Source organism: Sturnira hondurensis, unplaced genomic scaffold (genome assembly GCF_014824575.4).
Source record: "Sturnira hondurensis isolate 20B ecotype Veracruz unplaced genomic scaffold, ASM1482457v3 Scaffold0020119, whole genome shotgun sequence".
NCBI classification, from domain to species: Eukaryota; Metazoa; Chordata; class Mammalia; order Chiroptera; family Phyllostomidae; genus Sturnira; species Sturnira hondurensis.
The window spans coordinates 2,404,885-2,544,252 of NW_028092750.1; the positions used below are offsets into that span (position 1 = coordinate 2,404,885).

The window sequence follows — 139,368 nt, forward strand, 5'->3', positions numbered from 1 at the left end:
CCGGTGGATAGCTCACATGGGTGGACTTACTGTTGCTGAACAATGGTCCCAAAGGGTATTGCTTGAATCTCAACTCTCAGTCGAGAAGTGGGGGGGAATCCTGCATTGTGCCATAGAATTCAGTACTAAATCATATTCAACGATTTCATCTATGACGTGGGTGAAGACACAGAGAGCAAGATTATTAAATTTTTAGATGACAGTTAGAAGGGATAATTGAGGACCAGAGAGATAGCTGAGGGTTCGAAAACATCTTGATAAGCTGAAATGATGCCTGAAACAAACCAGATGAAATTTAACAGGGACAATATTGAGCCCTATATTTAGGTAATAAAAATGAATTATGTAGGTACAGTACAGGAAGCATGACTTGGGAGAATTTTAAATTAAGACCCCACGGCCCAGGCACTTTGAGCAGCAGACTGCCTGATGGGGGCAGCAGAGAGCAGCTGCTGCCCGGAGCTGGCCAGGGCAGGGAGCCAGCCGCCCAGCTGAGGGACCCTGTCCAGGCCAGCAAGAGGAATGGAGACGCATGGGACAGGAGTAATCAGGCAGGTCCAACACGGGCAGGTGAAGACTGGTTTGTGGCACAGAGTCTCCAGGTATACGGATTGAATCTAGGTGAGGCCGGGCTCCTCATGCCTTGGGCCAAGTTCTGTCCCAAGCCTGCCTGCTCTGGCAGTCCCCTCCCCAGCTGGGGTCTGCCCAGTCTCTGAGGTGCTTTTAAGTGGCCAACAGCTCAGTCTGGGGAAAGACTGGAAACGACACACTCGTAGGGATGGAAAGCAGATGAATGGTAGTCTGGGGTGGGGGAGGAGAGAGGGAGGGCAGACGCATTGGAGGAGGTGGAGGAATAGGAGGAGGTGGAGGAATAGGACGAGAGGACAGGGTAGGGGGTGTCTTCCCCGGAGGAACAGCTCTATGTCTTGATTGCAGTGGCAGTTACACCTGTGAGAAAGTGGCACAGAACTATAGATACACGTTGCGCGTTGTCAATTTCCTGGTTTAGATCCTGTAGTATATAGTTATGTAAATTGTAACTGTGAGAAAATGGCACAGAACTACACACAGGCACTTGTACCTTGTCAATTTCCTGGTTTTGATGTTGTGGAATAGTTATGTAAATTGTAACCATTCAGGGAAACTGCATGAGGGGGCTATCAGGCCAAGCCACTATTTTTTACAGCTTCCTGTGAATCCGTATTTATTTTTTAAGTTTAAGAAAACAAAAAAAAGCGAAGCTGAGCCAGACTTTGCAATGAATGCCCTAGGGGTCGGGTGGAGGGGCAGCTTTCCATCCATTTCTGGAGAAACAGCTGTTAGCAAAGCCTGTGGGACCTTCCACTCCCCTGCTGCCCTGGAGCCCGTTCCTTCTGCATCCTCAGGTGCCAAGCAGCTGATGACAGGTGGTTGTAGGTTTTGATCTACGCTGGTAGCAGCTGTCCAGGAAGCAGGGGAGTGGAAGGACTTGGAGGGACTGGAAACATCAGTATGCAACAAAAAAGCAACTCTAAGGCTCCAGACCATCTAGGGGAGGGAAGGAGGCTGACCACACCCCAGCTAGAGACTACATACCTGGGAAGGAGGGGTGGAGAGGGACTGTAGGTTTCGGGTTGTTTCCACTCCCAGAGGTCAGGCTTATGGACAACAGCAGGGGGCCTGTTTGGGTACCTGTCTTCATCAGAGAAGAAAGCCTCCTGGGAGGTGGCAGTGGTGCTGGTGGGAGAGGTTGTGCCATTTGCTAGAGGCCTTACAGACTCAGCCTTTACGGAACCTGTGGGGCTCACAAGTCATTGAGCTGAGCTGGGGAGAGACCATGGCTTGTTAATTCTGTGCCTGTTTCACACCATGTGTTGGAGGATGGTCAGGGAGGATAGAGGTGTGGTCCACTTGCGCCCAGCACTGTCTCAAGAGCAGCATCTGTGGTTCAAGGCACCAGACCCCAGCACTGGAGGCAGGGTCAGTCTGACCTTGGCAGAAGCATGTTGCTGGGCCAGGAGGGTGCGCAGTTCGCATTCGGTGCCTCCACTCTCCTTCCTGAGCCCTGACTCGTGCCTGAAGGACCCTTCCTTCCCTGACATCTGGTAAGCTGCTGTGCACAGGTCCTGAGGGGTTCAAACCCCTGTGGGGTTTTAGCATCCAGATGGCAACACAAACTCGGACAGCGGAGGACTGGTGCGGGAGGCTGTTGTAGAGTCTGGGGTGGGAGTGGCTCTGCACCTTAACTGGAATCATTCGGATACGGGTGGTTCAGAAAGGCCGAATTGGCCAGAGAAGACGTATCTGCGCTTAGAAACTGGCAACTGCTGGATCGCTGCTGGGTCGTTCTTTCCCTCCTGCCTCAGAAGGGACCTTTCCCGGGCGGTTCCTCAGGGTTCCTCCCACACTGATCCAGGGACTCTGAGGAAAGGGCATGGGTGTGTGTCCAGGCCAGGTCATTAACCCCCTCTCTGTACGACTTGGGGCAAATTCTTGGCCTTGCCCTTACTGTACTCATCCGTCAAATGGGTATAATATCGCTGTCCACCTTATCCAATGAGGTGTTGTTCTGAGGGTAAAATCTCTAAAATTCATAGCCTGCTTCAATCCACAGTGGATTTGAGGCAGCTTCTAAAAATACCTGCACATGAAGGGATAAAAATAAACCATATGTAAAATCATTTGGCAATTGTACTGTAAACACATTTCCCTTACCGTCACTGGGAGCAGTGAGAAAGTGATAATAGATATATTATTTCCTAGACTCATTTTCAATTTAACCCTGGCCTTCAGGGCTTTGAAAAGCAGGCCAGCTTGAAAACCTCAGATGCTGAAGCTGGCCGTGTATTGCACTTGGCCCTGGGGCTGGTTTTGCCTGAGGGTGCTCGGGGTTGGGGGCTGGTAGCGGTCAGTTCTGACTCTTCAGGTTCTTGCTGCTCTTGTATGGTCAAGAAGGCTGTACCACCATCTCTGTTCCTGTTAATGCCAAGCCGCCCGGAGCCTCCCTTCTGTCCTCACCCTGGCTGGGTGCTCAGACGCAGAGCAGGACATGACCAAGTGCTGTTTCGGAGGGGGCGCAAGGCACTGAAGGCCACGTGCTAGACTTAGATTGAGGTGGGAAAGTTGATTAATCCCTTATTTCAATTCTTCATCCGTAAGATGGACATCATAACCCTCCTCTTCCTCCCTCACAGCAAGGCTGGGGGTCTAAACCGAGCTCGAGCTCTGGTAAGATAAATCGCTGTGCAAATACAGAGTCTCTGTTCAGTGCCGCTCCAAAGCAGTTTCAAAGATCAGCGAGCTCTCAGGGCTTGAGAGTCGACATGACCAAGAAAAATGGTTTGCCTTTACCGCTTCACCCTGCCAGTCTTCAGGGATCGGTGCTCCACGGGAGCCCATGCCACTCGGAGGGGCCCTTCCCCTGGTGGAAATGAAGCGCTGGTCCCCTCTGGAGCCCGTGGAATGTGTCCCACACCCCAGCACTGAGGGAGGCAGTGTGGGCTGAGAAGCAGCCAAATTCTTATGTGGAAGTCCTGGCCCCAGTGCTTCAGGGTGTGGCCGTGTTGGAACTCGAGGTCTTTAAAGAGGTGATTCAGTTCATGTGAAGTCATCAGCGTGGGTCCTCACCTGCTCTTCTGAGAGTATCTTTATAAGAAGAGGGAATTTGGACGCACAGAGACACCCCAGACCTGCACACCCAAAAGGAAGGCCACGAGGACTCAGAGAGCCAGCTGCCATCTGCAAGCCACGGAGAGAGGCCTCAGGAGGAACCAACCCTGCTGACGCCTTGACCTTGAACTTCCAACCTCTAGCACTGTGAGGAAATGAGGCTCCATTGTTGAAGTCGCTCAGCCTGCGGTATTCTGTTCTGGCAGCCTGAGCCGCCCACGACAGATGTATATGGAAAGGGAGTGCTCACCCCTCTAAAGCACACCCACTGCATCGGCGCCCTGCGTAGAGGAGGCACGAGGCCGAGTAAGGAGGTGTGTCTGCTCTCAGGAAGCTGGCAGCCCGAAGCGACACTGGAGGTGCCTTCAAGGTGTGGCGACAAGACCAGCATCCAGGGAAAGGACGGCAGCACGCGTTCATCTGTGTACACGTGAAGTTAAATTGGTTGTGTTGACCAAGTGCTGGAAGCTCTGCAGAAATAAAACCCAAGGAAAGTCCACGGGGGAGGTTTTGCGGTGAGGGGCCTTGAATAATTGGGCAGGGGACGGTCTGGCTGCTATGGACACTTGTGAAGCACTCGCCTGTCAGCGCTGACTCACCTGGAAGGTGTCACTCCCTGGGGACTTGTCAGCAACTGGCCAAGACAGGCTTCCCCCCTGAGAGCCGCCGCCACCACCCTGTGGGCCGAAAGCTCCTGCTCTCCAGCGACTGGGGCTTGGCCGGACCTTCTGTGGTTATTGGTTGCCATTTCTCCAGGCAGATGGGGACTGCTGGCTGCTCATCAAGTTAGCAATTAACAAGTAATTCATTAGACGCCTAATGAACAAATGATTAACCTGGCAAGCTGTGTCCAGCCTCTGACTGGGGGCAGAAATGGTGATTAATAAGGTCCCGGAGTGGCGTCGGTGGGTTAGTGGCTGAGGCAGGGGCTGGGTGACAGAAGACACGTCTTCTGAACCCTTGGGCCAAATCACTTTACCTCTCTAGGCTGCTCCTGGGGTGGGAGTGATCAAACCTTCTTAGTAAGCAAATTAAATGTTGGAGACGGTACATGTAAATGCAAGGCACTGGGTTACATAAACTCCAGGGCCCCTTCCTACCAACTTCCTAGGATCCCATCTCCCCGGGCCCGTGTAAGGCCTGCCAGGGCCGTCCCTGGGACCCCGTGATCGGCCAGCTCCCTGACAGCTCAGCATGTGCCTGGAGCCTGGATGCACACAGAGGGCCAGGCGTGGCAGGGCGGTGTGTGTCTGCTGTCATGGTTCTGGCTGTGTGGTTGTGGGTATCAGACGCTCACACACAGCAGACTAACCATGGAGCACAAAGCAGTGCGTGATAGGTCCAGAGCTGTAGCGTTTCAGAGAAGGATAACTACAAGCTGGGGTGTGGGGGGCCTTGTCACGGGGCAGGGACTTGAAGCGTGACTTCATTGTGCTTTTCTGATTGTGAAAATGACACGTGCTGATCTGCCCTCCTCCTGCCCCAAATCTTCAGATAGAGGAAATTGGAAAGAGGGAGATAATCTGTAATCTCAGCCAGAGACAGCTGCTGCTGACGTTCTTGTGTATATCTGGGAAGGATTTTGACAGGCAGAGATGGCAGGAGGATATTCTCAGTGGGAGAAATGTCTTGGGTGAAGGCTGTGGGTGGGGGGAAGGCTCAGGGCTGCAGTGGGTCCCTTGAGGATTAGAGTATGGACCGAGTGGGCTGCAGTGGGGTCCTGGAGGAGAAGGTAATTGGAGGCCAAAGGAGGGGAAATGGCTGGAGGAGGCAGAAGGGGCCAGATTGGTGTGGTGGAGGGGAGTGTGTGTGTGTGTGTGTGTGTGAGAGAGAGAGAGAGAGAGAGAGAGAGCCTTGTGCATTGGACCAGAAGCCCCAGCCAGCAACTCAGACACTCTGCTCTTGAATCACATGTGTGATGCAAAGGAACTTATTGATACAGTCATCCCACTTAGGAGAAATACTGCAAAAACCTCTGCAGGAGAAATGAAAGAACTCAAGCTATGGCAGAGTTGCCAAAGGGAGTGTGGGGCTAGAGGTCAAGGGCAAGGACGCCTCCCTCTGGTTGAGGTTGACTGGGCTGTTTTGGGGTGTCAGCAAGCCTCTTCAGGGGACCAGGGGTCTGTCCTGTTTGTCAGCAACCAGCAGGTCCTCATTTCGGAGCGATGCCTCACCCCTAGGGGATGTCTGATCCTTTTTTTTGTCATGAAACAGCAGAAAAGTTTATAGTTGATAAAGACTTTTTTCTATAAGACAATCCTTTGATTCTTTCAACCATTGCATGAGATAGGTGTGTCTATTCATCCTGTCCTGTAGTGGAGGGAGGGGAAGTTCACAGAGAGGAAGTGACTTAGCCAAGGCCGTACAGCTGGTGATGCCAGCAGGCTGAGGATCCAGATCCTGGGGGTGCACGTGTGTACACTCAGTTCTGCTGCGGGCGGGAGTATTCCTTGGTGGTAAAGTACGTGCCTTTGGAGATAAGATAGCTCTGCATTCAATTTTCTGCTGTTATTTTCCTCACTGAAGAGTGTGAAGAACCTTGGACTTACCTTTGTGGATTGGCTGGGGCTAACCATCCCATTCACCTCCCTGGGTCGTGGTAAAGCTTAAAGGAAGTGATACAGTGATACGGACTTAGCACATAGTAAGTGCCCGATGAATGTTAGCTATGATTATTACGGTGTTACCTCTGGGCTCACCTGAGTCGCAGAAACTGGCTGTATCATGTACTTGTTCCTTGGCTCTCTGCCACGAGCAGTCACTTTGGAGTGGAGAAGAGTGTGGGCTTTCCCAGGCCTCGCGATTGCAAGGGCCCGAGGGCCAGATGCAGAGTTCCCCAAGAACCCTCCGGTTGGCCAAACACCAGGGTTCACAGGACGTAGAGCTTCTTCTCGGCTGCTGTGAAAAATACTCTGACACCCACCAGACTCCCCACCACCTTCCCCACACCCACTGGCCCCAATGCCGTCAGAAGACCGTGTAGTTGGTTCAGGCGAATGGGTGGTGGGGGAAAGCGGCCCATCTCATTCTGGCCAGCTCCCTCTCCTCTGGCCTCGGGGACGGAGGAGGCTCTGTGCTCTGGGAGGTGGAGGGCCACAGAGTGTCCCTCAGGATCCTGGGTGGCTGGCTGTGTGCGGCTGCGAAGCCCTGCGGAGCTGGTTGCCTGAGGAAGAAGAGGACCTCGGCAGGGCAGCCCTCGAGACGCTGCAGAACCTTTCTGCTGTGGCGCAGCCTCGCCAACGAGCACAACGCATTTGGGCTGACTGAGAGCTGACACGTTACATGAGTGGCGAGGCTCACACCTAGCCCTGTGCAGCTTTCCGCGGTTTATTATGGAGCGGCTTCGCACCCATCATCCTTTCTGATCCTCGAAACAATTACCTGTATGGGAAGTCCTGCTGCTAAGAACTCACTGTTATTTCTTTATGTAATGACTTCTCTAAAATCCCCATTTCTACACATACCTGTTTGTCAATCAGTCGCTCCCCCGATACCCTGATTCTTCCACTGCAGCTTCCTCACTTTGTCACACTCATTTGTTCGTGCATCTCTCTCCCCCACCAGGCTGGAGTTTCCTGATACTGTTTTATGCAAGACAGAGGCAGTATTTGTTGCTTTAATGATGGCTGAACAAAAGTGCTGGTGTGAGGTGGGCAGGGCAGCCTACTGTCACCATTTCGAGACACACCGTGAGGTTAAAGGACCAGCCTGAGGTCACACTGGTAGGGAGGCGCAGGCCAGGAGTGAGCCATCTCTGTAACCAGCAATCCCAGCGGGTGCTGCATGGGCAGCCTTGAAGATCCAATGGGACGGTGTGGCCAGGGCACTGTGCAGCAGGGGTGTCTAGCCTTTTGGTGTCTCTGGCCACACTGGAAGAAGAGTTGTCTTGGGTCACACATTAAATACATTATGACACATAATCACAAAAAAGTCTCATAATGTTTTAAGTAAATTTACAATTTTGTGTTGGGCCGCGTTCATAGCCATCCTGGGACGCATGCGGCTCATGGGCCCCAGGCTGGACAGCCCTGGAATGCCTTCGCCTGTGTTTGCATCTCCTATTTCCAAAAGCCAGTACAGAGCCCCACGTGGTGGTGTCATAGCAGGGAAGGGCCTGGCCAGGCGAGAGGGCCTGCTCCCTGCCCTCAGTGGCAGGACAGGGCCTGGAGTGTAGCAAGTCTTGCGGCAGTGCCCTTGAGCTAGGGGGAAGGAGGAAGCAGGTGAAGGAGGCAGGAAAAGACTCTAACCTGAATTGTAAGTCACGGCCCTGTGATGGGGGAGTGCGGGCTGGGGACCATGCATGGGCTGCCTTCCTGCTTGCCTTCTGGCTACACCCCCTGGGGCCCACACGGTGACTGTCCCCTGCCCCTGTGGGAACTCAGGGGCTGGGTTGGCTGCCATTTCGATATTGTGTGTGGCTGGCTCATTCTTTGTCACACTTGCTTGGCCCATATAAGCACTCCCAGATGTCCATTAGCAAAGACGACATTGGCACCCTTCTGCACTGCTGGCTCCTCACTGGGGGTGTGGGGTGGGGTTGGGCTCTGAGGGGAGGCCCTTTCCTGTCCTCTGAGGGCTGGGGTCCTATCCGGGAGCAGGTGGGTGGAGCGTCCCGAGTGGCAGTCCAGCGGGTCCAGCAGGGGCTGTGAGCTGCCGCACTTTGGGCTGAGTGGAGGGGCAGAGGTCTGTTCTCATTGGATCAGGTTCCAACAGGGGCTGACCCTTTTTCTCGACACAACAGCTCTCCTCTAACAGACCTCTTTCCTGTCTGCCTTTGGGGAGTGGGAAGGCCTCTGTCTTTTGAAAAGCCTTGTGGACACCCCCGCTGGATACTCCTAACATGGCTGGGTAGCTTGATGTCAGAACACAGTGTTACTTTAGGGGTGAGGGTCTCCCTGTCACCGCCCGGAACCCCAGCTCTTAGACCTGGAGGGCACTGAGAATTCACCTGGCCAGCACTGCAAATGGTTAGATGGGCCTGTGTGCCCACCACAAGTGACTGGTCGGGCCGCCTGGAGCATGGCACTGAGAAGGCTCGGCTGCTGTAAATGAACAGAACCTGCCGTGGTTAGGCTCGGGGAGTGGCGCACGAACGCCGCGGATTCGCCGTCTGGGGTCTCATCCGAATCCTTTTCTCCCGGTGCTTGACTTCTACAATGAGAGAGCCATTGCCTCGCATTTAAGCTTTGCCTCTCCGTTCACATTTCTCTCGAACACGTGTGTGTTGGAGAGAAATGCCAAGAAGATACTGAAGAATACGATTGACTGATCGCATTGATTGCAGGCAAGAAGACCATGGTCAGTGTTGCTAGCTCTGGAAGACGCAATGTACTGGCAACTCTCAAAACCCACAGAGTGTCACGTGGCTTAAGATCCATTTATCTGACTGCCTTCCAGAGTGGCAGGACGTCGAGGAAATGGGCGAGCAGGGCAGCTTGGCAGGAGGCAGGTTTGGAAGCTAGGGATCCCCCACCTCAAGGTGCCCCTGCACTGGGACACAGGGGCCAGAGCTAGGGGGTGCTGCACAGCTGTGGGAGGTGTGGGGCCAACTCTGCCCCTTCCTCTGTTCAGAAACTCTTTCTTGGGGAGCCTGTGTTCCTGGTTCTGACGCTCACAGAGGGCTGTGTCCCTGCCACCCACTTCGGGAGGGGGGTCAGGCTGAGGGAGAACCAGGTCTGCAGCTGCGCTGTTTCTTCGGACTGAAAACTTCTCTGGGGGCCACCAGGCCAGAGTGGGGAGTGTGGGGGTTGCACGCCAACGAGCAGGAGCAAGACAGTTCATTGTGTTAGTCGAGAATTCTGAGACCTACTCCTGCCATTGTGCTAAGTTTTTATAGAATTGGACTTTAAAGTGAAGGGCATAAGCCAATCTAGTTTGAATTAAATGAACTTAAATGGCAAAAAAAAATCCTCTGGTCAGATTTATTAATTTCTTTCAAGGAGAACAGAATAGAAGGAAAGAGAATAATTTTATATGGGTTAGTGACACCCTCGTGAGGTTGGAAACAGGGATACGTGTTTGGAATCAGGTCAGCGATCTCAGCCGGAATCCCTGTGCTAAGGTGACGTCAAGTAAGAGGCACCGTCCGTTCACTCATTCGTGCAACAAGCACTTATTGCTGAGAGCCTATGACATGCCGGCCTCTGACAATAAGGGGTGAGGATGACGTGGGCCCTGTCCACATAAAGCTATGAGCAGAGTGAGGTGTATGGACAAGAAAACGAGCGTTTTCAGGGGAGCATGATGCGTGCTGAGCTCTGGAGGCCTCGATTCTTCCGTCTGTGGAAAGGGAACGTCCCTCGTTACCACGGACTTCAAGTCACTGGAGTAGCAGGAGCTGTACCAAGCTGGGGACACTGGGTGGGTTCTGTCCGTTCCCGACGCAGGTGGGAGGGTGGCCCAGAATCACCCTGGGGTGTGGGCTACCCCGAAACAGCATGGCTGCTTCTTGTATCTGCAGAGCTTCTCGAACATTCCAAGGCACCATCACCTTCAGGGGCTCATTGCTCTCCCTTTCCCTGTGAGAGGCAGGCAGAGTGGGGACTACTGCTCCCCAGGAACCGAGGTGACTGACATGTGTGGCTGAAGGCAGAGCCGGGCGCTGGAACCCAAGTACATTTTGTCCGCTCATTCCATGGAGTGAACTGGGTGGAAGATGAACTGGGAATTAGGATGCGGCATGGAGACAAGAGGGGACAGATTCCAATAGTATATAAGTCCTCCTTCTCCCCTCCCTCCCTCCCTCCCTCCTTCTCTCCCTCCCGCCCTTCTTTTGTTTGTTCCTCCTTCCAAGGAGGAAATGGTTACTGAAGGTCAACCATGTGCAGTGTGCTGCCCCAAGCAGTCCTGACCTCTCTCCGACCTGCCAGCAAGCCCAGGTCAAAGCTGGAACTTGAACCCTATCCAGGCCTCTGTCCACAATGCCACACTTGGAGCTGGGGGTGGAGTGGGAGAGAACGGACAGATGGCAGAGCCCTGAAGCTCCCACTGCTATCGGCAGTGTAGACCCCTCATGCAGTCCCCCCGACCCGGGAGCTGGGACTCGCCACTTTTGGAGTAGGGAGGCAGCAGGGGCCTGGACCCCTGAGAATGGCCCCTCCTAGGGTGTGTGTTGCAGATGTGATGGTTGGTGTCTTCCTTGCGGTGACTGGGGCTGGAGAGTAGCAGGTTGGAAGTTCCCCTCCTGGTTTTGATGGGAGCGGCGTCTGTTTGCTCCACTGAAAGCAAACAGCATCCAGAACAGGCCTTTGTCCAGGGAGATAGAGGTCAGCTGGCTGTTCACGGTGTGTGTAGTCTAGGGACCCTGGAAGATTCCCCATGCTTTCCGTCCTCGTGGGGCGGGGGGGGGGGGGGGGGGGGGGATGNGGGGGGGGGGGATGTGTGTGTCACAGGAGACGTAAGAAAGAGCTCCAATATCCCAGCTGTCTGGGACCGTGGAATGTGGGCCCTGGGGAGAACCCAGCCGCTGTCATGGGTACTGTTTCTGTGAAGGTTCTTAGTTTTCACGACTGAGATGTATTTTATTTGTTTTGCAGTGTCTAAGCAAAGACCACCTTACAAATAGGGAGTGTGAAATCAGGATGCCAGGGTCCGGGTGCTCAGTCAGCAGTACGCTGAGTCTGTGATGACGGACAAGTCACGTTAGGCCAGGACTTTAAGTGTTCTCGTCCAGAAGGCGCCCTCCTCAGAGGCTGTGTGGAGGCCGTGGAGCGCTGTGCCCTCGCTGGCTCTTCAGCACTGTTGTCCCGGAAGTTTGCTTCCAGCCCCAAGGGCCCATGACCACTGGAATTCTCCTGTTAACAGTTTCTTCCTTTGGGCTAAACACCACCCCTCCCACTGGGAGCAGCTTTGTTTCCTGCTCCTGCAGAAGAGATAGGACGCAGGAAAGCACTTGTGAATGGGGACAGTGAGGGTAAGGAGGAACGCTGTGGCTGATGGGGAAAGAAATTCTCGAGACCTGAGGCCGGGGTGCGGGGGCTGGGCATGCAGGTACATGNGGCTCTTCAGCACTGTTGTCCCGGAAGTTTGCTTCCAGCCCCAAGGGCCCATGACCACTGGAATTCTCCTGTTAACAGTTTCTTCCTTTGGGCTAAACACCACCCCTCCCACTGGGAGCAGCTTTGTTTCCTGCTCCTGCAGAAGAGATAGGACGCAGGAAAGCACTTGTGAATGGGGACAGTGAGGGTAAGGAGGAACGCTGTGGCTGAGGGGGAAAGAAATTCTCCAGACCTGAGGCCGGGGTGCGGGGGCTGGGCATGCAGGTACATGTGTCATTTGGCCCAAGTATAGCTTGGGCTCAGGGGAGGCAGGTCTGCTCAGAGAAGGACACTCTGATCCCTGTCTTCTGTCCAGAGCTCACTTGTGAGCTGCCTTCTAGCCCCTGGAGATCGAGATGGGCCCTTGAAGTGACAGTCCATCACAGACCTGGCTCCCATGCCCCAACCACCTTACCAGGCTTGGCTGAATAAAGACGGGGCCCTGTGGGTACCTGCTGGGGCTGAGAGCTCTCCTGGGGCTCCTGGTGGCAGGAGCTGGCTCCCCACAGCTTGGCAGAAGCAATCACTGCCCCCCTCCCTGGATTCAGGCTTCGACCTTGGGTAACCTGGCAGACAGCCAGAGCCTGAGAACTGGGGAGGATGTGGGTGCTCAGGAGAGAGGCTGTGGGGTTGTTCCAGGCAGCTGGGGTCTGCCAAGCACTGTACTGGCCCCAGGACAGCGCTCGGGCGCGGCAGGGATGGTGCCAACAGAGGTGGAACGCAGTGGGGAGGAGGCGTGCCGTTGAGCTGGGATTTTAAGCTGATAGTAACTCACCCAAAGGACGATTGCCAGCCCAGCTCCTGCTGCCACTGGGGGGTTGTGAAGAGTCAGGGGAGGAGTGGGGCTTCACAGTTTTCTCAGGGCATCTGTCACTTCTGGGGCAAGAGGAGTTGAGAAAAACAACCCTTTCCAGGGTAGAGACGAAGACAGTGCCTGAACCATTGGGTGTGGTGTCCCTCTCCCCAACAATGTCCTGGGAGGAAGGAAGCAGCTGTGGTGGAGGGACACTGTATTGGAGAGGAAAAGTCCCCAACCAAGGTGTGGGAGGGCGTGCTCTGCCACTTGCTGGCTGCGCCATGGCCTCGGCCAGCTTCAAGCCTGAGTTTGTTCACTTGGGAAGGAAGGTAACTGTGCCCTGCCCTCCTCCCGGGGATGTGGTGCAGGCTGCAGGCCTGGAGGAGCACGCTGTGAAACTGGAAGGTGCCAGATTCAGTAAGGTGGAGCCCATAGCAACTTCCCTCTGTGCTCCTGCTTCCTTCCGCCCTAATGGGCTCCCTGGGGCTGGGGGCTCCCTGGCAGGGGTGGGGTGCAGCAGAGAGAGAGTGGTCTCTGAGGCCCCCAGGGGGGCCTAAGTAAAGCCAGATTCCCACCGCCCTCGGTGCCTGCCTCTGAGGAGAGTGATGAAGCAGGAGAATGCTGACCGAAATCAATTAGAGAAATCAATGCCCCTGAGTGCAGCCGTATGCATTTCTTCTCTCCTCGCCCAGTTCCACCCTCCCCGCCCGGCAGGGAATCAGATGGTTTCCTCCCTGCTCACTCTTTGGGAATCGGATGGTTTAGTTAAATCTCTGCTGGTCTCTGTTCCAACCAGGCTGGGCCTCGGGATCTGGAGTGGCCCTTGGGAGAGGGAACGTTGGTGAGGGGGTCAGCCTGTCACTGGGAGGGAGGCAGGGGCTGGCACGGAGCTGGGAAAGCTCGTGCGTGGATAAGCCGGGCACTGTGGGGCTGTGCCAGGCTAGGCAGGGTCTTTTTAAGGCTGTAGACTTGAACTCTGAGGATTAGGCCAAACAAGGCCCATAGGACAGAGAAAAAGAAATGTCAATTCTCTTGATTTCTTAACACTGCTGCTTCACAGGGAGGGGGGGTAGAAAGTATTTAAGGTCCTCAGAACTGGGACATGAAAATTTATAGAGTGAGAGCCGTCACCTTGCTTACTTCTTTAGTCCACAGAGGTTGCCAGGGTGGGACCCCGGATCCCAACTGCCAGAGTTCGAATCCTGATTCAGCCACTTAAAATATGACCGCAGGCAACTTAAATCATTTTTCTTGCTTCAGTTTTCTCATTTGTAAGGAGGGATATTAATAGTACCTACCCCATGGAGTTATTGTAAGAATTAAAGGAACAGCAACATGTGTCTTGCTATAGAGCTGGCTACTTTATTTTTTCCAATGACGAAGCCTGAGAGGTCTGGGCTGAGCCCTTTATCTTGGCAATTTTCCCCCTCCCTGTCCTCTGTGTGGCATCTGTCACCAACACCTTGCTGATCCATCTTTGCAGTGCCTCTGACAGCCACCTCCTTGGTCTGTGCCACCGTCTCCTGTTTGGGGCCCTCATTGCCTCTGGCGGAGAGTGTTACAATTGCCTCTTAACAGGTCCCTGGTCTCCATCCTTCACAGAGTTGTCAGATCAGTCTTCCCGAACACCATTCGAATCACGTCACTCGCCTGCTCAAAAGCCTTCAGTGGCTCCTAGGGGAGCGAGCCCGAAGCCTTCAACGCTTGTCCTCCGTTGCACATCCCGATTGGACCTTCCAGACTCTCTCCCTCCAAGCCCCTCCCACGGCTCCTCCCAACTCTGGACTATTCCTCAGACCGATCTTAGTGCAGCACATGGGTCTGTACTGCCTCCTTCCCAGACTGCCCTCCTCTGTGTTCAGCCACTTTCTACCATCCTCCCGGGTCCAGCTTGGACCCTGCCTCTCCTGCAGGTGCTCCTGAAACCCAGCCACACTGACTCTTCTTTAACTCGCCCCAGTGTGCCCTGGGGTGGCTCACTCTCTTCATGGGCCCCTGACCTAATTCTGTCTGTACGTGCTTCCAGGGCAGGGGCAGGCCTGCTGAGGATGGAGGAGGGACCGAGAAGCTGGCGCTGGTTGACTGACTATGGGAGGCCTGGGTCAGCTGCTGTCCTGTAGCAACTCTGATTGCCAGGTCTATGGTTCCTGACACGTCTTAGTTGGCACCTTCTTCTTTTTATTCCTGGTAGTTGTTTTTAATCTCTTGGGCAAGGGAACCCTCAGACTTCCTCCTTCCACTGAAGGAAGGGAAGGGATGAAGTTTTACAGGGAGCACACAAGTCTGGTCAGTGGCTGTGCAGCTAACATGTGAAAGCATGTGTGTGTGGCCGCCGGGGTGAGGCTGCAACCCTCTCCCCTCCGGCCAGTCCTTCTTCCCTCTCTCTCTGCGTCTCTACCACTTTGCTCTCCAGAGAACCCACTCCGCAAGACAGGTAGGCAGGCCTAGAGAGACGAGGGAGAAGAAAGAAACTGAGGGTCCAAGTGCCCTCTTTCCTGCTCCTTCACATGACAACTCTTGGTCTGTGACTGGGAAGGGTGCCCCGTGGGCGGGGCGATCGTCTGCTGGTGAGCCCTCACAGGTGGTTTGAAGGTTTTGGTACCTGGGGCCTGTGAGAGTGTGCAAGGCTTCAGCCAATCACGTCCTGCTCCCAGATTGTCTGGTTCACACCTGCTGGCCCTCCTGTCTCCAGTGACTCCCTTTTGCGAGATCTCAGCCTCCATCCTCTGCTAAGTAGTCTGTTTCCCTTGAGCCCCCCTCCCCAGCTTTTTCTCTCTGCCTCCCAGTTGTCACTTAGGTTTCATGCCTTGTCATGGGTTCCCAATTCTTTTGGATTCAGGGGAAAGAGGGGGAATGAGGCATCCGACTAGCTGCTCTGTGTGTGGTACCTTGTCTAATCTCTGCAAGGCTGGGTTTTTCTGAAACCCCCATTTATAGACACCTGGAGTTCAGCAAAATTAAATTGCCTGTGACTAGTAGGGGTTCTTCTGTGTTTCTTCTGCAGAGCCTGGCACAGGCAGGGGGCGGGGCTTGCACAGAGCAGATGCTCAGAAAGTATGGTGTGACCCTTGGACTCTGCCATATGCAAAGGCAACTCAGGTTGAGCCTGGGGTGGGTAGAGAATGGGGTGTAGTAGAACAGGCTTTCTGTAGACTAGAGGAAAGAGCAGGCCCAGGTCAAGGCAGGCCCAGGGTCAGAGCGCCCCAGAGTCACAGTGAGATGGCTGTTGGTCTGGTTGGTGTTGGTGTCCTCGTGGAGGCTGGGTGACCCCAAGTCCCTGAAAGGCCTCAGCCAGTCGCTTCCTGCTGCTAGACCCTCCCCCCCCCAAGTGTCCCCTGCTGCTTTCTCAGCCCTTCACTGGAAAGGGCTGGGGCAGAGAATGCTCCCGTACATTTTAGAGGGTTTTCCTCCTGATGCCCTTTGAGGGGTAAAAGACATTTGAAGACATTCTTGGGGAGGAAGAGAGTTGTGCTGAGAAGTAATTTTGGACCCTGCAGTAGGGCCCTTGGAAGAGGGAAGGGCTGGCTGCCTGGGATACAAAACGTGGGGGAGGTGGAGGGCAGCTGGGCTCTGAGGGGAAGGAGGAAGGGTACACAGGACAGGCTCCCAGCCTCTGGTCCAAGGCTACTCAGCAGTGTAGCTCCTGCCGGTTCTAATCCTTCCACCTACACTCTTTTGAATTTTCTCAGCGGTTTCCTTCAGTCACCCAGTGTCTGGAAAGAAGCCAGGAGACCTGCCAGACGTGGACTCATTTCCTAGAACCGCAGAGGAAAGACACAAGGGCAGCCGGAAGGGGGCTCTCCCCAGCTCCAATCCCATACCCTCTTGGCCTATTTCCATCACTGATGGGCTAGGGTCGCGTTTTCGGCGGACACCGTTCAATGGCCTGGGACAGAGGAGAGCCACGCCCCAGGATGCGCCAAATGAGAAGAGGCACTCAGAAGAAACCCGCGCTCTGCGCTTCCGAGCCTAGAGAAGCCGCGTTCCCGCCTAAATCCGCAAGATGGAAGTTGCTCCCTCTAGCTTTTCCACTAACGAAGGCTGCTGGCTTCGTGAGTGACCCCTCCCTCCACACCCAGGTCGATTTCTACCATTTACTCTTTGCCACGGTCTTGTTCATTTAAAAATGAATCTTAAAAGGCACCGTCAACTACACCTTAGATCGAGCTAGGTCCGTTTTGGGTAGGGTGGAAAGTTTACGAGGCACTGCGCGTACCCGACCACAGCACACGGGGTGCGCTCGGAGCTGCAGGCTGGAATGTGTGCGCCAGAGCCCAGGGATGCAGGCGGCGCTAACGTAGTAAGGATGCATCAGGAGGAAGCGTGAAACCGGGGTGCCTGGCGTGCGTGGGTGTGTGCACCGTGTGTCCACAACCCCACCGCCTTGCCCTTGCTAGAATGTGTCCAAAAACCTCACCTCTCCTTCAGCCATTTCCCAGCCAGACGCTTCCTTTTTGGTGTTTGTACGGGTTTATTGTGAATTCTGGGACTAAAACACTCGAGTAAGCCCATCGACATATGGATCAATCGCCCCCATCCCGACTGGGGGAAGGGGACCCCGCCGGGAGCCTAGGAACTGGGGAACAGCCGGCTGCCTTGGGAGAGCCACCCCAGGGTTCTCGAGCTTGGCGCCGAGTCCTGGCCTGAGCGGTCTCCGGGCGATCCTGCCCGGGTGGGGCGCCAGTCCCCGCCTAACCTCTTCGGCGCAGTTCAGGCAGGCTTGCGGGCCGCGGATGCAGGGGCGAGGGTGCGCGGGCTCGGCAGCCTTCTGCCCGCGCCGGGGAGGGCAAACTGTAAGGAAGGGGTCTCAAAGGGCTGAAACGATCGGTGTGCGAGGGGCGAGCGCGTCGCGGGCGTTCGGGGAAAGTTCTCGAGCTCCGTGTGGCGATCACACGTGTATGGTGCGAGGGGCTAGACCCGAGCCAGCTGGCTGCGCAGGGACGCTGGCAGCCAGCGCCAGAGGGGGTCCTTCTCTTCCTCTCCGCCTTCCGGGAGGCGCGGGATTTAGATTTCCCTGCCAAGGACGCCTCCGCCCGCGGAGGGTGCTGCCCTTTCCCTAGACTCCCACCACGAAGATTTTTTTTTCTAGCGCCCCTCCCCCAGCCCCTAGGATGGCTCGGGTGCGGTACACTCGACGCCTTTTGGCCTCCGCTCAGCCTGCTAGGGTGCCCCAGACCCCGTGGCCGAGGGGGCGGGGCAGGGGCATTAGGGGTTGGAGGGCTCAGCCTGCAGACGGAGGGTGGGGGCATCTCGGCGGAAGGAGGCTTCGTGGGGTTTGCACCACAGCCGGGGGAACCGGTCCCTTTCCGGCCCAGTCTGAGGAAGGGCCGGCGACCGAGCTCTCTTCTCGGCCAGCGCTCCCCGGCACCACCGCCGGCCACCGCCGCCGCTGCAGTGTCGCTGCTCCGCCGCGCGCCCGCGCCCCGCGCGGCCGGCCGCCTAGGAGCCTGAGCGCCAAGCCCGGGGCGGAGGAGAGGGGCGCGGGCGCGAGAGCCGTGGCGAGGGAGCCGCGAAGGGGGAAGGGGGCGGGCGGAGGGAGGAGCGGGAGAGAGGGAGAGGGGAGGGAGAGAGTCGAGCGAGGGAGAGCTGGGGAGAGCGAGCAAAGAGCGAGAGCCAGGAGAGGAGCGAGAGGTGGAGGGAGGAAGACGGACGCGCGCCGAGAACGGGTACCGGAATTCCATTAGAAAAAGTGAGCCGGCCAAGGGGTAGCGGGAGAAGGCTTTTTGAATTTTTCCTTCGTCTTGGAGCGAAAGAAGCGACTCCGGTCTCTCCTCCTCCAAGCTCCCGCTGGATATCTTCCTGGCGCTTACCCCCGTCTGTGGATTGCTTTCCTACTTGCATTTTTCTCTGACCCCCGACCCTCGCTGCTTTCTTCCAACCCTCCACCCTTCAGTCGCCTTTCCTACCTCCCCAGGCCCGTCCAGAGGAGCGCAGGGGACTGGACCCGCGGGGACTCGAGACTCCCGGACCAGCGGAGGGACGGCAGAGCGCAGGATAGCTGTCGGCTGGGAAGCAGACATCCACAGATACACCCGTGTATTTGATTTGAGTGGGCCGGGGGGGGCGTTGAGAGGCGCTGACCGCCTTACTCCCCCCACCCCCTCCAGCCAGAGGCGAGAATCGCAGGACTCAGGATCTTCCTCGGGTGGACTAGCTGGGATCTCCGCATTGGATTTGGGGTTGATTGTCACTGCTTCGCTATTATTACTGTTTTTATTTATTTTTTTACCCGAAGGAGAAAGACAAAAAACCAAAACTGTGGGATTTATTAACATGATCTTGGCAAACGCCTTCTGCTTCTTCTTCTTTCTAGGTGAGTACCTGCGGGCGGCGGGGGCAGAGCGTCGGGGGCCCGCGCGGGCGGCGCGTTCGGGTGCTTGTGAGCAGCCGGGGACGCTGGGGGTGAGCGGAGTGCCGGGGAGACCGGCTGGGCAACCCGAGGAAGAGCGCGCCTCGGAGCGAGCCAGCCTGGGCGCTGCCAGCCGAGTGGGGCCGGCACGAGCCCCGGCTGTCTGGTTACCCGGGGCGGGGGGGGGGAGGGGGTTTGGGAAGGAGACTTACTAGAACACCCAAGCCACCCCCGCACACGCGCACGCACACCCACGCACACTCGCCACTCACACACAATAATAGCACTCGTTTCCCTAAAAATAATGGGTTTAAACTGCAGCAACTTAAGAAAAAAAATCTAACTCTTGATCTGGAAGAGGGGAGGGGTGAGAAAGGCTCAGTGTTGGGAGAGAAATATCCATGTCCCACCTTTGTGGGCTCCTGGAGTGGATTGTGGTGGAGGGCACGGGTTTCTTCAGAAGCTCCTGTTGGACAGTTTTTTGGGGGAGCGCTGGTAGGCATCCGACACTGCCAACCAACCTCTGGAAAATGCACTGTTTCCAGCTCCCTGAACCCTTGCCCACAGCTCCATTACCTGGAATGCTTTTCAAGTTTCTCCCCACCCTTTGCCTTCCCTGCTGCCCAGGACCAGCTGATGGGTGGTTGGGAGTGAGGGGCTGTGAACAGTTTTCACCTCTTTTCCTTCCTCACCTCTGGGGCCTGGGACCCTGTTAGCTGGTGGGAAGAGAAGGGAAGGAGGCCAAAGTTTGCTTTCTCTTCCTCGGGTGAGGGAGGAAAGAGGGATAATGAAAACACCAGATCTGAATAAAGACCACTCCTCATTCTGTAAGCCCCCTCCCTCAAGGGCAGGCAGGAGGGGCTGCCTGGTGCCCCTGACCCTGGGCTGGCTCTTTTCCACTCACACTTCCCAACCATCGCCCCCTTTTATCCTGCGTGACATCTCAGCTACTTGAGAAGTGGGTATAGAGAGAATATTCTGGGAGTGGAGGGGAGGGAAAGAGGGTTTTTTGCAAGACTGTGCTGACTGGGAGTCCCAGGCAGGGCTTGCTGTCCCCGAGTAGGTACTGCCCTGGGTACTTCCTATAGAGAGGAAGCTGGTGACATGCGTGTGTGTGTGTGTGTGTGTGTGTGGCACATCTGCTTCAGTGTGAGCGTTATTCCTGCCGCCCCCCCCCCCCCCCACCGGCCCTGCTGTGTAGCTGGTGGTGAACTAAGCTGCCCAGTCGGGTCATGAGTGCAGCCTGTTCTTCCTGAAGGAGTGGAGAAGGGAGGCCTGGGAGGTAGGTGCTGGTCTCAGAAAGATATGGGTGGTCTGGGTGCCTTCTGACTCGGACAGGGAGTTCAGTCAGGGTTGGCCCTGGGCCCTTTGTCCGCCTCCTCTTCTTTCCCTTCCCCCAACATGGGTTCTCCAGGGGGCTTGACACTGCTCTAGGGTGTGGCCTGCACTGCCCCACTGCCTAAAGCCAGGGTGGGAGGGGCTGAGGTATGTGCTCTGGGCCTGCTGAGGTCCTGCAGCCCTTCCCTGCAGCCTTCTGCAAGTGGACTCTCATTCTGAAGGGGCCATTATAAAACCTGACCTTTTCTCCCACTGGTTTGAAAACCCAGCTTTCTGGGGCTGGGAAGAAAACTGTATTTTGTGGAAGATCGGTCAGGCTGCACCTGCTGAGCTGCATGCCCTCCAGGCCGCCAGGGCTCCCAGGCGTGGGCACCGCTGAGGTCCTAGAGTGGAGGAGAGCAATAGGGGCCTGGTCAGTCACCTGCGGGCCCAGATCCCCATGCTGCAGGCTGAGAGGGTTGCAGAGGTGACTGTTCTCACGGTGCATGTGTGGGTGTGTGGGTATGAGAGGGTGTGCTAGTCAGAGATGCCCACCCTGGTGTCCGTGACCCTGGAGGCTGAGGGGTGAGAGGAGGGGGTGAGAGCAGTGGGAAATCAGGGGCAGCAGCCCTTCAGTGCCCTTTTTGGGAGGAACCCCTTTCCAAAGCTGTGTGAGAGGTTAACTGAGTGACCATTGAAAGGCTCTGGGCTAGGCCAACCAAGAAGGAAGGGGTGGGTTGGTGTTAAGGAAACTTCAGCCCCAGGGCCCCTTTCCTGGCAAGGAGCCCACAGTTGGGAGTTGGTTGGAAATTCCACTTGGGGGAAAGGTTTTGCTGGAGCTTTAGTTGGGGCCACCGTGGGAGGGCCTGCAGTGTGCCACCCCCAAGTTTCCGAGGGAGGCCGGGGGGCAGGAAGGCCTTACTGGCCCAGCCATCCTGCCCTCCAGTGTGGACATGCTCAGGGAGACAACGAGATGGGGAAAGCCACTGAGGGGGTCTGGTCACAGGACCAACCTGCACTGGCACCCCAGCTCTTGCGGGGACCTTTAGTGCTAGGCAGTGGCTGTAGCTCTGTGTACACTCAGTCCCTGGTTTCTCCAGAAGCTATTCCTCATGTCTTTCCTGGGTGGGTCTGAGTTTCTTCCTGACCTCCTACTTGGAAACGCCAACAGGATGCCTTCTGACCATTATTCTGGAGTTCTTGGCCTTGAGTTGCTGTGATTCCTTCCTCTGGGGGATTTGATTGCTTCTGGGGGTCATGATGCTAACTTGGAGAGTCAGGGACAGGCAGCAGGTGGGCAGTTTGGTGAGAAGACACCCCATCTTCTGCTGAGGGTCTCCTGCCTGGTCGTGTGCTAGCTGGCAGGATGGGGGTGCCCTTGCTTTTGGCACAGGAGCTGGGATTCTGTAAGGATCACCCCTGGGGCCCCAGATCCCACCTGTAGGGTGAGTGTCCTTATTTCCCCAGTCCACTGGGCCAATGTCCTGATTGTCCAGCCTACGGAGGGTGTCTCTTTCTCAGCCCACCCCGGATATAGTCGAGGTGGGAGGGGAGAAGCCTGCGGGGACCCTGGGGTGATCAAAGTCAGTGGAAGGCCAAGGGCTGGGCTGGTCTTAAGCACCACCTGGCTGGCTGGCTGACTAGGGGGGGTGGGCAGCAGGTGCAAGTGAGGCCAGGTCAGCTCAGCTGCTCCTGGGTGGCCCAGATGCACTGAGTCCTGCTCAGGGACCTAAGAATTTGCTGAAGCTGGGAAATGAGCAGATGCCCCACTGCCCATGCTGACACTTCCATGCTGGTTCCTTCTCTGCGCTGTCTCCACCTGGCCACAGCCCTCAGGTCTTCCTGTCCTGAGGCAGAAGTACGGTCAGCGGTCAGCGGGCTAAGGAAGTGTCAGTTGCTCTTGCCCTGGAGGCCTTCTCTACTCCAGGCCCACCCCTTGCTCCTCTTTGTTGGTGTGTGGGTAGGCCTGGGCCCTCTAGGAGCTTATCCTTTTCCCTCCTCGACTCTGTCAGGAGGGACAGGCTCTCTGTGCAATGCTCTGCCTCTAGGTGTCGCTGTCTCCCTGCGGTAGCTGCCCCCCTGCGCAGGGCCTCCCTGGGGGAGGGAGACCTGGCGGTGCTGGATAGAGATGGGGGGCTGCTTTGGGATTATGAGAAGGGGACTTCTGGCCTAGGATCATGTTATGTTTTGGGGTAGGATGGAGTGAAGGAAGACTCCCAGATCACTCGTCGGGGCTTGGAGCGGGCAGTCTTGGCTCTGGGCCATGGCAGGGGCTTTTTTTCTGGGGCAGGATCTGGAGAGAGGGGTGTGGAGAGGACAGACATCAGGAAGATGTCTGATGAGGGAGACCAGGAAGATGTCCAATGGATGAAACCATGTTGGGAACTTGATTCTGAAAGGTTCAAGTGGGCCCCTCTCCGCCCTTCATCTCTGGATCTTCTCCGCTGAGGACTGAGGGTTTGGACCCTCTGGGGCGATGGGTAGAACTTGGGGTCCCTGTGTGAGATGAGGGCCTAGGAGGGACGCTCTTGCCCTTTTGTAATGGACTTATTATTTGGCTTTGGGAAGAAGAAAAGAAAGGAGAGATGGGGAGAGGGTTTCAGAGGAGGATGGGAGGAGGGGACAGAAAGAGAAAAAGAGGAGGAGAGAGAAAGACAGACAGACAAAGAAAAGAAAAAGAGGAAATGGCTTGCTTAAGCTGTTTCCTCGGTGGGCTGGGGTGGAGATTGTCCCTGTGCAGCGTGTCTCGGGTCTTGGCCGCCGTGAGACTGGACTGGGCATTTGCTGGGGCCTGGCACACACTGGACCTCAGGGTCCGGCTTGTCTCCCAGTCTTCTCTCTCTTTTTCTTAAAAATGTTTTTTGATCTTTCAATTAAAGAACTCAGAACGAACAGGCTAGGGGTCTAGGAGCCTTGCCAGCCTGTGTGCTACTCTGGGGTGTTATCTCCCTTCTTTGGGCCTCAGGTTCCCCAGGGCAAAATCTTGGGCTGGACTCCGTGGTGTCTAATGTCCTAACAGGCTCCGGAAGTTAAATGACCTCCTGCTGCTTTCCAGGGCTTCACTAGTGCTTTGGTGGCCCTCTGGCTGGAACCGAAGCTGATGGGGGCCCGGGGTGGGGGGTATGAATGTGGTCCCTGCCCTGCACACCCCAGCAGCCCCTTCAGCCCCCAGCTCTCTGCTGAGGCTGTCACATTCTTCTGTGGCCTCCTGGCTTTGACAGTGTGGTCTTGCTGGAGGGCCTCCTGGCTGGGCCTAGTGCGGAGAAGTGACAAGGTGGGACCAGAGAGAACCTGACGGAGCCAGAGCAGAAGGGCAGCTTGAGTTCCCCTTGATGTTTGAGGAGGGATGTTGGTGTCTTGGGACCAGCAGCCCTTCCTCTGACCTGCCCTTTTGGGGAGGTGCCATGGAGTGGGACTTGATGTGCTTTGGAGTAAATGGCTGTGCGGTTCCAGGAAGGCCCGCCCCTCAGCCCAGCATGTGTGTGGGAGACTGTGGGGGTCCTCACTCATGCTTGTCTTCCCTCCCCACCACCCAGACGAGACCCTCCGCTCTTTGGCCAGCCCTTCCTCCCTGCAGGGCCCCGAGCTGCACAGCTGGCGCCCCCCAGTGGACTGTGTCCGGGCCAATGAGCTGTGTGCGGCTGAATCCAACTGCAGCTCCCGCTACCGCACGCTGCGGCAGTGCCTGGCGGGCCGGGACCGCAACACCATGCTGGCCAACAAGGAGTGCCAGGCGGCCCTGGAGGTCCTGCAGGAGAGCCCCCTGTATGACTGTCGCTGCAAGCGGGGCATGAAGAAGGAGCTGCAGTGCCTGCAGATCTACTGGAGCATCCACCTGGGGCTGACAGAGGGTAAGCCTGGCGGGCGTGGCGGTGCTGGTGGGGAGGAGTGTGGGTGGGCCTAGGTTCAAGGGAGGACTCAGCAATGGAGTGGACTGGCCAACTCTCTGTCCCTCCCTGCTGGGGGAAATGGGAATCCAGAGGAAGCAGCCTCCTGATCTAGGGGGTGGCAGAGGAGGAGAGAAGGCTTGGTGGTGGGAGGAGAGCACAGGAAGTAAACCCGGGCAGGAGGACCTATGATTGTGTGAAGTGGTCACAGGAGAAGGTGAGCCAGGCAGATGGAGGAGCGAGGCCGGAGGAGAGAGAAGGGCTGGCTGTGTGCAGGCAGAGCCGAGCTTCGAGCACACCAGTTCTGCCACTCCGACCGCCTGGGCCCGAGTGAGGGCCGGCTCCCCCTGGCTGGCCTGGGCACCGGGGGTCGGCCTGGGCACTGTCCACAGGGCTTGGAGCGGTGTGAGGGCAGCAAGCAGGTCCCTATCCCTCAACAGCCTACCCCCAAGTCCCAAGGACCTGTCACCGCCACCCCCCAAGATGCTGCCTCCCCCATACCCCCCTGCAGACTGGAGTGTGGAGGCTTTGCATATGTTGTAGGAGGGTTGCCGCCTGGGTCAGACGTTCATTTATTAATTCAGCAGCTGTTTATCGAGAGTTTACAGTCTGTTAGGCATTGTGGGAACAGTTGAGGACCGGCTGGGACAGCCTCTGCCTTCATGGAGCTCATAGTCTGGGGGTGCAGATAAGTGAAGGCTTTCTGCCTTTTGGCGGTGTGAGTCCTGTGGTAGTACTGAGAAGGGGGTCTAACTCCTTGCTACAAAATCTTGAGAGACTTCCTGGAAGAGGCAGCCTTCCAGTTGAGACTAAAGAGTGAGCTGCAGTTACGTGGTGAAGGGCCCTGGGAAGGGTTTGAGAGGTGCAGGGAGCGCCAGGTAAAGGCCTGTGTGTGGGAGAGCCAAAATTGCTTGTGGGCCGCAGGTAACTCGGTATGTGGAGGGAGTTGGAAGTGGGCAGGTGTGAGGAGAGGTGGGGATATGTGGTCTGGGGGCAGCAGGGCGCCTGAACAGTGTTCAGTGATCCGTCCTTGAGCTCTGCTTCAGGACAGCGTCCCTGTGGTTCACAAAGAGAGCAGACGGGAGACTGGAAGGCACCATGTGACACAGGCCATGTGGCCTGGTGGGTAATCCAGTGCAGGGGCCGGAGAGAGGGAGGATCTGAGAGCCCTTCAGGAGGGAAAACCCACAGGTCTTGGTGAAGGGAGTGGGGTCAAGGAGGGCACCCAGTTTCTGTCTTGGGAGACCGGGTGGGTGGTGGGTTCGGTCATGAGCAGCAAATGTTTTGAGTCAGGAGAGGGCAGGGGGATGGTGAATGTATTCTGGGGTCTGTGCTGCCCATTGGCCATGCCCCACAGACAGCTGGGTGTGCAGTGCTGCGGCGCAGGTGACAGAGGCTTAGCAGGTGCCATCAGCCTGAGGGTGGGAACCTGCAAGGGAGCGGGGGCCGTCACTGCGGGAGGAGCGTGGGGCCAGAGCCCAGGACCTGCAACATTTAAAGATGTGCCAAGGAGGGTGGTGGGCATGGGGCTGTGAAGGTGACTGCGGAGGCTCAGGGAGAGGCCAGGGCGGCAGGAGACCAGGGCAGGAGTTCGCCCTCAGGAGGAAGGAGTGTCCACGTCCAGTGCTGCAGGTCCAGCAGAAGAGGGTGGAAAAGGGTCCTTGATGCCCTGGTGTGAGTTTCTTAGGTGGCTTCTGGGAGCCAAAGCCTGGGTAGGAAGTGAACGGGAGCCAGGGAGGTGGGGGGGATGATGGACGTGGACAGCAGCTTCCAGAATCTTGGTGTGAAGAGGGGAGAAGAACAAAGGATGGTTAAAAAAAAAGATGTGAGAAGGTTGAGCACCTTAAATTTGAACGCAGGACAGTAGTGATGGGGGTGCTGAGGTGAAGGAGAGAGGGGTGCTCTGTGGACAGGGCCTGGGAGTGGGGGTGGGTCCGGGGGTCCTCAGGGCAGAGGAGCGGCCCCCACTCTGGGTGTGGGGAGGAAGGAGGAGACGGACCAGGTGTGGAGGCTGCATAGCGAGGCGTCCCTGGCCACCGGCCAAGATGGTTCAACCCTCCCCAAGCAGAGGGAAAGGCTGTGCATATGTCTATTGATAGAATTACCACCATTAATAACAAAGGGATTCCTCATGAGTCAGGTAGTCGTTCCTCCCATTTCTAGCGACCTCAAGTTCCAGAGCAGAAACTGAGCAGAGAGAGGGGCCCCGGCACTGTGCTTGTGTTCCTGGGAGAGCCCCAGGCCAGCTCTGGGCACAGAAGACTGACGTCCCTGATTCAGTGAGCTGCGCTGTTTGGTTTCTGGTTTTCTTTCCAGCGGCCTTACATTTCAACCCAAGGGAGACCGGGCAGCAGGTTGGGGTGGGCATGCTGGAACGTGCATGGGGGAGGGGACAGAACTGCCAACCAGACCAGCTGGTGGGCTGCCCGGGAATCTTCCCACATGAAGGGGCTCCCTCTGACGTTGCCCAGGGCCCGGGGCCTTTTGACTGGTGCCAGCAGGGAGATGCTTAAGGGATGACAATACACATCACGTGTGTTTGTGTCGCCGGCTGCCCTGCAGTTTCCAGGTCCCTGAGACCCAGGAATGCCTGGCAGGAGATGGCTGGGTCCCAAATCTTGAGCTGGTTCATCGCTTCATTTACTCAAAAAACATCTGTTAAGCGCCTACTGTGTGCTGCAGAGGGTGACGGCATAAAGAAGCCACGGTTGCTCCCTGTGCCAACCAGTGTACAAGCTGGGAGGCCTTTCCCTTGAGCCCACTCTAGAAAAGTGGACCCCTGATTTTCTCACTTCTCAAACCCTCCCCACCCCCAGGGTCCTACAAACCCCTCCCCTGGGTCTCGGGGGCCAGAGTAGTTTCTGCAGAGGGCTGACCAGGGGTAGCCTGGAGGCCTTTGAACAGCAGGTAGTGTTCTGTGAGTAAGAGGATCTACCTGACAGTGACGTGTCCGGGTGTGGGGGACGTGGTCCCCCAGCACTTCTCCCAGTTCCCAACAATGTAATAACCGGGCTTGGGCCCTGGGGTGGGCGGCAGGACTGGCCTCTGCTGGTGCTGAGACGCTCCTGGAGACTGGGTCCCACTGTCTCCTTCTGCCTGAGGCTGAAGCCCTCAGCGAGTGGAGGGAGCTGGTGGTGGCAGGGCTGTGGCCCCTCCTGAGCACCTGGACAGTCCCAGCTGCGAGGACCTGGAGCTGTTCAGTCCCACGCCCATTCTGGCGGGAAGTGGATGTGCCGGGAGGAGGGGTGGTATCCCTGGGCACACGCCGGCTCGTGGCATGGCCCTAACGCCTTACCCAGCCCGTCCTCTGCCCCGGGGAGGTCCTGGGGCCTTGGGACTCCCCTGGCTCCTCCACCTTCTGTGTCACCTCCACTGTCACTGCTGGTATTTACAGGGTAGGGCTGTTGCTCTTAGCTGCACGGGGAACTTGAGACCAGGTTTCTTGCCTTTCTCAAAGGTGACACTGAGGTTCAAAGTCACTCTGGCCTTCAGATGTGAAAAGCAAAGGCTTCTCCCACGAGTCTTCTCCCAGGTCATGGCTCAGCCACCTGGTGTCCTGACTCGGCTTCAGTCTGGCTGCTGGGGAGCCCTTGGGTTTCTACTGGTGAATTCTTTTTTTTGAATTACTTTATTGTTGTTCAATTACAGTTGTCTGCATTCCCCCCACCCCGCCCCCATCATCCCAGCCAAACTCACCCCCCTTGCTTCCACTCTCCCCCTTGGTTTTGTCCATGTGTCCTTCATAGTAGTTCCTGAAAATTCTTCCCCTCACTGTCCCCTCACCCCTCCCCTCTGGCTATTGTTAGATTGTTCTTAATTTCAGTGTCTCTGGTTGTATTTTGTTTGCTTGTTTCTTTTGTTGATTATGTTCCAGTTAAAGGTGAGATCATATGGTATTTGTCACTCACCGCCTGGCTTATTTCACTTAGCATGATGCTCTCCAGTTCCATCTATGCTATTGCTTAGGGTAGGAGCTCCTTCTTTCATTCTGCTGTGTAGAATTCCATTGTGTAAATGTACCACAGTTTTTTGATCTACTCATTTACTGAATTCTAATGACCTAAATTGGGTGGACCCCTCCCAGCCAGTCGTGGGAGGACTATTTTCCCCAGAGACCCCCTAGCCAATCACACTGGCTGATCCGTATCCAGGGCCGGAGTTACATCAGGTGCAGTTGTGAGGAACCGGCCCTGTGCTGGGCGAGTGGTCCAGTGGACAGAGGCCGCCCCTGTGAGGACTTAGACCTCCGCAGTACTTGTCTTAGAGCACTTTGGTTAAACGACACTTTTGGGGACCGCATTCATGGCGATTAGGTGCTTGGACTCTGATACCAGCTACCTGGGTCTGAAGCCTGGCTCTGCCACTTAACAGCTGTGTGGCCTTGGGCAAGTTACTTAGTGTCTCTGTGCCACAGTTCCTTGTCGTAAAACAGGGAGACTAACAGTGCCAACCGTGCACATGTAAGTGAAGAGGAATAAGTGAGTTAGTGTACCTGAAGCACTTTCAGTAGTGCTGGCCTGTGGAAAGCACCATATAACAGTTTTTATTTCAAAAATGCTTCTACATGTTTATGTTATTTGGCCTCAGTCACTGGCACTGGCTGGCAACCCCACCACGGAGTTTTCCCAGGGCCGGTGGGCAGCGGGAGGACACAGACCACAGGAAGGTGGGGTCAGAGCCTGGCCCAAAGGGGCAAGGAACGTCGTGCTCAGATCAAATGGGAAATGCCAGGTGGGTGCCTGCTGTGCACAAGGCTGTGTGCTGGGTGCTGCTGGGCCCAAGGGCTGCTCCTGGGAGCTGGAGTGAAGAGTGGGGCGGTTTCTCCAGGGGCATGCACTTCCTGCGTCGTCTGGGGTCTGCACGCTTCCCTGGGGGTCTTCCAGTTTAGCAGGCAGGAGGCCTTGCCCCGTGCACCCTCAGGGGGCTGGCTCCTCTCTAGTCCTAACTCGGTCAGCGGTGACCTCATGGACCCACTGACCGAGCTCCTCACAGGGATTCCCAGGCCCCACATGTGGGTGGCTAGCACCCTCTTGCAGGTGGCCCCCAGGGGTGCTGCCTGCGCGGGGTCCCCTTAGGGAGGAGGTGCCTGCCCACAGCTTGGGCCCCGGTTGGGTGGGAGCTCACTGTGAGAGGGTGTGGGTCATTACTGCGCCCCCGCCCCCACCTCACACAGACAGCTTGAGCGATTGCTCATGGACTTCTGACTGTGAAGTCCCAGGAGGATGGTTCCTTTCCTGCAAGGTGTCTGCAGAGGGGGCAGGAGTCCGATGAGGTAGTAGGGGGACTCTTGGGCAACCCTGTGCCATTTCTCTCCCGTCACTCCCTTGCTTTTCCTTTCCCTGAGCCTCTGATGCGCCCGTGGTCTGAGAAGCCAGCAGGTGGTGGGACAGATAGGGCGGCAGTATGGGAGGGGTCAGGCTGACAGGCCTCTTGGCCCTCTAGCCAGATTCTTCTGGTGTTGTGATAGGAAGCAAACGGGGATCTTTCGTCCCCTCCAGGAGCAGGGTCAGCCTGGTGTGATGGGAGAGAGCTCGGGAGTGAGGGCCAGGGCTCCGAGTTCAGCTGCAGCTTGGCCGTGAGCAGCTGTGTCGCCTCAGGCAGGTTGCTTCACCTCTCTGGGTGGGCCACCTGCAAGCCCTGGATTGTGAAGTGAGGCTGTATTGTGATGTTGTGCTGAAGGACGGGACCTGGCCTTCCCCGGGCTGTCATGGCACCACCTCCCCTGTGCCTTTCTCCCATGAGCATTTGGAAGTCCTTAGAACAGGGCAGGTCAGGCCAGGAGGTCATGGCTGAGTTCCTTGGCCGTCTGACCTGCTCTGGGAGACCTTCTCCTCTGGCTGCAGTGAATAACTTGTCCATGTGACGCACCCAACATAACCTGCCCCTCACTTTCAGGATAGGGCACCTGTGCCTGACAATGCTCTCTTTTCCAGGTGAGGAGTTTTACGAGGCCTCGCCCTACGAGCCAGTCACCTCCCGCCTCTCGGACATCTTCAGGCTTGCTTCAATCTTCTCAGGTGAGTGGGTGCAGGCTGGGCTGGCTGGTTCTCCTCTGGGCCCGGGGCAGGGAGCCCTGGCCCTGGCTCAGGCGCTCCGATCCTCAGATCAGCAGATCCTCACCTGCGTGTGTGGTGAAACGTTTATGGGCAAACACCAGGCAGCAGGGCTTGAATCTGACACCGGACATCGCTCTCCTATCCTGTCACCTGTCTCGCCCCGATGGTTCCCAGCTTTTTTGTTCCAGCTGTTCAGGCCCTTCGTGCCTCAGTTTCCTCAGCTGTGTGACGGGGAGCACAGCTGCCCCGTGGGTTGTTGCGAGGTCTGAGTGAGCCAGTGGTTGTTGAGGGCCCGGCCTGCTGCGGTGGCATCTGGGACGTGCCAACTGCGGTCACTGGCACTTGTGTCACTGCCACCAGTGCTGCTCAGCTTCCTCTTTGCCTTGAGGGCTCTGCTCCTTGCACCCCCCCAGCCCCTCCCACTCTGCCTGCCCCAGAGAGGGGGAAGGCCAAGGTTGAACTCTGGCTTTGCTTGTCCTGGTACATGTGTAGGAGCCCGATGTTTTTTTTTTTTTGTTTTTTGTTCCCTTTGCCATCTGGGGGACCAGTGGGCCCCAGGCATTGTGCCCCGAGCAGTGTGCCCCTGCCTGGGCCCTGTGGGGGCCTTGAAACTGCTCTGTCGGGGCTGGGGGTGAGCTCTTCCCGGAGCCGCAGCTGGTGTTCAAAGGTGGCAGGGTGGGCTTGTTCCCTGGGATCCCTGGGTGCAAGGCCCCAGGTTTCCAGGTGGTTCGTGGCAGGATGTGAAGCCCTTTGAAGTTTTTTTTTTGCTTTAAACGAGGGTTTCTCAACAGCACCGCTACTGATACTTTGGCCTGGGTACGTCTCCTGGGAGAACGGCCCACCCTGTGCATTGTAGGGTGTTGAGCAGCGTCCCTGGCCTCTGGTCACTTGATGCCAGTAGCGCCCCCTCCCCAAGCTGTGACTACCCCAGAGGTCACAGGCAGCACCTGGGGGCACACGTGCTGCCAGAGAGGAAGCTCTGAACTGTGACTGAAAGGCTGGTGAGCCCCCAAGCCCTTCCACATGAAGACTTCCGTAGCACAGTGTTGCTCAAACTCCCTCCCCCCCGCCGTTATTACCCCCTATAGAGAAAAATTAATTCTAACTAGAGAAATACGGTCTTGGTTTACACAGTTCTGGAGGCTGGAAGTTCAAGTTCAAGGTCCAGCAGGGTTTGGTTTCTGGTGAGAGCTTTCTCACTGAGTCCTCACGGGGTGGGGTAGGACAGGAGAGTTGGGGAGGGTGGAGGGGAAGGGTGGGAGACAGAGAGGGTGGGGGAGAGAGAGTGAGCGCTCTTATAAGGCACGGTGCTATCATCTTAGAGCCCCGCCCTCAAAACCTCCTTTAACCTTGATTCCTTCCTGAAAGCCCTCCCTCCAAACAAAGTCACACTGGGGGCTGTGGCTCTTTGAGGGGCATGATTTAGTCCATAGCAAAAGTCAAGAAGTAATATTTTATGAGGGTTGGGTTTGGGTTTTTTGGTTGGGTTTTGGAGGGCCACAAGCCACTGTAATACCCACTTTTTTTGCCATACGGAGACCCAGCTCTTGTTCCTTTGAGGGCGTCACCATCCTCCTGGTGGAGAGGCACCCATTTCCCGCCCACCAGTGGCTCAGGTACCAGCCCCCACCCCAGCACCACTGTGTGGGAGGGGGGCCTTTGGGATTCGCTCCCTGAAGGTTGAAGGTCAGGACTCCCCACTTTAGTTGCGCCCCTGCTGCTTCCCTGGCTCATGTGAAGTGTCTTCCTAGCAGAAAATCTTTACGTAATGGACCTGACACTCTGTGGGACAAGGATGTCGACAAGACAAATGAGAAAATGACTGGGTCTGCACTCGCTGGGCCAGCTCCTTCACCTGCTGCCCAGACGCACGGAGCCCGCAAGGCCCTGGGTGCTGGGGCCCCGGGGACTGCTCCCTGCTGTGAAGGCGGGGCTTTGGGGTCCGTGATGGCTGCCTCCTCATCATGCCCGTTGGCCCCTATCACGACACAGGAGCCCTGGAGTGGGTGCCTGGCGCTGGCTCTGCCTGGGGAAACTTGGGCGGGCAGCTGATGAGGAGGCCCTGGCCTGGCCACCAGGAAACCAAGCGGGCCAGGGTGGGCTCCGCAGAGAGGAGGCTGATGGGGAGCCAGGCGGCCCCATTCCAGGGCCTTCTCTGCCAGCAGTCAGCTGGAGGGCGTGGGCTGGTCACTTTCTGCCCCGGACCTCGCATTTCCTTTCTGCAGAAAGGAGGTAGGCACTGGGAGTCATGCCCCCCAGTCTGTCCCCACCAGGGCTCCCTGGTGATGGGGGCAGTGCCCGCAGAGTGGCTTGGAGCTCAGATGGTGGCCAGCGCCCGCCAGGCTGCCCTGCCAGCTGAGGGCTCGCTGTCTGGGCACACGTGTCTCCTGCCAGGAGCTCGCTGGTGGGCAGGCCTGGCCTGGGTGACCGAAGAGCTTGGACTCCCTCTTTGGGAGATGAGCCTGCTGCCCTGTGGGGCTGTGTAGAGGTGCTCCCACTTCCACATACCCGCATCTGGTGGCATGCTGCCTCCCCGACCTTGGTGGCCCTCAGTGGGGTCTCAGGGACTCTGAGAAGGGTGCTGCTGCACCCTTCTGTGTGGGGTTCATTCGCTGTTTTCTCTTTGGTGTTTGAGACTTTGGGGCCTAGTGCAAGGCATCTGGAATGTGTGATCTCTTTTATCTCTCGACTTCTGTCTCTGCTGGGGTTCTGTTGGCCAGGAAGGCCACCAGGGTTCCCCAACACTCTGATGCCAGAGGTCCTGGGGCAGGGGGGAGCCCTGCCCTACTCTCTGCCTAGTTCAGACACAGGCCCTGGGCTCAGTGACTGGCTCTGGGATTTCTGGTGTCCAGTTAGTCCCAAGTCCAAGGCCAGGAGGACAGCAGTGTGGCTCTACCCAGGACCAGGATAACAGTGACGTGGGAGGCATCCAGTGTCCTGCCCGAGCCTTACAGGTGGGAGAGGAGGTTTCGTTGGAGAAGAAATGACGTCTGTCCTATTCCTAGCAATTAAAGCTGCCCTTGGAAACATGAAATGGAGTGTTCAGTGTACCCGTCGCCCTGGCGTGTGGGAAGAGTGTGTGGGCCCTGAACCACTGCGGGTTGTGTTTGAATCCTGACGTGTCCACTTAAGGTTGTGTGACCTGGGACCTCATTGCGGCCTTTTGGAGCTGTGGTGTGGGTGTTTGTCCTGTGGGAGTGTGATACTTGCTAATGGGGCCGATGAGGAGGATTTACCAAGAGTGGATACAGGGAGAGTGACTGGGAGTTAGGTCTCTGCTGACGCTGCCCAGGCAAGGGGGGTGCAGAGACAATGGGGCTCCAGCCGTGCCCCTCTGTCCCCAAGTCTCTGTGACCTTGTGAATGCTGGACCCCAGCTGATTTTTTCTGGGGAGGCCGGAAGGGTTGGACTAAGGTGGAGAGGAGAGAGGAAGCTTCTCAGGAAGCGATGGTCCAGGTGGGGAGACGTCGCAGGCGGGCAACATGGAGAGTGAGGGGGCAGAGGAGCCCATCCACCTGCAGGGAGGCCTTCAAAATGAGGACCGAGGGCTTCGCCTGTCCTCACAGCCGTGGGCCGTGCCTAAGGGGCAGGGAGAAGCTGCAGGCAGGCAGCCTGTGCACTTGGGAGGGGCAGGCGTCTCCAGGGCCTCGCTTCCCCTGAGAGTACTTCTGGATGCGTGGGTGTGCAGTGTATCCACGCGGAGGCTCTTGTCTTTTCTGTAGCTGGAGGGGGACCAGCGACCATCTAGGCCCACCCTTTCCCCTGACAGAAAAGGGAGCTGAGGCCCAGAGAGAAGGGACAGAGACCGAGGCTTGCACCCTGGTTCTGCCTTTGCCCAGCGTGGCCCCACAGGTGTCGCCCCTCTGTGGCCTCCACCTGGCACTGTGACTGCATGCAGGGAGTGCAGTGGCTAGAGGCTGGGCCCTGTGCTTTCCCAGGGTCGGGGAGGAAGAGGTGGGCCGCGTCCATCTCTGGGGGCCTGCAAGCCTCCGCACTTGGCTGCCTGGCCTGGACTGAGCCAGAGAGGCCCCGGGAGTGTTCCTTTTGGAGACTCTTATGGGAGGGAGCCCTGCCTCTGTGGAGAAGCCCTGCACACGGCCTGAGAGGGAAACAGCACCCTGCCCCGTGCCGTTGCACTCTGTCCCTTATCACCGTGCCTGCTGTCACCTGAGGGGGTCGTGGGGGCTGGTCTCTGCGTCAGTGCTGCTCCCCCAGGGCGACCCCCGGAGCACCCTGGGAGAGTGGGTGGGTGTTGGCTCTAAGACGCCTGCCCTGGTTTTGAACCCTGGCCTCGCCCTACCAGCCGGGTGACATAGGGCAGGTCAGTTGACCCCTCCACAACTGTACCTTGGAGCAGGTGGGCCTGCCTTGTGGGGATCTGCGATGACAGGAGCACAGCTCCCCCATGGCACCGGAGCACTGGCCGGAGATGGCAGCGGCCACGGTGGCTGTGTCGGGGGCGGGAGGGCGCTCGTGGTTCAGTGTGAGGCGTTAGACCTGCACAGGAAAGGCGACCAGGAGACCCGGGCCAGCCTGCGGTGCCTCTGTGAGCGGCGCTGGGGGAGTCCTGGGGTTCGGGAGGGACCCTGGCCAGGTGCTCACAGTTGGAGCCTGAGGTGGGGCCGGGCGCCTCGGGAGGCGCGCATTCAGTCCAGTAAACGTGGGGGGAGTGCTCGTGCATTCCATAGAAGACTCTGCTTTAAGTTAAATCGGACTCACGTCCTCGCTGTCCAGTGGGACTGGCAGACACCCACTGGTGGTTTGTTCCTGGTGGTGGACTTGGGGAGGCTGTGCCTGGTGACACCTGAGGAAATTAGGAAGGTCCTGGAGGAGGAGAGTGGGCCTGGGCCTGATGTCCTGGTGGCGTCGGTGTGGGGGCCTGGCTGGGCCCAGGGTGTAGAAGGAACCACACGTCTTGTGAACTGCGTGGGCTCTGAGGACACTGGATAGAGACCCTGTGGCAGGTGGGAGATGGACCCTCTGGGGTCTTGTCCCTGGGAACGGCTGCCCAGGGCTTACCTGGAGGATGGAGCTCAGGTGACGGCGCGGCAGGGGCGCTGGAGCCTTTCTGGAGGAGCTGAGCTGCCCTTGGGTGGGGGAGGGCTTCAGTCCCCTGGGAAGGCTGCCTCAGGGGCCCTGGTGGGGGTGGGTGGGAAAGGTCAGGTCTGGCTCAGCTCTGCTGGGTGCCTGGGGGTCCCCTGTCTTTCCTGCTGTCCTGGGGAAGTGCCTGAGCCTCTGAGGCCCGAGCCCCTCCTCCCCTTGGGTTGCAGAGCAGCCCCCTGAAGTTTGGTGGGGTGGCTAGTGCCCTGGGAGATCCCTTTCCAAGGCAGCCCCCCGCCCCCAGGAGGAGGTGGGGCCTGGGGATGGAGGGCCTTGGAGGAAGTGAGGGAGCCGGCCACCTCTCTCCCTGTCCCCCCACCTCCCTGCGCACGGTGGTTCCAGCAGTAACCTGCTTATCCTCAGGTTGTCTCCCTGAGCCGGTGCAGGGGCGTGTTATTTAAATCTGAAAGTCACGTTCTTCTAACAGCTGTCAGAGACTGAGTGTCAACAAAAACGGCTTTAGCTGCGGCTCTGTCACCTCTTACGCCTCCCCTTTCAGAGAATGCATCCCATGGCCAAGGAGAGGGCGGGGGTGGGGCAGAGGACTCTGGGACTTGGGGAAGGAGGGTGTCTGCGGGGAGGGGCCAGGGACCAGTGGCTTGCCCAGCTCGTCAGCAGTTGGGACTGACTGGGAGGAGCCAGCTTCCTGACCACAGGGGCTGAGGCATCTGGGGAGACTGGAGGAGCCTGCTTTGCCCCTGTTTCCTGTCGGTGACCCCCTTTGTGTCCTTTGCCCTCCCCCGTCAGTGGCAGGGCCTCAGGCTCCTGTCCGTGGGTGGCAGAATTTGTCCTCCTAAGGTGTGAGCAGAGCTTTGATGAGTTCATGTCCGATTGCCTTCATGTATAAGGAAGAAATTGCTATAAAAAAAAGGGAGAGAACAAAATGGAACCCCAAGCAAGGCTTTTTAACGGTAGAATTGCAGCAGCTGTTGTGGTTGGGGTGAGGTGTTTGGGGGGAAGGTATCTTTTGGTACCCTTCAGATAACATCTCCTAGGGGTGCCTGCCTGCTTGCTCCCCATCAGACAGGCTGGGCCAGTGGCGGGTGCGGGGAGTGCTGAGTGGGCTCTTCCTGCTCTTCGGAGCTCCTGACTCCGCTCTGCAGGGCCTGGCCCCCGGAGCGTGCTCCTGGCTCAGCCGTGAACTAGATCCACCGTGGTTATCCCCAGGGGAGGCAGGGTGTAAATGACAGCCCCGGGGATGCCCCTCCTCTCCACTTCTGCCAACATAATCCCAGGGGTGGGAGTGGCGAGGAATGTGTCTCAGGGAGGTCAGAGGGTGTGTAGGTGTGTGCTTGGTACACACTTCAGTAGTACGTGCATGGGGGTGGTGTGTGTGTGTTGGGATGGTGTGTGTGGAGTGGCGTGTGTGTGGTGAAGGTTATCTGAAGGTGGCCTTCTGTGTGTGGCTAGAGAAGGAAGGAGGGCAGGAGGGAGAAGAACTGAGTGGGACAGGGCTGAGGGGCCATGGCCCTTCCCCTGGGGGGACAGCTGCTGTGCTTGGCCTTTTGCTCTGAGGGACGGCCAGGAGCAGGGGTCAGGGATGAGTCCGGAGGGGCGTTTGAAGGTCGGAGGGACCGTCTGCATCTGGTCAACAGAAACTGTGAGTGCTCTGAACCTGCAGATGTGTGCTTAGGGACTTCCTGCAGTCTGGGGACATGTCACTGACCTCTGAACCTGAGACCCCTCTCTGCAGAAGCAGTGTGGGTATACCCTGAGCCCCCATGGCTTCCCTGGGTGCCCCTTGCACGCTGGGAGCCGATGTAGGTGTGAGGACACGCCCAGAGCCGGGCAGAGCAGTCTGCTGCCCTTGTGGAGCTTGTATTCCATTAGCCTGAGACTGGGACGGACGGACAACAGGCTGATGGACATCAGTACGATGTGACGCAGGGATAGCTGGTGCTCCTCTAGATTGGGGAGGCCAGACTAAGACTCCCAGGCAGGGTCCAACCACCGGGAGGTCTGGGGAGTGGCAGAGGGGATGGCAGGGAAAGGCCTGCAGGCGGGGACGTGCGGGTGGCGGGCAGGGCTGAAGGCAGATGAGTGGCTGGGGCCCAGGGCGTGAGTCGGGGGCCTTGGTTTGGGAGGTGGGCACAGAGGCAGGAGGGGCTGGATTGTGGATCGTGGGTGGTGGGCTGGTACGGCAGGGAAGTGATGGAGTTTGGATTTCACTGTAAGAGCGATGAGGGACCTCTGAAGGACTTGGACACTTGAGCAGCACGGTACTATTTGTGAACTTGAACAGATCACACTTGCACCGTGGGAGAGGCGGGGTGGGCATGGCAGGATTGGCCTTGAGGGAGGGCAGTTAGAGCTGTTGCTGTGGCCACATCCCAGGACAGGAGGGGGGCAGAGAGGAGGGTTGGGCCTGGGTCCATCGTGGGGCAGAGCCGGGACGAGGTAAGGACAGCTGACAATTTAGGCTCAAACAGCGACACCGTTGTACACTGGGATGGAGATGACGAGAGAAAGAGCAAGACCCAGGGTTCTCTTGGCACGTCAGGGTGGAGGTGCTAGGTAGCCAGCAGCTGGCTGCAAGCCTGGAGGTCTGAAAGGTCAGGGGTGGGGTATGTGCCCAGTGGTCAGCACATAGGTGGTGTTTAGACCACGGAGCCACAGGGTCACCTATAGAGTGTGTAGAGCGGGGTGGGGGTGGGACTGGGGCTCTCTGTGTAAGGGAGGCCAAGACCAGGGCTGGTGAGGAAGCGGAAACCAAGTCAAGGGTGCCGGCGGGGTGGGAGGCAGAGAAGCACGGGTCCCCAGACAGAGGAGGGGCCAGCGGTGCCTGTGTGGCCCCAGAGGTCAGGTAGGAGAAGTGTAGGGGAGTGACCCTTGGATTCAGGGCCATGTGTGTCCCGGACAACCATCCAGTGCCCCCGTGCGGCGGAGGGTTGGAGCTTGATCTGTGTGGCACGGAGGAGAGGAGGTGAGGCGAGGGGGTGAAAATAGCAACTGTAGGTGGCTCTTTGGAATTTCTCTGGGGAGGGGACAGTGAAATGGGGGTGAGGGCCCCAGGAAGGCTTTGCTTTTTCCCTTGTGTTCTGAGATGGGCCGTGATGGTGGCTGGTGGGGGGCTGTTGGCAATGACCCACTGGAGGGGAAAGGTGAAGGGGCAGAGAGAGGGGTGATTTCAGGACTGATGTCCCTGAGAAGGAGGTGGGGGCGGGGGGCCCAGAGCATCTGGGGCAGGAGCCCGGCCTCCCCAGGAACAACTGAGGCTGCACAGGGGAGGGAAGGAGGCCGGCGAGCCTGGCGTGAGGTCCTCCCTGAGGGCAGGCAGCGGGGATGGTGCGGCTGGTGGCCACAGTCCTGAGGAATTGTAAGGTGGTGGCTGCTGGCAGGACCCCCACCAGCCCTGGGCCCCGAGTTCAGCCATTCGTGAGCTGCCCAGGGGGTCCCTGCCTTTAAACTCATACGCGAAATGACCAAATCACCAATTTTACCAAATTTACTGATTTGCCAAAAGTCGCCTTTTTGTTGTTATTTTTAAAGCTTTTAGAAGTTTACATGGAATTGGGTTTCATGGCTTCTGAAGATCTTCACAAATGGCCTGCGTGGGTGCTCGTGGGTGTGCTGAGTTTGGGGGTCTCACGGCGAGAAAAGTGGGTTCCCTCTCAGGAGCAAAGTGGAGCTTATGGTGGCGCCTCCCACGCGGGGTCCATTCACACGGAGAGAAGATGCGGATGATGGGCCCAGGATCACGCGGTGCAAAGTGCCTCGGTTTGCTTTTGAATTGTTATACATGCAGATTTCAAGCTGATACACCATTGTGGGAATGGTGGGAAAATGGTAAAAATCCTAAATATTAAAAAAGTCATCCACTGAAACCGTATTTGGAAGGACACAGAGCCCTCGAAAGTGGCTGAAGAAGTCCCTTCAGATGCGGAATAATGAAATTTCAGTCGCTAAACCCATGCAGTTAAGACAGATAGGCTTTCTGAAGAATTAAAGGAATTCTGACAGTGGTTAAAATGTGACAAGATAGAAAGTGATATTCAAAACTAATTGATTTTCAGTGAATTTTTCACTCGTCAGATTGACTTTTGGTGGGCTGGCCTGCTTCCAAAATGTAGCTGCTCCGCTGCGTGCTGGCGGGGCCGGGGCTCTGTAGGGCTGGGGGTGGGGGAAGTTTCTAGAGGAAGAGAGGATGTAGAAAAGTCTGGACCACACCTGGTCAAACAGAGCAGCAGGGGACAAGGGCCAGGGTCCCGTGGGATTCCTGTGTCTTGACCCAGAGGTGTCAGGTGAGGCATGCTGGCGCTGGCTGGTCATCTCTTTGAGAAACTGAGGCACCAGGCTTCTGGCCAGCCAATGTGAGAACGGCCCCCAAAGCCCCTTCTCTTAGGCTTTCTGGATGAGCAGAGGGAGTGCTGAAGGCTGCATCTTGCTCACTGATGGGGAGATGGGGGACCTTTTATCTTTTGGGGTGTGGTATGCGAGGATTGGAGTGATAGGCACACAGGACAGGCCTGTGCTAGCAGGGCCCTGGGAAAACTGAGAGATGCAGGGGAGGGCCTTCCACGGGGAGACTAGCTCTTCACCTGGCATCTGTAGCCACCGGGCTGTGGGCTGGAAACTGTGAGCCTTTTTGCCTGCATTTTCCAGTGTGGTCTTTAGCGTGGCTGTCCCGAGTGTCAGCTGGGTGGGGGGTGTAGCCCCATTTTGCAGATGAGGGGAACGAGGCTCAAAGAGGTTTCGTGCCATGTGTATTTGCTCTGCTCATTGGCTGTGCAGCTAAACTTAGACCCCTCAGACTCTTGCTGGGCTGGAGTCCCTGCTATAATCACAGTCCAGCCCCGAGCAGGCAGCAGGGATGCTTGGGGAGCCAGGCCAGCGAGCCTCCAGCCAAAGCATTTGCTCCTTGATTCTACTCTCTGTTGGCCTGAGAATGTAAGCACCGGGAGGGTGGGAGTGTGGGCAGCTCCCTTCGTTTCTCTAGCACGTAGAGGGTGCTCAGGACGCCATGCTGTGGTGATCCTGGGCTCCGGGGGCCCCCCGAGGGCAGGAGGTGCGGCGGGGCTGGTGCCAGTCTGCTCAGTCTGCAGACCTCATGGCGGGCTGCGCCTCTGCTCGCCCTCCCGACCTTGTTATTTGCACTCAGTGGGCCACCCTCCTTTTTGAAGCTTGTCTTGGCTTTCATGACATGGTATCTCCTGCTTTCCACCACCTCACGGTCCACTCCTTCCTGTCCCCACTACGTGGTGACACCCGGAGCCTGTCTCTGCCGCCTCATTTAGTTAGGTGGCTTTAAAGAGCCTCCAGTCACAGGCTCAGTTTGTGTCTGTAGCTCAGCCCTCTCCGCTGACCTCCAGGCTCATCTGTCCTTTTGCCTTTTCAGCATCTCCACTTGGACACCTAGTGGGCGTCTCAGACTTCAGTCGGAACAGAGTTATCCACTTTGCCTGCCCTTCCTCCTTCCCAGGGCTTCCTGCTTCACAAGACCATTCTGTCATGCTGGTGCTCAGGCCGGATCCCTGGCACTTTCCTTTGCATTCTGCCTTCTCATTCAGTGTCTCACCCACCCTGTGGGCTTTATCTCTAAATACAGGGTGGGGCAAGAGCAGGCTTACAGTTGTTCATTTGGAAACTAATACCGCAGTTATTAAGTAATAATACAAGAACACACTCTGTGTTTGGCGTACTCCCAACTGGGAACCTGCTTCTGCCCCACCCTGTGTGTATTGCAAGGGCTCGGTTTTAGTCCTCTGTGCGGTCACCACGCTGCTGAGCTCCCACTGGCCGCCCCGGCCACTGCAGCAGCCTACAGCTGGCTTCCCTGCAGCCTGGCCCCCGGATGAGTTCTATGTCTTCCGGAAGTGGACCAAAGTCAATGAGGTCAGCAGACTCCCCTCCTTAAAATCCTCTAGGAACCGCGTTTTGGAATAAAAATTGGAAGTTCTTAACCCGCCCTAAAGAGTCCCATCTCATCTCCCCCGGTCCCTCCTCTTCCTTTCGGTCCGTCCAGAAAGCTCCAGCCACCTCACCCTTCATTCTGCCTGTGAACATGCCAGGCTCCTGGCTGTCTCAGGACTTCTGCCCCTGCCCTTCCTGTTGCGTGGGGCTTTCCGACCTGGGATGCTCTGCATCTTCCATTCCTGCTCGCCGTTCTGTCTCAACTTGGACGTCACCTCCTGAGACAGGCCCTTCGTCATCTGCCCAGTCATTCTCTTCTGAATTCCCCCGTTTTATCTTTTCATAGCACTCACCACACTTTAAATTACCTTACTCGTTTATGTGTTCAGTTCCAGTCTTCTTCTCCTGGGAATAAAAGTCCCCGGAGAGCAGGGACTGTCTTTCTGGTTCATGGCTGGATTTCTAGGGCACGTAGTTGGTACGTGCAGGTTTTTGCTGACTGACAGCTGTTTGATTGGCTGCTCATCGACAGGCGTATGGGTGCCGTGCACGGAGGAGGCCGGTGTGGCTGTGAGTGTGTGTCTGTTGCTGTGTGAGTATTGGCTGTGTTTGCACAGGGCCAGGCTAGACGTTTTTTCGCAGCTTGTAGAGATAGGGTGGGACTCGGAGCTTTCTCCATGCAGCAGCAGAGTCTTGCACGTGTGTGTGTGTCGGGGGTGTGGGTAGGCAGGAAAGTCACAAAATGTATGAGATTATAGAGGTCCAGGTGAGGAAACGAGACCCAGAGGGGCTCTGGCTTTGTCTGGGGTTCACACAGCTGGAGTTTGGGCCCTGGTCTGTGACCCCCCACTGTAGTGGAGGAGCTGCTGAGCATGGCCCCGGAGCCCAGGGTCGGCTTGGGGTGGGGCGGGGCTAGAAACGGGGTGACAGGCAAGGGGCCAGGCTGGCAGGTTCCTGGAAACCCGGAAGGGGAGCTGAAACACCGGGCCCATCAGCTTGGAAGGATCACAGGCACCATTGCTGCTTCTGTAGGGAGAGGCCTGCTGGGTGGAAAGTCGCCTCGATGACCCTCTCGGTTGGGTGGGGGCTTGCTCTGGTGACAACAGCGGCCACAAACCGCCTGCCTTCCTTTGCCTCTCTGCAAAGTTGTGTGCTGGGTGGGGTGAGGGCCTGTTTGGGGGCTGCACCACAGGCAGCTCAGTCTCTCCGCTAAGTCTCTGGTTCACCTCCTTGGGAGGGCAACCTCGGGTGGTGGGGAGCTGGGGAAATCCAGGCTCCTGGGTGCTGGCCGGGAGCTCCTGACACAGGGGGGTGGGGTGGGGGGGTGGGGCGGGGCCTGGTGCCTGCGTGCCATAGGCAGCCCCAGCTCATCACAGTGCGTGGACTTGGAGAGCCCGTCTTGACCCCAGCACTTCCCGTTCCCGTCCAGGGCACACACACAGTGCACCTGGGAGGGGCTGCGAGCACGGGAATGAGTGTTGGTGTTTTAACAGCAGGGCATTTAAACACATACCGGAAAAACTCAGAACGAATGTACACCTTATCATTTAGGACAAATCTAGGTGGGCATTGAAAAATTTAGAGTGAGTCAAATGAAGAAATTTAATATTTCATTGAATTTGAGAAGGAAGGGATATAAAGAGGAAAATAATTAAATGTAAGAGCAGTGGTACTGGAAACACAGCCAAAATGACACAGGAGGTAGCTGGGGGATGGAAGCTCTACATGTGTCAAACTGAAATTTAAAGGGCATTCGGTTTGAAGTTGGAGGGACAGGAGGTTATTGGCTCAGGGCAGCACCCCAGGAGGGAATGGGGTGGGTGGGGCGGGGCTGGGGTGGGGCAGCCCCTTTGTAGTTGTTTACTGTGGTCGCCACCCTGCCCACACCAAGGGAGGGGCCGGTGGGGGCGGGGTGGGGGGTGGGGGGTGGGGGAGGGGCAGGGGGGTGAGGGTGGTGATGAAGAAACCAGACTGTGACCTGAGGGGCTGGAGCTGGTAGGTTTGGGAACTCGCCAGGCCTGGTTAAATCCAGCCTCACTCTCCTGGGGCAGCTGTTACCATTTGTTCCCATCCGTTGGGCTCCGGTCAGCGTGCCTGGGAGACCCACGTGGGCAGGAGGGCGGAGTCCAGAGGGTGGGACTGGGATGCACTGGTGGCGCTGGAGCCCCTGGCAGTTTCCTGTGTGGTCTCATCTCTCTGTACAGGGAGTGGGGTGGGAGTGTGTGGGAGTGTGTGCGTGCTTTTTGGACATTGTAGTGTAGGGGCTGGGGCCCATCCTAGGCGAGGCTGCTGTTTGAGTCCAGTACCTCCTCTGTGCTCCCTAGTGGGGCCTCTCGAAGAGGAAAGCAAAGCCGTGTGGGCGGAGAGGCTCTGCTGGCCCCCTGGCCAGCCCCACCTCTTTACTTACAAGGACAGCCTGAGGCCAGGCCAGCTCCTGGCCCCACTGTGGAGTGGGGCCTGGTCGTCGGCACCTTTACCCACTCAGGGTGTATCAGAAAGGACGTCTTCCTGGTAACTAGGCAATCACGAGAACTATTACCACATTTTTCCTCGTGCTCTTTTTTCCTAGGAAATTTACCAAGTTTTGGCCCAGGGGTTGACATCTGCCGCCCCCTAGCAAAAGCTCTCACTGTTCAGGCTCCAAATGGAAGCCGCTGAGGCTATAATTACACCGGCATTAGCTCAGACACACGCCAAGAGGAGCGGGGACAGGGCACCTGGGGAAGCTAAAAGTGGCAGCGGGCCGAAATGAACTGCTGTTCCGTTCGTGGTCGCTGCCCTGCCCCTCTCTGGGGCCGCTTTCTGTCCTTGCTCTTCTCTGCCTCGGCCCGGGCTGCTGCGCCCTTCCCTTCCGCCAGAGACCTGACAGGTGCACTGACCGTGAAAGAACCACCTGGCTGGTCACGGGAAGCCCCCCTCTAGAGGCCATGCTTCCAGAATGGCGTTTGTGTGGACAGCGTCCTTCCATCCTTGCCTGGCCCGGGGCAGAGTGCTGTGGGGCAGCTCAGGAACCTGCTTGTGGGGAGGGGCGGGCACGCCGTGTCCTGCAGGTGTCCGTGTCTGTCGAGCTGTCACTCAGCCTGCAGAGTCACCTCTGCAGGGCCATCTTCTGGTCTCTGTCTCCAAGCACAGGGCCGCTGCTGTCGACCCCTGCCCTTCCGTCGGTTCCTTCTGCCTGGGACCCTTCCTCTGCCTTCCCTCCCCTGCCTCTCTGACCCTGTCGGGGCAGGCTGCGCTTGTCCCTGCTCTCACAGCCCCCCGACTTCCCTGTGCACGGCCTGTCCCTCCGTCCCCAGCTGTGTCTCTGTGGACATGCCTGCACAGAGTAGGCCCTCAGTGAAAACGTGCTGATCAAATGAGTGGGAAGAAAAACCTCGATTCCCTTTCTGCCTTAATTCTCCTCTTGTTTTTACAGGAAGGGGGGGAGTTTGTCCTTTCTGCCTCTGTAGGGCTGTTGTCGGCGAGGCAGGGTGTTGGGGTGACAGCTCGGTCTCTGTCCATTGACCCTGACTTTCACTTCTGAGCATCCTGGGCTAGGCTCTACATCGGCACTTGATCAGACGTGGTCTTGTATGGACCGCTGGCACCGGCTCCCTGTCAGCGTGGCTTCCTTCATGACATTAACCGGTGCTTCTCGGGCATTTATTAGGAGCCAGATAGTGTTCTAAGTACATTTATTCTTCTATCATCAAATGCCTGTCAAGCATGCAGCATGCATCAGGCCCTGGGAAGTATGGTGCAGCATAGTGAGCACGACCGACAAAGCCCCTGCCTCCCCCGGGCTTGTATTTCGATGCACACAGACAGGTGAGGAAGTGAGTTTGCACTGTGGCAGATGGCGATGTGCTGTGGGGGAAACGGAGCAGAGTAGGGGTAAAGGTCCTGACTTGTTACTGTGTGTAGAGTGGTCGGGAAGGACTCCCAGGTGGAGTAACATTTGAGCACAGACCTTAAAGAAGTGGGGAATGGAGAGGTGTGGTTGTGGGGGTGGGGGAGAACTTTCCAGGCAGAGAGGCAGCAGGTGCAAAGGCCCTGAGGTCAGGGGACACCCCAGGAAGACCAAGGAGACGGGTGCTCTGGAGTGGGTGTGCCGAGTAGGAGAAGAGGTCGCGCAGTGCTGCCGGCCAGCGGAAATACAGGGCAGGGCAGAGCAGGCTACAGTGTGTCCCCGTGTTATCCTTCACTGAGTGTTGTGTCCCTTTCCCTATGACCGGCTGTCAACCTGCTTTTGCCCCACTCTGAATAATATGTTGCATATACAATTCTAAATTTTCTAGTAGTCGTATTGAAAAAGTAAAAAGAAACAAGGGAAATTAACTTTAAATTCTCACCTGAAGATATGTGTATTGATTTCAGAGAGAGAAAGAGAAACATGGATCGCGTGCCTCCCATGTGTTCCCCGACTGAACACACGGTCTGAACACATTGAACCCGCGGTCTTTGGTGCACGGGGGGACGCTCCAACCCGACTGAGCCTCCCAGCCAGGCCCCAAGTGAAAGTAACTCTAATAATACATTTGTTTAACACAGTATCTCCAAAGTATCACTTCCACATGTAATCAAAGTACAATATTATTAGTGAAATGCTTTTCTTATTAAGTAAAGGGAAAAAATCAGGTGTATATTTTCATCACCTGGTGTGGATACTGCGCTTCAGGCTGGCTGCAGTTTGAGCTCACGGACATGCGGCTGGTACTGGGCAGCTCAGGCGTGGAGGCCCACGGGCCTCGGAATGAGATGGGAGGCCGCTGGAGGCTTCTGGGCCCAGGATCCTTACCCCTTGGCCTTAGGTTCTAGAAGGTTTGTGTCACCTGTGATGAGAGAGCTGTTCTGGGGCGAGGGGCAGGTTCAGAGCAGAGCAGCGAGCCTGGGCCGAAGGGCCCTGCCAGCACGCAGTGACGGGCTTGGACCGAGGTGGTGGTGGTGGCCGCACTGGGGATGTGTTTTGAAGGCAGAACTGCCAGGTTTTTCTGACGTGGTCTGTAACTGAGAGAGGGGTCCAGGAAGCACCTACGTTTTCATCCTGAGCTCTGGAGGGGTGCAGCTGTTTTCAGAAAGGGGAGGGAGACCGGGAGTGGGTGCAGCCTTGGGGGGACATGGGAGGTTTGGTTTGGGACATGTCAGGTTTGGGATGTGGGGTCAGCCTTGGAGGCGGGGCTAGCAAACAGGCAGGTGGACGTGGTTCAGTGGGGAGGTTTGATTGGGGCTGTAATTGTGGGAGTCACTGCTGGCAGTTAAGGCTACAAAGTGACCTGAGGGCTTTCGGGAGTGGCTGTGTGTAGAGGAGGGTGAGCCCTGGCACAACAGCCAGGGACAGGCACACGGGGAAGCAGCAAGAGGATCAGCAGCCCCCAGGAGAGGTATGGAGGAGGCGATGGGCTGTGTCCCATGTGCCACTGGGTTCCTGACCATTGACGGGCGGGGAGCAAACACCAGGCTGCAGTGGTGATGTCTTGGCTTACAGGGTACATCCTAGCAGAGAAGGAGAGAAGAAATGAGAGGTCTTCCTGCCCACAGAATGCTGTGAGTCAGGGAGTCTTTTGAGCCAGAGAAACTGAGGCAAAGGAAGGTTCGCTTGCCTGAGGCCTCACAGCTGATACGGAGCAGGACCAGGAGGGGACAGAGGTGGCTCAGTTCTGGAGCTCCTGGTCTGCACCACTCTGCCGTTCTGCCTCCTGGTGTCCTGGCTGGAGTGTGAGCTCTCGGGAATGAGAGCCCCTCCGACACTTCTGCCCCCACGCAGTACGGGGCAGGGAGAGGGCCGTGCCTGGTGGGATGTGGCAGACCTTTCATGACCAGAGATCAGAAAACCAGGACCTTGCTGGCAGGTCTCCAGCTCCGGGCTGGCCACTGGAGGGAGCGTGGCATTGGGGTGCCTCAGCAGGGCCCCAAATGGAGGGGGAGGTGCTCCATCAGCGCTGAAAAGCCCTTGGTGGGGGATGGAGAGCGAATGAACCTACGACTCATCCTAAAGCCTAAGCTGGGGGTCCTCTGGGGCACAGCATGGTGCTGGTGGGGTGCGGGCTCCTCCTCTGCTTGGCTGCCGGTGTGCTGGGCAGCCTCGGGCGAGCTCTCCCTGCACTCAGTGCTGTAGTGTCCCTGCCTGTGGGTGAGGTGATTCCTGGTCTGCTCGCACTGGTGCGTCTTGAGGGGGCACATGCAGACGGGGCTCCTGCCTCCTTCGTCCGTCTGTCAGCAGGTGGACAGGAGGCGCCTTGGGGTGGGAGCTGGCCGGCAGTGGGAAGCTGGGTGGTCCCTGTGCTGCATGTTCCCCTCGTGGGGGCGGCCAGTCCAGGGGACCCTGATGACTCTTGGGGACCCTGCCTTGCGCCCATGGCAGTGGCATGAAACCCGAAGCTGTGGCTCTGGCTGCGGCACGCCTGGGTTGTGGCTGGTGATGGTCTCGCCCCACAGAGCCCGGGGCTCACCTTCAGCCCGCCCCTCCCAGGGCCAAACTCTGCTATCAGAGCTTTCTATGAGCCGTTGCCGTGGCACCCCCGCCCCGCCCTGCCCTGCCCTGCCCTGCCCTGCTTGGGGGCGCTTTGAGCTGTGTGCGGGGCAGTTCAGGGGCCCGATGGTGGTGGGTTGTTTGTGCCTCAGCTGCTGCAGCTCCCGTGGGGGAACTGTCCCACCCTAACCTCTGGCAGTGTCCCTGCCGGAAGATCACACATGCTGTGCTGGTGCCCAGGGCCCGGCCCTGTCTGGGCTTAGCTGCGCCCAGCTGTGTGGCCGTGAGCCAGCCACTCTGTTCCCCTGTTTCCCACCTGTGCAAACAGAGCCTTGAACCCTGGTTGCTTGCCTCTTCTGCTTGCGATAAGTCTTAATAAGGCTCTGGAAGGACAGCTGTCATGGCAGCCGCCCACTGGACATGCGCACTCCCTGGCCCATCGTGGGCCTGGACAGCCACTCGCTCAACCCTTTCCACCACCTGAAGAGGGAGGGCCTGTTACGTGACCCCATTTCACAGACGGAAGCTGAGCAGAGGGAATGCTGGGAGGCGTCCCAGCTAGTGGGTGGTGTGTCATTGCCCTGCCTGTGTGGGCCTCTGACCTCTCTCGCCCTCCCCGTCCAGGGACCGGGGCGGACCCGGCGGTCAGTGCCAAGAGCAACCACTGCCTGGACGCCGCCAAGGCCTGCAACCTGAACGAAAACTGCAAGAAGCTGCGATCCTCTTACATCTCCATCTGCAACCGCGAGATCTCGTCGGCTGAGCGCTGCAACCGCCGCAAGTGCCACAAGGCCCTGCGCCAGTTCTTCGACCGAGTGCCCAGCGAGTACACCTACCGCATGCTCTTCTGCTCCTGCCAGGACCAGGCGTGCGCCGAGCGCCGCCGGCAGACCATCCTGCCCAGCTGCTCCTACGAGGACAAGGAGAAGCCCAACTGCCTGGAGCTGCGCAGCCAGTGCCGGACCGACCACCTGTGCCGGTAAGAGCGCTGGCTGCCGGGTGCCGCCGGGTGCCTCCCTCCCTGGCCTCACCGGGGCTGCTGGGCAGTGATCCTGGGCCCGGCAACGAGGGTGACTTGGATGTGTGCCGAGGGAGCTGTCCGCCCTCCTTCCCGCCTGCCCTTCCTCCCTCCAGCACAAGTTAATTGTTTGCATTCTCTGTGCCCGGCCTCGTGTTAAGCACCACGGGGAAACCAAGACAAAAACCCAAGGAACTATTTACTTAAATTTACTTAATTTTAATCTTTACCTGAGAATATGTGTATTGACTTTAGAGAAAGAGGAAAGAGGGTGGAGAGAAAGAAAGAGAGAGAGACTGAATGAGAAACAATAATTGGTTGCCTCCTGTACATGCCCAGACCAGAAACTGAACCCACAACCTAGGTATGTGCCCTGACTGGGAATTGAACCTGCAACTTGGTACATGAGACAGCGCTCCAACCACCTGAGCCGCTTGGCCAGGGCAGGAGCTTACAATTTAAATCTTGGACTGCTGGAGCCAGGAAGGGGACGTGGCCTTCGGTGAGTTCAGCTCCACCTCCAAAGGAAGCCCCCACCCCAACATCCCCAGGCAGTCCTGGTTCTCGTGAGGCACAGAGGCAGGCCCTTCCACGTTAAAGCTGAGCCCGCTGCGTGCTGGGCTGGAGCATGGGTCTGGAGTCAGACAGCTCTGGGTTTGAATCCAGACTTTCCACTACTATCCGTGTCACTTGGAGCAAGTTTTATAAATGTCCCAAATGTTGGTCCCTTTAACTGTGGAGCAAGAGTACAAACACCATGTCCCAGGGTCACTGTGATGACACACTGGACGCCCAAACCTCAACACAGGGCCTGGCGAGTAGCATGGATTTTAAAAGTGCAGCCTAATTATTAGGAGGGTTTTGTTTTGTTTGTTTTTACGCTGAGTTGAAATTTGCCTTTTTAGAATTGTCTTGCTTTTCCTGTTTGTTGCGAAGCCTTTATGGAGCCCTCTCCCACCCAGGGCTGGGGTCCGAGGCCGGCAGTACAGAGGTGAACACGATGCTCTTGGAGGAGTGTGCGGTCCAGACAGGAAGCCACGAGAGCCTTGGTCCCAGTGCAGTGGGCCAGGGTGAGGGCGCTCTGAGGAGGGAGCACAGGGAGGGGCGTGTGTCTCAGCCTGGGCCTCCAGAGGACGGGTCTTGAGCTGCATCTCCAAAAATGAGAGGGAGAAAGGCAGGGAGTAAGTCAGCTGGGAGAACATATGCAAAGGCCGGTGGGTAGGTGACAACCTGAACAGGTGGTGGGCATGTATGGAGTGTGGGCCACAAGGTGGGGCACCCAGGCGGGGCTACTTGGAAACGGGGCTCACGGAGGTGCAGGAAGAACGCTTACTGTGCAGAAGACCGCGGTCTATCGTGTGGTTTACCGCCTTCAGTCCTTGCAGTGAGACTGCGTGTGAGGCAGGCACTGTGGCTGTCTCTGCATGGGGAGCAGGGAAGCAGAGACATGGACAGTGAGCTGCCTCGGGTCCCACGGCAGATGCACTGCAGAGCTGGGGTGCAGCCCGAGCTGCCTTCGTCCCAGGCTAGTGTGCTGTGCTGGAGTGAGTGCTGTGGGGATGGGGAGAAGTGTGCCGTTTCAGAGGTGACTGGTAAGTGGACCCAACAGGACTGGGTGTTGGGTCGAAGTCCCTGTAGACAAAGCTGTCTGTTTCCGTACTCCGACCCTCGTTCTGCACGCAGAGCCTGGTGCCTGGTGAGTGTGCCATGGGCATCTCTTGAATGGAGAAGTGGGCAGCAACCTCCGGGTTTCCTGGCTGAACAACAGGGGTGATGGAGCCCTTCAGTGTGTGGGGAGTGGGGGGTGCTTGGGGGCCCGTGTCGTTGGTCCACCTGGTGGGGTCTGGAGGCACCAGGACTTGTGGGCCTGGAGCTCAGTGTCAGAGCCACAGTGGAGAGGAGGGTCGGGACCTGCTGGGCGCTTCACCTGTGATGGAAGCCACAGCTATGACTGAGCTGCTGCCGGAGGGTTGGTAGAGCCCACAGGGGTTCCACGTGGGGGGCGCCTGCACGTTTTGGCATTGCAGTGTTTGGTGGGTAAGAGAAGCTGGTCGTGTGAGGCAGAACCGCTGGAAACACCGGGTCCTCGGGGAGGGGCAGAGGAGGAGGAGCCTGCAACAAGGAGGCTGGGAGGGGGGCTCGAGGACAACGGAGGGGAGCAGGCCGCAATCCAGAAGAGAAGGGGTTCCCTAGGGAGGGAGTGGGTGGTGTGTCAGTGAGTGTGTATGTGTGTTCATAGGAGAGTGTGAGGGAGCTCTGAGTGTATGAAAGGGTATAGGTGTGAGTCTGTAGGTATGTATGAGTGAGAGGATGTGAAAGTGTGTGTGCAAGTGTGTGGATGAGTGCGAGAATGGGAGTATGAGTGTGTGGAGGGTAGAAGCCGGTTGCGGTGGGAGGCCTGTCAGGGAGAGAGAAGTGGAGGCAGTGTGTGCAGGCCGCCTGGTTGAGAAGGACCGGCAGGTGGGGAGGGATGGGGCTGCAGAGGGAGGGGGAGGTCTTCTCTGTCCCAGGGGTACACGGAAGCAAGGGGCACACTCCCTTGCTTTGTGCTGCTGGAGTGCTGCTGGAGTCCAGAGAAGGGCTCACCCCCTTGCTGGCTGCAGGCCCCGGGAAAGCTGGGAAGAATGGGAAGGGACTTCTTTCTTTTGCTACCCAAAAAACACATCTATCCCCAAACACCCCACATCAGATTGAGGCAATTAAACCTAAGCCTGCATCAACAATAGGGCTGTTGGGGGAAACCCAGAGCCCACAAGGGCATGGGGTGGCTGCACAGGCCGCAGGGGCTCTGAGCACCCTGGTAGCTGGGAGAGCAGAGACTTTTGGGGCAGCTGGACCCCCACACTTGAGGGAAGGGAGCCGCCAGTTCTGGGATCCAGACGCATTCTCTCCTTATCTTGGTGCTGATGAAGTGTTGTCAGGCCACTCACAGGTGGAATGACGGGGAGCTAGAGGCCAGCCTGAGGCTAAGCCCGGCGGTGACAAGTGGGGCCTTCAGGACCCCATGCGCACCTGTGGGCCAGGTGCTCCCGCTGACCCTGCAGGGCCTGGAGCCGAACCCACCCAGACGTCAGCCTGAGCGGAGGAACTGCACGAACGCCAACACGCCTTTGCCACTGGCACTGCAAGGAGGGATGACATGGGTGGCCCCTAAGGTGTCTGTGGCTGGAGTGAGACGGGAGCCAGGGCGGGGCTGACTTTGGTGGCTTATAGAATATTGGTATCTGTTTAAGGAGCCAGAGGGTTTTTTTTTTTGGTTTGTTTTTTGGAAGATGAGGGAGCTTGAAACCAGATGAACATCACACCGTAGAGTGAAAAAAGGTGGTGAGACAGGACCCAGTACTGGGAGGGACAGGCAGGAGGCCTCGCAGGAGCTAAGGGTGGGTGTCTCTGATAGGCGCGGAGCCCAGCGGACCAGCAAGGTGCTTGGACCCAGGTTTTCGAACTGGGTCCTGCACAGGAAGTGCCAGGTGCTCCTGGCTGTGGCCAAGTGAGCTCCTGGGTCCAGAACCTGGGCATTCCGCTCGCTGTCTCTCCTCTTCTCCTTCCTGCAAGTGGTGGGGCAGGTGTGAGGGTGGAGCCTGCGTTTAGGATGAGGCTGATAGGGCTGGGGGGTTGTGACATCACAGCTAAGTGTCCTTTGGAGACTCTGCCTGTGACACAGAGCGGAAGCTTGAGCTGGGGTGGGAGAGGTGCTCTGTGGGGAAACAGGCGGGGGGTGGTGGGGTGGAGGCGGTTGTCATGGTGGCCCCAGAGCTGGGGGACCTGTCTTCTGTGGTCACTCTGCCCCTGTCTCTCAGGCGGTCCTGGCTGGGCCGTTTTTCTCCCTGTGGCCTCAGTTTCATCACTGGTCATTCAGGGATGCTCACGTGTCTCCAAGGAGCCTTCTGGGCCTACGGCTTTCCACTCTGCCTTCCCCCCTGCACCTCCATGTGAGACTGTGCCCCCAGAGACAGGAGGAAATGAGATGGCGTGGGTTTGAGGGGAGGAGCTGTCTTCTTGCCACAGATTTGCAGGCCTGGATCATGGACACTGTGGGAGACCTGGAGGGGGTGGGTGGCTGGAGAGGGAGAGGCAGCTGGAGAACAGGCTGTTGTCTACTGCACCCCTGGAAGGAACTTGCTCCTTTCCCTTCCAGGGTTTCTGGGCGCCCCACCCCACTGCTGTGGGCGCTGCAGGGGGACACCTTTGCTGTGGAAACAGGACAGCCCAGTGCCACGGTGTTTGGAGCACGAACTGGGGCCCCCTAAGCCTTCTTTTCCTGGACACTCAAAGGACAAAGCTGGCCTTGGGACCTCGACCCCCTGGGGACCTTGACCGGGGTCGAGGTGGGAGGGCCTCTCTGGGCTGACTCGTTGGGAGTGACGTCCCTAGGCCTCTTCGGGGCTGCACCCCGCGCTCCGGTGCTGCAGTGCCCACTCCTGCTTGGTCTCTCTACCTTCTGCACGGGACGTCAGCCTCACTGGGCCCAGGCTTCTGGGTCCCTGGAGAGCAGCTAGGCCAGGATCCACCTCAGCTGGCACTAGATGAAAGTGAGGCTGTGGACGTGCTGTCGGCACCCCCAGCGGTGGCCCTGGACACCCCCCGTGTTATATTTGGCAGACCGCTCTTGTACTGTCTCACGAGATGTCACTGACGACAGAGCGTTGGCGTTTGAAGTCTTTGGTTACGGGAGGATGTCTCCTTGCTGGGGCCCCCAGTTATTGCAAGCCCTTCCAAACCTCCTGCTTTGGACCAGCAACAGTTTGGGGTGAGAGTGGAAAGTCCTGCTTGAGCCATGGTTCCTGCTGGTCGTGCAGGTGCCTGAGCCTGGGAGCCCGAGCTGGGCCTTTTGCTGTGTCTGGTTCCCAGTCCACCGGCCTGCAGGGCTGTGGACGTGAGACTGGGAGAGGCTTTTCCTTTAAAAAGTTCTGATACGGAGTCTGGAAAGCCTGGAGGAGCTCTTGGAATGAATCCCTGGGATTTGGCTGAATTCGCTCACCCCAGCCCCGCAGTGGGCTAGGACCTGCTTTTATTTTTCCCTTGGTTTCTCCCGTCTCAGCTTACACTCATTGCAAGGATGAGCGTGGAGGTCTGGATCGTGTGTGTGTGTGTGTGTGTGTTTTGTGTGTGTGTGTGTGGCGGGGGGACTGTGGGAAAGAGGGTCTTGTCGCCTGCAAACTCTGTTCCTTCCAAGCCTCCTGTGGAAGAGGCCCTCTGAAACACCCAGTTCTGCTGTCTGCCAAGAGGATATAAATAACTCGGCGCTGGCCCCGTGCCATGCCCTGGGCTGTGATGTAACCTCTGGGTGCTGAGGATGTGTATTAATAGGTTTTAGCCGGGGGCTCCCCTGGCTGCCTGGACTGCTTTGTGCAGTGGACACTGTCCTTGTCCCAAGGGATTGTGAAGCAGGCAGAAGGCTGGGGTCCCCGCCCCGTGGCTCTCTGCAGGGAACAGGAACGAACCCCTCCACAAGCCCCCTGTAGCCTAGCTGGGGTGTGTCTGGTGTCTGTCGGGTGTCGGGTGAGCGTGGGTGGACAGGTCTGGGAGAGATTCCTGGCTCCTTGGGGCTGTCCCTCAGCTTCTTTTGTCCCTCAGCTGTCCCTCAGACTCCTCTCAGACTCAGACTGTCCCTCTCTCCCTCAGACTTCCAAGAGGGGACTCCTCTTGGAACTTCCTGTGGCGAGTTGAGGTAAGGCTGGAATGTTGAACATTTCTTTACTAAAGGCCCAGCAGAAGAGACACAGAGAAGCTGCTGCCTAGGTGTCTAGTGTGTAAGACCTGGTTTCTGCATCTTCCTGCTCTGGCCACGTCAGCATAGCTGGGAAGAAAGTGCCTTTAACCTTGACCATCCAGGCAGTTCTCTGGCATCTGGGCTCCACAGAACTCACACCCCACAAAGGTGAGGTACACCCTCTTGTGGAGTTAATTCTGTGTGAGAACCCACTTGTCGGGATGAGCGGTGTGGCGAGATGCCTCTGAGGCCGAAATAATCAGAATCGGAGTTGGCGAGGCTTGTCCTGGTGGAGCAGACTGTGCATCGCCCGCAGGTGTTGAGTGTGGTGTTTGCGTGCACGAGGGCAGGGCACGCTCCGCTACCCTGAGCTCGCTCTGTTTACCGGCTCCTTGATCGCTTCTGCCTCCACTCACTGCCATGGGCCCTCTCTTTGCTGGCATCTTAGTCTGCTCGGCTGCTGTAACAAATACTGTTGCTGGGTCTTAAACCACACACATTCCTTTCTGACGGTCCCGCAGGCTGGAGGCCCAAGGTCAGGGTGCTGGCAGGCGGGGGTCTCGGTGAGGGTGCTCTTCCCGTGGCCTTTCTTGGTGGGTACATGCAGGGAGAGAGAGATTTGGCATTTCTTCCTCTTTTCTAAGGCCTCTGATTCTGTCACGGGGGCTCCACCCTCCCCTCTCAAAGGCTGCACCTCCAAACACCACCACATTGGGGTTTAGGGCTTCAGCATGTCACCCTGAGCGTGGGGCACGGCCTCGTTGTCCATCAAACCGAGACTTAGGTTTCCTTCAGTGCCTGACTTGTCCTGAGCCCCGTCTCAGCCACACCTTCCGCGCAGGTGTGTCTGTGTCCCTTCTGTGGCACCGATCATGTGACTTTCCTTTAATACTTAGTTTCTCCTCCCAGGTAGGTCTCCGATACCCTTAGTGCCCTTAGATCATGTTACCGTATGTCATTTGCTCATTTCACAAGCAGTCGTTGCACGTCGGGTGCCGAGCTCCACACCCGGGATTGACTGGGGAGCTCAGTGGAGCTGGCCCCTGCCGCCTGGGAGCTTCCCATCTCGTGGAGGAGAGACAATAATCAGGTGGGAAGACGAGTCTAGGATTAACATTTTTGAAATGAGCGGGCAGATGTAGAAATGGCGAAAATGGGGGAAGGAGGGGAGGCCTACTTCGAAGAGGGCGGTCAGGAAAATGTTATCTGCAGAGTTGACCTTTAAACTGAGGCCTGAAGAATTCAGAGCCCAAGTGAGGCAGAGGGGAGAAAGAACATTGCAGGCGGAGGGCACGGAGCGTGTGGCGTTTGGAGGAGGGCGGGGACTTGGCGCTGCCGAGGGCACTTGGGAGAGGGGTGCAGGAGGCTGGGGGGCAGGCGGGGCCGGGTCACACAGGGCCTTGCAGGCCACAGTGAGGGGTTTGGGTTTATTCTAAGTACAGTTAGAAGGAAGCTCCTAAAGGCAAGTAGTGGCACTATTAAAATTGTGATGTGACAGGTGACTCTGGCTACTGTTCGGAGAGTTAAGGGAGGAGATGGGGCGGGGGGAGGAGGTTATTCTGGTGTCCCTTGATCGGAGATGGGGGCATCGACGGCCAGAGGGTGGCCACGTGGAGAGAGATAAGTGGGTAAATTTGAGGTATTTTGGAGATGGGCATGATGTAGCTCAGTGTGGGAGTGAGGGGAATGGGGGATCTCAAGGGTAACTCACAGGCTCTGGCTCAAGAAGCTTAGTGGTGAGGGGGCCATTTTGCTGAGATGGTGAAGGCTTGGTGGGCGGGGGGGGGGGGAAGGAAATTAGGAATTCCGCTTTCAGCCTGGTGATTTTGAGACGCCTGTGGGAGCCTCCCGTCTGAGGTTGACTGGACTTGCCAGTTTTGGGTGTTGGTGCGCTCAGGGTGCTTGAGGCTTGGGGAAGGGCAGGGTATCCTAGGGAGAGGCTGGCACCGGGGTTGCCCTGAGGGTGCTCCTGGCCCCTGGATGTGCCTGGTGAGGGTTTGGGGGTGTTACTGGGGTGCCTCAGGAGTCGGGGAGTTTCGACTCCAGAAGAGGGAATGGGCAGCTCTGTCGGATGCTGCCCAGCGAGCCAGAAGGACGAGCATGACCCTAGGGTTTGAGAAGGTGGTGTGCGTCAGTGGCCCCTGCACAGCAGTTCGGGGGACGTGGTGATCACCGAAACCTGGTCAGGGCTCCAGAAATGTTTGTGAGTTGGTCAGAGCTTCCTGGCGAAAACCCTCAGGGAAAGGCATCTCTCCCACGTGGAGAGGTCGCTCTCCTGTCCCTTCCTCGGATAAAAGGCCAAGGGGAACCCAGCGTGGGTTTGGTTTTGGGGGGTCACTGCCACTGTGGGTGGTGCTGGGTGTGCCACCATGGTGCTGTGTAGCTCTTTGCCCACACCTTGACCAGGGTCAGTCTGAGGTCCTGAGGCCCCAGCCTTGGGGGCAACCCTGGTGTGGGCCTGAAGCACCTGATGGTCTTGCATGGTGACCCATACACTGCAATGGGACAGGGACCCCAAACGTCCCCACCTGCCATGTTCCTGGGCTCTGGGAGCCATCGTGCAGTTGCCACTGACCAGCTTCTCCAGCCACAGCCAGAAGAGCCCTTCTCTCCCCCCCCCCGCCCCCCGTGCCCTTCTGAGCAGCCTGGACGGCCCCCTCCCAGAGGGAACAGCCTGGCCCCCCAGGGCAGCCTTGCTGTTCTGCCTGCAGATGGGGAGAGCTGGAGAGGGTCCCAGGGTGACCTGCTCTTCCTCTCCCTGGCGGTGCAGGGGCAGGACGTGGAGGCCAGGGAGGATGTGCTCTCTGCCTTCCTGGGGCCCTGTCCACAGAGGGGAGGCAGCCTGTTCCCTCCCCTCTTCTCCCCAGTAGCAAAGCCTGGTGTCCCAGAGCCAGCTTCCCTCCCCGCATCACTCCCCACTCCCACCCCTACCACCCTGTCCCCTGCTCGGGGCCCTTTCAGGCTGTCTGGAAGGCTAGGAGGCCTGCAGGCAGCTGTGTTCTTCCAGGTCTCCCTCCTCGGGTGGGCTGGGGCGTTGAGCTGTGTACAGAGACATTGCTCCTCATGTCCAGCGAGAGGGAAATTTCGGAAGAGCTGCTCACACCCTGCCCAGACCAAGATCATTGCTTTAGTGTGGTAAGTGTCCTTCTGAGTGTGCAGTGCCTCCCTCCCTGAGCCCGTTGGGGGTGCTCTCTGAGTGCAGGTACTGCCCAAGGAAAGACACCCCCAGATGTCTTTGTCAGAAGTGTGTGAAGAGGCTGGAGTCCCAGTCCCGGCTTCAGGTCCTCGCCTCCACAGCTTCGTGAGCTTGGGAGGGTCCTTCACACAGCGGGGCCTCTGCACACCTTGTCTGAATAAGGACAGGAGCCGGGTACCCTGTTCTCCAGGACTGTCATGGGGCCCCACTTCTGTAGGCCTGCCCTGAGTGGCCCACAGGCTTGCATAGGCCAGAGGGTGGAGGCCAGCCTGGAGGCTGGCTGGGGCGGGGGCAAGCAGGTCAGCTTGGGGGCATGAGGGCCTGACCTGGGAGCCAGCCCTCAGCCCTCGCAGAGGGTGTGTGTGTGTTAAAAGAGGGCCCTGAGGGAGGGGAGAACCAGCGCCTGAAACCCTTACACAGTTTGCGGGGGGCTGCTTTTCTCAGAAAGACAATGGGGAGCCCCAAAGTATTTGAAGCAAGAGAAGGACTGGATCCAGTGGGTGCTTCAGAAAGACCCCTTGGGCTGCTGCGTGCACAGTGGTCAGAGGAGAGCCAGGCTGGAGTCGGGCAGTCCTGCTGGGGACCCACTGTGGCCGGGCTGAGGCCAGGGTTGGGGGAGGTCCTGGTCTGAGACGCCACTGCAGAGACCTGCAGAGAGGGGCCAGCCCCTGGCACTTACCGGGCATGTTCTGTGAGGGCAGGGAGAAGCCTGATGCCAAGGTCTCTGGCCGGGTGGCCTTGACCTGAGAGGCAGGAAGAGTAGGAGGAGGTCTGAGCATTAGAAGGAAGATGTTTGGTTTTTGAGCCTGTTGTTTGAAAGCCTTTGGAACGTGTAAAGGGAAATGTTAGCAAAGTATTTGTGTGGGAGTTCAGGAGACAGATGGGGCTGGAGACAGCGATTATGGGATTAAGTAAAATGAGGCGGGACAAGCAGAGAGCCCAGGCCTGGCCCCCGGACACAGGGTAAACAGTGCTTCCTTCAGAGTGCTTCCAAGCTCGTTTGGGAAGCCAAGGCTCGCCCCTGTGGCCACGCTGGGCAGGGAGAGCAGGCCCTCCTTGACCGAGTGTTGCAAGGATTAAAGTTCTGGCTGTGGGCCTGCGGGGAGGGGGTGGGGGCGGATGGCTGGCAGAGCCGCAGGGGGTGCTGGGGAGACAAGGTCCATCCTGCCACTCGGGTTGGGGGAGGGGAGGGCACCCTATGGGCAGAGCCTTCTGGGAGATGGGATAGGAGGGGGTAGCATGGCTTGTCCCAGGCAGTGGGGGGATATCCTGCTTGAAGAAAAAGGTACTAGGGAGAGGGAGGGAAAGAGGGAGGGAGGGATTGGGGTTGAGATGCTCTGGGGAGACTCAGAGCAGACAGGGTCCTCCCCATGGTGTCCCACCTGTGGGTCCCCCACCCCAGCAGGCTTGGGGTTCTCCAAACATGTTGCTCAGGAACAGAAAGAAACGGAGTCAGGTGGACAGAGTCTTGGGTCAGGAGTTACACTAAGTCCTAACACCACTGCGGCTCCAGTCCTGCCTCTGCCTGTAACTGACTCATCTTGCTGGAACCTGGAATGAGTTACTGTGGCAGTAGTGAGTTCCCCCTTCTCCGAGGTACTGAGCAGGGGCTGGGGGCCCCTTGCCAGGCCTCAGAAGAGTGTCAGGTTGGTAACCTTTTTAGGTCCCTTTGGGGCAGGTGTAATGTTGCCCTCCTGTTTCAGGGTGAAGTGAAGGGAACGGATTAGTGATCCAGGAGGTGTGCTTCCCTCCCCTCCCCTCCCCTCCCCTCCCCTCCCCTCCCCTCCCTTCCCCTCCCTGACATCCCCCTATCTCTTTTCCCTTTTCTCTTCTTTTTCCTTTTTACCTAATTGTCAAAATGAAATTCACTTTACCAATTATAAAAACTATATGTGCTCACTGTAAAATGCAAGGCTGGACAGTATACTAAAGAAAGTAGAAATCACCCGCGATCCTAACACCCCTGAAACAAGCTGGGGTTGACATTCTGGGGAATGGATGTGCACCTCTAGACTTTTAAAATACACATGCATGGATTTTAACAAAAATGATGTCGTTCTGTATGTGTTGTTTTATAAGCTGCTTTTCATCTCCAAGTACATTATGACCATTTCAGTGTTCGTGAGCGTCCCCATGCGTGCGGTTGCCTGGACTTTAAGGCCTTCCAGTGTCCCTGGGTTTGCGTCCGGCCCCGTGGGTGACACGCGCAGCATGTCTTCATACACGTTCCCTCACTCTTACCATGCGGGCAGCTCGACCAGACTTCCGCTTCCGCTCTTCCCTTCCAGCCCTTTCCCTGGGGCCTGGTAGTCCCAAGCTCTGGTTGTCCTGCCAACCCATCCATGAGTAGGAAGGGCCGGGGGGCCTGGGTGTCCGTCACAGGCTCCCAGCCCAGAGTTCCCTCCCTCACCCCCTTTCTCCATTAGGGCTCATGCCTACATTGCTGGGGTCCCTCCCCACTCCCCTGCCTCCCTTTGGATCTACCTCCCAAAGGTCAATGGCGGAAAGGAGGGGGGAGAGACAGAAATGATGATGACTTTGATTTTTTCCTTCTGCTGGATCCCGGGGAGGGTGGTTGTTTTGCTCCCTGGACCTCAGCGAAGATTTCTGGGCCAGACAATCATCTCGGCACTTTCACTGCTTTCCGAGGCTCTGCTAACTGCACAGGGTCGGCTATTAAATGGTCATCAAACCTCAGCCTCTATCCCATCAATAGTCATAAAGTTGGGGAGATAAAAGCCATCAGTTTTCCATTATAGCTGAAAGCAATACTGTGGATAGCTATTTTCTGAATGCTGCAGATAGATGTATTTTAACTAGATCAGGGTTTCCAGGGGCCCCAGCTCAGCCATGGGCTCTGCTGGGCCTGCGCTCACCTGCCAGTGGTGACAGTGGAGGAGGCCAGGCTCTCGCTCCCTCCCCCTCCGTTCCCCATGGAGCGTTGGGAGGGCAGCTCCTCAGAGTGGGGTGCACGTGGAGGCTGCTGTGGGACTGGGGGCTTTGACCCTTTGTTCTAACCAGAGACTGTGGCTAAGCGCCAGCGTTGTAATCTTGCTCACTCTAATAAAAAGGACTCTCCGCCCTGATTGCCGGCTGCAGGCAGGCCAGGGGCTGGGCCTGGGTATGTGCCTGGAGACTTGAGGGGCGTCCGGGCCTCTTCCGTGGCCCCCGAGAGAGCTGGGAGGCAGATGTGGAATGTGGGAGCCTGGCCACTCCCAATACGCAGTCCCTGCAGCTTCTCAGGTGAACAGGCCACTTGGGAATGGGTTTTGCATCAACCCGCAGTGAGCAGCTATCCCATGAGTCCTCAGAACGAACTTGAACAAACTCTCATGTCCAGGACCCTCCTGCCTCTGCTTCCAGAAGGTTCTGGCTCTGAGCTGCCTCCCCCGGAACTCTGTCTGCAGCCCCCTGCCCGGGCACTCTGTCCTGGGGCCTCAGCCCAAGCCTCTCTGAGTGTGTCACTTGCCTCCGCTTCTGCCCCTGGCTGGGATCTTCAGGGACAGGTCCCCTGCCTGGAATGGAGAGTGCCCGTTCATCGGAGAAGGTGCTGCTTCGAGGTTAGCACCTCTCGGAAGCCTCTCTGTCTTCCAGGAAGTCGTGCTCTGCACCCTGCTCCCCAGCGCCACTTTGTCCGAGCCCCCGTTGGAGCTATTCTTAGGATGACTGCACTCTGAAGTGTGTGGACTTGACTCCACGGCACTCTGGGGTCAGATCACACTTCCTGAGTTTTCTGAACCAGTTCCTGGTTCACTCTTCCTCCCTGGCTAGCAGGACGTGCCTCCCCTGTGGGTGGCCTGCAGGGTGGTCTAGGTTGTCGGCAGGGGCTGCTGGCCAGGGTAGGACTGCCTCTCTGACAGCTTCACTCTGGGGCTGGGCCTTCTGCCTCGTGGGCCACCCCTGTGCCCTTGCAGTGGTAAATCCCACTGAGCCCAGGCTCACCCAGCAGGAGCCCTCAGGCGGTGGGGCTCCTGTTCAGCAGCTGCAGGGGCCCAGGGTGAGTCTGGCCTGGGGAGTGGCTTGCTCTCTTCCCCATGGCCTTCTCCACCCTCTTCCTCCAGGGCCTGGGCGTCTCCAGCTCTTGGCTGGCCTTCATCAGGCTTCTGAAAATAAGGCTTTAAAAATTATTGATTTTTAGAGAGATAGAGAAAGAGAAACATTGATTGGGCGTTGCACTTATTTATGCATTCGTTGATTAACTTTTATATGCGCCTTAGGGAATCAAACCAGCAACCTTGCTCTAAGCAATGATGCTCAAACCAACTGATGAGCTACTCAGCCAGGACTGAAAACACAGCCTCTTCTTAGCGGCAGGGACACCCAGGCCTCCTGGCCTCAAAATCAGGCCAGTGGTCTAGAAAAGACATGCTGGGGGTCGGGGAGGGGAGAGGAAGAAAAAGGTCCTCTCACTGCTTCATTCCTTCTTGTCCTGCCCCGCGGGGCAGGTGGGACCCAGCGGCCTCCTCACCCAGTTGACTCACCCGCAGCCAGCCTCCTGCGTTCTCTCTGTCACACCCAGGCTTGTCACTCACCCCCGCCTGAGCCCGGACCTGGCACTGGGCGGGGCGCCAGGAATCCTCCTGGAGTTCCCAGTGCTCTGTGTTCCTGAACGGAGCCTGTAGAAGGTAACGTACCCCTCCCCCGAGACACAGGCGGTGCTGGCCATGCCTTCCAGTGTCATCGACTCATAGGGGACTGTTTGTCCCCCACTAAGCAGGCCCTCCTTATAACTAACATCTAATCCGAGACCGTGAGTTTGGGGCCCGCTGTGGTTCGCTGTCCTGGTGTCTCCGGCTCCCACTGCGCCTGCTGTTACTTCCTGCTAAGGGGTCGTCTGCCCAGGGAGTGTCCTTCTGTCTTGCCTCCCTTTCTCTTTTGCTGGTTTTCTTCTGGGGAGAGAAACCGTGCCTGTGTGTTGGAACCAGGTGCACTCTTGAGCCACCAGACTTTAGGCGAGGAGATGAGAGGTTTCCTTTGGAGGGAAACACCCATTTTGGGGACAAGCTTTGTACTCTGTGCGGGCGGCTTCCCGACTCTTGGCAGGCTGCTGGGTGCGAGGCCTGCGACAGTGCTCTTCTGCTGTGGCCCTTTAGATGAAAAATACGTATTTTAAACTGACTTTGGAAAAAGGACAAGAGAGTGTTTTAAGGTGTTTCGGAATTAGAGTTGGTTAGTGAGATGGATGAGAATACGGGAACTTTGTTTTCTGTGTGAAATATTATGACCGAATCCTCATGCTCCTTGGTTTTCTGTGACTTCAGGTCACAATGGTTTTACCGCCCACGGGCAGGGATTCAGGTGAGGGTGGTTTTGGTCTCGGGGGTGGCTTTTCTCACCCTGGGGCTGTCACTGATCACCCTCTGACACTGAGCACTGAATGGGAGATGGGGCAGTGATGTGGCCTCTCCGCAGGGGCACTGTGAGGACAGGTAGAAATCACTCACTCCTAGCTTCTCTTCAGATACAGGGGAGGGCGAGCTGGGGTCGCATCGGTAGCTCCAGGGAAGAAATGAGCCCTGGGCTGGGATTCCTGGGTCCTGCCCCAAAGTGGTACCCATTTCCCTAGGAACCCTCAGAGCACTCTTGGAGTTCATCCTCTACCTGAAAACAAAGGGGCTAAATGAAGTGGAACTTACCTCAGTTTCCGTGTTTTATAAGCTATGACCTGCCCTACTTCTGGGACTTGGGGCAGGGGAGTGGGAGGAGGTGGCCCGAGGAGAACTGTGGGCTCGGCATTGACAAAGTTCCTGCAACCCAGCCAGGTGGGAGAGCAAGGCTCTGTGCTGCTTCTTATGATTCAGTAAGTCTGCATGAGAAGACGTGGGTGTGTGTAGTTTGTGGGTGCTGCACGCATCCGTATGGCTGAGTGAGGTGTGGGGGACAGAGAGATTCCAAGGAGCCACGGCATGTGGATGGTGCCAAGTGGCTGAGCTGTCAGGAGGGGCTTGCAGGTGGCATGGATGTGGCAGCCCCCATCCCCGCACTCGGGCATGCAGACAGGAGCTGGGCAGGTTGTAGGTGACCCGCTCCCCTTTGGGCAGCAGCTGGACCTCAGCATGGAGAGTTCTGGAGCTACTCTACCTCTGACTCTAGGTTTCCGAGGTCCGACAGCAGGTCTGTGGGCCCTGGGATGCTCCTCTGTGGTATTGGGGCTCCCCAGGTCCAGAAACACGGGGGCCAGGCAGGCCAGGGAGAGACATGGCCTCCTAATGGCTGTGGTCGGAAGAGCAGAAGTGAGGGAGTCATTCCTTGGTGACTGTGCCCAGGTCACTGAGCCCCTTGGGGGTGGCCATGGGGGCAGGGGAGACAGCGTGTGTTTTGGGGGGCTGAGTGTGTTCACGTAGGGCTGCTGGAGTGAGTGCGTGCACGTGTGGTGGTGCAGGAGGGGTGCTCGATGTGAGGGGTCCTGCGTGTTGTCCGTGGGTTTGGTCAGTGTGCCCCGCCCGTGTGCCTGAGCTGTAGGTGCTGCTTCTACAGAGAAACCGCCTTCTTCTTCAGTGACGACGACCCCATGCCCTGCACAGCTGAAGAAGGGGAAGCCTGCGAGAGGAAGGGGGGCCTTGTCCCTGGGGACCCTCTCCCCTGGGGATCTGGCCACCACGCCTGCCTGCAGGCCAGAAAGGACAGCGCAGCCCTGCTCCCAGCAAGACTTGGGCTCAGGAGGAGCACCTCTCCCTTTTCTCCTACCTCTGGGGTCAGGGGAGACAGAAGCAGAGGAGCCCAGGGAAGAGCCCTCGCTGCTGGCCGCCCCCAGACCCGGTGCGCACTCTAGGGCTGCAGCCCTGTCTTACCTCCCGCTGTGACACCACTGGGGCCTGCTGGGCACAGGCCCCAGTCCCTGAATGTCTGCTGTCGGACCCTAGAGAGCGAGCTGCCACGGGGTGCCTGCCCCGCCCTCTGTCGTTGACACCGGGAATTCCACCCTCTCAGGAGGCAGGCTTGCCCCACAGGATGTGGCCTTCCAAGGCAGGTGACATTGACGGAGCTCTCCTGAGCGGGGCACCGTGTCACTGTTAGGAATGTTCAGGCCTGACGCCATGTGCTCTCACAGCGCGTTAAGGCAGCACTGTCATTACTTGTCTGTGTTCAGATGAGGACACTGAGGACTAGACGTGTGGTTGAGTGACTTGCCCCAGACCACATGGCTGCTGAGGTGCAGTGGATCCTGCAGCAGGCCGCCGTGCAGGCCAGGTTCTCCTTGTCACTCTGCCTCGTCTCCCCGCTGTGGCTCCACCAGCTGTGGGACTTGGGAAACTCCGATCCAGGTCCCCCCTAACACTGAAACAGAGGGCACCTGGGTTTGGGGCCCAGGGAGCCAGTTTCCCTGGGCCCCCTGGGTAGTGGCAGTGAGGGTTGAACTCCGAGGCACACGGTGCACCCACTCGGCCCCGGGGGCCGGTGCCGGCGGAACCAGCAGCCTGACACACTAGGCCCCTTCCTAGGTCCACCTGCGAGGAGAACTTTGTGTGCTGGTGTCTCCCCTTCTCCTCGTTCTCCGGAGTCTTTTTAATCAGAGGTGGAGTGTGCTGGGCTGGAGAGTGGCCCAGATTTATCTGCTCTTCATTTGTTTGGAACATCCAAACACTTTTGTTTTAATATCCAGCTGGCATTTGTACTATTAAAATGACCCCTGCTTGTTTATCCTCTGGAAACAATCAGAGTATTTGCTGTGAGTCCAGACAGTTGCTGGAAATGGGACATCAGTGTGGAGAGACCCCAGTGGTGTGTGCAGGGCAGACGGAGGGGCCGGGCCCCCAGAGGCTGAGTTAAAAGCAGCTGCGGCTTGGCAGGAAGGGGCCGAGCTCCTGTGCAGGCCTGGTTGACCCCGAGGCAGCGCCTTGCCAAGTGCAGCTGGGCCTCTAACCCCCCCGCTGGGGGCACACCTGGCCCTGGGTGACCTAGGAGTGGTCTGGGGCCCGAGGAAGTGAGGCAAGGTCCCCACAGCTGTCCTGGCTTGACCCGTCCTGGTTCTGGTCCTGGTCCTGGTCCTGGGTAGGAATTATTCCCCTGGGGCTGTCACTGTGTCCTGTAGGTCCTGGAGACCATCAGGTGGAGGGCTCCTAATCTCCACTAGGGCAGCCTGGAGGACCTACCCACAGGGAGCCCTGCCTGTCTCCCACAGGGAATTAGGCCCAGCCCCAGGTGGGCAGCAGATGCAGAGACCCTGGGGAGGGAAAGCCTGCCTTTGGTGGAGTGGCTGCCCCAGCTGGACGGACACACAGAGGGTCTCAGCCTACATCTGAGCCCAGCTGGGGTGGGGGGTGGGGTGAGGGCAAGTGCCTGCTTGTGGGGAAGTTTTGCGTGCTGTGATCGGGCTGAAAGGTGTCCTGCCTGGAACCTCAGACCACAGTCTGTTTGAATGGGATCTTGCAGATGTAGTTAGTGGAGAGGAGGCTACATTGGAGTAGGGTGGGTCCTGAGTCCAAGGACCTGTGTCCTTACCACACGGGGACAGCAAACACGGGGACACAGGGAGAAGGCTGTGTGGAGGCGGAGGCAGAGCCTGCAGAGATGTAGCTGTGAGCCTGGGACCGCCGAGGACTGTTGGGGACCGGCTGTGGGGAGAGGCTGGGAAGGCTGCCCAGCACCTTTGGAGGGAATGTGGCCCAGCCAGTGCCTGGGCTCAGCCTTCAGAATGGGAGAGAATGAATTTCTGCTGTTTCTTCACTGTGACAACCCTAGGGCACTCATACACTCTGGAGGGTCCCCGCACTTCCCGGGGGTTCAGCAGCCAGAGCAGGGGGTCTGGCTGCTGTCACTGTTGCCCCACGGCGGGAAGGCTCTGCCAAGTTCTGGGTGGGTAATACCCCAGGTGAGGCAGGTAGGGGGCGCTCAGATGAGCAGGTTCTGCACAGGAAAGGCTGGAAGGGGCTCGGGGGCTTCCCGAGAGAGGGGGGAGGGTGCCAGGGCTGGGGGTGCCAGGGGAAAGGACGGGCTGGGGTGTGTGTTCTGGACCAGGCAGGGCTGTGGTTTCCCAGGGGGAGGGAAGAGCTGGAGGAAGACCACGAGTCTGAGGGCAGAGACCCAGCTGGACAGTAGGCTTGACAGGGGCCGGCCTTCCTCGTGCCTGAAAAGCCCAGCATCCTCCGGGTGGAGCCTGGGCGTCATTCTCAAGGGGAACTCGGACAGAGCATGTTCAAGGTCAGACAGCCCTGACTCTGCCCCCATGACTGTCATCCCACCTGGGGCCTCTCTTGGATGCTGCGGCCCCCATCAAACCTCAGAGGGTGATGCCCGTCGCTCATGGGAACAGTGGCCCAAACCTGTCCATACTTCTTAGAGGCCCGGTGGCCTTGGGCCTGTGGACACGCAGTCCTGGGCTCAAGCCCCAGTCCAGCACTGCCCATCCCAGCTGTGGTCGTATCTTCTCCCCATGCCTCGGTTTCCTTCTGTAGAGACTGGGGGACTTCGTGGTGCCTGTCTCAGGGTGTCCCTGGGGATTAAATGTGGTAATGTTTTTAGATGTGCTGGGGGACGCACGGTAAACTCTCAAAATCATCAGCTCTTGTTATTTAGTATTGGTTTGGAAGGTCAGTACGTGCAAAGGCAGGACTGAAAGCAATGTTTATACAAACATGAACAGCCCACAGTACCAGTTTCCACCGGACGGGTTTCAGAGCCCCTCCCCCCCCCCAGCTGCTTTCCCCGCCCTGAGCTGGGCAGTGGGCTTCTGTGAAGGGTGCCTGCCCTCCTCCAGCCCGTGAGTCTCCGCCTTCCCTGCCTCCCGTTGCTGGCAGCTGCCCCTCCTTTCCTCATAAAGGGGGTGCAGCTCCGGGTCTGGCTGCTCGGGAGGCGCTGGACTGGCACGGCCCAGCTCTGAGGTTTCGGTTCTGGGAGGACCAGGCCTTGACTTCTCAGCCTCTCTGTGCTGGCTGGCTCTGCTCTGAGAGTGGGCGCCGGGGTGGCTGTTCTCTCCTGGGCCTTTGCTGTCCCTTCTGCTCCCTTCAGAGCAGGAGGGGTCAGAAGGGGTAGGTTTGGAGAAGGCCTGCTGTGTGGGGCTGAGCGGGAGTCCTCCCCGGGAGGCTGGCGTTGTACATGGCCATGACTCGGCCACGGAAGCCCAGTCTAGACATCGACTGTGCCTCGCCCGTGAGGTGACATTCCCTGTGCTGTCTGTGTTTGAGCGCAGGGTGGGGCAGGGGCCAAGGATGCTGTTGTATCTCATGCCAACTCCTGAATGCCCCTGGGGGTACAATTATTTTGTAATTTCAGTTGCGTTCCAATCTGTGCGCATGGACTCCTCTTGTCGTGGGGTCCTGGACACCCTCGTTAGAGTGTGAGCCCCCATGCTTTGCAGACCCTCTGCTGCAGGCCACCAGCTCCCACACCCTGGCTTGCCATTCCCAGGTTGCTTCCTGGTTTGGGAGGGCTCTGTTTTGAGGCCTCCGGACAGCATGTTGACCGCTGTGTGATTTGCAGACCTGTTGCCACAGAAGACTGTGTCCACTGGGTGTTCAAAGACAGCACTGCCATTGGCTGTGCAGCTGGTCTCCCTTCCTCACCACCGCAGGCTCACACACGCCAAAGCTCAGCCAGCGTGTCCTGTGTCAGTGCAGCGGCAGATGGTATTCCGTCTTTCCTTTGAACACCGACACGTCCACCACCAGCAGAATGCAGGAAGACTTCTGATTTCCGCCCAGCCCACTGCCTGTGGAAGGCACTGGTGGAAGCTGACCTTTTTCAGGATTGTAGCTTTGTGTGCTCAGCTCTGGTGAGGCACTGGGCATGGCTCCTGGCCCTCTGGTTTCCAAGGGGTACCTGAAGTTGTAGCTCGCTTTGGAGTTGGAGAGTAGGAACAGGGAGAACCCATGCAGGATTCGGGACTGGGGGCAAGGGCCTGTGCCTGGAGGGACTGAAGACTCTTTACCCGAGCAGCTGCATGGCCTTGCGTCTGTCAGGGTGGCAAGTCCCTTACGCGGGCATTCCCATCAGTGAGCGTCCTGTTTACAGGAGAGACCGCAGCCTGGGCTCTCTCCTTCCTGGACGCTGCTTCTGTGCACTTGACCTTCGCTGACAAATTGGAACCCCCCGGTTTATAGATTTTACTGTTATAAAGCCCTTTTTGTGAAACACTAACCTCAGCGAAGGGGAAAGAAGGAAGAAGAAAGCAGCTGAGCTCAGCAGCTGCAGTTTGCTGTATTTTTCATCTTGCCTCAGCAGGTTGGGGCCACCAATAATCTGGTCTCATGTGCCTCGGTGGCTGCCACTTACAGCTTCGCTCTCCTAAGGGAGCCTGTCCCTGGAGCTGGCACTGCTCCCCTTCCCCACCCTGCCACTCTGGTGGCCGGGGCCAGGGCAGGGGTCCACATGGGAGGCAGAATTACAGAGGGAGCACTGGTCAGCAGGGGCGGGTCATTAATTTTGGGGTAGTTTCTGGAATCAGCTAAATATTTCCTTTTAACCAGTTTCCCCAGCTTCACAGCCTTTGTTAGTTCAGGAAAAATGTCATCTATAATGGATGTTGTCTTGATGAATCGCTGCAGAGAAGCACAGTGTTCTCATTAGTCTATATAATGAGAAAGACTCCTGGCGGTCGCGCGGATATTTGGTAGGGGGAATACTTGTCTGTCCGGTCCGTCTGTTCCAGAAGGCCTGGATAGAGAGGACGAGGGGCCTGAGGGTGTGTTTGCCCAGTGCTCTCTGAGGGCAGACCCCAGCCACACCGGTCCTTCCTTCTCCCCCACCAGCCTCCTCTCCCTGCTCTGTCTCCCTGAGCCAGCAGCTGGTCCATCCAGTCAGCTGGAGAATTTGGGTGTGTCAGTCCTGCCTCATTCCCGCTCTGTCTTTTATTCCCGAGAAGAAGAAGAATAAATGTGGAGACAGGGAATTCTATTTTCCAAAAGTGCTTTTGCACGTGTGGGCTCACTGGTCCTGTGGTTTCCTTCCCAGCGCTCCTGTGCAGGTGTGGGCGCCAGGCACCGGCAGGTGCGCGTTTCCTGGGTGGCCAGCACTTTGACCCCAGTGCTCCGATGTCGACAACCCCCTCTGCTCTCTGGTTGAGAATGGACCGTTTACCCAGCCTTCTCCACAGGGGCCCATTGGGTTTCCTCTGTAGGTCCTCAAGGCACTTCTTCATCTTAAGTGTGGTGCTTAAGGATGTGTGTTAATTCTTGCAGGCCCCTGGGGCCTCCTTGAGCGAATGGCTGTTACCAGAGATAGTAGCAAAGATACTTTCCCAAGTTCTCAACAGCCACCAGGCAGATCGGAGGAGGGGAGGAAGACGGATGCACAGAGGGCACCAAGGTGCGGGAGTGGGGGGAGCTGAGCCATCTCGGTGCCAGATTGATGCAGTGTTGATGCATTTTGCTGTCTTTCAGCTGGAAGCCTGCTTGCAATTTTCACGGGGAGGTGTTAGGACAGTTCTTAACTCTTTCTGCTTACAGGAAAGTCTTTGTGCCTTCAGATGTAGTCCCCACCCATCCATCTATTCGTCTGACTGTCTGTTGATCTGTCCATCCATCTACCCAGCTACTCATCCAGCCACCGACCCATCCATCCACCCACCCACTCACCTGCCCATCCATTGTTTCCTCCCTTTCTCCCTTTCTCCTTCCACCCAGAAGCTGCTGAGTTCTGTTTGGTGTCAGGCACTACTCTGGGCACTGAAGACTCACCGTGAGCAAAGTGGCGTCTGTTCTGAACAGTGGTGTCTCTCAGTTTCGAGGAGCAGAGATGGAAAATACAAGTTATGATACGGATAGTGGTGCAGGCGCAGTAACTGGAGTGTGTGAGGCGTGCTCTGAGTGGGGAAGGTTTCCAGAAGGGCTGGCACAGGAAGTGGGCGTGGAAGAATGACCTGGGGGGGATTGAAGAAGAGTTGGTTAGGTGCAGAAACTCCCGGCAGTAGCTCTGAGTGGTAAGGAGTGTGTGTAGCTGATATTCCTGCAGGGTTTGGGTCGGGGCGGGGTGGGGCAGGGGAGCGTGAGGGTGGGAGAAGCGGCAGAGATCAGCAGGGAGCCAATGGCAGCTTACAGCTTCTGAGAGCTGGGTTCGGGGAGCAGACGAGGGCGTGGAAGTCCAGGGTGTCCNTTCCAGAAGGGCTGGCACAGGAAGTGGGCTTGGAAGGATGACCTGGGGGGGATTGAAGAGGAGTTGGTTAGGTGCAGAAACTCCCGGCAGTAGCTCTGAGTGGTAAGGAGCGTGTGTAGCTGATATTCCTGCAGGGTTTGGGTCGGGGCGGGGTGGGGCAGGGGAGCGTGAGGGTGGAGAGGCGGCAGAGATCAGCAGGGAGCCAATGGCAGCTTACAGCTTCTGAGAGCCGGGTTCAGGGAGCAGACGAGGGCGTGGAAGCCCAGGGTGTCCTCCTCTAGGGGTGTTGGCGGCGGGGTGCTGCCATTACCAGAGCAGCGTGTGGGCAGGGCCCTGGGTGCCGGGCAGGCTCTGTGCTGCTCTTGCCAGAGACCACCGGACAGCCGTTGTGGGTGGGCACGGGTACAGAGGGCAAGTAACGCATTTTATCTTGTATAACGGTCAGTTTTTTGCCCTAATTATTGAGGGGAAAAGAAGGGTGTGCATTGTACATGGGTGGTACTAATTCCATAGCCATGTAAATGTCTTTAATTCTTTTATTTATGCTCATGTGTTAAAAGTGTAACTCTAGAAAGCAGTAATGGTATTTTATGCAAAATAATACCCTGGAATGCGATCATAGGTTTTGTTTCTAAATATAAAAAAAGAAAAAAAAATAATTGAATGAAAATTAAAACAAAAGGTTTTTTTTCTGAAAATTTGGGCCAAAAATGTGGGTATGCACACTGTACACGGGAGCGCATTATACAGGGCAAAATACCTTGATGTGCCCTGGGCTGTGGCTTCGCAGTCACATGGCTGGGTGTGACAGGGAGGCGTGGTGGCTGGGACTTTGCTCCTAGTCACTGGGCCTCTCTGGTTGGTCTGCCCATTGGGCCAAGCATCCACCTCTGATTATCTCCCCGCCCCTGCTCCTGCCCATGTTCATGTTATGTTGAGGAAATGCGACGTGATGTAAGAGCGCACCTGAATCTCTGTAACAAATTGCCATAGAATGTTAGGGTTTGGGAAGATTGCAGAGGCTGAGAAGCCTTCTTCCCTGGGGGGTTGGTGGGAGGGGCGGTGCTGGAAATGACGAAGGTGGGAGGGAACTGGGTCTCGGAGTAGGAGGTCCTGGGCAGGAGGAGGAGGTCAGAACAGCTAGATCCAAGAGCAGGAAATCGGAGCTAATGAGAGCCCAGGTGTCAGAGTTTCGGGACTAATTACTGGGGTTAGGAAGACCAGGGAGAAGCTGACCACTGGCAGCTTGGACCTTGCCGCCCCTTGGCCACGGCAGGACCACCTGCTGCCTGGACTTGAGGGGGTGGGGATCGGGAGCTCTTGGCTCCGCAGCAGTGGGGAGGGGGTGGTGCAGGGAGGGGGGGGGGCAGGGAAGAAACCTGACCCCATGCCGCCAGGAGAGCATATCAGCATTCAGAGAAAGTTGAAAGAAATCTTTCAGCAGGCTGGCTACCTAGCTCAAGGCTAACCACACTCTTAACACAATAGTAAGTCAATCCTTACTGAATAATTAAATAGAGAGCCTTCATAAGTATTGACTTAATGTGACAGCAAGTCTGTAGTGACTTGGGGTTTGCTTATGTAAACACAGTCTCTTGTTCGGCTTACTTAGCAGTTCAATGAAATAGAACAGTCCTTCAATTAAAATCAAATGATGCATACATTTAATTCTTTTTTCCTCTTCCCAGGTAATAATAGGTTTCGAACGTAGGTGAAGGGATGGGGAGAAATGGAGAAAAGGGCCCCTGCCTGCACGTCTGGGTTTTCAGAGGACTCAGAGTGTACCCAGTGCTGGTGTCCAGAAGGAGGAAGTTGCCTTGGTTGCCACCCTGGGCCCCGGTGGGGGGGTCCTGGTGGGGGGACCCAGTGGGCAGGTCCCGGGGCCTGAGGTTGACTTCTGCCCCGTCCAGACTCTCCTGATCCTCCCTCAAAGCAGCCCTGGGTTGGCCACTGTGGTTGGTGTGTCAGACTCTTAAAGGGGCCTGGGTCTGATGGATGGCTCTGGGCAGCTGGGGCCCAGTGGTCAAACCACAGCCCTGCAGGTCATTTTCTGTGGGCGTTCTCATGTCCCTTCTCGGGGACAGGAGAGGTACTGGTGAGCTCTTGACTGGATGGAAAAGGGGGGGACAAAGGGGGAGGCGGCACCCCACTGATTCCCTTGGATGATGACAGAGGAGAAGAACCTCCCCGGTTCTGTGGCCACAACGTGGGGGTGGGGGGCCAATGGTGGGCTGGGAAAGAGAGGGCGGGGCAGGGACAGGGGCAGCGTGGTGGCCGGGGAAGCCCCAGGCTCTGGAGCTCAGCCCTGGAGCTGAGTCTCCTGGCCCCGCTGCTGCGATGTTCAGTGGGTCAGTGACCCTCTCCAGGCCTCTGCTTCCGTGTCTGTGAAACAGGGCGGTAATGCCAGCATTTACAGAGACTGGCTGTCACAGCAACAGGCGGTGATGTCGGGGAAGCACTTTGTGTGACTCTGTGTGAGTGCAGGAGGTGCCTGTTCACAGATCAGACATGGCCCGTCCCCTTGTCCTGAAGAGAGAGCCCGCGCCTTCTGCATGGAGTTCCACGCTCAGGATGCTTAGCGGTGCCCCTCACCCAGGAACAGGCCGTGAGCGTTGGCGGCCCCGCCAGTCCTTGCCATGGCCGTGTGAGCTGTGAGCTGAGGACTGTTGCTGCCTCCATTTTGCAGATGAGCAACGAGGGCCTGAGAGCTTTACTGACCTGCTTAAGATCAGCCCCTGAGTAGCTGAGTGACGATTCGAACCCAGTCCGCATGGTGTGGTATCAGAAATTGGCCCTTACGACCGGGTGTGCTTCTGAGGAGGGCCGGGGCCGGGGGTGGGGCAGTCCTCGAAGAATTCAGGGTCACCTGTGAGTGGAGATCAAACTATTCTACAGGCAGCAAGCAGCCTGTCCTGAGGTCTCGGTCAAGTGCAGGCAGAAGGGTTCAGGCTGCCTTTCCCAATGTAACGTCAAGCTCTGCCTCCCGCCTGCCGGCTCCGAGGAGCGGGCACTGCCCCAGATGAGGAGCCTGTTCTCTGAGCTGGCAGCTGTTCTCTCACAGCCTCTGCCTCAGCGGACAGAGGGTCTGTTGAATTTGCTGATGCTTCTGGAACCAGTAACATTTTCTCTAACTGAAGGCTTTCAAACATCAGTGTTTATAATAGGCCCTGTTCAGTTAAACTTAAAGAAAAATTTACAGTCTTGAAGCAACTTTATTAGACAAAAACATAATGGGCAGTGTATTGTATTAGCACCTTACGCTCCCCATTTCCCCCCTTTGTAGACTGCACGGTCTCCTGCTTTTCTCTCTTAACGTGGTTTCACGTTTGAGTTTTCCTGCATCGGCACCGTCTGCATCCTTGTCATTTTTAATGGCGGTGCAGCTTTCTGTGGCTCATCTGAGATGTCCCTCTCTAGTTGACCTGGGGAAGGAACTTGAGGCTGGGTGTGTCTTCCTTCCCGAATTCTACCGTCATTTTTTTCCGAGTTGCTGCACTGAAGCCCTCTCTTCTGGCTGTTTCATGTAGTGAGTCAGACCCTTTGTGGGTTTGGGCTTTGGTCTGCCTGTGCTCTTTCCAGTGCCCACCTTTTTCTCCTTGCTTTGAACTTGGACAGAGAAGATCGTATCTGGTCAGAGAGCAAAGCTAAATCATAGTCATTTTTTTCTGTTTTAAGTGACAGAGACCCAATTAGCTTAAGAAAAATTAAAAAGGAATTATTGGTTCCCAATAAAATATAGAAAGGGCAGGAGAGTATTCCAGCATGCATGGAGAACATTATGCTAAGTGAAATAAGCCAGTCAGAGAAAGACAAATACCGTATGATTTCACTCATATGTGGAATCAAATGAACAGGCTGAATGAACCAGGAAACTGGGGACAGACTCAGAGAGAGCAGGATGGCAGCTAGTGGTGGGGGGGGAGGGATGGAGCAGAAAGGAAAAAGGACTCACGGACATGTACAACAGTGCGGTGATTGCTGGGAAGAGGGGGTATAATGGGACTGAATGGTAATGGAAATAATATAATAAAGATTAAATAAAAATAAATAAATGATTAAAAAAAGGAATTTATTGGTTCCCAATAAAATATAGGAAGGGGCAGGAGATCATTCCAAGGACTCAAATACAAACAGATCCTCTAGGTCTTAGTCTCTCTCTCTCATCTTGTTTCTGCTTCTCTCCAGTTTAGCTCCTCATTTTTATTGTTTCCTGAGGCTGGGACGATGGCTACAGTCTCTCTGGGCTCACACTGATGGAGTCTCATAACCAGAAAGAGGAGAAATATTCCCCCATGCCTGCTCTGTTAGCGAGGCCTCGGGGAGGGCCCTGTGGGCCTGGCTTGTGTTACCTTCTTGTCCCTGGACCAGTCAGTGTGGCCAGGGAAGGAACTGTCGTTGGCTCTGCCGGGGTTGTGTGTCCTCCTGCAGCCCAGGAAGGTGGAGTGACGTGCTTGACAGCTTGGCCGGAGCAGGACGAGCCTTGCCAAGCCCCAGGGGAGCGGTGCTTCTGGGCAGAAAGAGGAAGTGCCAGTGCACGCTTTCAGAATGCCTGGGAGGGAGGGAAGCCCTGGACGGGTAGGAAGGGCTGGAGGAGCAGGCTGTCCACGGTGAGCCCCAGAGATGCCACAGAGCAGCCCTGTGGGCAGAATCCACCTTCCCGTTTCTCAGTGTCACGTCACATTGAACTTACTGAGTGAAGCCCTGCACCGTTGGAGGGGACCCCAGAACGCCATTCCGGAGGCACACGGGCCCACTGAAACCGTTTTCTCTGCATTCCCATAAATGGTCTGTGAAGCCCATTGGGAGCAATTCGCTCTTCTCGGGAGCCCTTTTCTGCCTCTGTGAAATGTCGTCGGTTTGTGTGAGGCAGTGCTGGTGGCTGCCTGCGAGCCTTGTGAGCCATGGTGGCTCATGGCCGCAGAGCCGGAGAAGGGACCCTGTCCTCAACAGCAGGTGCCCATCCCCGGTGTGCTGGCTGCAGGGATGTGCATGTGTGTCCTGCCTCCCGGAGCTGCCCTGTCTGGACTGTGAAGTCTGATTTATGTGGCTGCTCAGGCACTTATCAGAGACCAGTGTTGGGCACATAGTAGGTCCTCAGAAAGCATTAGCTCCCTTTCCTCTTTTCCCACTACTCCAACCAGTAGAAACCTATTCATTTCCTAAAAAATGGGAACTTTGGGAAGTTGATAATAACCTCAGACCAAAAAGCTGTGTCCTGGCCAGCACTGGAATGTTTGGGGGTTCTGTGGGGGTGATTCAGCCCAGTTTTATATGTGGCCAGACAGATTTGAGAAAGTGTGTGCGTTTGGGATGGTGTTTACACTCTGGATTAGGGAATGTGTCCTCTACAGCTGGTGCCCATACTTTCCTTGGACGGAGGCCAAAATGTGGAAGGAACTGAGAGGCGCAAGTCCGAGTGTGGTTGTGCCTGTGTGGGGCGGGGGATGTGCGCATGCAAACATGTGTTCTCTTAGCCACCCAGACCACCAGTGCCTCAGCTGTGGCCTGAGGCATTGCCTCCACGCTGCCTGGAGGGCTGGTGAAAGCCCAGATTGTCGGGCCCCACCCCAAGGTGGCAGATCTGCTGAGTCTGGGTGGGAGCCTGGGAATTGGCGTTCCTGCCAAGTCCCCAGCTGGAGCTGACGCACTGGTCCTCGGACCGAACTTTGAGAACTACTGACCTGGAGGAAGCCCACATGCCCCACCCGGCCTGGATGACTTCTGCTCGGGAGAGCTGGTCTTCACACAGGCACTCGCTGTTGCAGGAGCCCGTCGGGCCTGCCCATGGGGTTGCTGGGTCTAACAAGTAAGAATCCTGGAGACCCAGTTCAGTCTGGTTAATATAAGTATGTTTCAAGTGCGGCACAGGACGTACTTATACTAAAACAGTGTATTAGTGCTTGTCTGAAATTCAGATTAAATGGATGTCCTGTATTTAATCTGGCCACTGTTTAATCAGATTGGAGGTCGAGTGTCTGTGTCCACCCCTCCCACTGTTTCCCTGCGGTTGGTTGGGGAGGCTGTAGCTGCTGCTGAAACGAGCCCAAAGATGGTTTCGGTTTTTGGACAGGTCTACCCGCTGCCCCGAGCTCATCCGGTCATCTTCAGTCGGTCGCGGCAGGATGGACTTGGCTTGTATTCATGTTGGTTCTCTTGCTGGTCCACTGTTTTTCTCTTCGTTTCTCTCTCTTGCTCTTCCTTTCTCTCTCTCTCTCTCATGCTTTCCTCTATGCCGTCTCTCTTCTGGGGGCTCTTGAAGGAAGAACTCTCCAATGTGATGGGCCTGAACCAGGAAAGTCTGTCCTGGCAGTGAGAACAGAATCCAAAAGACAGGTGGCCTTAGGGCATCGGCAGGGAAGAGCAGCATCTGGCCCAGAGGTGGCTCGAGACCCCCCAGCTGGCTCGTCGCACACTGTGTGAAGATAACATTGGCCTTGGAGACTGCACCTGCCAGGGTCGGTATGTGTTGTGGCTGGAGTCGGGTGTGTCGGGCTTGATGCAGACAGAAGGCTGCGGCCACCATGAGCATCAGTGTGCCTCGAGAGGCGGAGAGGACCCGCGCCATCAGAGGCCTCCTGGAGACTTGGACGGGACAGCCATTTAAACGGCTCTGTTTGTCCCTCTCGCCTGCCAAGGCTGCCGTGACACTGAGAATGGAGGAACGGAGGAACAGAAGGCTGAGTGGCTTCCGCTCCCTTCCCCCTTCCCCTCCGGCCGTCTGCGGCCTTGGGCCTCTTCCTCCCTGGCTGGCACTCTGAATAGAGTGCAGGCCTGCTCTCGAGGAAGGAGGCTACAGACTCAGCGGAGCAAGCTGGCTCTGCCCCGCTGGTGGCCCTGGGGTCTGGCAAAGGGGGCCCGTGTCCCATCTCCTGTGCCCTCTGTGTGGCATGGAAAGTGATGCTGGGGTAGGAAGGACATTAGCGGGTGACTCTGGAGCCTGGTGGCAAGGGAGGGGTGAGGGAGCTCTCTCCCTGGTGCGCTCATGTTGCCTGCCTGGGACCCAGATCTGCCTTGGCAGGGCGAGCAGGTACTTTTTTCTTCTCTCAGAACAGGGACAGCTGTTCCGTTTGTGCTTGCCAGCGGCAGGCACAGTGTAGGACGGGATGTGTAGGTAGAGAGGGAAGGTAGGTGTGATGGATGCTGCTTCTCTGTGCCCACCCCTCCCGTGTCCCCTGTGAGGGAGGCAGGCAGGGAGGCTCCCCCCTCAGTAACCGGGGACATGGAGGGCAGGTCACATCACAGTCAAGGGCTGGACAGAGCGTGGTTTCCTGACAGCGCCCCCTCTGGCAGCAGCTGGGTTTCCCCTCTCCTCACGGAGGGTCCCACCTGGGCGGGACCTCCTCTGCCTCTGCTCCCTGGCTTGCTTCCTTTACAACCTCCTCTCCTCTGATCAAGGGGCTGTTCCTCTTTGTGGTCTGTTGTAGCCTCCTCATTCATTCTTTTGCTCTTCTAGCCTGGGGGCCCGGTGGCATTTTGAGAGGCCTCATGGGTGGTGAGGCTAGGCGGGACCCCAGGGTTCCCAGGGGCAGCGACTGGAACACTGACTTTGCAGAAGGGACGTGAGGTCGGTGTGTCTGGCAGGAGCGGGGCCATCTGGACGCTTGCACACCCACCGGTGGTGTGCTCGGTGGGCAGTGCGCTCCCGCAGGACCCTGGCCTGGTGGCTCTCTGCACTCTCTCCTGTCCCCATTAGCTGGGAATTCCTTCCTGACACCACAGGGATGCGCGTGCTGTTCCCATCCTCAGTCTCTCAGGGGCACAGCAGGGCTCAGTACACGTCCGCAGGAAGGGACCTACTGCCTGGTCCAGACCTGAGGGGCTTCGATGCAGAGATCAGCAGAGCCCGCCCGGGGAACATTGGTGAGACCGAGCAGGGTGACAGCAGCAAGTGTCCGTGCAGTGAAGTGCGGGGATGCCTTGTGCAGGAGCTGACTGTAGCAGGCATACAGAGGTGGGGAAACCCACGCGGTGGTGGTCCCTGGGGAGGGCTTCGCAGGGCAGGGTGGCAGGCAGGCCTGGGGAGGCAGCAGGGGCGAGTGGGCCCTGCATGTGGTTGGTTGGCATTGGAATGGTGCCTGTGTCTTGGCTGAGAGGTGGTGTTTGGAGGCCTCCTCCGCGGCAGGTGACGGGCACTTCAGCCTCTGCTGCCCTGCAGCTCCCACACTTTGCAGGAGCTCGGCTCTGGCTCCGGCTGACCACCTGCGGTCCCCTCAGTGCTGGGGCCTGACTCCTCCCTCCTTCCGGAGGGAGACATTTGGCCAATGCCAACAATGTGGCCTTTGACAGGTGCTGCGTGAGTTTCCTGGGGCTGCGGCAACCAAGTGCCACAAACCGGGGGCCCTGCAACAGGGATGTGTGCCCTCCCAGCTCCAGAGGCTGGAGGTCTGGCATTGGGCGGCCTCAGGAGCATCCGCCCGTGCTTTTCTCTCAGCTTTCGGGGTTGAGGCAGCCCTTGGTGTTCCTGAGTTGTGGGTGCATCCCTGCAACTGTAGCCTCCGTCTCCACATGCTGTGACCTGTGTCCCTGTGCCTCTTCTTACAAGCATACCAGTCACTGCACTGAGCCCACCCAGCTCCGCTGTTACCCGGCCTTGGTCATACCTGCAAAGAACTTATTTCCAAGGAGGGTCCTGTCACGGGCACTGGGGATAGGCCGACAGCATGTCTCTTTTGGGTGACACAACAGGTGCTTAGAGACTGCGTTTGCCTCCGGGTGCCCTGAGCCTGTAGGCGTCTTGGTGCCCCTCGGGTCTGCGAAGGCCTGGGCTGTGGCCGAGGCTGCCCCNCTCTTCTTACAAGCATACCAGTCACTGCACTGAGCCCACCCAGCTCCGCTGTTACCCGGCCTTGGTCATACCTGCAAAGAACTTATTTCCAAGGAGGGTCCTGTCACGGGCACTGGGGATAGGCCGACAGCATGTCTCTTTTGGGTGACACAACAGGTGCTTAGAGACTGCGTTTGCCTCCGGGTGCCCTGAGCCTGTAGGCGTCTTGGTGCCCCTCGGGTCTGCAAAGGCCTGGGCTGTGGCCCAGGCTGCCCCTTCTCTCCTCCTCCTAGCCCCCGGCCTTGGCCTCGGGGCTGTGGAGTGGGACCGACAGGCACTGGTCTCCCCAGTCAGAAGGGCGTCTTACTGTGTCAGGGCTGGAGGCTTGGTTGGAAAAGCTGCTTGACCCCACTTGGTGAAGCGGGTGGTGAGGTGCTGGAGGGTGTATTTATGGGCAGGAGGGAGGGCAGATCCCTTTTTCTTTCCTGGGAAAGACGCAATATGTGTGCAGCGTTGCAGGGTGCTGGCTCCGGAAGGGCCTTGAGGGCTTTGGCGCCGGAGTGGTGAGACCTGCCTGCAGGGGCGCCTGCCTGGTGCTGGAGGCCTGGGACACCGTCCTGCCTCTGCTGCTCTGCAGCTGGGGACCTTGGGTGCCTTGCTGAGCTCCTTGGAGGCTCAGCTTCCTCCTCGGTAATGGGGACAATTGAAACAGCGGTTGCCAGGCCCCACGGAGTTTTTTGTGAGGATTTGGTGATAAAAGGTGGCTGTGCACATGCGGTCATGAGACTGTGTCACCAGTGCCAACGAAGGGGCAGGTGGTGGCCGGTTACAGTGCCAGGGGAAGGAGAGGCTGATTCTACTTGGTGGAATCTGGGAACTGGTGGTTTGGGGTAGGGGAGGCTTTGCTCTGGTTCGGTGAAGTAGAGGTAGGCCGGGGACGCCCTCAGGGTGTCTCACCCTAGGGGACTCGTACCTCCTGGGGCAGGCTCTGTGGACCTCAGATGCACGAGGACAGAGTGCACGTGCCCCTTCTGTAGGTGGGAAGAGTGGTATGTGGAAGGATTTGGGCAGGAAAGTGGCACCTGGCTTCCCTGCCTGGGGCCTGGGTGCTTTTGGCAAACGCACTGTGGTGCTCTGCTCTTCTGTCTGAATGACCCAGCCAGCGTAAACCGTGCCTGGACTGGAGTCCGTGCCTAGGAGTCCTGTCCCCTAGGAGCGCCCAGCCTGAGCCCCCACAGCTTGGTGCGCCGTGTTCCCCCTCTCCTTCTCCCTCGCTTCCTCCACCCCAGGAAGCTGGGGGGCAGGGGAGCCCTCCGCCACAGAGGAGGTGGAAAGGCAGCCACACTAATCTGTCCTCTCCATGGGTCTTCTCTCAACACCAGGTCCCGGCTGGCGGACTTCCACACCAACTGTCGTGCCTCCTACCAGACGCTCACCAGCTGCCCAGCGGACAATTACCAGGCATGTCTGGGCGCCTACACTGGCATGATTGGTAAGCCACCCCTGCGTGCCCAGGCTCCGAGTGAGCGTGCCCAGGCTCACAGCAGCTGCTGGCTGCCCCCGTCTCAGCGGGCAGGGGCCCAGCGGCAGGCCAGGGGGCGGACAGCGTGAGCTCACCTTTCCCCGTGGCAAGTTGACATAGAGCTGCCGTGGGAAACTGGAGGAGAGGGTGGGTCTTCGTCATGGGGGCAGGGGTGCAGGGCCCTTGCAAACTTCGAGAAAAGAAGGGCAAGTAACACTGACGGCAAGTCGGGCTCCCTGGGTGCTGCGCTAAGCAGTTCGCGTGACCGTCTAGTTCTCATAACAGCACTTGCTAGGGAGGCTTTGGGGCGTCCATTCCACAATCAGGGAAACTGAGGTTTAGAGAAGCAGAGTCACTGGCCCAGGCTGGCCTGGCTCATAAATGTTGGCACTGTGATCCGAGTCTAGGACGCAGCCTTGTCGCACTCACTGCAGAACACACTCTGCCGGTGCCCAGGAGAAAGCAAGGGCTGCACTCTGGGAGGCCAGCTGGGTGTCTGTGTCGGTCACCTGGGTCTTTCTGTCCCTGCTGATCCCTGGGTTCCCTGGGACAGTCACACTCAGAGTTTGGTCTGTGAGTTGGGACATCTGTGTGTTCGGGGCAGGGGGCAGCGGGGAGGGAGGGAGGTACCCCGAGCCTCTTGACTATGGTGCCTGGGGTCTAGGGACCCAGAGAGAAGGTCTCACTGCTCCCCTCTTCTTTGCCCCTCTTCTCCCGGCCCAGGATTTGACATGATGCCCAACTATGTGGACTCCAGCCCCACGGGCATCGTGGTGTCCCCCTGGTGCAGCTGTCGTGGCAGCGGGAACTTGGAGGAGGAGTGTGAGAAGTTCCTCAGGGACTTCACCGACAACACCTGCCTTCGTGAGTCCTGCAGTGCCGTCCTCCCCAGGAGCCCCTCCCGCCCCTGTTTCTCAGAGGCTCTCTGGACGTGGCTGGAGTTGGTCCCATCTTCTTCCCCTGGGGCTGCCAGGAGCTGGGTGTGGCCTGTGGAGACCTCGGTTCAGGCACCTGGAGTGTCACAGCAGAGCTGTCCGTGGGCCAGCCTCAGTTTTCCACATGAGGCCCCGCGCCTGTGTCACTTCAGGGTTGAAGGTTTCTGGTCTGTTAGCGGACGACTGCAGGCAGGCTCCTCTGGGGACAGCCCTGTGGTGAGGATCTCCCTGTCTGTCACTTCTCCCTCTAAGGATCATTTTTAAGGGCCCCATTGGAATCAGTGACTTTTTTTCCAAGTCACCAAACTCCTAATCCAAAGGGTAGAGAGCAGGGTGGCCGTAGGCTCTGTCTGCCCCCACCTCTTCAGACAGACCCTTTGCCGCCCACTTCCCTTCCCACCGTTCTCCCCTCTGCCCACCTGTCCGGGCTCTCTTCTGTGCGGCACCCGGCATTCAGAGACACAAGTCACTGTGCCCGTCGTGGACAGCTTTGCAGCCCGACCCAGTCTGGACGGTCACAGTCCAGGGGAAGGGCCCTCGCAGGAGCCAGGGTGGGGTGCCCAGCTCAGTCCGCAGCAGTGAGCCCCTGTAGGCTTCTCAGAGGCTGACCCGTTGAGGGATGGTGGCATTGGACAGCTGAAGAGGCAGGAGGGCAGAGCGAGCTGCGGGAACCGCAGACCGCGGGGCCTTGCTACAGAGCACAGGGGCACCGGCAGTTGTCTGGACAGGAGGAGAGTCCTCCCCCGAAGGGGGTCCGGTGGTCCCCACAGGTGTCAGGGTGGCAGCGTGGGCCACGGCAGGGCTCAGCCCTGGGTGCTGGGCGCAGATCTGCATTTCTGATGGCTCGCTGTCTGGTCTGGTGTGGAGGGGTAGGGTGGGAGTGTGGTTCTGACCGGTGGGTGTGCACTCGGGGAGTAGTGGCCGTCACAGGAGAGGACAGTGGCGGCTGTGAACTGGAGCAGTGTGAAGGGGTGGAGGGGAGATATGGAGTGGAGAGGTATGCAGGAGGTGGGCTCAAATGACAGCAGGTGGGTGCTAGGGAGGTGCACTAGGCACCCGGGCGGGGAGAGGAACACTTCACGGCTGGAAACCCAGGGAAGATGGTATGGAAAGGATGGAGTGGTGCCCGCTCAGGTGGAGATGTGATGCGTTTGAGGACGTGGAGGTGGAAATTTCCTCAGCTGTTTGGTGATAGGGCCACGTCTTGGGGACCGAGTTTTGTCCAGGAGGCTCCATTGATGTAGTTCCCAGTGAGTTAGTGCCACTAACAGGGTGGGAGCCGGGGAGGCCACCAGGGATGGGGGGGGGCTGTGGGGTGCCAGCAGCGAGGACCCAGAGGCAGCCGAGTGGCAAAGGAGCCAGGAGAACCTGCACCTGGGGACTGAGGGTGGGGGGCTTCTGCAGCGGGTGTGGTCTGCAGCCCTGGACGCCACTGAGGAGGGGGTGCTGGCTGCCCTGAGCTTGGCCTGTCCCTCTCACCGGGCTTTCTATGCTCCCAGCACCCTCCTCTCCTCATCACCTACATTTTCTTCTGTTCCCATCTCGTCTTTTTCAACCTCCCTCTTGTCACTTCCTCCTGTACACATGAGGCCCTGTGTTTGAAGGAGAGCCTCAGCACAGTTAAGTCTGGACAGCTACAGTCTGTCCCAGCCGGGCACACAGGGCTGAGATGGGGAGGGCAGAAGTGGCAGAGGTGGCCCCTGATTTCTCTGCGTCAGCCTGCTCTTGCCCCCTGCAGGGAACGCCATCCAGGCCTTTGGCAACGGCACAGATGTGAACCTATCCCCTAAAAATCCCTCGTTCCCAGCCACACCGTCCCTGAGGGTGGAGAAAACGCCTTCTTTGCCTGATGATCTCAGCGATAGCACTGGCCTGGGGACCAGCATCATCACCACCTGCACATCTGTCCAGGTGAGGGGGCATGGCTTCGCAGCTGGGAAATGAGCCAGGGCAGGCTGAGGGCCCAGAGAAGCACATGATGTCAGAGGTGGGTGTGGGAAGTTAGCAGGCGGGGGTGCGCAGGGGCTGGTGGGGGCTAGTTTCCCACGTATTCATTCTGGGGCATTCACCTGGCAGGTGCCCAGCTCCTGCTCTGTGATGGGCTTGTACTGGGTGGCATGGGGTGCAGGTGGAATGGAATGGTCACTGTGCATTAGCTACCTGCTGCTTCCCAGGTGTGTGCCAGTGGACTCTACCTACTTCATTGGATTCTCTCACAGTGAGGTGCCAGCGTTCCTATTTGACACATGGGACCTGACCAGAAGGCTCAGGCAGCCTGCCCCAGGTGTCCCAGCTAGCTAGAGGCTGCAGCAGAGCCCACCTGCATCTGACTCGGAGACCCATGGTGACGGTTCCTGTGTTCCTCCACCCGATGTGCATTGTGCACTCGGCGTGAGATGCTAGAGAGACGCTGGTGAATGAGCGTGCCACAGCCTGGGTTCTGTGGTCCTTGTGGTGTTGTCCGAGGTCAGACAGTTGCACGAGTGAGAAGCATGGAGAGCGGCCAGTGCCACGACGGGACACGGTGGCACTGTGCAGGCACGTCACAGGGCTCCCCACTCAGGCTCTCCCTCTGCCCTCCAGCCTCACGCGGGAGCTGCAGTGCATTCTTGGCTTAGGAGGCTCGTTGTAGTCCAAACACACTCGTGCACTCAGTGACACATACTCACATCCACACATACCCTCTCTCACACACACAGCTGGAACAAAGAGTTTGAAATGGGACTGAGTGCAGACTTTTGGGGGGACCGTGGAGGGAGGGACAGGGCGGTGGTGGGTGGTGTGGTGCAGTGGGGGTTCCAGGCAGGGGTTGGGACTGGACTGTCTCAGAAGGTGGTGGAGGCAGGATTGGAAGCACGGCCTGGGCATGGGTGTGTCATGGGTGTTCCCCATGCAAGGGGAACAAGGCCTGGCAGTGTGTCAGGCAGTGATGACACTGTCTGAACGGGACCTGGGCCCATAGGACCCAGCGTGGGTATGTGTTCACCGTGGAGGTGCAGTCATGCTGGCAGAATGAGGCCTGGAGAACTGGCATACAGTGTGTGGCTAGTTGGAGGTATTCCATCGTGTGCTTGAAATTTGCTGAGAGAGTAGACGCTGGGCCTTCGCCGTTTCACCTCACACGCACACGCACACGCACATGCACACAGAAAACAGTAAAGGTCAGGGGTATCTTGTGTGCTGAGTATTTCTCAGTGAACACATGTATGCGATCATTAGGATGTATGAGTGAAATACACAGGGGCGGGCAAAAGCAGGTTTGCAGCTGTGAGTCTGTGAAACAGTTTATTCTCGAATCATTTATTAAGTATAATGCTTTCCAAACGGACACCTGTAAACCTACCGTGCCCCACCCTGAATGCAACTTCTGATGGTTCATTATAACTGCAGTCAAATTGGAAAGAGAAACCCGTTCATGGTGAGCAGGGGTGGGCCTGGCGGAGGCCTTCGGGTCCCCGGGCACCCACTGCACCACAGGGCCGGGGGCTGGTACTGTGCTGGTGGCGAAGCCCACCCCTTCCTGCCCACTGGGCTCCACATGTGCTCACGTCAGACTCAGCAGGTGCTCTTCCCTGTCCCTTGCCCTGGTCAGGTCACCCCTCCTGATTTGGGCGGAGGTGGCTGCGTCACCCTTGGGCAGGTCCTAATTACACCGAGCATGCTTGAGTGGTGGCCGGCGGGGCTCGGAGGCCTGCCGCGCAGAGAGCCACCTGCTCAATTTCATGCTAGAGTGGTGGGCAGCTCGAGTAGGCAGCTTGGCTGGGTCAGGGTTGTGCCACCTGTTGAGAGACCTTGCTCTGGCGTGGCCCACATGTCCCTCAGACCCCGTCTGCCTCCCTGTGTGGCCCATCCTCCCCCACCCTGTCGGGGCGGGCTCACCCCTGGAGATGCTGATTCAGCAGGTGGCTCTCACTGTGACCCACTGAGGGTGTGCAAAGGTCAAAGCTATGGTCTCCTGCTTCCTGAAGCCCCTTTAGTGCCTGAGGACTCTGACTCCCTTCCCCCCATTTTACCTTAGAAGTCTGCAGAATTGTTTCCTGGCTCTGATTCACCTTGGCCTGATTTTCTGCAGCCCCCGCCTCTGGGGGCTTGTCTGACCCGTGGTTGGGTCCTGGTGGAGTCCCTGCTTGGTCCGGACATGTGCTGATGGGCGTGACGGTGCCTGGTGGGCTGAGGAACATGGTGGTTGGGCTCATGAGTCCCAGGAGCTGGGCTGGGGAGGCGGCCCACAGGGGCGCCCCAAGGCCTGGCCCCCGAGATCCTCCTCTTGGGGTCTGTTGGTCCCGTGCCTCTGGGCAGGACAGCTGGGGACAGCCAACCCAGGCAGAGAGGGAGAGATGCAGACCCTCATAGGTTTCAGTGACAGTCTTATATTTTTTTAAATTCTTGCCTGAGGAGAGATGAGCATTTATTGATTTTAGAGAGAGAGGAACGGGGAGAGGGAGAGAGAAATGTGGATGTGAGAGAGAAACATTGACTGTTTGCCCACCATACAGGCCCCAACCGGGGCTCAAACCCACGACCTCAATATGTGCCCTGACCTGGCTTCACACCCGCAACCTTTTGATGCACAGGATGGCCCTCCAACCACCTGAGCCACCCGGCCAGTGCCTTGGTGACAGTCTTTTTAGTGAGCACCTCCTGCTGCATGCCAGGGTGGGGGTGCAGGTGAGTGGTGCTCTCACCTTGGCGGAAGGCTGTTTGGGTGGCTTGTCGCCTCTGCAGCCCACTCCCCCTCCCTCAGCCTCCTGGTTTGGAAGGACTCCATGGTAGCTGCTGTGGGGTCCTCAGCAGGACAGCAACCATGGCTACAGAGGTGTCCTCGAGGGAGGGAAGAGACAGGAAGCTGAGGTCAGGGTGGCAGAGAGTGGAGGAGGCTGTGCCCCTTCCCCAAGGCACCTCTATCCTCGCCCCAACCCACAGACCTGGGCCCTTGGAGGAAGCCTTAGGGGCCCTTCAGTGACCCAGAGATGGCAGCCGGCTGGGGACCTCATGAGTGAGTGGGTGTCAGGGCCAGATGGCACTCTGAGACCTCCTTCTTAAATCCCGAAGGACTGGAGCCCAGTGAGGACTGTTACTTGTCCCCAGCCCTGAGCTCCAGGGCAGTTTCCTCCTGGCTGCACTGTGCTGCCTGCCTCCCCCCTACTCCCCCACTCCTGTGCCCCCACTTCCCCCTGCTCCCCCCTCCCCTCCCCCTGCTTCCCCAGGAACTCTGGGGCAGATGGGCTTTGCTCTGGGACTGGAAGAACTCTGATCCTCCTGAGGGGCTGCTGAGCAGACCACGTGGTGTCCACAGAGGGGCTGGGAGCGGGGGGCCCGAGTGGCCCTGTTGTGGGGCATCCTGGTGCTGTCTCCAGTTCTGCTGTGCTTTGCTTCCACTCCCAGCTGTGCCCTGACTGGGTAACCCTGCCCAAACGGGACTCCATGACAGAGTCTGTAGAATGGCCTTTCTCCCCTCTATCCACACATGCACAGTGCGAATTTCCCCGACGGTAGGGAATCTGTGGAGGACGGCCAGCCTTGAACCCTCATCGAAGGCCCTTGGATTCCGAAGTCCAGCAAGGCCATGCCATGATGCAGGCCCGCAGTCCAGCCAAGTGGGCACCGGTCAGTCCCTCTGAGCAGAGTGCTCTCCTTCTCTTCTGCCCCTGTTTGCCTGGGTGTCACCTCACGGGGTGGTGTCCCTGATCTGCCCAGGGAGAGCTGCCCTCTGCTTCCTCCCGCTCCCGCTTTGCCTCACGGGGGCCTGTCACCGTGCGTTCTGCCCGATGCTCCCACGTGAGCGTCCCTGGAGGACTGGCTGCATCTCACCCGCTGTGTGGCCCTGGGTGACCCAGTGTGCAGTGCTCAGCCCGGAGCTGAGCTCCGTACAGGGAGGGAAGGAACCCAGAGTCCCCAGTCCCTCAGTTCTCTAGTCTAGAGAATGGTCTGTTCTCTAGTTCTAGACTAGAGAACTCCCCGCTCTCTAGTCTAGAAAACGGTCTGTTTATGGCTCACGAGCAGCTCCTGATTTCATTTTCCGCCCTCTCGTGACGCCCCCTGTGTGTCGTGAGTGTATGGGATGAAGTCTTCTGATGAGAACGCAGGAAGATCAGGCGGAAAGCCCTTGAGTCATCTGATGGCCCTGGGCCAGGACGGTGCTCTGTGGATGGGAGAAGACTTGGCCTGGGTTAGCACCTCCCTGGCCCTGGTCTGTTCCCAGTAGCCTTGGCACTCCTGTGTGTCTCACCCTTCCCTGTGCTAAGGGGCCCCAGCAACACCAGCTCCTTTGCTTTCTGTGTCTCCACCGGCCAGTGTCTGTTCTTCCTCTCTACCCTGCCCGCATGTGTGAGGGAGTAAAAAACGTGTTTGGAGGGGTTGCCACCCCCCCTGCCACCACACACCTGCATGGGCTGAGCAGCCAGCAGCCGCCCACCCCCGTTTCCTCCTCACTCCAGCTATTTCCTGACGGGTCTCTTACCTAGTGCACAGGCCCGTGGATGTCAGTGTGGGGTCTCCGTCCTTTGTTAGTGTATCTGTTAGGCACACATTTCTGATTTGTATATATGGCTCGTTACCAAGCTTTGAGAGACTTGTGTGCGTTCCTCACTTTCTTCCCTCCTTCCAGCTCTCCCTCATAGCCACTCATTTATTCCTCCATCTGTGCATTCATGCATTTATGCAACACAACTTCCTTCTGTGTGCCGCTGGATTCCAGGCACTGAGGCTGACAGGCTTCCTAGGCCGGTACCTTGGTCCTATACCGGTGGATGGACATGCTCAGATAACCATGGGGAGGAAGTGATGGGCACACAAAAAAGACGGTCCTGTGCTGTGGGATCCAGCACAGGGAGGGCTGGTCTGGGCTGGCAGCGGAAGCAAAGGTGCCCCCACTGCTAGACCTGGCAGAAAGGGAGAGCTGGCCACGTGGAGATGTGGGCGCGGCCTGGAGCGGGAGGGCACCCCAGGCAGAGGGGCGAGTAGAGCCGAGGCAGGGAGTCAAGAAGGCGCAGACGGAGTAGGGGGTGGGCGGGCCAACTCTGGCTGGCTGCCCTTTCGCATAAACCATGTTTTATTGGAACAACACCATACCCTGTTGTTCACACACTGTCCGTGCGTATGGCAGGCAGGCATCGAGTGCCGGCCCTCTGGGGAGCAGCGTTCGCTGCTCCGGGTCTGGGGACCGCAGCTGGTGCATCTGGGCCAGAGCCCAGAGCGCTGACCTGGAGGGAGGGGTGGGGTGAAGCCTGCCGAGCAGGTTGAGGTGATGAGTGTTGAGGGGCTGTGGGAAGCTTCTGAACAGGGAGTATGGCGACTAGATGGAGAACTGTGATTTAGGAAGACATCTGACAGCTGGTGGGGACTGGTTGGCAGAGGAGAGAGACTGGGCGGCTGTTTGAGATCTTGGCGATTGTTAGGTAAGAAAAGGAGTTGAACTAGGGGAGTGGGAAGGAGGAGCTGTGAGCTATTGGGGGTGGGTGCATACAGCAGGGAGGTGACCAAGGGCACTGAGATTGGGAGATGGGGCCTGGGCTCCACCAGCAGGGACACAGAGCAGAGCCACAGTGCCTGGGCTCTAGCAGCATTTTTCCCATAGATGCACCGACCTTGGGCTTGGTCCCTGCACCTGGGCCAGACCAGCGAGGCTCTGGGATTGCCAGACCTGGCCGGGGAGTGCAGACTGAGGTGGGCAAGGAAGCGGAGGAAGACGATAACTTCCTTCCCAACTTAAACCTTGCCTTTGCCGCCATCCTCCCTCTGAGTCTGCGTCCCTTCCCCAGTTCTGGTTCCCCAGTGCCACCTGCACAGCCAGCTCTTTTGTGCTTCCCAAGTTGTGGTCACCTCCAGGGCCAGGCCCGCCTCTTCCGGCCCAGCAGCCCAGGCGTGTGTCCTATGGTCACTGCAGAGGCGTAGACCTTGAGCTTGCCTCTGGGGCAGGAGAGGCTCAGAGTAGGGTTGGGGGCAGGGGCTGGGACAGCCGGCCTCTGATGCCCTAGCCTTGTTCCACTGGAGTCCAAGCTGAGAGGTGGGTGTTGGGGGCAGCCTGGGGCAGGGCAGGGCCTGCAGCCTGGGGTGGGGTGGGGCAGGGGATGGCTCAGGGGAAGGATGCAGCCTATTTTGCTCCTGCTGTTTATTGAACTGGGGTGTGAGCAGGGCTGTGGCCATTCATCTCTGGAACCCCTGGTGGGAGGGAGCACTGGGGGAGAGTTCATGGTCAGGAGGAAGGCCAGGAATTGGACCCCCCTGTAGCTTTCGAATTAAATGATGGATCTTCTTTCTGTCTGCGCCCCACCCCTCCCATGTGCCACTTCCAGGAAAAGGCGTCGATGGACAGACAGCACACCATTCTGTGTGCCCAGGAGTGGGTGAGGGGTTTTGGGGTTGCCTTGGGAGAGGTCACGGCAGCCTGGGCTGTCTGCTGCCTGTTTCCGGGAAGCCAGGTGGTGTTCACCTGGGGCAGACTCTTCCCGTCTTTGCTCCCTGAGCTATTATTGGATTGGAGAAGAGGGCAGAATGCCCGGGGCTCGCCTTCCTGCCCTCCTCCCCGGCCCTCCCTGCTCTCCTCACAGGCCCTGCATTAGGGGGCCAAACTAAGATTGCTTGGCGTCACTCCCTGTGGAATTAAGGAGGCCTTACATTTGTGCAGAGTTGTGCTGTCGTCACGTGGGTCAGTGAAGTACATCTGTCTGTCTGTTTTATAGATGAGGAAACTGAGGATCGAGCAGACGGAGGGACTTGTCTTGGGTCCTTGGCTGAAACAGACTGGAGCCCAGGGCTCTGGCCTCAGGCCTTCCTTCCTTTCTCTTGTTAAGGGGCATCTTGTGGGCGTGGGGTGGGGTTGGTGGTCACCAAGGGTTAGACCCTTCCATATACAAGAACAGGCTGGAGGGGTCTGAGACAACATCTGTGCACTAGACCTCATAGCGCCCAAGGGAAGAACTTTAGGACAGCCCAGACGCCTCCGTGTCTCTGCCTTCGGCCCAGGAGTGTGCGGCCCTCAGCCCTGGGGCCTGCAGAACACGGTGTCGCTGGTGCATGAGACTTCCTGCGAGTGCTGTGGAAAGTGCATCTGTGATGGGGCACTGACGGGGTGTGTGGGGGGCTCCTGTGCCCCATCTTTATGGAGGCCAGTGCTTTCCCCTCCCCGAGTCCCTGTGGCCCTGGTTGGAGACCACAGCAGCCCTGGGCTCCCTCGGGGCTGGTCCAGGGTGGTGTGTGTGCTTTCTCATTGTGATGTGGGTCCGAGGAGAGGGTGAGGGCGTCCTCCTCCGGTCCTTCTCCTGCTCCTGTGTTCCCTGCTCCCTCCCCTCTTCTTCCCCCTCTGCTCCCTCCTCTGCCTCTTTCCATCACCCTCTGTCCCTCCTCCATCCCCCTGGCTTTCCTCTTCCTTCCCCTGTGCTCTGGTCTCTGTGGAAGCTGCCTTTCCCTTTTCTCCCTGTTCCTCCCTCTCCCACTTGCTCTTTCTGACTCTTTCCTCCTTCTCTCCTGCCCTTTCCCTCTCTAACAGCTGACAGTGCTCCCTCACTGCCCCTTGCAGGAGGAGCCTGTCAAGTTCTATTGGCGCTGACCTTCGTGACCCAGCCACAGGCCAGGCTGCGCCAGTGTCCACACCAGATACCCTGTCCCAGCCTGGCCTAGCCCTCGGCCCCAGCCTCCTGTGGGCTGCTCTGGGGGTGCTGACCTCGGTGCTGCCCTCCAGAGCCTGCAGCGTTGGGGACCCTGAGCCCCTGACGGCTGGCGATGCATCACAGAAGGTGGTGTGGCCAGGCCGTCTGATGGAGCTGTTTTCTCAGACCTATTTATTTTATATGGTAGACTATTTATTAAAACAATTCTGTGCATGACTTCTATATCAAAAAAGTGGAGCTGCGTCAGTGAGCTGGGGGTGAGGACCTTGGTCTGGCTGGCTGACCACACAGGCTTGAGATTTAGGGAGTGCGGTGGGGAGGGCCTGCAGGAGGGAGATTCACCTGCTGCCCTGGAACCAGGAGGGCAGGAAAGGAGGCCAGAAAATGCAGGCGCTGGACTGGGTGGCCCAGAGCTGGACAGGCCTCAGGATGGCACAGGCGGGGACTGGCAGGGCTGGGAGCTGCCCAGGGAAGTGACCAAGTAGAGGTGAAGGTTGGAGGCAGTCAGGCAGACGATGGTGGCAGCACAGTCCCTGGGGTGGCGTGCGCACGTCCTTCTGACAGCTGCCTCCCACAGTCCTGGCTGGGACTGCCCTTGGTCCTGGGTGGTAGAATCCAGCCCGTGGGGCCAGAGGCCTGGGAGCACATGCCCTTTCCAGGGTATAGGTTGGTACCTGGCTGGGCGGGGTCACTGGCGATGTGGTCTTGGGCAGGATCCTCCAGGTCTGGTCCTTAGTTCCAGTGGGGACTCCTCATCACCGAGGTCACATCACCATCTGCAGTGACCCTGCCCTTGGCTGGACCTCCATGTGACAGCTGGAGTTCTGTGTAGCTGACCAGATGCCCTGGGTGGTAGATTGCCTGTGATGTCCCAGCAATTAGTGGTATGTCTGGCCAAGAGCAGTGATGGAAGTGTAATTTCATGGGCTTCCCAGTTGCTTCTGGTGGCCGGAGAGTCCCCACAGTTGCCTTAAGAACCAAGCCATTTGAAGCCAGGATAGCAACAGCACGTGCCCAGCTGGTTCCCGTGGACCCCTGCTGTGATGATGGTCACGGAGGCCTGTCCTTCGCGCGCACCCTCTGGTCCTGCATCCAGGCGCTCATGCCTGGGGTGTGGAACCCCGAATCATCACCACACCAGCTTCCCCTTCTCATTCTTCACCCTGACCACAGACCTCCAGGTGCCACACACCTGTGTAGGTGGAAGGGCTAGCACTCGGCACGGTGGCCAGATGGCTGCCTAACGTGCACTGGTGGCAGATGTCACCAGTCAGCTCTCCTCCCCTTGAACCCAAATGAGGACTCATGGTCTTCCTGGAGCTGGCACTCAGATGCCAGTTCTGACCCATGGCAGGCAGGCATTCATTCATTCACTCACTCACTCACTCATTCATTCATTCTTTCCTGTATCTAGTACGATGTTACTCAGCTGCTGTTATGGGCCAGACACTGGTCAGTGTGAGGACAGGAAGGCCGGGTCTCTGCCTCATGGAGAGGAGCTCTGGGTGTGGGAGACAGACCTGCGAGCGGCGGATCACTAATCACCTGTAGGATGGAGAGCAGTTAGAGCTCTCTCCTTCAGGAGTGCGGAGGATGCCAGGGTGAGGCCTGTGGGCGGGGCCAGTGCTTTGCACGTGTGCTCTGGGCCTCATGAGCTCACACAGGCTGGCAGGGCCCTGGACTGTGGGGCCTCCTCTGAGTGATGGGGCTGAGCTCGACCGGAGACCCAGCCCATCCTTACTAGTGCCCTCTTCCCCACAGGAGCAGGGGCTGAAGGCCAATGGCTCCAAAGAGCTGAGCATGTGCTTCACAGAGGTGAGTGGGGGCAGAGTGCGGTGTTCGCAGGGGACTGGCCACAGGAGGCCCTTTCGGTGAGTCTCAGACTCAGAGCCCTCAGACCCCGTTGCAGGCTGGGCCAGCTGAGCTCCTGGTCCACCTGCACCTCAGTGGGCATGCGCTCAGCTGCCGGGGCAAGGGTCCTTGGCTGTCTCTTTGGGAGAGGCACGAGTCGCTGCTCTGAGCAGGGGCCCTCCCGTGCCTTCCTGACTCCTTATTAGAAATCTAGTCTGTCTGTAACTTAGATGAGGAAAAAGGCCGTGTAAGATTCAGCAGGAGGGGAGAGCGCAGTCAAAACTAGTCAGGGGACATTCATGGAGGAGGAGCGGTTCGACCCCACTCAGGAGTAGGACGAAGAGCTGCTCACTCCTCTCCCCTCAGGAAGGTCCTCGGGGCCCTGGGAGCTGCTTCTCCCTGAGATCGTTATACCACACCCTCTCCCCTGGCCTGCGTCTGCGGACCTTCTTCCTCACTGGGCAGTGTCACCCAGGTTCTTTTGGGGACCGTGGCCCTGCCTTCCCCAGCTTGGGGGCTCAGCCCAGCTCCCTGGAAGCCTGGCTCCGCCTCCAAGCAAGAGTGGGAAGGCAAGTCCCCTGGGTGGGCTGGGAGGGCCGGGGCATGGGGAGGCCTTTCTTTTGTGGGCTCCCAGCCCCGCTGACTCGCTCGGTTGGTTTGTCTTTCATGGTCTCTTTGCTTCTGTCTCCCCTCTGCCGTGGCCTCAGCTCACCACCAACATCATCCCAGGGAGTAACAAGGTGATCAGACCCAACTCAGGCCCCAGCAGAGCCAGACCGTCAGCCGCCTTGACCGCCGCCTCCTTCCTGGTGTTGAAGCTGGCCTTGTAGGCTCTGGGCGCTGCGTCTGGAGATTTCTGAAAGCTTTGTGGACAAGAGCACCCGCCTGATGAACTGGAAACAGACACACACACACACATGCACACATGCACACCTTGCAAAAATTTTTTCCCACCTTGTCTCTGAATCTGTCTACTCCTAGGTTTCCTCTCTGGAGAAGTTTTTCTAAACCAGACAGACAGCAGGCGGCCAGCCTGAGAGCCACCGGGAGGTGCCCTGGCAGGGGCACCCCAGCTCCGAGGAGGGCACAAGGGTGTAGTCGTGCCCTGTACTTTCTCCTGGCCTTTTCTTCTCTGGACCCTGTTGCTGGAAGAAACCAAGATGGGACCCGGCAGCCCAAGGGACTTGTGGCCATCCATGCCTGATGTGGCCGGGGCGGGGCTGTGTCTGCCGATCTTCTCAAGTTGCCCAATTGGGGACTTGCTGGGGCTAGCAGGGGGTGTCAGGGGGAAGAGCATAGAGGCTGGTCCCTGGGGTCCAGTTGGGCTTTTGTAGCACCTCCACTTGACTTCAAGGGTGGCATTTATTTTGCCCCCCGCATCCCCCCCTCCGTGGGTTGGGCGGGTCTGATTCTGACTTGCAGAGGGCTGTGACAGGGAGGTCCCCCTCCCCCAACTGTAGCATCGGGGGCTGGGCTACTCAGCCCACCTGGGAGAACCCCTGGGGTTGGGGAAGCAAAACTTGGGCGCCATCTCAAGGCTGCGGCCTCCTCCTTGGAGGCAGGAAGTTTGAAATCAAAGAGAAACGATTCTTTTGGTGGGTCTCTCTCTCTGGAGAGAGGGGCTGCTGAGAGGGGCGGAAAAGACATGGGGACATCCCCTGCCCCGTACTCTGGGCTCTGCAGCTCTCTCCTCCCTCCCTCCTTGTCTTTACTCATTTCTGAGACGTACACCAACTGTATGTACATGACGTCGTTCCCTTCTCAACATATATGTATATACACATCATATACATATACTGTGTGGTTTTCCCCTTTTTCCTTTTTTAAGAAACAAACCTATCACAATAACACCCCAACAGATGAGCAAAATGTATTATTGTAAAGTTTATTTTTTTTATAACATTGTCTATGATGGGATCCAAGGAGGTGGACTCCCTGTGTCCCCGCCGGCCAGCTGCTGGGCTGGGGAGGGGCTCCTGATCGCGCTCACGCCGGCCCAGGCCCCAATAAACGTCCTAGGAAGCAGCTTCTCTCTCGCCTCGCTCCAGTGTGCCTTGCTCTGCCAACAGCAAAGTCTGGTTAACTTAAAGACTGGGGTGGGGAGGCGGCTCACAGCGTCAGTGGGAGGTAGGGGACCAGGGAGGCGGGGACGGGGGCCAAAGGACATCTGAAGGGCTTGATGGCAGGATCGACAGGCCCCGAACACTGCCTCCTGTGATGAATGACTGCCGACTGTCACCCAGCTGGCTGCACTGGGACCCTGCGCCTGCCTCCCGCCATTTTGGGGAGCGATGATACATCTCTTCTGGCACCCGGATGGGAAATAAGCCCTTGGGTTGCATGGTGGGGAAGAGGAAATTTCCCAAGAAGAGATGGAAGTGCCATGAGGAAGGGAAGAGTGGATTCTGAACAGCTTTACTCCACCTTAAAACATCTCCCAGGCATCATGTGGCTCAAATTTCACCATTAAGTATTCATTCCTTTGGTGGAGATGAGTCCTGTTCTCTGTGATCCTCTCAAGATGTGTCAATAAAACCGGGAAGAATAAAATGTTACTATTTTAGTGTTAATTAGCTTAAATAGTTTGAATGAGTCTTGGTAACATGAAGACAAGTGGGCTAAGACATTGAGATTGGGCTTGGGGGCGGTGCAGATAAGGGGACAGGGACAGTAGAAATGTCAGGAGACCAGTAGCGGCTGTCAGATGTAGGTCTTGAATTATCTCTCTTTTGGGAGAGTCACCACGTGCCTTTACCCAGAGTCAGCAGTCTGTGCAGTGAACGCTGCTGCCGGCCCCCTGGGGACCTGCTGTCTGGGACGTGCACTGTCTGCAAGCCTGTGCCACCCCGCATTTTCTAGGCTCCAGTACCTTGTCAAGTTGGAACCACATAGGAATGTCGCTCCCCTTGCTGGGAAAGCTTCCAGCCTGGGGTGAGATTGCTCAGCCGAGAACATTGGCCTGCTGCCCTCCATTCAAAGCAGCCGAGCCCCCTGTGGCTGAGGATCCAAGGAGGCAGGTCCAGGAGCTTGGGATTTGGCATCCAGCGAGCAGCGCCCTGGTCCTGTGCTGACCAGGTGGGGGGCGTACTGCCGGCCTTGTTCAAAGACCAGACAGGGTTACGTTCTTGGTTTCCTGTACCCCTGCCTTTGCCTTTATAACCTGCTTGGCAATATGGGTTTCTCGAGACAGCCCAAGCCCTGCCCTGATTTGACCCTCAGGCCCCAGCTGGGCCCTGCTTTCTCCACCAGGCTGTCTTGTTACCAGGCAGCTCTGGGCCTCCCCGGGTGGCTGACTCTTGCCAGCCACTTGGCTCCTGCTCATGGCCCACCTGCTTACTGAGATGCCCACCCCGGAGCCCCAGTGCTGCCTAGCTGCTGGTCCTCGGGCCCAGGGTCTGATGGTCCACCCTCTTAACTGTGTGCCAGCAGGCTGTGTGTGTGCCTGTGTCTGCACGCATGCGTGCCTGTCCCTCGGTCGGCCCTCTCCAGCTGACTGCCCGATGCTCGTATAAGACACACATAAGGGCCAAGCTCCTGTATGTCCTGCTGGCCAGAGAAATTCTTTACCAGCCCCTTCTAATCCGTGATGTGAATTTAAATTGGGCTTTTTCTCCAAGGATGCAAGGGGCTACATTAATTGCTCATGCACCCTGGGATAATAAAGGGCACATATTCCTAGCCTGTTGCCTACTCTTTTAAGTGTCAGTAGGGGCAGATATTTGTCTTTTAAAAGGGGGTTACATTTTTAGTTTTATTTTTTAGGAAAAACTAGTCATTTGGTACCAAAAATGGAAAGTAGGTTTGGGAACATTCTCTGTGGCTGGTTTAAGTGGTGGAGAGGCTGGTGGTTTCTAGACACCTGTTCAGCCTTGGTCGGCCTGCCTGCGAAATTGCGTTAGCTGATACTTAAGGTCCTTCTAAACCCTAAACGCGCTCCAGGGGGCAGGAGGAGGGAGGGGAGGGAGGAGAAGAGCGGTTTCCCGCCCGGCGACCCCTCCTGTCTGAATAGTGGCCCCAGTCTGCCTGGCTGACCACTTGGAAGCTTTAAGTTCTGATGTGTTTCCAAAAACCCAGCCTCATCACTTCATTGCACACCTCCTACATTAAAACGACTGAACGGACAGGGCGTTGAAACCGTCGCCACGACGCTGTTCTCAAACTCCGGACATTGCCCGCCACACTCCACCTCCAGAGTGAATCGTTTATTCTTTGTGCTGTGCTTTTCAGAACTGAAAAGGGGAGTGAACATTTTAGAAGGGTTTTTTACAGCATTACTGAAAACCAAAACCAGGTGTAGATGGTTTAAAATAGGGAGATTTGAGATTTAACTAACACTTTCACTGTGCTCACCCGGTGTCAGGCACTGTTCCGAATTGCATGGATATTAACTCCTTGCACCGTCCCGGGGTGCGGTCAGGCTGGCTCTGTGTCTCCGTTCCAAGGACGGGCAGACTGAGGCACCAAGATGGTACTGAGCGGCAGTGCTCAGGCACAAGCCCAGGCGGCTGCCTTGTGGGTCTGTCGCGCCAGGCTGCCAGCTTGCCGCCGCCGCATGGCACCCTGCCTGGTGGCTGCCCCACCCCACCCAGGCTCCAGTTAATCTAGGCTTCATTGCTTCCATTTTCTCTCCTTCCCCAGCCTATGGGGCAAATGGCGTGGGGGTTCTGTAAACTAGTTCATTAAATCAAGTGTGGTGTGGACTCCAGAAGGTAGAGAAGATGCTGCCCCAGCCCCAGGCCTTTCTGGCAGGGCAGTGGGGGATGGGAGTGAGAATTCCACCTTGGTTTCTGCCATCCCGATTCTGGGGTGGACAATGACCACACCGGGAATGGCTTTGCCTGGAAGATGGCATCTCTAGGAAGGAGCTGGCCAGCCGGGAACCTGCTCGCTTGACTGGGGATTGCTCCTGCCTTGGGGGGCACCATGGTGAGGAGGAAATCAGATACACTGGGGACCAGACAGACCTGGGTTTGAAGTCCAAATCTTTCATTGGCCAACCGGGTGACCACATCTAGCCTGGACTTTGGGGTTCCCATGTGTAAATGAGGATAGTGGTCACTCCCTTGTGGGACCACTGTTGAGATTAAATGAAGTGGTCCAGCCTGCTACACTCTTCCCTTCACCATCTGGGCACGATTCCCTGCGTTTCTGTGGATTCTCAGTACCTGCCTGGCTGGCCAGGGGCCTCCTCCTGGCAGGGGGAGGAGCTGTGCAGGTTCCATCCTCAGAGCTTCTCTCTCCCTCTTCCTCCTGTGCCCCAGAAGCTTCCATGGATTCCCCGTGGGAGACACAAGCACGTTACTGTCCCCAGGCCCTGGGCTCTGCTCTTGGAGGCAGTGCCAAATGGAGCTGAGAGGGCAGGAGAGGTGAGGAGGAAGCAAAAGGGGACCTCATGGTACTTGTGAACTGCAGTTGGTTTCATCTGCCTGTCGCTGGGAACAGTCGCTACAGAACATCCAGGTGTCACGTTCCCCGGAGTCCCTTTGATTGGCCTCCCTCTCTCCACTCATGAAAACAGTGAGGGCCCTGAACAGAAAGCACTGATAGAAGCAGGGGTGATGTTAGCGCCATCGGGAGGCAGGCTGGTGTGGGTCTCAGTGGGGCTGAGGCCAGACCAGAGTGGCTTAGCACCCATAGGTTCTCAAGAACTTTCTCCAGGGAGGGAGTCTCAGGGCCCCCAAACCAGCTTTCAAGGATGAGTTTGGAGAAACCTCGATGCTTTCTGAGCAGAACCACCATCTCTCCCTGTGACTTCCCTACAGAAAAAGGTGACCAATAAGCTGAGCATCGGATGATGGGTCCGTGAAGTCTGGGAAAGAGTGTCAGGGCACCTGGGTTCAAACTCTGGCTTGGCCATCCATCAGCTAAGTCAGTGAAGTCCTCTGAGCCTCAGAAAGGCTGCATTAGATCACTTTGCCACCCCTGCTCCAGATGATCTCTGAGACCAAGCCCTCAATCTCAGGCAGTCTGGCCACAGTGCTTTGGTGGTGCTGATGGATGGTGCGGCCGCAGTCGCCAGTGGGTCGGAGAGGAGAGTGAGGGCAGGGCGCCACTCTGATGGGTGAGGTGAACTTGCAGATGAGTTGGGGGGAGAGAGCCAGGAGGAAAGGCCCTACATTGGGAGAGAAACCGGGCAGCCTGTGGGCCATGCATGCACACAAGTATGACCTGGAGTGTGGGGGCTGTCCTGAACTTGGACTGCCCAGACCGGAAGTGACTGATTTTCCTCTAGCTGCTCCGCAGGAGTTTGCCCAATGGCCATGGCCATGGCCATCAAGACCCAGGCCTCCGGAGAAACCTCCTCTCGACTTTTCCTGGGCCTGCACAGTGCGCTGCTCCTCTTCTCCCCCACCCCCACCCAGCAGGTCGGCAGCTTCAACTAAAGGCCACAGCTGTCACCCTGCTGCTTTTAAAACCAGGGTCCAGCCTCCCTGGCCAAACAGGTTCTCATGGGACGACACTTCTGGCCCAGGCCATCCTTCACTTTCATCCTCAGTGGAAGATGGAAGGCCTTTTTTCCTGGCAACCTGAAGTCACTCTTCTGGGTTTTAAAGCTGGGTGGGTGTGAGGCCACACTGAACCAAAGGACTCACACTGATATTCCAGGAAGGGTGTTTATAGCATTTCTACCAGGGGGCTGTGGACATAAATGTTTTTGTCTGAATGGGGAAGACTTAACTGTATTGCTGATTGGAAATGGCCCAAAATGCTATAATTCTGGGTGATATGAGTGGACTGTTGCCACGTGCCTCACTGTCTGGTCCAGGGCAGCTGTATAGGGGCAGGTCTGGGGCAGTCTGAGGAGTATTCGTGCAGGCAGCCACACCGCTGGGACCTTGCTTGGGAAGGGAACTGAGGACCACATGCCTCTTTGGCAGGACTTGCTCACACCACCCAACTGCTGGCCTCAGTCTGCCTGGGCCAGCTGCTGGGGCTGCCTTCCCCGTGTACGGTGGGTGGGTACAGTTCAACTTGGGCATCTCCGTGTGGATTGGAGAGTCCGCAGCTTTAGCATGAAATGTGACAGTGGCAGGAGAGGGTGAGCACCCCAGGTACCGCCTCCTGAATAGTTGTGACTGGTCACGTGGTTGATTTCCAGGGGAAGACTGGTACTCCCAGGAGGATCCTTCAGATCCTGTCCACCCTCTGCAGGAACTCTGACGTTCGCCCTTGGGGGTTGCTTTGTCAACTGGGGATTGTTAGTGCCAACTTGAACACCAACAGAAGTCCCCACTTCAGGGTGCTGGGAGTAAAACTTAGTGCCGACAGCTCCAAGCATGGAACAACTCGATGGTGCTACAGCAAGGCTGTGAGGACAGCACAGCACAGCACAGCCATGAGGCGGCCCCAGGGCCAGGCAGGCCCCTTGTCAGTTGGGACCTTGTTCTGTTGGTCTGCTCCACTCTGCTCTGGTCTTTGGTAGAAAGTGTGATACCCAAGCCAGAAGGGAGCTGATTTAGATAGACAGAAATCCCCACCCAGCATCCTTAATTGGCCCATCCTCATGCAAATGAGGATGCCAAATCCTCACAGTTTGATTGGTGCAAAGACACTCTCCTGGTTGGTTAGAATAGAGCAGCTTTCATTGGAGAGCTGCGTAGCTGTGATTGGGTGGGGAAAGCCTCAGTCCTATTGGTTGGAATAGAACTCCAGAAACTCCTCAAGGGCTCAGCAGGCAGACACACAGTGCAGGCGGGCAGCTCAGCTTTACAGGGGCTTCTTCACCCCTCAGATCCTGTCCAAACCACACTTTGAACGTGTAGTTTTCATGAGACTGTCCTGTTCAGACATGGCTGCTGGACTCTGTGTTTAGTTTCCCCCCCCTAAATTTGAGCCCAGTTAGCCACTAGGAGCCCTCCTTAGTAGGTGTCTTTTTTTTTTCCTTCAGGTTTCACAGTAGGAAATATAAAGGCACATTTATCTCTTCCCAAAATGACTATTCTGTCTCCCCCAAATCCTTTCTTTAGAAGTCATGTTTACCACATTGATTCGAGATGCCACCTGTCACATGTGCTACTTTCTCATGTACGTTCTGGGCCTGTCTGGGGCCTGGCCTGTCCCACTGGTGCACTAGTCTGTCCCAGTGACACACGTCCTCATCGCTGAGGCTGTGTACTCTTTTCCATGGCCTGTCAGGACTGGTCTCCCTTCCCTGCTCTTCTTCTTTAAAAAACTATTTCTCAGGTTTTATTTGCTTGTTTATTTTTTCATATAAACTTTTAAGTACTGGGTCTGTTTCCAGGGGAAAACCAAAACCCTTGGGTGTATGATTGGGATTGTATTCAGTGTACAAAGTAACCTAAGGACGGCTGACCCTTTCATGATGTTGAATCCTCCCATCCAAGCCCACAGGTGGGACTGGGGGCGGGGAGGGAGGAGGAGCTCCAGCTGCAGGTTCCTGAGGCGGATGCTGAATGGGGCGACAGCACAGCACGTCTCAGTACTGAGTCTGACGCCACCATTTCCCCCAGGCCATTCCCCAGTTGTTCTAGTTCACTCTTATGATTTCAGATTTTATGAAGGGACATAAGGGGCACTGAGGAAGTTTATTTAGCAAGATGCACTAAACACGTGACCTTGTTTCACAGTCTTCTGAACACCCATTTAGGGCTGGGATTGTCCAATGACACTGTGCGGGGAAAAACGAAGGGAGACAAGTAACACGTTCAGTGGTGCTTGTTCTGTGCTAAGGCTGGGGAGGGGTTTTCCAAGGAGGTAAAGATTTCCAGACACCCTAGAGCATGTCGCTGGGTTCAGCAGCTTGCCACTGGTTAATGCAGGGGTGGGGTCCTATGGCGCTGACCCAAAGAGCACGTGCAAAATGGGCTCGCGGCTTTCAGGGTTAGAGAGAGAGCCGCTTGCAGATGGCAGAGCTGGGCCTCAGCAAGACCTGGAGATCCATGCGCTTTCTCCTTGTATTTCCACGTAGGCCCTTCCCTCCATCCAGATCAGCCCCATACTGGTGCTGGACCCTTTGTAGTCCAGCCACACGGATCAACTCACAGTGATCGGGGCGGCAATGGCTCTGCTGGGGTGCCCTTCTCAAAGATGGCTGCCTGGCATCTCTTGCCTGCTCTTCCAGACTTAGCTCCAGCACCCACCACCACCATGAAGCACCTGTGCCTTTCCGGACTGTCTTGGGGGTGCTCCAGTGCTGCGTGCTTTGGGTCCTCACCCTGAATACTTCCTTCTCCAGGCTACACCCACAGGGTGAGCTTCAAAGAAGGCCTCCCCAGTAGACTCCAAGCTTCTCCAGGGCAAGGACTTGATTTGAGTTTCAGTGCTGGATGCATAGAAAGTATCCAATGTGTGCCTGTAAAAATGGGCAGGTTAACAAAGCAATAAGCAGGAAGCCCAGGTTCAAATCCCAGTCCTCCATCACCACCACTTACCCCAACCAGTGACCTTGGACAAGGTGTTAAACCTCCGTTACCCTCAGGGTCCATCCTTGTAAAACTCGGAGAGTAAAAACCCCTCCTCACTGGACTGTTAATAGGATTAAATAAGACACTACAGGTAGAATGCCTACAAGGCACTCAATTAATGTAGTTACTCTCCTGGCCACTAATGAGATTTTAGTTAACGAGGTTTGAAGCTTGAGCAATACTTTTAACAGGAGGACGGAGGGTTGGACTGGGGCTGATGTTTTTTACAGGAGAGCTCTTTCTACCACACTCCACCCGTCGAAATAGATGGTCCTGCTCTGGCTGAAGCCAGTGCTAGGAGTGCTGGGCCTGTCCAGGGACTCAGAGTGTCCCAGTTCAGTGTCCTTTGAGCAGTCACCTTGGTGACAGACATTACAAGCACCCTCCAGAGGCTCTGCCACCAGGGTTAGTGCCCCGTGGAGTCCGGTAGGGCAGGCGCACAGTCAGAGCACCAGGGGCTTTCCAGAGAATTCATCAGAAATGCTTAGTGAACACCAAACCCCAGCTTCACGGAAGGTCCCATCAGGAAAGCACCGGCAAAGGCCTGTAACCAAGACAGCAAATAACTAGCACACACACTCCCCAACAGTGGTGGAGGACACATCCCATAAGGCCTGAGTCATTCCCCGGGAGGAGACAACAGAGAGAGCTGTGTGTGGCAGCCCAAGGGCAGGGAAAGGCTTTTCCTCCTGAGAACAGATGTCACCGAAAACCCTCCGATCAGCCTGCTGACCCACTGGAGGAGGCCAAGGGCTGGGGATCTTCCGGAGGGGCTGCCGAATATTTCTTCCCTTCCTAGGAAGGTGAGAGGAGAGAGTGCGGGGACAGAGTTTGTGGGTACCAGTCACACACATGGCAAGGGGAAGCCCACACTGTTGGCTGGGCTCCCCTGTGGTCAGCACATAGTGAGCCCTGCGTGAATGGCGTTGAATGGACACATCTGTCCTGCATTGGAGGCTCTGAGCCTGCAGGTTTTTCCAGAGGACCAGAAGAAGTAGGTCATCAGTGGGGGTGGGGCAGGCGGATCCCCTCCCTGTTCTGGGTGCCCACCTGCCTCCTTGAGTCAGCAGCACCCCTGGGCCTCCGTCATCCTACAGCCAAGCGACCTGAGCTGGGCTCTGACCGGAGAGTGACGTGTGTCTTGTAGCTAAGGGTTAACACCCAGCTCTCAGCAATGAGGAGCGAGTTACCGCATAGATGATAAATCAGTGAGGGCTTCATAAAGAGCTGCTAAATAAATAGGCTATGCGTTAAAAGCCCGTCAATGTGAAATTAATTTTCTATTGTGATTCGTGTTTGCAAAGTTGCCTAATGCCAGTCGTGTGAGTCCAGTGGCCACTCCTCATGGACATGTGTGCCTATGCATGACACAGGTCCGGAGGCAAATGGCACGACCTTGACTCTCCACACGTGGCCCTCCCTGACCCTACCTGGTCAGTGGTACTGTTCTTGGCAACACTGCCTGTCTGAGCCTTTAACTTTGAGCCCAGCCAGGAGATAAGTGAAGGCCCTCAGAGCTGGCCCCAGAGTCCCCCTGATTCCATTGGCCCTTGGAATCCCTGGGCAGAGACCGGCTCACCAAAAGGCCAGGCCCTCTCAGTTCCCATAGGCGGACCCAGTGGGATTCAGGCTCTGACCGCCACAGCAAACTTGAGAGATGGTGCCAACTGCTAGACAGGGCCCTGGTGGCATCTCACCAGGCACAGGGCCAAAAACCCTGTTTTTATCTCTGCTGGGCCATTGCGATGGAGAGTGGGGGCCACTGGTCAGGCCAAAGTCAGGGGCAAAGGCAGAAGTTCCTCACTTCCAGGCAGGGCTCTCAAAGCTTCTAACGTGAGAAGACAAGGAGGGGACCAGGGAGCCCCACCCAGCCTTTAACCTCTTGCCCTCACAGAGCACCCAGATGAAAACACCTGCCACCTGCTTCATAGGGACTGGGCGAGGGCGCGATGAGATCGTGGCTGCGAACAGCTGTGGAAACCTAACGCTCCGCACCCACACAATGTTCCACCACTTTGGCTTCAAGACAGCGCCCGGGGCTGCGTGCTCAGAGGGCGGGGGCACCTCTGCCAAAAGCCGGGTCAGCAACATGACCGAGGGGATGGTGTGCCCGCCTGATGTCAGGAGTCCTGAGTCCCAGCCAGCCTGGCTGCCCCGATTTCTCCCACTGTGAGATGGGAGTCAGACCACCTGACCTCAGAGGCCCATCCCACGTCCCTGTGCTGAGAGCACTGTCTGACGCATGCCTGGGCACTCCCACCGCTGACACCGAGACGTTCGTTCAGAGATCTGTGGAGCCCCTGTGCCCAGCAGTGCGCTGGGCGGCCAGCTATGCAAACGGAGTCTCAGGCAGGGGCCTGGCGTTGAGGAACTGCCGGGGACGTCGAGCCGCAGAACCCATCTGACGCCTGGCTCTGCCGGGACTTTCTGGGCCATTAGCGTTGGCTGAGCACTTCCTCCAGGCCAAGGGCTCACTTACTCACCTCTCTCACCAGGTCTTGTTTATGTTCCACTGCCCTCTGAGGGGAATCTCATTACCTGTGGGCTTTTTGATGTAATTTTTTTATTGTTTATTCTATTACAGTTGTTCCCTCCCCCCCTTTTGCCTCCCTCCACCCAGCCCACCCCTCTCNCTGGGCGGCCAGCTATGCAAACGGAGTCTCAGGCAGGGGCCTGGCGTTGAGGAACTGCCGGGGACGTCGAGCGGCAGAACCCATCTGACGCCTGGCTCTGCCGGGACTTTCTGGGCCATTAGCGTTGGCTGAGCACTTCCTCCAGGCCAAGGGCTCACTTACCTCTCTCACCAGGTCTTGTTTATGTTCCACTGCCCTCTGAGGGGAATCTCATTACCTGTGGGCTTTTTGATGTAATTTTTTTATTGTTTATTCTATTACAGTTGTTCCCTCCCCCCCTTTTGCCTCCCTCCACCCAGCCCACCCCTCTCTCCCACAGTCAACGTGTCCATGGGCCATCCATGCGTGTTCTTTGGCATTACTTCCGTTTTTACAAATAAGGCAACAGAATGTCAGAGAGACGAAGCAATGTGCCCAAGCTCACACAGCTGGCAAGGGACAGAGCCAGGGAAACGTGCGCCTGGCTTTCTCCCCACGTCTGTGTTCCAGAGCACAAGGTGCTCCCTGGGTGGGGCTGGCGTCCCTTTTGTGGGGGGGGGAGGTGCAGTTCTTTATCAGTTTTACACCCCCGCCCACGTAATTTCAAAAAGTGTTGAGGTCGTCTTATAGTAAAAGGTGTGCAATAATGGTAAAAGATCAAAGTGTGAAAGATCAAACCCCACAGAACAGAAGGGAAGACGATTACACCCTGAGCCGAAGTGCTGTGTTTAGCCGTGTGTTCGTCCATTCAGCTCCCCACTCAGCAGACAGGTACTGAGTGTGTCCGAAGTTCAGACACTGGGTATTCTATTCAGGGTCTGCTGAGCAGATCCCACTCCCCGGCTTCCAGGAATGTAACGTGGTGTGTGTGCCAGTGTGTGCACACGCATGTGGGTGCTTGTTGAAAGAAGGGAAAGAGATGGTGTTCTGTGGGAGGAAAGCGTGCAGGCCAGGAGCACTGCAGTGGGCCCCTTTCCCAGACAGGGGAGTCAGAGGCCTCCCTGAAGGACGGGAGGGAGGGGTCGGGAAACACCGTATTTCAGGCGTTATAGCTCCTGGCAAGCGAGGCACACGGAGAACCATGATCTCTCCCACGGTGGCCTAACACCCAGAAGGCTTCATTTCTCCTTTCCCGAGATCTCAGATCATATACACCCACATCTCAGGGACGCCGTCTGTAACAGACGGTGTCTGCCAGAAGGGGTGGGCAAGACAGTGCATTCGAACCTTCATCAGTGTCTGTGACTTCTAGCCATCTCCTGAGAGAGCTGGGAGTAGTTGCTAGGATGTCTCCCGGTGTAAACTTATACAGGGGGGGTCACAGAAATGCAGCCTCTGTGTGGCTTTCCAATTTTCGAACCTGGTGCAGCAATTGAGCAAGAAGAATGTAGGGGTGGGCAGCGAGGAAATAAGGGAATGAGAAGGAAACCTACTTCGTTAGGAGCCTACCATGCCCCAGGCTCTGCACTAGGGACTTCCTGCGCATTAGCTCATTCCGTACTACCAACTTTTCAAAGGGTCACTTAACCTTCTTTACAGGTGACACACTGAGACTAACAGAGGTTAAGTGGCTTCCCAAGGTCCCATAGCTGGAGCTTATTGTTGAAAGATCTAGAAATTGAGCTGGCCCACACTGAGGCGGCCCATCTGCTCAACTTGGCCACCCACAGCTCTCCCCATCCCATTCATTCTAGGCTGCCCGATTGCCTGGCCCAAACCACTCATTGGATGAGCAGGAGACTGAGGCAGGCATGAGGCCAGTGAGCTAGACCAGGACAGGGACCATAGCCTTGCCTTCCTGACTCCCTGCAGATAGGCACCTTCTCTCCCACACCTTTCTCTCCAGGCCCAGCGGGAGGCCTTGTGCATCCTGGTTAGGGCAGCCCCTTGCCCCCCGCCCTTCTCAGTGGTGGGGAGGTTGTTAGATCTCCTCAAGGACACCACCACCACAGTCCCACCCTGATGGCCATACACAGAATTCCCCAAAGGGGCTCACATCCCAGACTCAACCACAGGGATGGGGGTCCAGATCCACTGCCCTTTTGTTTTAAGGCCAGCTCCACCGAGCAAGGGGACGCCCAAGAGGGTGAGCAGGGAAATCCCTCCTCCAGACCCCTCTGTGGATGCTTCTCTCTCCATCCACTCTCTCTGCCCTCGATTTCTGAAGAGCTTGTGTGCAAATAGTTAATGGCATTTTTACAAGCCAAACGAGGGGCTTAGTAAAAGTCATCACCAGTTGCAAATGATCACAGGAAGTGTGCCGTAATGGGGCCATGGGAAGAAGCAGCCCTGGACCGGACAGGCTCAGACGGAGTCTGAGACAGGAAGGCAGGTGGACAGGCAGCAGGACCCACCTGCAGAATGGGCCTCCTCCAGGCCACTGCCAGGCCCAGCTGTGGTCCCGTGGTCACCTGAGACCGCAAGAGCTGGGTGGGGGGGGGTGCAGGGCTGGGCCAAGGAGGCTATTTCTAAGGTAATTTCTCAGTCTACTTCCCTTCCATTTGTTAGTCAGTCGGCTTCCCACACAGGGACTCAGGGTTTGGTTCAGAGAACTGTGGAGGAGGAAACAATTCCATCCTGTCCATGTTCTGTGAACAGAAACTTCTACGTGTGTGCACGTAGATAAACCCACCAGTGTGTCTGCACCCTACCACCCCTCCCTGGGGAGCAGGGGCACAGGGAGGGGGAATGCGTGGGGCCCTCAGTCCCGACACTGGCTGGTCGGAGACACACTGCTCCAGCAGGCAGCGCTACCTGCAGGCCTCTTAGACTCGGCCACCCCAGAGAGGAGATCAGTGTCCTGTGCACACTAAGCACTTAAAAAAACTTCATCTGAGGACATGTTTATTGATTTGAGAGAGAGAGAGAGAGAGAGAGAAACATTGATTAGTTGCCTCCTGTACATGCCCCGACCAGGGATTGAACCTGCAACTTTTTGGTGCATGGGATGATGCTCCAACCAACTGAGCTACCTGGCCAGGGAGCCCACTAAGCGTTTTTTTAAGTAGAAGATTGTCAGTGACTTAGGACACGTAAGACCAAGGGCTTGCCGTTCCTGGTCCCTCCCTTCTCCCTTGCCTCTAATGGTCAGCAGCTTTGGGGCCCTTGACTCGAATGAGAGGAGCCTTAGTTTCCGTCCCTCAACCCTGGCCCAACTAGTGCCCCCCACTGTCCATCACGTGGGGTGGGGGACAATTATCGTGGAAAGACTGCTCAGCCAAACAGACCTCCCTGTGTCTGTGCACCAGGGCACAGCGGAAGCTTTCGGTTTTATCATCCTCTGGAGAGATATCTATTTCCTCTCCATTTTGAGAGGCAGCTGTTGATCTGGTTATAATGGCCTGGTGATTTCTACAGGCTCCTCGCCCCTCTGCCAAAAGGCCTTTTCTCAATCACATAGCCGAACAAGCAAGACTTGGTTGTCCCTGATTATTATCCGTGGGCCCGCTTTGTAAATAACGCCCCTCCCCTTCTTCTCCCCCTCTGTCCAGGCCCCTCTGTAACCCCTCCAAGCTCAGGTTTGTGCACTGGGTAGGTTTTTCCTCACTAGCTTCCTGGTTTGTTTAACAGACGCCCAGCCGAGGTGCAGGGCAAGTACGCCTCTCGGTGCAAATTCAGAAAGACTCTTGGATGCCTGGCTCTTTGTGCTGGGGCTTTTTTTTAACCCAGTGAGGGGAGCCTGGGTAAATGGGGGCAGCAGTTATCTGAAGGAAGAGGATGGAGAAATCCAGACAACTGTCGGCTGGATGGTGAGATGAGCTTCCTGCAGACTCCCTCCCCACAGGCTCTCTTCAAACACCCACATCAGATCCGACCAGGTCTAAATCCACTGAGAGTTCCCTCCGTCTGTCCACCAGAAGAGAGTTTGCTAAGAAAACTATTTTTTTTTTAATTTGAGAGGCAGAGAAAGGGGCAGTGATTTATTGTTCTGCTTACTGATGCACATTGGCTGGGTCTTGTATGTGCCCTGACCGGGGATCAAACCTGCAGTGTTGGTGCCTCAGGATGACGCTCTGATGCACTGAGCTGTTCTACAAGGGCTGCAAATGAATTCTTTTAAATGTGACTGCAGGGTATGTATGTAACCACCTAAGAGAAGAAGTCATCTTCTAGGGTGGAAGGAAGGACTGGAGTAGGGTGCTGGTGTCAGCCCTGGTGTGGAGGATGAGCTTGTGGCTGGGATGAGGGGTGGCCTCTGGACTTCCTCAGCAACAAGGGAAAGCTATCCCAGGCCAGACTCCCAGGGCTTCTGCTTTCCTGTACTAGTTCAAGATTCCCTCTGTTCCTCCCCTACTCCACGTTCCCTCAGGGTGCCACCTGCACCCCCCTTCTGAGACCCAGTGAAACTCCATACCTACTTTCTTTCACTCAATCAACAAACAATTGCCCCTCTCTGCCAGGCACTGTTCTAGGTGCTGAGGAGGCAGCAATGAAAACAACAAGAGATGAAGATCTTACCCTTTTGGAGCTCACATCCTGATGAAAGGAGGTAGATCATAACTGAATACCCAACACACAACCTCCCTCCTGCACCACGAACGTATATCTATACACATGGTCTGTGTCAATGTGGTAAGTGCTTTGGAAAAGTAACAGGGAATGGGAGTCCTGAAGTAGGGGCGGGCTTCCTGGACAGAGGTCTCTTTAATTAGCTGATATTTGAGCAGGACCTGAAGGAAGGGGAGAGCTGGAATGACTAGAAGAAGAGTGTCCTGGACAGATGGAACAGCCACTGCGAGGACCCTGAGGTGGGAGCCATGTGGGGGTGTTGGGAAAAGGGCACTCTCAAGGACACCAGAGTGGCCAGAGCAGGGTGGGCAGGGGCAGAGCCAGTGGAGAGGAGGCGGGAAGGGGAGCCGGGCCAGACCCTGGAGGCCTTACAGGCCATTCCAAGGTGTCCACCTACCTTAAAGAGATTACACTATGTTTGTTCAGCAAGCCTCGACAGTTCAGATTTTTAAAATTCATTTAGGTGAGTCTCCCTTGATTTCCTAGTTAGTTCAAATGAGAGGACTTTTGCCCCAGATTGATGGAGAGATGCAAGAAAATGTGCAAGGAAATCTGAAGAGGCTGATACTTTGGAGGAGCTGTGATATTTGGGCAATCACGTGAGTGGGACGAGGATGTCTAAGGCGCCGACGTGCACCTTCTAGCTTCCTGCCTCAATCCTGCTCCTGGTGGAGGGGCAGGACCCGTGAGGGGTGGACCAGATGGTGGGGGAGTGAGGGTGGAAGGGGAGGGCAGCTGGTTTAGGGACTTTGGGTTTACAGGTACCCAGGATGCTGCTCCTGGGAGGTCCAGCCACAGACAGGAGAGAGAGTGGGACCTGAAGCAGGAAACAGGGAGGAAGAAAGGTCTTACTCCTCCAGAGCTGACAAATGCTGAACAAACCACCTGTGCCAGAAGGTGACACTGGAGAAAACCAGACAGCCAGAGAGAAGTGGAGAGGAGGGGCAGGGAAGAGGGAGTTCCTGGAACAGGATGGCTGTGATCCCCAGTCTGTGCCAAGCTGAATTCCTAACAGAACACGGCCACTGGGCCGCTGCTCATCTGTACACACAGCCTGAACTGCACCTGGAGCCCACCCCTGTCACCTGAGGGGCAGGCTTCTTCGTTCAGCAACGAAGAAGGTGTCCATAGCCACAGCCCTGGCCGGACCACAGAGGGTAGAACAAGGAGAGGAAAAGAGGTGGGTCTCTGGGGAGTGCGGGTCCTGAGGGAAAAAAGATAACCTACTGAGAGAGGCTCCTGGTGGCTAACTGGGCTCAACCTAAAACAAACAAACAGACAAAAACCAGAGCCTGGCAGCCACTTCTGCACTGGGGCTCTCATACAAACTATACTTCGTGGACAAGCCTCTGCACCAGACTGCGGGCCTGCACCGTGTGTCTGCCCGCGGAGCCAGTCCTTATAAAGGAGTTCCTGGAGTCCTATGTCAATCAGCCAACAGGACTGAGGCTTTTCTCAAGGAGCTATGTAGCTCTGACCAATCAGAAACCTCAATGGGGAACTTTAATCTATAAAAGCCAGCTTCCCTCTGGTTCAGAGTTCACTTTCCAGGGAAAAATGAAGACTGCATTCACTTTCCCGGCTGGACCTGAAGCACCAAAGACTTTTTTTCTCTTGCTGGAGCAGAACCGTGTAGCTGGCCTGGGCAGAGCAGGACCGTGCAGGTGGCCGATGTAGGCCAGCACAGAACGAGGCAGAGTCGAGCTGCCTAGCCGAACAGGGGACTGCCCCCGGGGCACCTCATGCATGTGCTGTTTTCAGCTGTGACGTATTATCAAGTTTTATGTCCTAAGTAGCTTCCTTTTTCAGTGCACCCCGAGCTGGGGATTCCTGTTGGCGTTTGAACTGGTGTTGCCAACCATGGGTTGTTGACGACACCGTGTGTGGCGAAAAATCTCCAGTAGAGCACACTTAAATAAAAGTGTTGTAAGGAAACTTGAGGGTCCCTTTGCTGGGGACGGCCTTTCTAACTATAATTCAAGATCTAGAAGCCAAAGAAAAGGTGGATAAATTTGAGTCCATAAAAGAAAAAAAGTTCCTGTATGTCCAAACCACCGTAAAACAGAGGGAAAGGGAGATGACCAAGTGCAGAAAAAAGTGTGGTGTGTATTGCAAAGAGCTGATTCCTCGGATGTGGAGAGAACTCGAAATCGGGAAGATCCAAACCCGATAGAAAAATGAAAATGAGATGTGAACACTGAGTTCACAAAAGAGAAATACAAATGGTCTGAGCCCTTTGAGGAGACACACAACCTGTTCCTAGTGAAGAGCTGCAAATTAACACAGCACAGAGACACCAGTTCTCGCTGCTCAGAGTGGGCAGAAATCCAAAATCTTGACAAAACACAGTGTTGGCAAAGTAGTGGGGAAGCACGCAGTCTCTGCCTGGTGGAGCGCGAGGTGCCGTAATTCCGTGGAAGTAACACTGGAGATGTCTGCCAATGCAAAGCGTGTTTACCTTCCATCAGTAAGCCCACCTATGGAAGTCTGTCCTACAGATCCACCTGCGCAGGTGAGCATTACACAGGCACAGTCAGCCATTGCTGTGTGGCTTGTGGATGGGATGCAGTGCCTGGAACACAGTGTCTGGAACAGGGGCTGGGTGAACAGAGCAGCCACATGGACCGAGTGGGGAGTGCGGTGGCGAGACAGAGAGAACAGACTCTCCGCCTGCAAACACCTGGATAGATCTCTGGGGTAAATCTGCTCAGCAAGGAAAGCTCGGTGCAGGGCGTGTAGATAGAATCACATCTTTTGTGAAAGGATGCGGCCATACAAGATCTGCTTTCGCTTGTGCTTATGTTGATGTAAAGCAACATTGGAGAGACAGGCAAGGAATGAATGAAGGATTATGTGTGGTGGGGGGCCAGGGAGGCTTCTCTGGTGTATCCTTTCGTTTTGCAGGGGCTTTTGGTGAATGCAGATGTGTTTACCGACTTGTCCTGGAAGCCAGTCGGTCCCGACCCAGCCTGATCAGATGAGTCGAGTTTGGGCTACTCCTTAGAGTTAGCCTCGATCCCAGGCTCCTGTGTGTGCAGGACCCCGGGAGTGTGTGTCTTCAGGTCATCCTGTGAGGTGGAGGTTTGGGGAAGTGCCGAAGCCCATGCTTGTCCCCAAGGAGCCGACAGATGAGACGGTGCCCGAGAGGGTCCTGTTACAGAGTCAGAACCCAGGTTCTGAAAGCCCGGGTCCAGTGATGGGTGTGAAAGGCCCGCTGCTTCCAGGGTCTCCTGCACTGCTGCCCCCCACCACTGCTGCCCCCCCGGGGGGCTGTTGTCCCATCTTGTACAGAACCACCACAGGATTTGGCACCTGTGTTCAGCCACCAGAAACATGTCGTTGGATTTTATTTTCCACAATTTGCCTTATGAAAACAACATAAATCCGTTTTGTGTTTGAGGATAAAATGTTTTACTCCTGAATATACCTTTCACACCACCCTCTGCCCTGACCCACCCCCAGGAAATGCTGATGGAAATCTCTGTCCACCAATCCAGACAGAGAGACCCTCTCCCACCCCTAACTCATTCATGAGGCAGAGCTGCTCTCCCCCCAGAGGCATTCCCTCAGCTCCTGCAGAGGAGGTGATGCAGAGGGAGACCCAGGGGCTGACGGGTGGGCTGGGGTTACCAGGGGGTTTCTTGGCCCCAGGCCATCTTCCCTTTCCTTTCTTCTGGAGCTCTTCTCTCTGTCCTGGGGCTGCGTGTCCCAGGGGCTGTGTGTGCCATAGGCTTTGTGTCGCCTAGACAAGTCATCTCTGCTGCCTCCGTTCCTCACTGACCCTGGAGCACATATGACACATTTTTCATTTCAAGGGTTTTACTGCTTGAGGGAGCAGCAGGGAGCCACCTGAATAGTGACCAGGTGGGAGGCAGCGGCCAGAGAAAGGGGCGGTGGTCTTGGTCCGCTGCAGTCCGGAGGTCCTCTTTGAGGGGCTGCCTGGAAGTTAGGGGGCTCTGGCTGAGAGGCTTGCCAGCGAGGGCTGCCTGTGGGCCTGCCGCCGAAGTGAGGAGGCGCTGAGGGCCGAGCGTTGAGCACGGAGGCTGGCTGCCCACCAGGACAGCAGGGGTTCTCCGCCTTCCGCAGGCGGGCCCCTTGCCCTGCCCTCTCCTGGCTCCTCTTTTCCAGCTTGTTTTCCCTTTCTTTCTGGGATCAGGAGAAAGAATTTCCATTTCTTTCTTGTTTCTCTCTTTTTAAAAAATTTTTATTTATTGATTTTTAGAGAGAGAGAGAAACACCTATTTGTTGTTCCGCTTATCTCTGCATTCATTGGTTGATTCTTGTACACGCCCCGAAGAGAGATGGAAGCCGTAACTTTGGCGCATCAGGACGATGCTCTAACCAACTAGGTACCTGGCCAGGGCCTCTCTTACCTGTTTCTCCTTGCAGTTCCAAGGACTGATGCCTTGAAAAAACTTGGGGTTTTAGGTCTGCTGCTGCTGCTGAGGAACTGTCAATGGATGAGACCCACCAACCCCACCCGGGGTTGGCATCGTATGGGAGGTGTTCGCAAGAGCAGCGCCCGGCCCTTGGTGCATTCTGCCTGGTGCCCTGCACCCTGCTGGGCCTCCTGGAGGAGGGAGAAGGAGCTCTGAGGCAGGCGCTGCCCCTTCTCCTCGGCAGCCTCAGTTTTCCCCCAGTGAAATGGGGGGCTGCTCCAGGCCACCTCCAGAGCCCTTCCTGGCTGTAACTCACATTTCTGCTTGGCACCCCCCCTTCACTGGGACGTCCCTGCAGCAGACACTCGGGGTGAAGGGGAGCCCTCCTGAGACAGCACCTCTGGCCCTGGGTCCTGGAGGACAGAGCAGCTCTTGTTGGACTTCCTGCCACGCCAGGGCCAGACAGTGTCGTTGGCATTGTCCTGGCAAAGCCTGGGTGACAGGGGCCCCAACAGGAGGCTCCTCCAGAGCAAGAGGGGGTGGGCGGGTGGGCCAGCTGCCCGGGCTGACAGCGGTGCCTGTAGGGAGGCCCGGCCGTGCTCCCACACTGCTCACTGGTCTGTTCTCAGCTTGGCTCTGCTCCCCTAGCCCGAGGGAGAATAAACAATGTGTCAGGCCTCCGACCCCATCTGGCAACAGATGTTTGCCTTCTCACTATCATCTTTAAGGTTTGCAGGAGTCCAGACGAGGTTCCTACCACCCTTTCACTCTCTTAGCTGGGTAAGGACCAGCCTGTTCGCTAAGGTCCTGGAGCCACACCTGGGAGGGGGGTAAAATCCAGGCTGACAAGGTTCACCGGGATCCTGCAGTGGGGGACGTCTGCCCTGTCCACCCTTATAGCACGGAGGGCGGGGGAGGGCAGTGAGGGAGGAAAGTCCTTGTACTCACGGCAGCACGGAGGGCTCTGAGCTGAATCAGTGGACCTGCAGGTAGAAAAGGTGTTTGGAGAGGGCTGCTGCCCTCAGGGACCATTTTGGGGTGGCCAAGGATGTCTTTGGAGCATGCCCACCTTCTTTTGTTACCCTCTCTCAAGCTCTTAGGGCCTCCTCTCTCTTTGACCCCGTCTTTACCTCTCCTACTTGGTGACACCAGCGGTTTCCTGAGGTCCCTGCCACAGAGACCTACGCCCAGTGTACTGTGCTCGTTTGTTCCTTCTGTGAACCTGGATGGGGTGCTGGGGCACACAGGGGACACAGCGGTGAGTGAACGGCCAGGCCTGACTCTGGGGGGCTGAGCGTGCCGGGTGGTGGTGACCAAGGGGTGAGCACAGTCCCTGGGGCTCGGCAAAGGCCCCCACCTTCCTGCTCCATCATGCTCCCCTTCCCACGGCGTCACCCTGTTTGCATGAGAGCAATCTATTGGGAGTACTCACGGTGAGGGGCGAAGTCCCCCTTACTGCTCCCCGGGTGATGTCCAGCTCACGGGGGAGCTTGTTACCCCAACCTGGGGGCTGCCCGTCCCGGAGGGAGGGACCCGACCGCCGTGCCTCCCCACACTACCAGCCCACAGCCCACTTCTGAAGTGCAGCCAGGCTCTCATCTAGACGATCAGCATATGGTGTGCCGTTTGAACACTATTTTTGGAAGGAGGCTGAGGCCAGGAGTCCAGAAACTCGGATTCAGATGGCTGTTAATTAGCTTTGTGACCTGCAGCGATTCAGCCCACCTCACCAGACCTCCCTTTTTTCCTAAAGAACGGTGATGCTGTCTGGCCTGTCTGCTTCAGGCAAAAGCCACTGGGAGAGGGTTTGGTGGTATCTGTGTCGGAATGGCACCAGCGTTTGACAACGTCCCCTCTGAACAGGAGGGATCACACTGACTTTTCCTATGTGCTCAGTGCCGCGGGCCTCCTGCCCCTCGGGGAGTTGGAGCCAACGAGGAGCTTCCATTCCCTCGGACGCCCCTTCTTCGAGTGCTTCTGCGCGGCCCTTCCTGGCCCAAGGGAGCTTTGGCCCCAGCACCCGCGACCGAGGAGGGCAGCCCTGTGGATCCGGGAGCTGCTTCTCCAAGTTCTAGGGTCCCAGGGAACCACCTGTCCCCCTCCCCTGCCCACCCTTTGTCCACGACTGGAATGTCAGGCCCAGCTCCCTGGTGGTGCTGTCAGGGCATCTCACGCATGGAACTGTCTGAGGTATCTGCTGAGGTCACCCTCCTGGGACGTGGTCTCAGCCATGCCACTGGGGTTGGCCCCTCTCCCTTCCACGTTCCTCCTGGGGCACTTCCTGCGTCAGGCACTCCCTCCAATGGTGTGCAGTCCGGCTCAGCATAGCAGGGGCCTGGTCTGGGAGTGTGGCCTCCGGCGGGGAACCTTTCTGGAGATAATAAAGATAATGGGCGATTACATTTTAGCAAGGAAGGAAGAGAGAGTTGCTAAGCTACTGAGCAATTATTAAGCGTCTCTAGAATGCCGGGCACCGTACTCAATGTTGAATATTTCACCTCACCCTCAAACAACAGTCTGTGTTACTGCTCTACCTTGCGTTTTGTAGTTGAGGGAACTGGAGCTCAGGGAGGTTAAATGACACCCTCAGGTAGTGAAGTTATTGAGTGACATGTGAACTCGGCCCCCACTCTTTGTCTCATTCTGTTACCTTCTTGGCGTGCTGTGGTTTTGGGGTGCCTGGGCTGGCTTTGGGGGATGCCTGTGAGCAAGGCATCTCCACAGGCCTGACTGCAGCACCTCATTGTCATATCCCTGAACTTGGGACAAGCTTGGGAGCCTTTCGTTTCTTCCCTGGAGAGCAATGTGTGTGTCCATATGCATGCATGTGTGCATGCGTGTGTGTGAGTTGTGTGACGAGTGTGTGTAGCATAGAGGTTGGGGCTGGGAGGACGGTGTCTTTCTACCCTAGGGCTGGGGTTTATTACCAGCTGCCTTTCAAGGGCTTTGAAGGCAATGACCTGGATGGAGAAGCTGGTTTCCAAGTGTATCCATCATAACCCACTCTAACACCAATTGGATGCCTTTGTCTCTCTACCTTCCCTGTTAGCGGCGGGTTCTTACTCTCCACTGGCCAGCACACACCGCTGCATCTCCTGCCAGCAGCAGGGCGTGGAAGAGAGACGGGTGTTACCTTCTATTTCCTCTACCCTGTCAAAACAAAGGCAGTGTATGTCCTCTTGGGGCCCAGAAGGAATGATGAGCAAAATGCTCTGTGACCTTGAGTCACTCTCTGCCTCCTGGGCCTGTTGGCCCTTCTGCACAATGGACACGACCCCACCTGCCTGGCTTTCCTCGTGGAGCCGGCGGAGAAAGAATGAGAGGGCAGGCAGAGAAACCTCCGCAGGGAGCTGCCTTGCAGGATGGCCAGGGCTCCATCTGCACTCCCACCTTCTAGCAGGACGCGGGGGAGGGGCCTACCGAGGGGGCAGGGCTTCGAGGCCCTGATGCGGGGGCAGGGCCTCCACAGCACAGGACACCCTGCTTCTGTGCAGGCCCCGCAGGCTCCTCTGCTCGGTCCTGTAAATTGCTTGGGTGGAATTCTGCACACACCTCAGAGGAAGGGGAGTGACTTGCCGGATATACGGTGTCTGGGAGAAGGGTCTCTTATGAGCCAGTGTTCAAATATGTTACTGGCTCAATAAATAGAGATTGGCTGTAAATTAAGGGAAGGAAGCCAGGGGCCTGCAACAGCCCCTGTTCATTTATGTTTTCTATTAGCAACACTTTCCCCTAAGTGGTGCGTAATTCCTTGGGAGCTGCTGGGCAGGCACTTGGAGGAGGTGTAATTACATGCAGTTGTTAGGTAGCCGGAGCTACACAGTAAGGTCAAGGGCAGCCCTGGGAGGCTTGGTTGGGCTTCCTGGATAGAACATGGGTTCCCCAACGTCCTTTGGGCAAAGTTAGGGCAGGGATGGTGAGGGGAAGTTGGGGTTGGTGAAGGGAGGGGCGGCCAGGGCAGGGGCGGGGGCGTCTGGAAAATAAGGCTCGTCGCTGGGATGGGGAGGGGAACCCTGTGCCTGTGGGTTGGCAGGCTGTTGGCAGGTGTGGCCGTGGTGGGCAGAAATAGAAGGTGGTCACTGAGGCTGCCAAGACACAGGTTGAACCTGGACGAGTGAAGCCAAGGGGAGGTGGGGGCACTTAAGGTGAGGACCACAGCGGGGTGGAGAGGAGTTCGTGTGTAGAACTCGGGCTGAGTCCTGTCAGGCTGCGGCCGCCTCAGGAAGGACTCTCCGGGGGGCAGGCTAGCCTGCGGGGCTTACTCTGGGAGGCCTTTTCTGGCATGTTCCCCTCCTCCGCTCTTTTCAGGCTGGCCCAGTGGGCTGCATCCTGCCCACAGCTCCAGATGCTGAACCAGTCCCTCCCGAGGCAAGAAGGTCGTAGGTGTGTCAGCCACCCTCTCCCTTCTGGCCCCTCTGCCCCTCGGGACTTTAGGAGCCCCCTCATGTTCCAGGTCCCAGGCTCCTAAAACGTTACATGGAACTGTGGGGTATGGGGTGGGGGAGGGGCAGCCCGTCTGGTCCTGACACAGCCACTTGGGTAGGTATCCACTGAGCTGCCACCGTCCCCGGCTGTCCCCAGGCTCCCATCCATGAGCTCCCACCATTGGCCCTGTCAGAGGTGTCCCTCTCCACTCCCCTCAGCTGAAGGAACATTGTTTAGGGAGGAGGAAGGGCATCCCCCAGCCCCTAGTCGTTTGGGCAAACCCGAGGTCCTCTTGGCGCTTAAGGGCCCAACCTTTTGACACTGCGGAGGCCAACCTGAGGGGGCTTCCAAATGCCAAAGGTGGAACAGTTTGAGCAGCAAATAAATAACATGGCATTGAAGTATAACCCAAAGCACAAAATAAATGCCATGATCCCCAACTGACATAAAACGTGATGAATGAATGACTGAATTCAGGAATGAATGAATTGGAGTGTGGAGAGGTAAGTCTCCCACAAAGAACTCCAAGTCATTGGTGTGGACACTGACCCCTCCAGGAGAGGGGTCTGATTACCTCTCCCCCTTTTCCTGACTGTGGGCTCCTCTCCATGTCTTGTTTCCAGCGGTCAGAATATGGAAAGTGAGAAGGAAAACATCACTGTACAATGGACAAACCTGGCAAACCCTGCCTCAGCTGAGTTACCAAGGTCAACCTCGACAGTGATAAATGACACTGATCTCATACGCTCTTGACACAACATGATGAGAAGGGCATTCACCTCCATGTGGTCTCCCTGCCCTAAACCGAGAGTCCCACCTAAACAGGAGAAAAACATCAGGCCAACCCGGATGGAGGGGGTTGACAACCCTCTCCTGGGGGAATAGCCAGTGCAAAGGCCCCGAGGTCCGAGCCTGCTGGTGTGTATGAAGAAGGGCAAGGGAGCGCTCTGTCTGGAGTGGAGTGAGCTGAGGGGGTGGACCTCTGAGCTGGCGGGGCCTGCAGGCCATTGAAAAGATTTAGTTGTTACTCTGAGTGACATGAAAAGACTCTGGAGGGCTGGTGGAGGGGAGCGACATTTTAAAAAGATCAGTCTGGTTCCGGGTTGAGAATAGATTCCAGGTGGCTCAGGAGGGAGGCTGGGGCTGAGCTGCGGAGCAGTGGTGTTAATTCAGATGAGGGATTGGTGGCTTGGAGCAGCCTGGTGTCAGCAGAGGTGGTGAGAGGTAAAGGGCCAGGGTCCAGGTGTGTTTGGAAGGTGGAAGCGACAGGATGTCCTGATGGACTGGTGACAGAAAGACAAGACTCAAGGGTGACATCAACATGTGTGGCCTGAATAACCAGAGGAAATCAGTGCCAGCGTCATAAAAATGGAATGTGGAGTTTTCCAACCAGCAGAGGGGAATTTTACCCGTCCAGTGGGGAGGAGGAAAGAGGGAAGAGTATGGCAAATGACAAATGCGAAGTAAAATGGCAAACATAATCCTTAACGTTAATTTACAATGATATGAGTGGATTAAACTCATAATTCAAAATAAAGAGAATTTTAAATTAAATGAAAAGCCCAAGATTTAGGAATATACTTTTTACAAGCAACATAAGGGGGTGAAAACAAAGGAGTTAGTAGAAGATGTGCCCAGAGAGAGATCTAATAAGGAAAAAAGAACGCTCTATTAAGAGGAATGAGATCATAATACCATAATAATCGTACAAATACACGCACACCTAACAATATGCCATCAAATGTATGTTTGTTTTATACCCAAGCACACATATAAAAATAGCTATAGCTCCATAGGGCAAAATAGATAAATCATCTGTTTTAGCTGAATATTTTAACATATTTCTCTTATAAGCTGATAGAGCAAGCAGACAAAATTTAAGTACAGAGATCTGAAAAACTTGCTTAATAAGCTTAAACGTATGTATATAGTTACACACACATACATGATCTTGTACCTAACAAACAGAAAATACACATTCGTTTGATAAGAAGAACTTTCACAAAAATGGCCATAAATCAGGCCAAAAAGGCAACCTCAGTAAATCCCAGAGGACTGATGTTTCACAGATGCTCTCTCTCGCGGTAGATGATGAAACTTGAACTCAGTAAAAACCAAAACCAAAAACAACACACCCAAATGGCACCACTGAATAATAGTCTTTGGATTGAAGAAGAAATAAACATGGCGGTTGCAGAAGATACAGAATTAAATGACTGACTGAGCCACGTGCAAGCTTTTGGGGGCCCAGCTAAAGCAGCGCTTTGGAGAAAAGGGTTGCCTTAAATGCATTCATTAGAAAACGGAAAACAAACGAGCAACACACTCATCTCAAGAGGGTAAAAAAGCAGCGGCAGAGTGGGCCTAGAGAAAAAGGAGGAAATAATAGCTATAAAGGCACAAATAAATTAATAGCAAATTACAATTAAACATCACAGAAGCTTAGCCAAGCTGAATGGAGGTCTTTTGGAAAGATTAATAAAACAGAAAAAGCTCTGGCAAGACTGCTTGAAAAAAAAGAGATATAATAAAATAGAGCTGAATGAAAAAGGAAAATGACAGGCACAACAGATTGCCAGGAAAATAATAAAATAGTATTGTGAACCCATTTTATAAAACACCGATAAATTTGAAAAATTAGGTGAGTTGGAGAGCTCTCTGGGAAAGTGGGAAATGCCAGAATTGGCAAAGAATAAAAAGCAAACTCGAAACAGACCAGCGGTGAGTAAAGACCTGAAAATCACAGCCAACACCTCCCCTCAGAGCCCCGGCCGCACTGCCTCACAGCCGGGCTCCACCCAGCGCTCACGGGGAGGCCGCAGCTCCCATCTCTCGGAAGCTGGTCCAGAAAACAGAACAACAACAGCAACCACAAAACCCAACCCTGTCTCATTCATTGAACGGAGGTAGTTGAAGTTTGTTACTTTTAAACTAGACAAGGACAAGGGAAAATACAGGCGTATTTCACTCACCAGAATAGAAGAAAACATAACTAAACAAAACATTACCTAACTGGATTGAGTGCATTAAAAAAAAAATCGCCAGAACCCTGTGAGGTTCATGTGGAAAGTGCAGGGGCGGTGTAATGGTGGAGATGGGGCAATCCACCCCACCGGCGGACCAGAGGAGAAACGAAGTCACGGGAGTAGCCCAAGAGCTGCCCAAAAGTATTTGATGGTGTTCAGTATGCACTTACAATGGTAATAACAACAAAAAGGTGAAGTTCAATATCCTTTAATAACAGTAGTCATCCGTAGGATACATTTTTTTAGGAAACTAGGAAGAGACGAGTCCTCCCTGGCTCTGGAGAGGCTGCTACCCCACACTCACAGCCGCCTCCCACTGAATGGGGCCCCGTGAACAGTTTTCAACCTGCGCGCCAGGCTGGCTGGCCCCACACCTCACGCCGTTTCCCGTGTGCGGGCTAAGGCTGAGGCATGGAGAAGCCCTGAACATTCTTGTGGCCCTTTTGGATGATTAGAACAGAAACTCAGGCTGAAAAAGGCGAGAACTTGATCATGGATACGACAGGGACAAAAGTGGCAAATTATAAGCCTTAGGCCACCACGAGCCTTGCCTGTCTGAGCTGCCATTGGCTCCCCGAGGCTCTCACCCAGTGCTGGGGGGGAGTGAAGGGGCCACTGTGTCTTGCATGAGAGTGGCGGTGAGGGAGACACGGTGGCAGATGCCAGGAGACAGGGTGTGATCCTCTGCAGGTGCCCTCTGGGACGGCATCCTGTGCGGGGCTCTGAGAGGAGAAATCCTTGAGTGTTTTTAGAAATTTTTGTGTTACATGTAGCCCCATTTCCCTTAAGTCAGGGGTGTCCAACCTGTGGCCCGTGGGCCGCATGCAGCCCAGGATGGCTGTGAATGCGGCCCAACACAAAATTGTAAATTTACTTAAAACATTATGAGGTTTTTTGGTGATTACATGTCACAGTGTATTTAATGTGTGGCTGAAGACAACACTTCTTCCAGTGTGGCCCAGAGATGCCAAAAGTTTGGACACCCGTGCAATCCCCCAAAAGACCTTCAGTCACACACTAGTGTTTATCTTTGGATCTCTTGGTGTTAAATGTGTGACTTTGCTTTCCATTGTATACTTATAATAAAACAGGAATCACAAAGCCAAACTGTATTTGGGCCACATCATGACAAAGGTCCTCAGAGAACCCGGGGCAGAAGGCGGAGCCTGGTTCCAGAGCCCGGAGTGGTTGGCTCTGCTTCCTGCTCCCCCCCCCCCCCGCACTGGTCCTCTCCTCAGTGCGCTCCCTGACCCCCGGCCTGTGCCCACTCTTCACTCTTGCCCATCTCTCCCTCCCCTCCTTCCAGATCCCGAAAGCCTGGGAGTTGTGAGGCAACGATCCTGTGTAAAGTGCACGCAAATTTCACTTCCTTAATTACAGAAACCAAGAGAGGCTAACTGGTGACTCTTGGACTCAAGTTCAAGTTTTTGTAAGAAGGACACTGATCGCCCCTGCCAGGGTCAGGTGTCTCCCTTGCCCCAACCTGTGTGGCCGGTGAGGGTCAGTGAGAGGGGGTGGAACAGGTCCCCGGTGCAAACATGGCTCCAGGGGCTCATTGGACAGGTGGGAACTCTGGTCTCAGACACAAATTCACTCTCTACCAGGCTCAAAACACAAGAGAACAAAATTTTAAAAGACAGAGTCAGGTTAAAGAAGGTGACATGGGCCCACACATGGGAAGTGTGACTCTAGGACGGAGGCAATGGGACAGAAGCAACGTTCGGTGGTCTGCCAGGTGATTTCGGAGGACACAGAGCTGGCTCTAACCAGGAGGAGGAGGCATAAAAGAAAAGAACTCATAACAGCTTAACACTTCCAGACTGCACCCAGCAATCTTATTTTTATGTGTTCAGAAGGGGGAAAGAGTCGTTGCTGATTTCACAATTACTTAATTCCGGAGAACTTGCGAAGATGACTTCAAGTGTGAAATATTGTCTACTAAAGAATTAACTTAGTAGATCATTTGGATTCAATTATTGGCTCAATACTAAAATTTGCTGGGACAAGTGCAGGCAATATTTTATGACTGTCACATGATGCAGCGATTGTGAAATTAGTTATGAATAACTCGTAAGAGAGACAGTTAAAAAAGAAGGCAACCAGGGGGAGAAAATTTGTCACTTGCTGTAGGGCAGGCCAAGTCAGGAGAGTCATCCTGCCCCATTTCTCAATTGGCTCCTGTTTTGCTGACTGAATCCCTTGGCTTGGCTTTTGTCCTTCTTCTCCCCATGTGTGTGATTTTGGGCTCAATTCCTAGGTGAATTTTGGGGGAGCAATTAGAAGCTGGAGGTTGCTGCTACCCATCAGGGCGTGGGCGCCGCCCCCACCTGCACCAATGGCTGGGCCGCCTCCTGCCCCTGTTCTAGGCCATGCCCTCTCTCTGGCCGGCGTCGTGTGGGCAGCAGAGGGGCGTTTGAAAAACAGAATGAGCCGCAGGCGGTTTATAACCATCACTTTCCGTCTGTCACCTGCTTGTTAGTCAAAGGGGAAGTTTTGTTGGATTCTCCTCGGTGCTCTCTGTGGGGTGAAGATGATATAGCTTCATTAGCTTCTTTAAACTTATGACAGAGGCTTCCTTCTAAATTCAGTTTGAGTGGCGTTGGTTCTTCAGGCTCCTGTTCCATTCCAAGCCTGGTTGGGCCATGTGGGAGGAGGAGAAGTGTCTAAGATTTTCTTCACCCGCACCTAGGGCCTGAATGGACAGCCCACAAAGCAACACAGTGACAGCACCTGGGGGAGCAGGGAAACTGTCCGGCTGCACGGTGGACACAGGCGATGCCCGAGGGAACAAACGGCCTGCGGGGTGGGGTGCTCGGGACAGGGGCGTGCTGGCCAGAGGGGCGGTGGGCTCTCTCATTCCGCACACAGTGCCTTGGGTCTGCTCAGGGCCCAGGGAATGTGGTGCGGCTGTGGGTGCCGGAGACCCTGAGGGGACCAAAGCCTCATGGGAGGCTTGTGTGTGGGTGGGTGTCTGCGTGTGTGGCGGGGCAAGAGAGACAACTGTAATCAATAAATGCTTAGTAAGTAAATGATGGGGTCTATTAGGACACAAGTGCTGTGGGAAAAAAACACAGTGAGGTAAGAGGGATGGAGGTGTGGACAGGAGGGGCTAGGGCTCGCGTTCATTTGTTTGTTTGTTTAAATTCTCACCCAAGGGCATTTTTTTCAATGATTTTAGAGAGAGGAAGACAGGGATGGGGGGAGAGAGGGAGAGAAACATCGATGTGAGAGACAAACGTCGACTGGTGGCGTGTCCTCTGTGCCCCAACCAGGGAACAAATCCACACCCAGGCATGAGCCCTGACAAGGAATGGAACGTGTGACCTTTTGGTTCACAGAGCAAGGATGCCATCAACCAGGCCACATCCGCCAGGGCATCTGGGCTCACTGGGACAGTGACAGGCGAATAAGACTTCCAGGAAGGAGGTGGGAGACTTGGATTTGTGACTCTCTGGAAAGAAGTCTTTGCCCGCAAAGGGACAGCCAGGCTCCCGTCCCCAAGGCAGACGAGGGCTTGGCGGGGCCCCAGAGCANGCTCGCGTTCATTTGTTTGTTTGTTTAAATTCTCACCCAAGGGCATTTTTTTCAATGATTTTAGAGAGAGGAAGACAGGGATGGGGGGAGAGAGGGAGAGAAACATCGATGTGAGAGACAAACGTCGACTGGTGGCGTGTCCTCTGTGCCCCAACCAGGGAACAAATCCACACCCAGGCATGAGCCCTGACAAGGAATGGAACGTGTGACCTTTTGGTTCACAGAGCAAGGATGCCATCAACCAGGCCACATCCGCCAGGGCATCTGGGCTCACTGGGACAGTGACTGGCAAATAAGACTTCTAGGAAGGAAGTGGGAGACTTGGATTTGTGACTCTCTGGAAAGAAGTCTTTGCCGGCAAAGGGACAGCCAGGCTCCCAGCCCCAAGGCAGGCGAGGGCTTGGCGCGGCCCCAGACCAGCAGACGGCCCTGTGACTGGAGCCCATGGAAGGGCTGGGCGGGGAGAAGGGGTGGGACTGGGGCCGAACGGGCTGGACCGCAGTTCAGTCCTGCAGGTCACTGGAAGGACTCGCCGCCCTCTCTGAGTAAAATGCAGAACCGTGGCCAGTGCTGGCCAGAGAAGTGGTCAGATTCTGGGTGTACCTCTGAATCGTAACGTGTGGAGGGGTGAATGGCTCCAGAGCTCTCCCTCACCCACTCGAGAACACTGGGGGCTGAAAGGTACCCTACCCGAGGAAAGATGCACGAGGCGCCAGTGTGGGCACCGATGGCTGCAGCGGGCGCTGGACTGCTTAACAGGCCCTGCTAACAGGCCCAGAGCCCTCCCTGGACTGGCGCCCTGGCTGCCCGCTGCTGCGAGGGCTGGCGGGCGCTGCAGGCCGCAGCTGCCTTTTTCCCCAGACAGCTGCCCTTGGCACGCCCCTCCATGGCCAGCACACAGGAACCCCGTCTCTGGCTTTACTTCTGAGGAGCCTGAATGGAGACTGCCAGCTCTGATCAGGCTGGCTCATTCGTGTAACCTCCGTCCCCATCCAGAAGCCGACCAGGCCAGGCTCCTTCCCAAAGGCTGCCTTGAACCCGAATGAGAGCACCATGGATAGGTTTCATCCGACTTAAAACTTTGTATGCATGCCATTCTATGGAAAGTCCTCTCTCTCGTCTGATTTCCTCTCTCGAAATTATGGTGTTTATTCACGGCGTGTGGAGAGAATTCACGCCGCTTCACATTGCGCGGCATGGTGTGAACAAACCGTGACGTCCCCTCCAGTGTAATGTCGACGGGCATTTTGAATTCTTTCCAGGTTTCGGCTGTGACAAAAATGATGCCATGAATATTCTCACATGTGACTTTTGTCGCACATGCGGGCATTTTTGTCAGATGTATACAAAAGTATGGGATTTCTAGGTCGTGGGGTACCCAACTATGTTTAGTTTTAACAGGCCCTGCTAAGCAGTTTTGCGCGGTGTGTGTGCCGACGTGCTCCCTGCCAACCGCACACGGCTGTTCCGTCTCACTCCGCATCGTTGATCCCGTTCAGAATTGTCTTTCCGGCCATTCCCTGGTGTGTGGCACTGTCTCCCCGTGGTTTGGTCTGCGTTTCCCTGGGGACTGAGACGGCGGAGCAGCCTTCCCTGTGCTTATTTGGCCATTTGTATTTGTGGTTTTTTTGGTAAGATGCCTGGTCATGTCTTTTGCCCATTAAATGAAACGGGCAGCCCGTCTTTCTTTACTCGACTTTTGGGAGTTCTTGAAGTATTCTGGACACAAGTCCTTTACTGATTACATACAGTGAAAATGTCATTTCCTCTCAAATTGTCCTGCACTTCCTTAATTAGCTTTTCTTAAGAAAGAAGTCCTTACTTATGCTGTGACCAGCATTTCCTTTGTGATTAGCACAGGTTGTATCCTGCTTAGAAAATCTTTGCTGAACCCGTAGTCTTGAAAATATTCTGCTACATTTTCTTCTAGAAGCTTCATAACTGTTTTTGACCCGAGCAACAGGAAGCGTGGAGTTGCTTCCATCTGAGACGGGGAGGACTGAAGTTTGAGGCAGCGGAGTACAGCTTTGGACATGTCAAGTCTGAGCTGTGGGCTGGACATCCACGTGGGATTCCACGGAGGCCCTCGTGCATCTGGACATGTGGGTAGGAGTTCAGGGGCCGGCGGTCAGGAAGACAGCGTTAAAGCCTTAGAAAAGAGCAGACACAGAGCCCCACGGCATGACCACGGGGAGACATCTGGGTGAGGAGGAAGCCAGAAAGGTTCGAGGAGAACTTGGGTGGGTGCTGTGCTGGAGGGATGGCAGGGAGAAGCAGATCGGCAGCAGTGCTGTGTGACAAGCTGCTGACAGGTCACAGGAGGGTGGGGATCAAAGGTCCCCACCTTTGGTGGGGGACACAAAGGTCATTGGCACAGATGACGAGCCCACGCCAGAGGAGGGTGGGGATCAAAGCCCAATTGAAGGGGACTGGGAGAGGAGCCATCTAGATCAAGCAGAAGACCACTGCGGGCAGCCCTGATGGGTGGGCAGGACATTTGGGAGCAGGCCGTTCAGTAATCTAAAAGCAAGGGGGGCACCCGAAAGGCAGAGCAGCAGGCCCAGGGGGGAGCCCATTGCGGCTGACAGCCCCTCAGCAGGCGGTTGTGTTGCTAGCTGCCTGCAGGACCCAGGAGCGCTGGTGGGAGGTCAGTGCGGGTGGCGGGGGAGGGGAAGATAGCTTTGCGCAGGTCCTGGGCACACCACACAGGGCTTCCGAGGACTTGAGCTTTGGCTGTTCTGCCTCATTCCCTCCTTCGTCGCTCTCCTTGGTCTTTGCGTGTTGAACTTTTAATTTAGAGGGTCCTACTGCTTCAGTTCCTTCACACACCTGAGCTTTCACTTAGTCTGTCTCCTCTCCTAGACTCTGTCCCACCACCTCTGCCTGACTGATTCCTACATGGCCTTTTAGACTCAGACACCACCTCCTCCAGGAGTCCACCAGGATCGTTTCGCATCCAGCTTCTATTTCCTTTATAGCACCTCCCTCACAGGGTTTAAATGGTACCTTGATCTCTGTGACTGCTATGTGAGACGTTGCCTTGTTCATTTCTGTTCCCGGTACACACTGCTGCACAGTGCTGGCTGGAAACTGTGGAGTAGGATCTGGATTGGCAGACAGGAGGGGGAATGGCATTCCAGGCAGAACAGTCTCCCAGCAGCGCAGTGATGGGGGTGGGGCATGCTGTGGGGTCTGAGAGGGGCCTGGCTGAGGGTTGGAGTTGGGAAAGTCAGGGGCGGTGACAGCCCAGTGGGTGCTGGACTCATCTGAGGAGGCAGCAGTTGGGGACATGTTTGTGAGTGGCAGGTGAGGAGAACCATTACGACCTTCAGATCAAGCCAATTTCCATGGATTAGTGCAGCCCTGTGAGGCTTGGCTTGGGGGTCTGATTCCTTGAGGGCAAGTGGGGATTGGGCAGGAACTCCCTTGGGTGGGCAGCAGGGCCGGCTGTATCAATCATCCTGCGTCAGCCCCAACTAGAGCCTGGGCCACTGTTTAGTGCCAGAGGGGGGAGAGGTGGGGGATTCCAGAATGATCTCAGAGAGAGGGACCTCTCCCCTTGTTCCCTTTCTGGAATACTGGAGGACTCATTTTTTGTAAATAAGCCCGATGGCTTTAAATTTCTAATTATAAAAGTGAAATATGTTTCACTTTTACATAAACACTTAAAAATTATGTGTTTATAATTTCTAATTATAAAAGTGAAATATAAAGAAAGGTATCAAGACAAACATCAAAATAACTGTAATTCTACCACCCAGAGATTACCAGTATTAACATTTTAAACAATTTCTTCCGGTCTTTTTTCCATGCACAAATACATACCCCCTCGCCCCCCAGAACCCCTTACTTAGTAATTTCCCAGTCTGTGCTGGGATTTTTAAAAGGTAAGATAATATTGTGAGCCCTTTCCTGTGCCATTGGCCTCAGGTGGCTGTAATCACCTGCCTCGGGACACACCATGGTGTTTTTAACCTGCCCCGATTAGTGGGCATCAGGCGTGTTTCCGATTTTTTTCTTCTTGTAAATAACATTGCAAGAGAAAACACTGTTCAGAAGTCTTGCCTCTATGTCTGGTCATCGAGGCCACATTCCCAGAAGTGAGACTCTCGTTGCACTCTGTCAGGTTACTTTCCAGAACACTTGTATGTTTTGTTTTTTTAAGAACCAATTTACACTCCTATCAGCAATGATTGAGGATGATCATTTTATGGCACTAGATGCGATGGTTAAACACGTTTAGTGGCCATTTGGGTTTTTATGCAGTAATCTATATCCTTCAGCTATTTTTAACTGGTGTGGTTTTCTTTTTCTTTTTAAATGTGAACTCTATCAATAATGTACAAAGGATTGTTTAATTACATGCTTATTCCATTTCATTTCAGTGCGTTGCTTGCCTGTGCATTTAGGACAGGGGTTTGACAGGCAGAAACTGTAATTTTTTCCTTAGAGTGTTTCTCAGTCTCTCTCTTTACAATGAGATGGTGTTTCCCACCCCAAGATGAATTAAATAAATTTTCACTTATGTTTTTCCTGCTCATTTTATAATTTCATCATGGTCTATGTGTTATAAAATCCATCTGGTTGGAATTAATTTTGATGAAAAAAACTTTTTTTTCAATTATCAACCAAATAATTAACCATAGGTCTCAAGTAACCCTTTTTTGACAGACTGGTGATCACATCTACTTTTTGAATAAATTCTCATATGTGTGTGTGTGCACTTATTTTCAGACTTGAGTTTTTGGCGAACTTCGTGTTGATCCTTCCATCGGTTCCAGAGCCATTTCTCCCTGTGGGTACGGTCAGTCGGCACCTGCCCCAGGGAGTTCCCCTTGTCACTCTTACGTTTTGTAATGTTTTTGAGAATTAGTGCATGTTTATTTTTACAGATGACCACTGAAGTCACTTGGCTAAGCTTTAAGGAAAAAGATCCCCTGGGATTTTGATCGGAGTTGCACTAAGTTTATACGTTAACACTCAAAGAACCAAGTATTCTTTACGATATTTGGTTTTCCCACGCATGGGTGTATAATCCCTGTTCAAGTTTTCTCTCACTAGGACGTTGATTTGTTCCTACAGAATTAGGGTGGCCCTCCTGGCTCATCACCAGGACAACGGGAGCAGGAGACAGAGGGGCACAGACTCTGGATGCAGATTGTCACCGTCCACTCCCAGGTTCGAACCCACGTCCTCTCCAGGAGACCCACAGGGTCCCTTCAGGGGGGCCCTTGGGCTTGCCTAGAGGTCAGGACCACTCCCACCTGATCTGGAAAACTACACAGCTGGTCGCTATGCCTGAATCTTTGGTTGTCTCGTTTTCACTCTCTTTGTTTCTGATTGATTACCTGGCTCTGGATCCACACTTTTGCAGAGTCCTGGACAGACGGGTGATTAGCAGATTCTTGCTCTTTTCCGTGTGGAAGCACATGGTGCGTGTAAGGCTTGACCTGACGCAGGCTGTGTCCAAGCAGGCGAAACACGGGGTGTGATGGCCCAAGAGAGCCCAACTGTACCATCCTGGCCCCGCTTCCCCTCTTGGGTCGGGAGTCCAGCTTCTTCCCTGGACACTGCTTGTCGTCTGAATGTCTGGACTATCTTCTTCGTCTGTCTTTCAGTCTCCAGATCAAGCCAGAGTTGCACTTCCTGGTGCGCGGGGCTGTGTGCGCAGCATAGGAAAACCCCGTCTAGGCAGCCCGACACCGGAGCCTGGGTAGGCCCTGGTCCCCACTCTTGATCGGCAGCATCCTCTGGCTCCTCGTTAGCTCCTTTCTCTTTGAGGACATTGCTCAGTCTCGTGGAGCCGAGAGCTTGCATGGAGCCGCAGCAGGGGGGGCTTGGTCTGGGTGGAGACCGTTCTGGTCCTGGAGGCAGTCTTGAGACGCAGGCTGGTCCCTGGGAAGCACCCAGGCACTCAAATCTGTGCTGGGTTTCCATGCTGACAAGACCTTAACTTTGACGAGACCCAAACAGTCAAACTCCTCCGCTCGAGACACCCTCCTGACGGAGGGTTCGGGGGGGTTTCCCAGGACTTTCTCCAGACCTGCAGGAGGAAGGGCCCTTGTTGCCCTGCCAGCTTCGTCCTGCGTCCTGCCTTGAGCTGACCTCAACCCTCGCCCCCACCCAAGGCCACTCTGGGATGGCAGTTGGGGTGACTCTCGGTGCTGGGTGTCCCGTCCACCCGGGGTTTCCTGGTCCTGGCAAGAGGGAAGAGTGGAGGAGGGGGCGAGGGCAGAACAGAGGGCTGCAGGCCAGCTTCTCCAGAGTTCTTGTTCCTTCAGAGACACAGCTTCTCCAGAGGGTTCGCCCCTCTGAGCAGGAGAAGGAAAGAACTTCTCTAGGGGAGGAGAGGGAAGGGCAGGGGAAGGAGGAGTTCACCGCTATTTATTTTCTTTCTTATCTGTAGTTTAAACTTCTGGTTTCAGCGTGAACTTCTTTACTCACAACGCTCTGTCCACCCACCTCAGCCCTTCCCCGGCACTGCTGGCCTGAGCCTTGGCCACCTCCCTCTGGTCCTCGGACTCACCTGCCACCTCCTCCCTCTTGTTCTGCCATGTGTCCCCACAGCTGAGGGGTGCCCCTCGCCTCTTTCCTGTTTCTCTGGAGACTTGGGCTCCGTGTCAAAGGCACACTGGATTGTCGAATTATAACAGGTTAATCCATTCGGATTGATGCCTTTCTATTTACTGGCTGGAATGATCCCTTTCACAGCTGTGGCTCCCACGTCGAGCCAGCTAGCCGGCAATTTAAATATAGAAAGCAACTGAACCTCGTGGGACAGTGAAGCTTCTTGCTTAATGTGGCGCATATATTTTGGAGCTCTTTGCTCACAGCCCTCAAAAGGGTGGCCAACAGTTTCGTGTCTTGAAAAGATAATTTGGCTTTTCAGGGAATTTACACCCCCCAAAGGGGTCCTGGGTACTGGATTAAATAAAAAGGGAGTCTTTCGATGAGGTCAGGGGCTGGTTTCAGGTCAGTTCTGCTTTTTCTTCCTCCCCTTTTGGAGATGGCTATCTCCCGCTTAGCTGAGCTCCACAGGAGGCTGGCGGCCATAGGAGGCCTCTCGTTTTCTGCTCTCCGACCCTCACTCCCTGCCCGTTTGAGTCAAGTGTTGTGCCGGTAGCCGGGGTCACCCTGCCTGTGCAGAGCTTGTCATCTGATGACACTGTGTCTTAATTCTCCCAGTTCTCCTTGCCCCTGGCCCAGCACTGAGCTTGCTGCGGACTCATCAGATGTGTCACAGCTGGGAAAAGGGGACAGGAACGGCCCTGTGCCCTGACAGACCCAACTGGAAGCCCAAACCAAAAATAACAGTGATCAAGACACACGGACTAAGTGTGATTCTTCCACTGCGTTGACACAGGGCCGCCTCCCTTTTGGGGAGGAGATAAACAGAGAGGGTTGTTTTGCTGAGAAGAAAGGACTAGGAGGGACCTGGTGAGTCTTCAAGTCCTGGAAGAACTGCCAAGAAGATGCGGGACTGAATTTTCCCTTTTCTTTTCCCCATGGCCCCCGAGGGCAGAAATATTAGCCTAAGGACCAGGAGTTATAGGAAGAAAGAATTGCCCTTGACTCATTTATAGGAAGAACTTGGCTTTGATCAAATTTTTTTCTTTTAAATGGAACACTCAACTTAAAGAGGTGATACAACTATCTCTGCTTAAGCAGAGGCTGGACGGCCACAGGCAGGAGGCTGCGGTGGGCTGTAGAAGCAGGCAGACCTGGAGACCTCGGATGTGCTGTCTGTGAGCTTTAGGGCCACGGCTCCCCTCCTCTGTCTGCAGACAGTGGACCTGGAAAGTGGACTTTCTTCCTTCCGGCAGGTGGGGAGAGAAGACCACAGACCTTGGAGGGGCCTGGAAGCTTGCTTAGCTCATGGTCCCTGAGCCGAGAAAGGAAGTGTAGGTTCTCTTGGGTCCTGCGCTGGCCCAGTGTCCCCCAGACAGGGTGGTAATGGAGGCGTGAGGGTGGGGGTGGGTCAGTTGCCTGCGGCTGCCATGACAAAGCACCACAAACTGAGTGGCTTAAACAATAGAGATGCTGGACGTCTGGGGTCAGGTGTCGGCAGGTCAGCGCTCCCTCCGGAAGCACCAGGAGCGACCCGCTGCAGTGGCTTCTCGGCTCATAGCAGCGTCACCCCCTCCATCACATGGCATCCTTTCTGTGCGGGGGTGTCCAAAGTTCTGGCTTTCTAGAGGACACTAGTCACATTGGTTGGGGTGGCTGGTGTGCCTCTAGCCCCCAGTGGGGGCTTTAATTTTTTTGATCGGTGTAAAATAACTCTGGAGTGTTCTAGGTTGAACCAATCCTTAAGCTCGCCAATATGACCTTTTTAAAACTGAAAGGGCATGTGGAGTAGTTCTCACAGCTTAGCCCTTAATTATATCTGTGTAATTATGCTTTGGTTTATATACAGCAGCTTTGATAGAGCACCTACTATATATGAAGCATGTGAGATAAATAGTATTTCAGTTAGCCATGGTTCTTTAAAACAGAGATTACTAATCTCATTTTACAGGTGAGGAAGTAAATGCTTAGAAGGTGTTCTGGAGCTTGCTCAGGGCCATACAGCGAGTAGGTGGCAGAAGTGGGACTCAAAACCCTGTCTCTTTGCTCTAGAGTTTATTTTCTCTCTGTGATCCCACATAACCCTCCAACTTGCTAGCAAACTCCTTGAGTGAACGGACTTCTCACTACCCAGACCGGTTAGAATTTATTGCAGACATCCCTCACCGTTAGTTCTCTGCGATGAGACGCCCCTTCGCTTCTAACGCTCTGTGGTGAGGGATCCCCCTTTGACTGGTGCACTGGGCTGCTTTGAGTCAGGTCCCTGGTGGCCCCAGAGTTGATGAGTAACATGGCGGGGCGCGGGGTAGGAGCAGCTTGGTGCTGGGCGCCTGCCTCGGGGTGACCTCTGGCGGCCCGGCTCCTTTGTTTTGATGTCAGAAACGCTCTGTGTCTTCATTTCTTCATGGGGACATCAGGCCTTGGCAAAAATTTGCTCTCAATTCATGAAAGTCTTATTGATAAGTCAGAATGCTGGTTTGTCAATATATAGTGCGATACAGTTGCCAAGAAGCCTGAGCCATTGTGACGCTGCTCACCCTTTGAGAAGCGATTTAGGCCTGAAGGTTAGTCAACACCGAAGGAGACCAGCGTGACGGAGAGATTGTGAGGGTTCATTGTTGAGTGGCAGGCACCTGACCCGAGCATCTCTCCAAGCTCCGCCCACCACATAGCCAGTGCATTCAGGTCGGTAGGTCCGGACGCCCTCCTCCCCCGAGATGCTCACACTCAAGCTCTTGCTCTTTCAACCAGTGGGGTCACAACCCCATTGGATACACTATAAGCAGCCCTCCCTTAGGTAGTAGATTTCATGACATGAAGGGCGTGGTCTCTCCTTAGGTTGCCTGTCTGAGATGATCAGTATTTATTGAGCGCTGCTCATGAGCTGGGTTCAGGGCCCTGCCCTGGTGGGGGCCAGGGAGACTGACTCTCAGGTTGTGTGCATATTACCGCACATGGTGAGTCGCAGATGGGGATGGGCGCCGTGTTTTGTGGGAGCGCTTGGGGGCATGGCTGGGGCTTCAGGAAGGCCTCCAAGGGGAGAGGGTGCTGGAGCTGGCTCTTGAAGACTGAGTAAGAGTTAGCCAGGACCAAAGAAAACTAAACAAAGGAGCAAAAAACTGCCAACCAATCCTGGCAGAGGAAAAAGTATAAACAAAATCATGGGTGAGTAAAACAAGGCATGTGGATTGGATTAGAGGTGAAGTGGACAACAAGCCACGGAGAGCTGTCTGCGCCACATTAAGGGACACAGACTTACTTAATTAGCCCTGCAGATGTGACAGAAATGTTTCAAGTGAGGAGGGACATGGCCGATGGCTGTTCCCTGGGATCTGGCTGTGCAGAGGGCGTCCTGGAGGGATTCCTGAGACTCGCTGCTCCCTCCCGCCAACACATGTGTGTATGTGTGTGTGTGTGTGTGGCCAGCCACTCTGGAGGGGTCGCTTCTTGGATCCACGTGCTCTGCTGGCATCTCAGGAATGCAGCGAAACTTTCAAGTTCATTTTCTGTTGGAGGTTTAGAGCTCTTGGCCCCTGAGCACACTGTGGGCTTTTGGGAGCTGCTGCAAGGCTGGAGGAATGTGTGCCCACGATCCTGTGCAGCTGGGAACCGGGCACTAACCGGCCAATACCTGAGTCGTTCTCTCCTCTCTGTTCACTCGGTCTGTTCCAGCTCTGCTCACACTGTATTTGTAAGCTTTTCTGTGGGCACAGACCGTCTTGGTCACTTCAGAGGGAACCCCCACATGCGGTGGCTCTCAGTGAATGCTGTGGGACAGACGGGTGAAGGAAGGGCGAGGGCTCGGGTGCTCCTGGGCGCCGGCCCTGGCCTGGGGTCTCAGGTCGAGTGAAGGAAGGCACTGTGGCCTACCCTAGGCGGGACGCCAAGGGCGTTAAATGGTTTCAAGTAGGGGACGAAGTCTTTGATTAGTGTGTTAATTATTTGATGGGGAGACTGTATTTTGGAGACAGGAAGGTCACGTGTCAAGCAGGCCCCAGGGTGCAGCTCTGGTTACTGCATAGGCCAGGCCTTGTGGTGGGCACCAGGCTCCCTGGCGGTGCTGACAATGCGGAGGGACTGCAGACGGGAGAAGATGGGACAGGCTCCTCTGGGCCCGTGCTCCCCGTGGAGGCTGCCCTTCCGAGGACCGTGCTCGCTCTCCTATTTGACAGGACACGTGCCGGGGGTTGGTGTATCCCGGAAGACCGCGGAGGCCAGGTATTGTAAAAAACAGAAAGAGAGAAATCAAAGGAAACATGTACAGCTTCAGCATGGTGTTGTAACTTGAAGTACGTGAAGGTGCGCTTCCTCGGCAATCCTTTGAGGGAGGGTCACGGCCCGCCCTTTGGACACCGGCCTGCTAACTTCCCTTCCTCTTTCTGGTGTCAGCCACCCCGGGGGGCACCAGGAAGTCTAGTCTGGGTTTCATTTCAAGTGGAGCAAGAACTTCAGGCTCATGTGAAACCTCAGGGAGGCAGAATTCTAGGGTCTTAGGGTCACTCTCACCACTTCCCCGTGCTGCTCCCCAAGCCCCAGGGTCAGCGCCACCGGTGCCTTACAGAACGTTTGTCACGCCTGCCTTCGCAGGTTTCCCCCAAGGGTCTGACAGGCCACACTCGAATCTTCAACTGCCTTTTCACACTTAGAATTTATTACCTCACACACTATTTAATCTGGTGGCATAATCAATAGTAATAAACACAACTGGCAACAGACTCCCAGTAAGGAGGCGATTCACTGCCCGGGGGTTGAGGGGGGGCCCAGGTGTGCTGGGAGTCGCCCAGTGATTGCTGGCGCCCAGCGGGCTGTGGGTTTCCATCAGCGGAGGGGCTGAGGGAGCACCTGGCCCTGTCCCTTGCCCTGGGGACACCAGGACAGGCTACTTCTGCTGTCCTCTTCTCCAGTCTTTTAGCTTGTCATTGGTGCGGGCCTGGCCCAGGGCCTCCTGATCTTCCTTTTGTTCTCGCGCAGACTTCTCGGCCCTCACTGGAAACACTTCTTCTGCCTCGTCCCTGCCTCCACCCAGGCTCCTTGCCGAGGTTGCCGCACACCTTTCTCCCCAGACACCCACAGCGTCAGGGTTTTTATAAGTCACACAGATAGGGAATGGATTCCCAGCTCTATCACTTAACAGGGTGTAACCTCAGCCAACACACTTAGCTTCTTCCAGCCCATCACACAGGACTGTCGGGGGATTAAGTTAAATCAGATAACTAGCATTGTGCCAGGCTTGCTGTAAACCCTCAGAGCTTTACATAGATTACTTCATTTCATTTTGGCAGAGCCCAGTGAACTCGGAGCTACTGATCCCAAGTTACAGCAGAAGAAACCGAGACCCAGGGAGCGAAGCCTCACTGTCAGCCAGCAGAGCTGGGGTGCAATCCCGGGCACTGGCTCCTGCACCCACACCCTTGGTCATCAGGAAGTACTCTCTCCTACGTGACCATCCCAGTCACGTGGCAGATGCCCCATAAATGCACAAAAATGCGTAAGTGCGGGTGGATGCACCTTCTACTCTCAAATCCCTGCCGTACTCCCCTATCCCGGGAGAGCAGGGCTGAGTCTCCTGCATCTTTATAGACGACAAGGCCAAGTTCAGTGTGGTAGAGGTGGTTGGGTATCTACCATTGATATATCCTTCCCTTTTGTAGTCTGGTGCTGTTGAGGTTTCCAGCCAGGAACTGCATTTCCCAGCACCTCTTCACCCAAGAGTGGCCGTGTGGCAATCCTAGCAGCCTACTCATGGCTCCCCCAAAGCCGTAGTAGAATGAGCGCCATAGTAGAATGTTTTCTGATGTGTGTCTTGTCAGACACCACGCTCCTAGATTATAGAAGCTGAAATTGCCAGTAAAGCCGTATTTGTCGTAGCAGGGTGTGGGGAGGACAGGTGCTTCGGGATCCAGAGTGCTCAGTGCCCGTTCCAGCCGGGCCACTGTCCAGGCGTTGTGCCTCGAACAAATGAACTGACTCCTGGCTTCTCTGCTCCTTACAATACTCCCCTTAATACTAAATCTCTAAAGAGGTGTAATATCTACCCAGGAGGGTGGTTGCAGGGTTAGATGAAAGCAGTCATACTTGATACAGTGGACAATCCACTGGGGGCAGCTTTTGTTTATAATTCATTCACTTGAATCATTCAATTCATTCAATTCATTTCATTTCAGGTATGAAATTTGATGAAAACCTACCATGAGCTCCAAACTGCTTGAGGAGCGGAAGACACAGTGCCTGTCCTCAGGAGACAGCCCTCTAACTGAGGAATGTGCTTGACACACATGAAACGGTTGAGTGCCATCTCCGGGTGGCACGGGACAGGTGCTGGAAAAGTGGGGGCGTACTCAGAGCTGCCCTGAGAAGCTGCCCTTGGCTGGAGGGAAGCTTCCCTGAGGAGGACGTGGGGGAGGACGTGCCATGGGTGCTGGAGAAGAAGGGAGGCGGAGGTGGCTGCTCAGGACGGCCGCCTGCGCTGCCCTTCTGGTCCCCTTTGTTACCCATTGCTGGGAGACCAGAGCAGAGATTGGAGGAGGTTGGAGGTGACGGATGGGGATGGCTGGGCTGAAAGCTGTGCACTTGAACGCATCCTGCGTGCCAGGCCAAGAGCAGGTCAAGGTGCTCTGACTGCCTGCCACCCCATAGGGGCCAGGGAAAGCGTGTGCCATGAGGGGTATCACCACGGTAGCCAGGTCAGCGAGCCCTTCGCCAGGACGGGAGCAGCTTCATTCTAGTGTCTGTGGGGAGAGGGAACAGTGTTCACCGGGCAGCTGGCTCTTTCATCACCAAAGTGTGGAACACGGCCTCTGGCCTTCGGTGAGGCACCAAGAACAACGGCACAAAGGGATGCGCATCTCTAGGCCCGTTTTCCCTTCTGCCACCATTTCCACCGGATCCGTCTCGAGACAGACTCCACGACAGGGGCCCAAGGCTCTTGGCACTTTCAGCCAGGAGGCCGGAGCAGCTCCTGCACGGACTGCGAGCAGCACGTGGTCCTACCCGGGCAACCGCAGTCCACCACGAAGAGGCTCCTCATCGGTGACACAGGCCAGCAGTTTCCCTCTCCTCGGGCTCCAGGCTCCCTGGTGGTTGTTCAGCTGTCACAGATCCCTCTGTGATCAGTGTTTTCCAGGTTAATTAATCCTATTATTGTCACTGTGGTCTATAATTAGACTCACTGTGCAATTATATCATCCGTTCTGCATTATCGATGTGCAACCTACCAGCCAAAGATGACTTTTAATTATTACCCCATTGGGTTGTGCTGCACACAGCCATGATGCACCATTGGTCCCGATGCTGTGTGGTTGGCTTGGGTTTGGGGCTCCCGGCTTGGCACTGGGTGAGCTGGGCTGTTGGAGGATGATCCAGTGAGCATGGGTGGACCACTCGCTGGGGCCGGTCTCCGTGGGCTAGGCCAGCAGTCAGAGCATCATCAGAGACTTCAAATCGGGAAGAGGAACACAGCCTCTAGCCCTCCCCTTCAGGCCTTTGCCTCCACGGGTGGGCCCCTTGCTGCCCTCAGGGCCCTGCTCAGCTCTGATCCCACAGGTCCTCAGCACCTGCTTCAACAGGCTTAGGAACATAAAGGTGCCATTACCTTTCTTTTGTATCTGCTATGTGCCAGGCTTGTCACGTCTGTAGTCATACCTGATCCTCAATAATGTTAGGCATGACTCCCATTTCACAGATGAGAAAGATGAGGCTCAGAGAGATTTATAACAGCAACTTTATCAGGAATTGTGGAGAGGAGATTTGAACCCCAACTTGCTTCACT

At 56.3% G+C, this 139,368-nt stretch overlaps 1 protein-coding gene across 4 annotated transcripts; it reads left to right on the forward strand.

Moving 5' to 3' along the window:
* Window positions 1–16,126: 16,126 nt before the first annotated feature.
* On the forward strand, window positions 16,127–95,148 carry GFRA2 (GDNF family receptor alpha 2). 4 transcript variants are annotated; one of them, XM_037028784.1, is made up of 10 exons: window positions 16,127–16,532; window positions 18,395–18,793; window positions 23,683–23,997; window positions 29,967–30,050; window positions 48,112–48,466; window positions 80,590–80,699; window positions 81,453–81,593; window positions 83,403–83,575; window positions 93,034–93,087; window positions 93,831–95,148. In XM_037028784.1, exons 1-10 carry the CDS (start codon window positions 16,484–16,486, stop codon window positions 93,951–93,953), a joined length of 1,803 nt encoding a protein of 600 aa, XP_036884679.1. In that variant the 5' UTR covers window positions 16,127–16,483; the 3' UTR covers window positions 93,954–95,148. The 4 variants fall into 4 exon arrangements, with proteins under 4 accessions (XP_036884679.1, XP_036884678.1, XP_036884680.1 ...); XM_037028783.1 differs by lacking the exon at window positions 16,127–16,532 and adding an exon at window positions 17,714–17,799 and having other exon boundaries at window positions 18,392–18,793; XM_037028785.1 differs by lacking the exon at window positions 16,127–16,532 and adding an exon at window positions 18,066–18,169.
* The last annotated feature ends 44,220 nt before the right edge of the window (window positions 95,149–139,368 follow it).

Coding starts and splice junctions, on each gene's coding strand:
- GFRA2 (XM_037028784.1), top strand. CDS start 16,484: ATGGAAGTTGCTCCCTCTAGCTTTTCCACTAACGAAGGCTGCTGGCTT. Junction 30,051..48,111: donor GCTTGCTTCAATCTTCTCAG/GTGAGTGGGTGC, acceptor CTCCCCGTCCAG/GGACCGGGGCGGACCCGGCG. Junction 80,700..81,452: donor CGCCTACACTGGCATGATTG/GTAAGCCACCCC, acceptor CTCCCGGCCCAG/GATTTGACATGATGCCCAAC.